Below are 132,567 nucleotides of genomic sequence, written 5' to 3'. Positions count from 1 at the left end.
AGATCTAACGGTCATCTAGCTGTTGATGTGTATGAGACATCCAACAGTCATTTAGCCATTGATGAGATGGAGGCTTGTAACAGCCATCAACCGTATGTAACTTATAGCGGTTGGGGTGTATGTAACCATTCAAGTGCATGTAACTTACAGCTGTTGGGGTACATTTAACTTGTAGCTGTTATGTGTTGCATGTAACCACCACAATACTAAATGGGCAGCTTGTTGGTGCTTTATAACAAGGGCTCTCTTACCTATACGGGTTCAATACTAAATGGGCAGCATGTTGATGCTTTGTAACAAGGGCCCTCATAGCCATACGAGTTAGTTTTTTACATTACACTTTTGAGTTTCTCAATGCACCTTTTCTCTGCAATTCTAGCAAGCAAACCAGTGGGCTAACTCTCTCTCTACTCGATTTTCTCTCTTTCTCTCTCTAATACATCAAGACTCTCTCTCTTTCTCTACTCGATTTTTTCTCTTTCTTTCTCTAATATATCATGACTCTGGTGTCTATTGTGTGGGTTCCAAGCTCAAGTGCATAAAGCTTAGGAACGTTTTAAAAGACCGTTATATTTTTTTGTATCTTGATGACGAATTACCATTCTTATGCACATCAAATTCTACATCGAAAGGGAGCAAATATTGTTTTGAGATAGCGCTTCTAGGTGCCCGAAAACAAAAAAGAGTTTGAGCTTTTATTTTTATAAATTGTACTATTTTCTTTCTCCATTTCACCAATCAAGACTCCAACAGATTTTGAGACATATGTATGAACATTATGAAGGGAAAATTGATAAAATATACTATAGTTTCAATATAAACACAAGCAAGTTCTTATAATTTTATGAGAGAATTATGTATACTGCCAATATCCTGTGGAATATGGCTACCATGTCCTAAATTTGGCTAATTTGTGTAATATCGCATCCTAGGTACTTGCATTCGAAGGACCAATTTGCCCTTACACCAATATTTGGAAAGGACCAATTTGACCCTTCTACGAAAATTTGGATGGAAAAATCATAGATACCTCCCCAAAATCAATTTCTTATGCTTGTAATCCTCCCGCGAACTTAGGTAGATCGACTTTAAATACCTAAATTGTAAGATCTAATCTCCCAAACATAAAGGCTCTCAACGCAGACTGTGTGCATAGAACAAGTTATCGAAAGTAGTTTTTGACTCACTACTGTCATCATAGTGTGTTGAGGCTAAGTCTTGTGCCAAGTGCTGGGCCAATTCCTCGACTTGCCTTCTCAAATCTTCTATCTCAATATCTCAGAGCTCTTATTCTCGTTGGATGAGCTCGTTCCCAGTACTTGACCGTCAAGCATATCCACCAGCCCTAATGCCATATAGACGACCACCACGATCCCACAATAAAGGATGCTCTTATACAACTGATCCAACTGAAAATTCACCGGTAATCAACAATTAGAAATTTGATCACGCTTTAGAGAGAAGCAACCAACTGACAAGAAAATATGCAAGGAAAAGCATATATGTGGTGTTCCAATACCTTCGTCACGCACGATCAGAATAAAGGAAAAAAAAAAAACCCGAGAAAACTCTCTCTCTCTCTCTCTCTCTCTCTAGAAGTTAAATGCTTTTTTTCATTCACCGTCTAAAAAAACTATTATAATAGGGCATTCCAACTTTTGGGTGCGGTTTGTATAGAGCCTAGGCTCTAGACAATCAAATTAGAGCCTACCTTCAACTAGTGTCGATAAATGTGGTTTTAATATTGGAAATTTTGTGATAGCCTTAAAACATATTTTTATATTTATTTATAAATTTTAAAGATTCAAAATTAGTGTAGATTGACAGATTTATGAAAACTTGAAAATCTTGAAAATTGACAGTCCAAAAATGCATTACAAAATACAATATTTTCAAAACTTGAAATCCATTTTTTTCTCTTAATATCAAGAAGATCAATTTGAAGATATTTGAACATAAAAAAAACAACCTCTTCTAGTGAAATTTTTGAGGTAGGCTCAAATTTGATTGTTTAGAGCCTCGGCTCTATATAAACTTTTCCCTTTAATGCTAATACTTTCCTTGTTAAAGAAAATCTCCCATGAACTCCTACATTGTCTCATAGATAACTTCTTGGCCACGTCACTAGGAAAAAAGATATGAAAAATATCCTATTATATCTTATTTTTAACTTCTATATCTCATCAGACCCAAGAATTAAAAATATCACTTGTAAGTAAAATGACTCCATCTTTTCTATCCTCCTACCCCCCTAAACCCTTTTGACAATGTATTATTAACCTCAACAACTTATGAAATGACTCTATCTCTCTCTCTCTCTCTAAAATTCCATCTCTCTCTCACATCATCGTCTCTCTCAAAACACTATCTTTCTACAAAACCAAAACTCCATCTCTTTCTCTCACATCATCGTCTCTCTCTCTCTCAAAACTCCATCTCTCTCCTTAAAACTCAAACTCCATCTATCTCTCTAAAACTCCATCTCTCTCTAAAACTCCATCTGTCTCTTTAAAACTACATCAACATTGAGATGTATGAATGTGAAATAAAAAATAAAAAAATTGAGTTTTTCTAGATTTTTTGAGTTTTTCAAGATTTGAACATCCATTTTGAAGATTTTCATATACTTATAGATCAACTTGATTTTAATTATTTTTTGAGTTTAAAATTTTGTAATGAGATATAAAAATAGATTTTCAGATAATCCTAAGAATGTTTGACACCAAAATTGCAAGTTATGATAAAATTGGAAGTATGCTTTAATTGGATTGTTTAAGGTTGCAACCTTAGAGAAACCGCACCCATAAAAATAAAAACGTGCATAAGACCGAGGCTCTAAACGATCAAAATAGGGTGCATCTTTAAATATCGTCGAAATATGTTGTTTTAATTTTAGAAATCTTTATGATGGTCTGAAAATTTATTTTTATCTCTAATAATAAAATTTATAGCTCAAAAACATTATAGATCGAGCAGATCTATGAACATTTCAAAATCTTTAAAATTAACAGTTAAGAAAATACATTACAAGATGAACTATTTTTAATACTTGAAAACCTTTTTTTTTTCATGTCCATACATCTTGAGGTTGATATGATCGAATTGAAGGTTTTTCAACATCGAAACAATCTTTTTAAATAAATTTTTGAGATGCACCTGAATTTGATTGTTTAGAGCCTCACAATTATATAAACGTTTTCTCTAAAATAAAGGACTCTTTCAAGCCTTAAACAAACATACATTTTTAAATTTAAACAAATGGATTTTCTAGAAAACAATTACTAAAAAATAAAAATTTTGCTTAGAATAAAGAAAGATATATTAATTTCTCAACCTCCTTACAGCCGAAATCCAATAACTCCAAATAATCAAACACGATCATCTCAATAACCTCAATAATTCTCTTGCCTAGATTAGCCTGCTCATTTGCTCGTTGAGATGCTTGCTGTCTCTTTGCATCATCAAACCTTGAAATTTGATCCCAATTAGTTGAATCAATCTTGGTTACTTTTCCCAAGCTTCTTTGTTATCAATCTAGATCAAGTTCCATCAAATCTCAATTTTTGTCTTTGTTCAATCCCATGGGGATAGCGGACTCAAATATTGAATTTTAAAGATAAGATTGAATTGGTAGAAACTATCCCTTTGATCACGGGTAGAAATGAAGGCATCAAGAAGAATCCATGTCATTGGATAGGACGTTGCCTCGGACAGTAACCCATGGCCTCCGTTAATCACGGGTAGAAATATTGGTATGTGAAATGGTGGCTGAAAAGATGAAAGAATTTGGTATGATTGAGGAAAACTGTGGAAATTTGATCATTGAACTGTAAACAAGAATAATAGAAAGATCTTCCCCTTTCAATCTACATCTGTGATGCTATCTCAAGATAACATTTGCTCTTAGAAATAAAAATTAGTGTACATAAATGTTGTTGCGCAAATTTGTCCTTGGGATACAACAAAATAGATTTTACCAAAATTATAATTCGCCTGTTTGAATACTTTAAAAACAATAAGAACCATAGAGCACCAACATCATTGTTTATAGAAAATTAGTTTTTTTTGCAATTTAATAATCAATTATTTGATGTGGGATAGAGCCCCACTCTCTATCAATGTTGTTAGATTCGCTTCGGAGCCTGCTTCGGTTTGATCTAACAAATGAAGCAATTCGGTACTTTAGTTCATTCGAGCAAAGATTTCGGTTTTTTTATTTTTTTAAATAATAAATAGAAATATATATGTTTTTTAAATTTTTTTAAAATAAAAAATAAATAAGTAATAGTATATAAATTTATTACTATATTTAATAATAAATATTTGAAATTTTATTTTACTACTACTAAATTTGAATTTTTTTTTTTTAATGCTTTGGAGTTAGGAGCATAGTTGTAAAAAGTAAATTGAATAGTTATTTTAAATTTAAAACATATCAATATCTTTTTTTTTAACTTTTTGGATCCAATTAAAGCAGGTAGGGTAGTGTTTTAAGTTTGCACGGCTTTATATACGTGGCATTCGTAGGTCACAGATTAGCATGTTTTAATAGCAAATTAGAATAGCTATTCGGTTCCTTTAGCTGGGGAGGCAAAACCTAAAGACTTTGATGCGGAAAAAGTTTATATAAGATTGCAACCTTAAAATGTACTTAATTACTTATTTATGACTTTATAAGTACAATATCAAGATTAAAAAAATATGAAGGAAGAAATTCTATGAAATGATATTATGGAAGAGAACAAATTTCTTGAATTACAAGATTAAAATCTTGATTTTTTTTTTTAAATATCAAATCTAAATAAATTCTACATTCATAGTATTTTTCTAAAATAAATTCGACACAATTTTAGTGGGTAGCATGATATAGTGCCACAATGAAATGCATAATTCGCTATAAAAAAAATTGTGTGTGTGTATATATAATGTATACATGTACAAGTACATATTTGCAACTTATAACTAATAACTTGCAAATATTTAAATTAATTTTATAAGACAATAAATTATAACTTTTAATTAGAAAAAACCTCTTAAAAATTAATAAATAATTCTAATAGAATATTAATTATGGATAAACGTCCAATATAGTCTAGCAAGACCGCAGTAAAAAAATTTCTATTTTTTATTCTAGCAATTAAAGCATTAAACCCCCATATTAGTTTGAAATGCATATGCTCCTTTCAAATATATAATGAAACACTATATTCATTTTAAATAAATTCTACACTCATGTTGACTTCTTTGAAACAAATTTGACACAAGTTAAGCACGTAATACAACATAGTGCCAACATAAAATTGACACATTACACTACTACAAGATTAATTAAAAACAACTTATACTATAATCTAGCAATATCATAATAAAGAACTTCCAATTTATATTTTTTAAGCACTCTAAGAAGCCTGTCCCTTTAAACTCTATAATGAAACAATATGTCCACTTAAAATAATTCTACATTCATGTAATTTCTTTAAAATGAATCTCATAAATCGAGTAGGTAACACAACATAGTGACACCACAAAAATGACGCTTTCCAATGCTCGACGCAATGATTTACTTAAGATTAGTGTTTCTTAAAATAATAACACAAGTTGTGCGAATAACACAAAATAGTGCTACCACAAAAATGACATGTTGTACTGTTCTAAACAATAATTTACTTAATATTAATATTAATTGAATGTCAATTTTAAATTTTAAAAAATCATTTATTCTTTTATAAGTAAACAATAATTTACTTAATATTAATATTAATTGAACGTCAACTTTAAATCTTAAAATCCCATTTATTCTTTTATAAGTATAATATCAACCTATCAGTTAAATTTTAAAGTTACTACGTTACATTAGTTCTTACTCAATATAAGTTACATAGGTTGTTCTTACATGTTCTTATAGTAAAAAAAAAACTTTCACTATGATTTTTTCCTAGGTATCTCTAGAGCCACTTATGGTTGACACCGAAACTCATCACAAAAATTGAGTTGGCAACACAATAAATCAACACCATAAACATGACGTTCTTAAAATATAGAATTAAGGTGCACTTAAAAGATCATCGTAAAAGACTATTTTTAAGTTGGAAAACACTCTAATTGATTATCTCTATATCGAGATGTATGAATATAAAAAAGAAAAAAGATTTTGAGTCCCAACAATATTATATTTTACAACATATTATTTGGACAGTCTATTTTTAATATTTTTATGTGTTTATAGATTTACTTGATTTGAACCATTTTTTTAGTTTAAACTTTTATAATTACAGATGAAAATAGATTCTCAGGATATCCTATCAATATTTTTATACCAAAATTACATTTTATGATAAAATTTGATATTGCTCCCTACTTTCATGGTTTATCATTGCAACTTTATGTAAACCACATCCTTAACACAGACCTCCTAATAAAAACCTTCTAGTATGAATCAATGTTTAAAACATCGACCTTCTAGTATGAATCAATGTTTAAAAAAATCGTTGACCCAGAATTGCAAATAAAACGGGATCCATTGAGTAGAATCGCTATTTTTTAAAAAAAGAAAAAAGACAAAAAAACACTTTTTAAGTGTCACAGGATTTTACGTTGTCCAATATTTATTGGAACATAAGAACATTTGCTTTTTCAATTTCAAACCAGACTTTTATGCCACACTAATTTCCTTAAATCCTCCCGACAGATTAGCCTTGACGCCATCTATATATGGTGGCCAGCTTTCGACATATCCTTCGATGTGGGATTCCTTCTATATAGCAATAAGAGCAAGTACGTCAATGATAACATTTATTTAATATATTATAGGGTTTGCCTAGTCTGAAATGGCAATAAATTTGCTCTATATGTCTTTTTTTAAAAATCAAAACTCTTAAATTAATAGAATAATAAAATAAGTAAATTGAGTTAGAGATATTCATTTTATTGTCATCTTGCATTTTAATTTTTATTTTGATTATAAAATAATTTTAATAGACAACCAACACTCGACATGAAACAAATTCTCAGTATTTACATATTTTTTGCACAATAAGGAAAATGCAAAATGAAATTGTTACTATTTCTTTTAGAAATTAAAAAAACACTATTTTTTTAAAAAAATATTTTAATATGTTTTTATTACAATAATTTATTTTATATAGCAGTAAAAATTTGATATAATTTTAAATTGTATTAGTTGTTATATAGAAATTCTTGAATCATATTTATTATAATTATTAATTATATATTAATAACCAAAATTTGTATTGTAGGTATTATAATTATTGATTATATATTGATAACCAAATTTTATATTTTATTTATTAAATATACATCCAGACAGGAAAATAATATCTCAGTATTCACCTATTTTTACAAAGTAACGAAAATACATAATGCACCACTCCTAATTTTTTTTAGAAACTAAAAGAACACTATTTTAAAAGATTTATAGTGATTTTTGAAAAAAAAATTGGGACAAAAATTTCCGATTATCTGATCCGATCTATAGATTCTTCGATCCGACAAGAGTATGGGTGTGACCATTTCGAGTCACCGATCCGTTTTATTAAACCTTGGTATGAATAAAATAATATTGAATTTTCTTGGTGGGACAACCACTACAAATCAGCTTAACAAACACGTTTTTTTAAATTTGAAAAGCACATGTGTCATATTTGTAGGGAGCCCTCTATGTTATGCTCCATATTTTCAAAGAAATGGCTTCTAGTTCCTCGAATAATTTTTTTTACCATTTAACGGAAGCTTAATTGATGAAAAACCGTTGTAACCATTATAACACCACCATATTTATTTATTTATTTATTTTGGTAATTCAGTGGTAAGACATGCCCCTACTTGTTTTTTCAAATAGTTTAGGAATTTTATTTTTGTAAGGTGTTAACGAGGTAGTGTCAAACTAGGATGTGGGGGTGCTACCACCACGACCCAACCTTTTTCGTGCCCACGCCACCATATTTCTTATTTCTTATTTCTTAAGAAATATGGCCATAAGTCTCACTGAGGGTATGACCCTTAATAGAGACTTATGGCCTCACTGGGGCTTGAGATCGTTCTCTTGGGAACCTTGTTAGGAAACAAGGGTAGGTATACCAACCGATGAGAGAGAAATTTTAATATGAGGCGGGACACACCTCACCTGAGTCTGTGACTCACTTGGGCTGTCTCGCTCGGGCACCCTCTTAGATCATAACGGAAAACCCCCAGTCCTACAACTGGTTCGGAATCGCCTCACTTGGCCTGTACTCTCCTGTTTCTGCAATCACACACACACGGTTAATTTACAAGACAAGTGGGTCAAGTGACCCCTCCTTGTCTTTGGGTGAATGCACATAGGGCATGCACATTCAAAAGAAGAAAAAGGGGTATAGGGATAGAAGAAAGAAGAAGAAAGAGAGAGAATAGAGGAATGGGGGAAATAGGAATTTGACTAGGTGGCTAGACTAACACAGTAGCTAGACTAGCAAGTGATTGACCTGGCCGGTAGTAAGACGAGCATGGTGACTAGACCGACACAATTGCATTACTACTAGACGACAGAACGATCACCGACCAGCCTGACACGATGGCTAGCCTATCGTGGCAGTAAGGTGGGTACAGTAACTAAGACCGGCACAACGACAATACTCTTAGACGAAGAGACTACCATGGAAGTGCGTGACTTAGCCTCCCTTGATCAAACGAGAGGGAAAGAAGAAGAAGAGAGAGAAGAAAGAGAAAGAGAGACATACGCAATAATATCGATGTCGCATATGTGAGAAGAAGAGAAGAAAGAGAGAGAGGAAGAGGAAAAGAAGAAGAAGAGAGAGAAGAAAGAGAAAGAGAGACATACACAGTAATATCGATGTCGCACATGTGAGAAGAAGAGAGGAAAGAGAGAGAGGGAGAGGAAAAGAAGAGAGGAGCAGTGAGAAAGAAGAGAAAAGGAGGAAGAAGAAAGAAATAAGGGAGAGAAGGAAGAGGGAGAAAGGGAGAGAGAGAAGAGAAGGGGAACATGAACCGCGATGAGCTTCCACCATCCATAGCAGAGGAGAGAGAAGAGAGAGAAAACATGGACGGTGATGAGCTTCCACCCTCCATGACAGAGGATTAAGAGGAGAGAGAAAATATGGACGGCGATGAGCTTCTGCCGTCCATGACAGAAGAGTGAGAAGAAAGAAAACATAGACCGCGATGAGCTTCCACCGTCTATGACAGAGAAGAGAGATAAAACATGGACGGTGATGACGTTCCACTGTCCATGACAAAAGAGTGAGAGGAGAGAGAAAATATGGATGGCGATAGGCTTGTGCCGTCCATGACAAAAGAATGGAAGGAGAGAGAAAATATGGATGGCGATGAGCTTCCGCCGTCCATGACAGAAGAGTGAGAGGAGAGAGAAGACATGGACGGCGATGAGCTTTTGCCATCCATGACAGATGATTAAAGAGCGAGAGAAAACATGGACGGCGATGAGCTTCCGTCGTCCATGACATAGGATTAAGAAGAGAGAGAAAATATGGACGACGATGAGCTTCCACTATCCATGATTCATAATTAAGAGGAGAGAGAAAATATGGACAGTGATAAGCTTCCACCGTCCATGACAAAAGAAGAAGACAAAGGAACTTTGACTAGGGCCTAGCCCGCCACTCAGGTTAAGTCCCAGCTCACTATTTATGTCCCAGAAGTAGGAAGACATCACACCCGACGATAGGCTCTGCCATGCATGAACAGAGAAGAGAGAGAGAGTAGAATAGGGAGAGAGAAAGAAAGAGAAGAAAAAGAAAGGAAAGGTAGGAGAGAGAAGGAAAGTGAATAACGAAGATTAGGGGAGAAAGAGGAAAGAGAGAGATAGACAGAAGGAGAGAGAAAGAGATAGAGGAGGGGAGGAGAGAGAAAGAGATAATTGAAGGGAAGAGAGAGAAAGAGAGAGATGAGAGGAGGAGAGAGAAAGAGACATAAGAAGAGGAGAAAGAAGATTACCTTCATCATAAGATATTAGATCCTTTCTTCTCTCTACTCTCTCTCTCTCCAAGACTTGCACACAATTTCAATGTGAAAACTCCCAAATTTTATTGACGAGATTGAAAAATCAAGGGTCCCCATGCCAATTGGGTTTAGCATGTATTTATAGAATTGGGCCCAAACATGGGTGTATGCCAAAAAACTACCTAAATTGATGATAATTACAATTTAAATTAATTAAAAGAAATTCTATAGATAGGTGCAAAAGGTCTGCTTTGCCCCTGCCTAACAATAGATGAAATTCCAAAACAGTCCTTGCTGCTGCCTTAGAACTTGCATGGTCTTTCGGGGTTTCTCCGTATTCGTTTGGCCGAAAGATGATTGCTTTCTTGTTGGGCTCGGCATGACGATCGATTTGATACCAACTTCGAGTCATGGATCGCATTTTTGGACCACGATCATGCAACTCGAAAGTTGCATATATCTTCAAACTTTTGATCAATAGTGTGCTTGTTTATTGATGTTTTTCTTTGGCTTCTTCACTAAATTGCATTGAGCATGCCGTCATGATCACGTTGCAACAAGCGCAGCTCAATTTCATGTCCGGACGAAGATTTCGTCGTCTTAAGTTTTTGGCCGGAATCTGAAAATTCGACGGCCAGAATCTGCAGCAACTTTGACGCCTTCGTGTGCTGAATCCAACTGTTCATCATACGTGGGGTTCGGACCAGACAAAGCGCAAGCCTTAGGTACATAATGCAATTGGTTTCGAGTTGATCGAGTACGCAAGCGCCGCGATATGGGCGCTCAAGCGAGGCGTGTCGCTGATGAATTTTTTGCAACTATCTTCATGAATCGCCAACTTCTCTCTAGTTTTTCTGCCTGCTCGGGTATCGTCAGGGGCCGTGCCATACATCAAAGCTCTTGTCTTAACAAGATAAACACGCTCACCAAATTTGAGCACGATCCAACTTGGAACGAGTGAGATATGGGTCTTCGAAGTTGCCACTCGTGACTGTGAAAACAATCACCTTTAATGGTGATTTGGTGCAGGGAGGGAGCACGAGAATAGTGTGCAGCCTACCCCTTTTCGGTCTTTTACACATAACTTTGTCTTGACGCCCAATTAAGTCGAAACTTGACCCACAGATATTTCGACTGTACCGGATCCAATGGTGATGGTCCCACACTTGTTTGACGTACCGAAAAAATATTTCTAATTATGGGGTCCGTTTCGGCATGCTAGCGGCTAATTTTTCCGAAATTATTTCTTTGTCTGCGGTGCCTTAGACATGTCGGATTACGACGAAACTTGGCAGGTGGCCTTTTGAAGTGCTTAGGAAGATTATGACCTGTTTTGGGGCAATTCTGAGGCGGTCACGAATTTCACTGTATGTTGAGGGTTTATTGATTAGCTTCTCTCTTTTTTTATTCTGCATCGAGGACCCAAGGTGCTGAAAAATATGCTCAAACAGGCCAGTGGTGGTTCCTTGGAAATGCCTTTTTACTGATCAAACTGTTAATCTTATTAGTGGTAAAAATATAGAACCTGTACCTCGAGAGATTCCATCAATGGATGATCTCTCAAATCTGCCTAATCCTTCTAATGATGGAAAGTTTGTTCGAATAAAGTTCCCACAGGAGGCTTACAAGTCAGAAGTCTCCTCTCATCGATTTGCATTGATCGGCCGTCTAAACTTTTCAAAGACTTCTAACTTGGCGTTCAGAAATTTCATCCGTGATCACTGGAATTTTATTAGGATCGGTTCAGATCATCCCAATGGGAAGAGGTTATGTAACCTTGAAGTTCTCGAAGGAAGAGGATATGTTGAATGTTTGGAGGCCATGGAAAATTGAAGGTCTGTATTTAACTCTCCAAAAATGGGTTCTTAATTTTAATCTTGCCATGAAAAAAACAAATAGAGCACTAGTTTGAATTCGGTTTCTAGAATTGCCTCTGGAATACTGGCATCCTTACATCTGGTTATATGTTGGGAAAGCCTTCGGTCGGCCTATAGCGATCAATTGTAGAACAAGAGACAAAACTTTTGGTCATTTTGCCCATGTCCAAGTTGAGATTGATGTCACTATTGATAACCAAGATTTATTGATTGAAAGGGAGGATCTCGATATAGGTGAAACTTTCTTGTTCCCTCAAGAATACATTATGGAGGATATTCCTGACCACTGTATGTATTGCAAAATAGTTGGACGCACAGTGGCTAATTGTCGAATCCGGAATAAAGATGAACAAAAGTATGAGAAGACGTATAATCGTGAGAATCAGGTTCCTGCAGCAGCAAAAAAAAATGAATCAGATTTACAAACCTGTTGTTACACAGGTTCTTGTAAAAAATATTTTCCAAAATGTTCAAACAAATCTTGCTAATGAGGGTGTTGTTTAACAGGCCTCAAATGAGCAACAAATCAGAGATGTTCAAACCACCAATAACAAGGAAGAGCTAGGTGGTGATACCTCTAATCCAGCCTCTCCTTCTGGGTCTGTTGAAGATAAAAGAAATTCTGATAGAGCTAACAATGAAGAATCCAATGATGGTATTAGCCATATTAGGAAGACTCTTGTGCCTCCGGGTGCAGGAAAATCTCCTCGACAAGTAGTTGATGTATCGAGTTCCACCAATCACAATGTGGAAAGACAACAATCTACTGATTTAGGTGATATCCAAAAATCACAGGACCCGTTGATTTACTAATGCTCCTAATCCGGTAAGGGATCAATTTACAAAAGATAGTATAAATGGCAAGAAGAATAAAGCCAAGCAGTGGGATGATGATCACAATCTTTTTGAACATGATTTAGATGGAAATGATAGTCCACCTTTGCCCCTTGAGGAAGGTAAATTGGTAAATCTTCTACAAAATATTGTGCCTCCACAGGTGACAATTTCAAGCCTGGATTTTGGAAATAAAACAGTTGTTCTTCATAAAGAAGTTGAGATTGTTGATGAGGCTTTATTGTCTAAACTAGATGAGCAATTTGAATTGGTTTATCACAAAAAGCAGAAACCCAGGAAGAAAGGAAATGCTAAACCACAGATAATTGGCCCTACTCGTAAATCGGATAGAGTCCAAGGAGGCAGTAAAAAATCTGACCAATCTTAAAATTTTGTACCTTATGAAGCTAATGTTCTGGAATGTAAGAGGTTTAGGAAATTCTAGAGCTAGGCGAGCTCTAAAGGATATAGTTCATTCAACTAAGCCTGAGATTATTGTTGTTGTTGAGCCAAACATATTCTTTGGTGATCTTCCTATAAGCTTCCTCAAATCTATAACATATTCTATTGATGTCATTCAAAATTCCAGGGACATTTCTAAGCCAAATTTATGGATCCTGTGGAGAGTTGATATCCCAAAGCCCAATATGTTAAGTGCTTCAGATCAACAAGTGACTATATCTTGTGTAGCTTATAGTAAATCTGCTGTTATCACAGATGTTCATGTTGACCACACATGTGCTAAAAGAATAGAGCTATGATTACAGCTTGCTGCAATTGCTCCAAATGGGCCATGGTGTCTTGTGGGAGACTTTAATGCCATTTATTTAGTTATGAGAAATTTGGTCGTGGACCTTCGAATCGAAGATCTATGGAAGAATTTGCTGCTATGGTATCAATTTGCAATCTTATTGCAGTTCCTTCTACTGGTCTCAAATTTACCTGGTCAAATAATTAGTCTGCATCAAGACTAATTCGTGCAAAGCTTAACAGAGCCTTTGCCAATGACACTTCGTTTGAAGAATTCTCTGAATGTGCTGCTAAAGCTCCTCGAAGATTCTTGTCCGAGCATTCTCCTTTATTGATATATTATGAGGTAATTCCAAAACCTAGTAGTATTCCTTTCAAATTGTTTGGATTTTAGATGGATCACGATTAGTTTCTAACTGAAGTTCAAAATCTCGGAATGAGGGTATAAATGGCTCTCCAATATTTAAAATATTTTGAAAGCTTCGAAGATTGAAAGTCGCTCTTAAAACATGGGCAACGCTGGTACTTGGAAATCTGAACTCTAATGTTTCTACGGCTAAAACAGAGCTTGAGGATATTTAGGAGTTAATGGAGATTGTTAGTTTTAATCAGTAAATTTTCAATGATGAAAAAGATGCTCTATCTAACCTCCATATCTGTCTCTCTCTTCATGAAAAACAATGGAAAGAAAAATCTCGAATCAAATGTTTGAAATGGGGACATCGAAATTTCAAGTTTTTTCAATTGTCTACCAAAATCAGAAAGGCAAAAAAATGCATTAGAGAAATCAAGACCCCATCTAGTGAGGTGTTGCTTGATCAAGGCAAGATTGGTGATTATATTTCTAGCCATTATGCATAATTTCATTAGTCAAATGGGATCACTATGCACAGTGAGATTTTGGATGTTATTCCCAGCATCATCAGTGAAGAAGATAATGCAATGCTGGTTTCCATTCCTTTTTGTCAAGAAATAAAGCAGGTGGTTTTCTCCATGGATCTAGATAGTTCTCTAGGATGTGATGGCTTTCCGAGGGCCTTCTTCCAAAAATGCTGGGACATTGTCAGCTATGATGTATGTTGGGCAGTGAGAAGCTTCTTCCAAGATGGAATCTTTATGGAGGGTTTTAACAATAATTTCCTCACCCTTATTCCTAAACAAGAGGATTCACATTCAATGGATCTATTTCGGCCTATTTGTTTAGATAATTTTGTTTTTAAGATCTTCCCCAAAATCATAGCTTGTCGTTTGAGTAGCCTATTGCCCAAATTGATTTCTTCACCCCAAGATGCTTTTCAGAAAGGGAAACTAATATCATCCAATATCTGTCTATATTTGGAGATGGTGAATATCTTACCAAAGAAAATGCATGGAGGTGCCATTGCACTTGAGTTGGACATCATGAAAGCATATGATACCTTGGAATGGGACTTCTTATATTCAGTCCTGCAAAAGTTTGGGTTTTCAAATTAGTGGATAAATTGGATCAAAGTGCTTCTATGTTCTGTCATTATCTCTATCCTAGTCAATGAAGGGCTTGTTGGGTTCTTTAAAGCCTCTCGAGGATTAAGGCAAGGAGATCCTCTTGTTCTGATGCTCTTTATTTTGGCTGAGGAAGTCCTTAGTCATGACCTATCTGATTTATATAACAAAGGACTTCTTCAGACAATCTCGAGACCCAGTGATTCTCATTGCCCTTCACACCTATTTGCTGATGACATAATGATCTTTCTTAAAGCTGATCTTAGGATGCTATCCAGTTTGAAGAAGTTTTTGTTAAAATACCAGCAATTTTCAGGTCAGACTATTCAAGTCCAGGATCATTTCTTTGTTGGGTATTCCTGAAAATAAGTTCCCAACAAATTACCTGGGAGTGAATATCTTCAAAGGAGCTGTGAAAAGATCTCATGTGATGGGAGTTTTGGACAAAATTAAAAGAAATTAGCTAATTGGAAGGGTTCTTGCATGTCTATCGCTGGACGAGTTCAATTAGCTAAATCTGTGATATCCTCTATCCCCATTCACAATATGGCTATCTATTGGTGGCCTGATAGTGCTGTCAAAGAAGTGGAACAATGGATTCACAATTTTATGGGGTCTAGAGACCCAGACAAAGCTAAAGCCATTGTGGTGAAATGGGATGAAGTTTGTAAACCTTTCAAAGAAGGAGGGCTTAGTCTTCGAAAAATGAGAGACATGAATAAAGCTCTGATTATGAAACTTTGCTGGGAAATCCAAATGGGCAATACTCTATTCGGATCCTTTATGAAAGCCAAATATTTCTCTAAATATGGTATTCCAAAAGGTTATACCATTGCATCTTCAATAGGGCCTAGAATTAAGAGAGTCTGCGATTCAATTTCCAAAAGAATCAAATGGTTTGTTGGCAATGGAACATGTATAGACTTTTGGAGGGACACCTAGGTCTGTGATACTTCTTTTATGGAACAATCAACTCTGAATCCTCAGATTTTTCAGAAGTTTTCAGCTAGAGTGGGAGATTTTATCTTGGGTAACTCTCCATCTTGGAATTTTCCTACTGTTAATTCAAGGAATTTGAAGGACTTTATAACTGCCACAGCTACAATCCAATTACCAAAGCACAAGACAGATGATATTTTGATATGGAAGCCTTCCTTAAAAGGATCCTCTACAGTGAAATCGGCATGGAACTGCTGTAGAAGGCGAACTAGGGATGTTACTTGGTATTCCATCATTTGAAATTCATGTCTCTCCCTTAGAATTTTGATTTTGGCATGGGGAGTTTTTTAAAAGAGGCTTAAGAAAGGAGTATCCTTGGCGTCGAGATGCCAGCTACGCTTGCAGCACTCTGAAGACATGCATCACGTCTTTATATGTTGCAATTTTGATGTTAACATTTGGAATAATATTTTTGCTCCCTTTGGCATTAGTCCTTTCTTTTTTTCTGATTTTCAAGAACACGTGGAAGGATGTAAAAAACCAAAGTTTTCTAGCCCAATTGGTTCCCTTTGGAAATGCATTTTACCGATAGCTCTTCATTCCATATGGCAAGAAAGGAATGCTCGATTTTATGATGGGAAGAAATCCCCCCTATCTCATATCATTGCGTAATTGAGTTCTCTATCAGAGATGTCGGCTCTGTTCTAAAATGCGTGTCTCTAATCCTCTTGAACAGAAAATTCGTGATCATTTTGGAATTTATTATTCTTTGCCTAAAGCTCCAAAGATAATGGAATGTGTTTGGTCCCTGCCATCTTATGGGTGGTATAAAATCAATATAGATGGAGCTGCTAAAGGCAATCCAGGCCAAGCTGGGTTTGATGGAATTGTCAGAGATTGGACTGGTCACTCATGTAGCTCTTTTGCTGGTTACTTGGGACGTGCCACTCATTTCTATGTTGAACTTTCTACATTTTTCAAAGCTGCTCAATTTGCTCGTACCAAACATATTGGAAAATTATGGATTGAGAGTGATTCCAAACTTGTTATTGCTGTTGTTAACTCTCAATATTTTCCTTGGAGATTTCATCTGCGATGGCTTGAGATTACACCATATTTGGATTCCATTATGGAAGATATCTCACGTTTTCAAAGAAGCAAATGTTATTACAGACAAACTTGCCAATAGAGGAATTGAAGCCCAAGTAAATCAAGATTGGAGCAATGTTCCTCCTGGAATGGAAGATGAATTGGCTTGGGACGCTTTAGAAAGACCGAGGTGTAGATTCATTAGAGCCCAACATTGATTTTGGTTGAGGTTTCTCAACTTCTTTTTGGTTATTTGATCCAGCATGAATACTGTTGATGGTAATGCCGAAGGTGGTATTCATGTTAGAAATTTGTGGTGTAATACGCCCGAGGTATGCCTTGGCGTTCATTCATGTACCTTATTCTTTCATTCATTTATAAAATTCATCGCTCACCCTTTAGCGAAAAAAAAGATTGCCTAACATTCTGTCCCATAGAGCAAAGCTGGTGTCCTATAAAATTTTTCCTTCAAGCTCATTCGTATGCCACGATCACATAAAATTTTGGTTGCATCTCTCCACTTTACTCATACCGTTCTAATTATATGTTCGACATCTTCTTCAATCTCTCCATTTTCTTGGATTATTGACCCAAGTATTGAAAGTGTGCTCTTTTTGGTATTTTCTGACCATCAATCTTAACCATTTCCTCGTCTCTACTCCTATTGTTACTAAACTTGCAATCCATACATTATGTCATGGTCCGACTAATTTAAAAACCTTATTGGATATGTCATTTTTTCTTGCAGTAATTACAATGAATATTACCATCTCTTGATCTAGATTTGGATTTGGACCTGCCCTGACCTTCCTGTCTCTTTTTACTTCTCTCAATAAACTAACTTTCTCTCTAACTAAAAGAGAAACCACCCAAAATCTCTCTTTTTACTTCTCTCAAGAAACTAACTTTCTCTCCCAAAATCTCTATGAAAACTGTTTCTCTATAAAAAATCAACTTCTCAATCTTCAGAATTATTAAGGAGGCACCATCACAATGTTTCTTCTCTACATATAAAGCTTTTTTCTATCTAAGGAAGACCTTGCATCTCATACATAGGACCTGCCCCCCTCTCTTTCTAAAAGAAGCCACATTTCTCATATGGTAACCCAAATAGGGCATACCAAATTCTCTTATCTTTAATCTCATATATATATATATATATATATATATATATATATATATATATATATATATATATATAGAGCAGGAAAAAGCTGGGATTAAGCCACTTGCTCATATGAACATATGAGCCCAATGGTCCAATTCCGATCTGACGATCACGGATGTCCGATAGTGTTTGAATTTTAATTTTTTTTTTTACAAATCCAAATCACTTGAAATTTTAGGAGTATTTTCATAAAAAATAGTTGAATCTTTGAAAAATATCAAAAAAATATTTTACATGAAATAAATTGACCAATATACCCCCAAAATGTTTTCGGGGTATTTTGGTCGTTGTTTTACGAATAATTTTTTATGTATTTTTATTAGGTGTGCCTCGATGAGAAGAACTTACACCTAAAATTTGAAGTGATTTGGATTTGTAGAAAAAAAAAATTAAAATTAAAACATGAAATGAGATCTTGACCTAGATTGTTTGAGCTCATAGGTTCATATGAGCTAGTGGGCTATTCCCAGCTTTTTCCTATATATATAAACATATATATAAAAGGCTAGAAATACATACTAAATAATAAACTTTCTACTTATGCTTCTAAAAAACTAAGAGATATACCCAAGAGTTCTAATCTTTCCCATGTGAGATTATTTTGTGCGGGTGATTTTGGATAGCACCTTTAAGTAGCAAACTGAAATTTTGAAAAAAATAAATAACAAAAAGAGGGAAAAAAGGGACATCACGGTATAACATAAACTTTCATGGATATTTTTTAAACATCCCTAAGAAAAGGTATATCTATTAATTACTCTTTCTTGAACAGCAGCCATTGTACGGTTAGTTTAAAACTTTGGTTACTGTAACCTTTCTTGTTCTGTCAATTAGAACAGCCATTACCACCATACGGCAATGGAGGTTTTGAGCTTCCCCAGAGGATATACTGCCTTTGATTTTCAATGTTTTACTTTGAATTTCTTAGTCAATTGTTTGCCATCATTCACCACAATGTCCAAAAGGTCCTCCCTTGGAACAATGCTTTTGGACAAAGTTTACTACTTGAATTAAGAAAACTGAGACTGACCTACCCTACACGCCCAAATAACACCTCTTTGAACAGTCAACATGAACCTTCATATGAAATTTCATCTCAAAAAAATAAATAATTCAATGGTCAAAAACACAACATGGGCTGCCCATGTTACAAGATAACTGAGACCAGAAACTTCAAGAAAAATAGTTTGGTAGTTATACGAAATTGAGGACGAATTACAATGTGAGATTCGAATTCCACAGCCAACCTACCGGAACGCAATCATGTTGAACACTTTTCGTTGCAAAATTGCTAATTGGCACAATAAAAAAATCGGGATTTTTTTTTTTTTTTTTGGTTATTTCTCTTGATTTTAGATTTGAAATTATTTAGATTTTTAGTTTATCGAGGGTTATTGGTTTTAGAGATTTGAGGGGTATAAAAGATATTTATTTTAAAAATTTAAGAGTTGTTTTTAGATAAAGAGAAATTGGAATGACTATCTTAGAGGATATTGTCGAATCTTTAGCGATTCAATCTTTTAGTTAGAACATCAAACTTTTGATAAACATGTCATTAGAAACGTTATCTTCTTGAGTAAACAAAGGACTTTTAAAAGAAAATGTTCAATTCGGATGGTTATTTTCTTGAGTAAACAAAGGAGTTTTAAAAGAAAATGTTCAATTAGAAAGGTTATCTTCTTGAGTAAATAAAAGAGTTTTAAAAGAAATGAGAATTGAAGATTTAGTAAATAGTTAATCTTGTGAAAAGATGTTTTGAGGTGGATTCCGACTTTGAGAGATGGTATATTCTCTTATCTCTTATTATTATTTTTAGTAAGATGGAACTATTGCAATGCCACTAATCCTAGGATCTCCTAGCAGATGGTGTATTTTCTCACTCTTACTATTATTTTATTTTAATTATTTCTTCCCTCAATGCATTGTATTAATTGGTATCAAAAGGAGTAACATCTAGCTACTGCAATGCCACTAATCCTGGAGGATCAATGGTTGGACACTACTATTATTCAAGAAGAGGGTGCTCGTAACCATGAAGATCCGACACCAAATTTTGTTGTAGAGATGAATCGAGGCCCACGACTAACTAAGCGTGGAGTTCTGATCCTGAATGTGATGGTCACCTTATGATGTGAGGAGCATCCATATGAATGTGATGGTCACCTTATGATGTGAGGAGCATCCATATGATTTTGGTAGTCGGTTCAATTTTTTCAAGTTTTACGAGAAGCTTGAAAAGGAAAAAGAAATCATGATGAGCTTGAAATCCTAGTGTTCTACTTCCAAATAATCACAAAGTATTTAATTAATCACAAAGTATTTAATAAATCGATTTATTGAAGGAAAATATTGAGGCGTAGGACTACAGGGCTTTTAAGGATGTGAGCTCCTCGAGGTCGAGCCTCTCCAAACGCCGGGAGGATGATGCAAATAAAAAAAGTCGGGGTTTTTATTTATTTTTTATAATTTTTTTGTTTTAAAATTGATATTATTTAGATTTTTAATCTATTTATGGTTATTTTGTGTTTTTTATTGTAGAGATTTAAAGGTAGAATTTAAGGGTATAAAAGATATTTATTTTTAAAATTTGATAATTATGTTTGAGATTGTGAAAAATAAAAAGAGTATCTTGGAGGATATGTTATAGTATTTAGAGAGTAAATCTTTTAGTTACAAATTTAAACTTTTTCCCAACTATGCTATGTGGGAAGTATCATCATAGCTTTTGTACAAATTGAGTTGCAGAACGATGGAACAACTCAATTATGCATATGCATATGTGGGGGAAATAGAATTACATACCTTGAAGGATATTCACCATCCAAACAACTTTTGGACAGTACGGATGGACCGGTGAGGAATTCTACATTCTCGATGTGTCTATTTGCACGGCTTTTCTAAAGAGAACATGATCCATGCTCTTAAAAGGGTGGGGTGTTAGTATTTTTGTACAGGGCATCTTAAATATGGATATTTGTGAGTCAGTTGGCAAAACACTTATCTTTAGAACTATAGTTTCATAAAATATAGTTTTTTTTTTTTTTTTTTAGAGAGAGCATATTGGATGCTATCCCACATTGAAGAATTGGAATCAGAGAGTCTGAACTATATATAGAGAAATTGTCTTTATGATTATGTTTTTATGCTCAGAAGAAATGACAGAGAAGATATATACAGAGGTAGAGACTCACGCATGTGTGCATATAATTGCCCCCTAGGCCCAACTGCGCGGCTTACAGTCTCTTAGCTCTTGGTCGTGAGTTGAGACCAATGGGTCTCTTGGCTACTGTTACAGCAACCAAGCACAGCTCTTGGCCATGAGTAGAGAGATCGACACAGCTCTTGGCCACGAGTAGAGAGATCGAACTGGAACGGTTAATCAGGCAAAAGTCCAAAAGCGGCTTAACCAATAAACTGGCCGATTCAACTGTTTCAACTGGGTAAATCCCGGGCAGTCAAAAAATGTTGAAAAAATAAAAAAGATACAAAAAAAAATCTACTATAATATGAAAAACATATAAAGAATGATTAAGACAATACTATAAAGAATGATTAAAACAATACTTCATTTAAATGAAGTTAAAAAATAATAAAAAATAGATTTTAACAAATTGATTTTGAATTAAAGTGAGTATTAATAATCAAAACAATTTTTAATCTTTACCATAATGTAGAGAATATTAAAAAATACATTACAAACCAAATTCTTTATTTTTGAGAATTTATATATATTTTTTTTAAAAAAATTTTAAATACCTGTCGATCACCACAACCGCCCAAAATCAAAACGGTCAGTGGCCGGTTCCGAGCTAACATTGAAACTCATTGTCGAATCTTAGTCACTAGAATATTGAGGTACTTATGGCCGAACAGGCCAATCTGGTCTTTCACAATAAAGCGATCGATGGAACTGCCATGAAACGACTTATTAGTATATTAATAGATCATTTTGGAATGGCAAATACATCACATATTCTGGATAAAGTAAAGACTTTGGGTTTCTGACAAGCCACTCTGATATCAATTTCATTAGGAATTGATGATCTTTTAACGCCGCCTTTTAAGGGATAGTTAGTACAAGATGCGGAACAACAAAGTTTGATTTTGGAAAAGCACCATCATTATGGGAATGTACACGCAGTAGAAAAATTACGTTGGTTAGAGGTTAGATAGGCTGATTTTTTCAACAGACATCGACAACCTCCGTAGTTAGACTTTGGACGTGGACAGTTAGAGACCAAGTAGTCTCTTGGACTACTTGGCCGCGATTAGGGTAGCCAACATGGCCATTGGCTGCGGTTAAAGTGGCCAGCATGGCCCTTTTCCTCCACGGTCAAGGACCAACACGTCCTTCTTCCATTATTTTTAGGCCTGTGCCCAAGGCTTTTGGCCACAGTTAAGAGATCAACATGTTCTTCTGACGTGGTTAGGTCTGAGCACCAGGCTCTTGGCCTCACTAAAGTGTACTCTAACACAATAATTGTTTGTTGGGCACAGTTTTAGGCACAACGGTTCGATATGGGAAACAAATTGACTGTTTGCAACCCAATTTTTGTGAAAAGGTTGTGATTGTTAACATATTTTGATTTTTAAAATGTGAAAAGAAATAATTTTGCATAAGAAACTTTATGTACACTGATTTCTATTAGAATAAGGCAATGTTACCTTGATATAGCATGTTAAAATTTTTGTTTCTATAAAATATTTGTATGTATTTCAGAATAATATATTGTTTTATGTGGTTTTCGTAAGCTTTTAAGTTGTATAGAGAGAAAGGTGTGAGTTTTTAATCCCACATTAAAAAAATAACGTGGATCGAGTAGTATTTAAGTATAAGCATTCTATTAACCCAAAAAAAAATGTAGGTATTCTCATGCTTTTGTTGATGAGGGCCTCTCAAGATTGGTTAGGAATGAGCTGAACGTCACATCCACTACCACCATCATAACCTTGATGTTCCAATGTTCGTCTCCGAATTCCTTACCAACTTCTTGTGTGGGTTCATCAACTTACTTCTAACAAAAACTTGGATCACTGAATCCCAATAAAATAACAAGCCTCAAAGATAAATAAGAGTAGGGAAACAAACCAATGTAATGATAAATCTACCTCTTAGTTTTGTTAACTCAAACTTCTCCAAGAAGAAGTAACATACCGGCCTTAAAACCCTTCAATTGAAACTGGTTATGCAAATCCTAAACCTTAAAAGCTCCTGCGATTTCTTATCCATCCATTCTTTTTTAATTCTAACCATCTATTATTAACTTAAAACAAAATACGAACTTTACCACTATAAAAACCACAATTAACAACTAGAATGAAAATATAATGAAAGCCATCGTTTGTGACTTCCAAAAGCTCAATAACTATAAAGAAAATACTAAGAATGAGCTATGGAATTGTCAATATATATCCCTTACTCTCCAAAATTATAATCTGAAAAAACCCTCAAATTTGTCCATACCACACCTGCAATAAATATCATTTTGAAATTACACCTAATAATTTTCAATGCAAAAATACTAATAATTTATTGGAGCCTACAATAGATATTATTTTGAAATTACACCTAATAATTTTTAAAGCAAAAATACTAATAATTCATTGGAGGCAGTCTTTGTCATGTGTGATTTAGCCTCCAATTTTTGTCGAATATGTTTTCTTATACCTCGAACTCACAACCTCTAGTTCAAATTTCAATTTTTGAAATGGTTGCACTTTCATATTTTAAGGATAATTCATTATGTAACTTACTGTCCAAATGAGCCATGATTTCAATTGAATTAGACCATTGTTTCTCGTACTTCAAAATATGAGAACGATATAATGTCACCCCATATGTATGCCATGATCTCAAGTATGAGTGCGCTTCTAGCGAGCGAAAGCGAGAGAGAGAGAGATTTTCATAACCACTTGGGCATATGAACTCAATTTGTTTTTTTAGGGAAAATTACTCTTGCGATTCTAACCCGTATATATTTAGGGGTCATAAATTCAGGGGATATAAGCTTAGCTATTTATGTCAAAAAATATATATATATATAAAAAATGGCACTTTATTATATGGGAATACAAAAATTATCATCAGAACCTTTTTCCAACTATTTGGGATCGGACACACAAATCCTAGTCTCACTGCTTCTAATCATGTATTTTTTGGCCGACCCTTTGCCTTTGTTTAGCCTTCCACTTGAACCAACTCACACCTCCTAATAGGTATTGTATTGGGTCTACGCTGCGTAACTCACCCGAATCTATTTTCCCTTATCTTAGCATCTATTGAAGCCACATCTAAGTTCTCTTGAATGTATTCATTCCGAATTCTTCCTTTCTTATCTTATCACTCATCCATCCCAACATCCAAATTTCATCTACACATCCTATATATATGTTATTTTTTGACAGCTCAATATTCTGCCCCATAAAGCAAAGCTGGTCTCATAGCTTTCCTATTGAACTTTCCCTTCAGCTTCATTGGTATGCCGCGATCATTAAAAACTCTAATTGTGAATCTCTACTTTGCCCATCAGGCTCCAATTCTATGTGCGACATCTTCCTAAATCTCTACATTTTTCTGGATTATCGACTCAAGATATCAAAAGTGCTCCATTCGTTATTTTATGGCTGTTAATCTTAACTACTTCCTCGTCTCTACTCTTATTATTACTATTTTTACGTTCCATATACTCTGTCTTAGTCCGGCTAATTTTAAAACTTTTAGATTCTAGAGCATTCCTTCAAAGTTCTAACCTTGTGCTGATGCCGCTTTGGGTCTCATCTATCAAAACTATGTCGTCGGAGAATAACATACACCAGTACCTCATCTTGTAGGTACCGTCCAGCTTTTCGAATGAGATCTCTTAAATGTATCTTAAGGCATCTATTTTTCCTTATAAAAAGCATTTTCTAAAATCATGTACATCCCTTCAAAGGACAACATATGCACTCATCCTTTTCTGCTAAGGATAGGAACTAACGATGACCTAATGTTTTTTTGTGATATTAAGAGAGTTTGTGGATTTACCGTTCTAGTATGATTGCATTTTTATAAACATAAAATAATTTTTTAGCATTAAAGTTAATCCATCTTGTTCCAAATTTCACATTAGAAATAATTTAAGGATCAAATGTTTCATAGATTTTATCGGAGAACAATTCAATCATGAATTTTAAAAAGAAAATAAATTTTGAGCCCTAAACTTGGTTTATGAGATAATTCATTTGAATTCTGCCAATCATCAAATTTACAAAGTCCAAATTCATAGATTTGAGATGAAAATATAATTGCATGGTTTGAAACATATATTGTGGGGGTGTGTTAGTTGGTGGAAGATAGAGCCACTAAAGTCCCCTAAATACAAGCTTTGTGAAAATCATTAATTATATCTTGTGACTTCTATGAGCGTGCAATAAACATTCTACTAGAACAAACGCGCCTAAAAGACCTGGACTCGTGAGAAACGAACCCACGAAAACTACTTTCCATATGGTTATTACTTATTTTCTTCTGATTTTTTCTATTATTTGTGTCATTTTGCTACATCTTTGTAATATGTGGCACTTTATTTCTATCGGTAATACACGACACCTTTTATCGTTCATTTATATTTGTCTTATTTATAGGTAATTTAATTTTAGGGTACTTCATCATAGATTTAATTAGACTTTTCTACATCTTTGTAATATGTGGCACTTTATTTCTATCGGTAATACATGACACCGATTATCGTTCATTTATATTTGTCTTATTTATTGGTAATTTAATTTTAGGGTACTTCATCATCGATTTAATTAGATTTTTTTTTGGTAATTTAATTTTAGGATGCTTCATTATCTATTTGTTTTGGTAATTCAGCAAGAATGAAAACTACTACATGGTAATTAGGTATGGGGTGCTACCACCACGACCCAACCCCTTTTCTACTTCATCACAGATATAGCCTCCAAATTCTATCACAGGGATGCCCTAAGTGCAGTTTTATGTTCGCTAAATCATCTTAAAAAGATTTTTGGAGGGTAGTCCACCCAATTTTAGTAGCTTAATTGTTTCAAAACTCAACTGATATAAAAAAGAGAATTTTAGGTACAAATCCCTTAACTAATATAAATACTTTTGTTTACTTTCAGACCTTTTTTTAATTCTTTCGTTTTTTACTGAATAGCCCCTGCGGACCTTCGAGGTCTGAAGTTTAACTTATGTAGCAATTCTGGGGTAAGTGTTTCTCGTGCACACAACCGAACCTTGTGTAGCGTTCTCAATACCCCTCACTTGCCGAACCGGAAATACAAATACCGGGATCGCATCTAAGATCATGTACATAATAGGCTAAATGCGAAGTAGATAAATACTACGACAAATTGAGTACGAGAAATAAATAAAATATAAAGAAGCACACAACCACAACACACTATTTACATGGTTCACCCTATTAGATTACATCCACGACCAGCAAGAAGAAATCCACTATCTCAATGAAGATTACAATTTTGGGTTATAAGAGATAATACATCTCTCTAAACATCGATAAAAAATCATCACCGATCTTTTCTTCTAAATCCACTCTCTCGACCAAGCAATACCGTCGATCAATATATTTTTTCTCACCGCAATACCGCTACTGAAAATATAACCTCGAGAGCAATTGAGATAATTTCCCTCACTAAAAGTTAAAGTTTAACCAACCCAAAACCTATGGTAATACTACCTCTCTCTCGAAGGCCATGTCTCTCTCTCTTGCAGACCCATCTCCATTTTGGGGATCCCTTCCTATAACCCTCAAAGGGGTGATCCTTAAACGGATTGATATTATGCTTTCCTTGACTCTCTTATATATACATCACTTTCTTACTTCCCAAGAAAATGCTTTTTTTTTTACCATAATATCCTTAATCTTTAAAATAAAATATGAGTATAGTTATTTGGTTATCACCAAACCCAACAAGTTCACAAAGTGGGGGAAAACATGATACAACCAAACCCTAAATGTGTTTTTATTTTATTATCTTTCTCTCTCTCTTTCTAACTCTAAAACAATGAGTTTTAAGACCCTTATACTTGGGTGCTTACTAGACACCACAACCCTTATATTAAAAGCGAATCTAATGGCCTAGATATAGAGCAAAAAGTCAACAAGAAAATATAAAATGAAGCCTGCATGTATAATTTGGCTTTACACATGTAACAATCTCCCACTTGAAAACAAATCACCAAGCCTCTGAAACAACCATCAATACACCACTCTCTATCCTCTCGATGTTACGTTTCCTCTAACCTTGAAAATCTTCTACACATCATGTTCTTCTCGATTGAGACAATATTTGTCAATATATCAGCACGGTTCTCAATATGCATCTTATCTACCTGCAAATCTTTACGCTGGAGGGCCAATATCTAACCTCTATATACTTTGTCATGGAGTGATAAACTACATTCTTAGCCAGGTGAATAACATTCTGGTTATCACAATGCACGACATATTTATCTTGTTTCACACCAAATTGGTCAAGTAACCTCCTCAACCAAATCAGTTCTTTTGCTGCGTCTGTTAATGCCACATATTCAGTTTCAGTTGATAACATTACAACAATATCTTGTAACCTTAATATCCAGCTGACGGCACCACGACCAACATTAAAAATGTACCTAGTGGTAGACCTTCTAGTATCACGACATCCTGCATAATCTGTATCTACATAACCAACAACTTCCAACGACAAGTTTCCATAGCACAAGCATACATTTTCTCTCCCCTTCAAATACCGAATGATCCACTTAACTGCCTGCTAATGTTTCCAACGTGGATTCGATATAAATTTGGAAACAACTCCCACTTCCTGGGCAATATTAGGTCTAGTACAAACCATCGTATATATCAAACTACCCACTGCAAAAGTATGTGGAACATTCCTCATTTTAATTTTATCTACCTCATTCATTAGACAATTCATTTTAGACAAATTAAAATGTGCAGGTAATGGTGTAAAAATAGGTTTACAGTCAATCCTATTAAAGCATAAAAATAGGATTACAATCAATCCTATTAAAGCATTCAAGAACTTTAAAAATATATTCGGATTGATTTAACCAAAGCTTACATTGCTCTCTATCTTTATGGATGTACATGCCTAATATCTTCTTGTTGGGTCCAAGATCCTCGGTGGCAAAAGGCTTCGACATATCAAGCTTCAAACATTTGATTTCACATAGATCATTGCTGGCAACAAGTATATCGTCAACATAAAGTAACAAAACAGTAAAAGAATCATATGTTGAACCCTTGAATTACACACAAAGATCAAAATCACATCTAGAATAACCTTCACCCAGCATAAAATTGTAAAATTTCTTATACTAGTACTTAGATGCTTGTTTCAAATCATACAATCATTTTTTCAATTTGCAATTTTTTTTAAAACATTCACGCTGACACATATAAATTTCTTCATTAACATCACCATGCAAGAAAACAGCTTTAATATCAAGTTATTCTACTTCCAAATTCAAGTTAGCAACCAAAAATAAAATAACTCTAATAGAACTTAGCAACAACAAGAGCAAAAATTTCATTAAAATCAACATCTTGTTTTTTCTCATAACCTTTTGCCACAAGTTTGGCCTTATATTGCATAAGACCATTTGCCTCCCACTTAATTACATACATCCACCTATTCTTCAATTCTTTCTTCCCATGTGAAAGTTCCACCAACTCCCGTGTATTATTTTCATGCAAAGCATCAATCTCCTCCTCCATTGCTTTATGTCACTTTTTAGCATTAGGGCAATGAATAGTTTCTTGAAAAGATTCAGTTTCACCACTATCAGTATCATCATCATCATCATCATCATCATCATTTTAGCCTTTTTCCAATTAATTGGAGTCGGCGACATGAATCTTGGTCCTCCATTCTGCTCTATTAAAGGCCATATCCTCAGTGTTAAGGAAGGAGAATATCTTTTTGTAGGCGTATAAGGGCATATAGATATTATTAATTCTTGCTCAGGTGTAATTGGTAGATCTTCCTCATCTTCAATTAATTTAGTGTCATCCTCATAACTAACATCACCTCCATCAAAACTGTCTTAAATTTGAACTAGAGTCTCTTGCACTTGCAAAGGTTAAACAATGATATTTTGGACTTGCATATCCACAACAATATTTCTTGTTTTAGCTCTTCATGTTTCTTTTTAGCAAACTTTACATTCTCATTAAATAGAACATCGTTATTTCTTATGGTCTTTTTTGCAATAGGATCTCAAATTTTATAACCTTTATCATCACGATCATACCTAAGAAAAGCACATCTTATTGACTTGCCCTCCAGCTTGGTTCTACTTTCACTAGGCACTTGAACATAAACTTCACATCTAAATGTTCTCAAATGTTCCCATGACACACTTTTACCTTTCCAAAAAATTTCAACTATCTCATCACTCAAGGGTGCATTAGGAGATCTATTGATAAATTATATAGTTGCATTAGTTGCTTCAGCCCAAAATTGCTTACCAAGAACTGATTGTGAAAGTATGCTGCTTACTTCTTCAATGATGGTCCATTCATCCTCTAAGTGACTCCATTTTTGTTGAGGTGTCCCAGAAATAGTTATTACCCTGCAAATGCCATTCTTTATACAAAAAGTATCAAAAGTTTTTAAGCAATATTCACCACCATTATCAATTTGCAAATATTTCATAAATATCTTTGTTTCCTTTTCAACATTGCCTTTGAAATTTTTGAAAACTTCAAAAAATTGATTATTAGATTACAAATGATACAACCAACACTTTCTAGAATAGTCATCTAAAAAAGTGACAAAATAAGAAGCTTCACTAAGATATTTAACATTAACAGGGCCACAAACATCATAATATATCAATTCTAATGCTTTATATTTTTTATGAGATTCATTTCTTTTGAAGCTAACTCTACGCTGCTTACCAATGGCATAATTATCACAAAAATCAAGGAAGGAATGCTTAGAAATGGGAATAAGATTTTGGCTTTTCAATACCTTCATATTATGCTCACTGAGATGTTCCAAACGGCTACGTCAAATATGCATATCCTAATGCTATATGAATGATCTTCTCTGGAGCATCATTCCTTTGAGTCGTGCCATGAATAATGTAGAGACTCACATCCTTTTGCCCTTTCAACGTTATTATACAACCTCCTGAAATCGTTATGACACCCATTTCCAAAAATCATTATGAAACCTCAATCATCTAACTGCCTGGCTGCAATGAAATTCTTATTCAACTCAGGAACATACCTCACATTTATCAATGTGTGTTTCTTTCCATTTGATTGCTTGATAACAAAATTTTCAATGCCCAATATTTTGCAAGTTAGATCATCACCAAGATAAACTAATCCACCATCAACATCTGTATAGGATGAAAAAATATGATATTTTTGAGTAAACATGAAATGAAGCACCAAAATCCAAAACCCAAGTATTTGCAATAGATAATGTTATGCATGCAACACTACAAGTGACCCCATCTATATCATTAAATGTTGTACTTGTTTCAGCATGGCCATCCTTGCCTTTGACCTTTCGCTTACTTTTCAAAGCATAACAATATTTTCTATATGACCAGGTTTCTTGCAATATCTGCAACTAACGTCCTTGCCCTGTGACTTGGACCTGTCTCTATCATAAGATTTACCCCTATTAAATCCAGATCGTTGGTCTCTATGTTGTGTTCTTTCTCTATCTCCTGCTGCCAATGGTTGATTTGCCTCAACAAGTATTTGTGTGAATCCATTTCTTATCTCTTCATTTAATAATGAAGCATCAACATCTTTCAAATTAAACTTGTTACCCATTGTATTAGTCACAGTGGTAACTAAGGTATCCCAATTAGAAATTGAATTAAATTCACTCACATGTGCTCTATTGCACCTTCTTTCATTTTTAGAATAAACAATTTTTTCATAGCATGCATTTTATTTGCGGTATAGGGTTGTTCAAAAGATTGCTTTAAAGATTGCCATTGCTTTGCAATTGTTTTATCTTGACAAACATCAAATAAATTGAGGGCGAAATTCATGGTCTTATGGCTGTCAAACATTTTCGATCAAGAATATCTCCTTGTCAATGTTCCATTCCAACAGGCATAGCCTCTTTATCTTGAAGTGGCCAATCTAATTCTTTTTCAATAAGATAATAATCTTCCATCATCAATTTTTATATTGTCCAATTACTTTCATTTAATTTTTCAAATTCCATTGCTATTTCCATTTTAAAGAAATTTACAAAAATTAGTACAATAGCAAAGACCTATTTCTTCACAAACACAATGAAGAACAAAACCCCGAAGCTCGGATACCAATTGTTGAGAATTGCTGAAAATCAAAAGGGTTTATCACATTTACAACAAGTATACATTCAAATCAACATAAACATGAAATGGAAATAACATGGCATCAAAAGAACATCATGGAATGAAAAATACAGCAACAAACAACGCACAGAGCACAAAGATTTAACGTGGTTCGGTCACAAACGTGACTTACATCTACAGGAGAATAGTGCAAGACTTTACTTACTAATTTCGAAAGATTACAAGAGAGATTGAGGTCCAGAGCTCCAATTTCCAACATCTTTATCTCTCTACAAACAATGTCCAAATACACTACAAAGTGATACTTTCGCTCTCTAAAATATGGCTAGCATCAGGGCCTAAACCTAAATATATATGACACAAAATCCTAACTTTCTCTTTCAACAAATAATTTTTAATCTTTATCATAATGTAAAGAATATTTAAAAATGCATTACAAATCAAATTCCTTATTTTTGAGAATTTATATACATTATTTTGAAAAAATTTTTTAAAAAATAACACTATAACCGCTTGATCTAACAAGACAATTAGCGGTTAGATCGGACGATTTTGCAAACAATGTCTCAAATAATGTAAACTAGGGTTTTCATCACAGACACAAATAAGAACTTCTATCAATTCATAGGCCACAATATCATAGTTCATTATAAAAATGAGACCAAAACCTAATATAAACTTCAAAATGATAAGACCAGTGGAAGGAGAACAATTTATAAACTCTTACACTACTAAAAACAATATCCACTATAAATTCAATGCTAAACAACAAGATGACTCCTATTAAAAATACAAAACTAAAAAAACTAAAAATAACAAGCAATCAGGGCAATAATATCAAACCACTATAAAATAGAAACAAACAAAAAAGAACGAAAAATAAAAACCCACTAAAATAGTCATATAAAAATCATAACTGAAGCAACCAAACCTTGTTGAATCTGCAACTCTCTATAGTTCTATGAACTGAAGTTTCTTAAACCTGCAAGTCCCTACTATTTAATCTAGTTTTTTATTATAGATCTTGGAGAGTTTTCATTATCCATTCTTTAGGGGTTTTGCGGGTTTGAGATATCAAAGGAGGGAGAGATTTGGGATTTTCAATGAGAGTTTTAGGGGTTTTAGAGAGAGAAATTTGGGGGTTTGACTGGAGACAACGAGAGAGGGGGGTAGTTTATCATTCCTCCGCTTGTGTTGAACATGGAGAAGAGAGACAGGAACATGCATGGGCTTTAGAGAGATGGAGGTTCTTGGTTCTAGAGAGAGAGAGCCCATTTTGGAGAGTTTTGAAAAGTCATAGGTGGTGGGGCTACTTTATGGCCACCGGTAACTCACTTTCGAGTGGGTTAGCCAGTGAACCCCATTCCCAATCTCAAGATTGGAAATAGGTTTAGTGATGATTTTCATGGGTTCTATGCCACTGAGGTGTGGCAGAACTCACATGATCATTACTCAAGAAAATGACCTCATGAGACCCTGCCACATTTATGGCATGAGACCCTTAATTTAGGCCGTTGGATCAATATCAACTATCAATGCGAGATCGACTTGCTACCGGCTAACCTATTAAGAAGGTCTAAAATGAATGCCTCTCCTCTCTAAAAACTCCCGCCCTCTCTTTTCTCTCTCTTACTTTCTCATTGAATCACTCCTTTTTCTAAAACCAGATATAGCGTGAATCTCTTCAATATCTCCGTCTAAGAATTATAGGCAGGAGAATAGAAAAGGAATCCACCTCTCTAAAGACAAGCACATGAGCGTCGACAGGTCTTTTCTGTCTCTAAAATCTGGTTTTTAAGGGTAGTTTTTTTCCAACCAAGACTTGGGCACAGGAGTATTGAAAGGCTTTTTTGGTTTTAAGGGTTTTTCTCCAACCAAAACTTGGAGGGTAGAATGGAATTTTCTCTCACTAAAATCAGGTTCGATGGAGATTTTCTAACATCAAAGCACATATTTTCATCTAGCAAGTACTTTCTCTCACTAAAATCAGGTTCGATGGAGATTTTCTAACATCAAAGCACATATTTTCATCTAGCAAGTACTTTCTCTCACTAACTCCCTCTTTCTTCTCTCTTTTCTCCCATCACCTCTTCTATTTTCTCTTCTCTCCATCTCCTCTTCGGAGGACTATCCAATTTCTATACTTTTGTGTTTTGTACTTCCTCCCCAAATCTCACATGACAAACCATGATTGTTGGTGGGGAAGGAGAGAAGATTTTTTTGAATCCTACCAATCTCTCTCCCTTATCTAGATCAAAGAGAAGAGCCTAATCTCTTACCCTTATCTAGATCTGAGAAAAGTACCCCTCCCTCATAGAATGAATCATTCTTCTATGTGGTGCACTTTCTTTTAAATTATTCTCACCCAAGAACAAAACCCAAACCCATAATCCATAAACCTCAATTCTTAAGTTTTTTCTATTAAAATCTTTCGCATGCGACGTACTCAAACCTCAGAACCCCTAAAACCCTAATCTCTGGCTGTTCATTGAGGAAAACCAAAACACTACAATTCCTTACCTGCAAATCCTCACTTTTCTCTCCCATAGAACCTCTCATAAAGCAACCCCTCCATTGTTATACATAAGGTTCTCCTATGTTGAGGTCAAAATGAAATGGAAAAAGGACTGGTATTTAGACGCACTTCCGGTCTTGAATAAAATCCATGACCTCAAAGCAATATTCATGGTGAAAGACAGTATCATAAAAATATTCACTGTAAATGACTACATCATAAAAGAACCAGATTTTTGCATCCCAATCTCCTGAATTTTAGAAACTAACTATGAATTAGGAATACACATTAGAGTTGCTACCTTTCTTAGGAAATGCCTAACTATGTTTGAGGAATTTATAGGTGAAATATAAAATACGATCTCCTATGGTTTAGGTTGATGCAAGAAGCGATGGATCTCAACCGCCGAGAAGAGGTTGTATATCAACCAAGGGGGAGAGAGAGAATGAATGAGGAGATAGAGAGAGGATAAAAAAAAGGTACTTTAAAAAAGAAGGGAAGGGTTCATGGGCAACTTGTTGCGCAAATTTTCTTATGAGATTCAAATCTCATCTCGAGATTTGAATCAAAATCCAGCTATGCTTTTTAGGGGTCCCATGCTATCATGTGTGGTAAGATCCTATAGGATTATTACTCTATTTATAATGTGTTTTAGTGGTTTTTTGGTTTTGTTTTTTAAGGCCAGATCTAGCCGAATCGGCCAATTCTTCAATCAAATTGCTGATCCATCAATCTGACTTGTTTTTCTGGATGGACGATCGGAGTCCCTAATCCACTTTTTCAAACCTTGAGAAACCCAAAATGGATAGCAATCATCTTTTATGAATTGTTAAGTAATATTTTCTACCCAAGAAAAATACATGGTTATAATTGGTACATAAATGAGAGCTTATTTTTAGAATGATTGCACTTAAGATGGAATGGGATCAAAACTTTTTCCATTAATATTAAAGAAGGTTCATGTTCCATCATAAAATGAATTGCTACTCCTAGAAGCATTTCAAGCCGACTAATGATCTCTATTTAGCAACTGTTGAAAGTGCCCTTAACAATTTCCAAAAACTCAATACATTTTCCCCGTACCCACAGCTATTACTTAGCTCTTTGTGATTATAGTTTATCATTAGCAATAGTTTTAGCATACTAGTGACAAAAAAGTTTTATTTTTAAATTTTAAAAATTTTATAATTGGATAAATCAATGGTTTAAAAAGCGGATCGGTGACCCGGATCGGGGACCTCAAAAACCAATCCGGATCGGCGAATCGGCGATCCGGATCGGGAATCGGCTGAATCGTTCGGATTAAAGCTTCAAAAAAATCCGAAAAAATTATTAAAATTCATTATAAATGTTGTTTTTTAGGAATCCAATAAAAAAATGAGGGTACTACATTATTAACTTTCATTTTTTTTTATCAAATTGTAAATATTGAGATGTTCTTTCCCGGTATAAATTTATTTTAACTATTAAATTTGCATCACATAAAAAAAAAATCATAGAATTATCATGGATAAAATATATAATTATATATGGACTATTATAAAGAGTAGACTAATCAGTGAAAGAATGGCCATTAAAATTTCATTTTGACGAAAAACCCTAATTCGCTAAAAAAACCCAAACTATTACAGCCTAACTAACTATAATCCAAAATTATTACAACCTCACTAATTATAACATTATATACTGAAATTATAATTATTAGTTTACATTTTATAATTATTTTATTAGACAAATAATAAAAAATTAAAAATATTTTATAATATTATCTAATTTAAAATGTATTATTGACAACTGTAAGAAAAATAGTACATTACATGATTTATAATGTAAAAATTCATAAATAAAATAAAAAATTTGGTTATCAATGTAAAATTTAATAAAATGCGTACAAATTTTGGAAATAACACTTCAATTTTTCAAAAATTTATTTTTTTAGGTTTCTATAATAAATTTTGTAAAAGAGATTGTTAGTAGAAAGATAGATATTTCAAATAGAATAAAATTTTTATTTTTATTTTTTTTATTCCTTTCATATTATTTACCAAAATAATTATACCACTATATACAACAAAAATTAACTGTTATATAAAAAATTAATTTTTTTATTTTTCATTTTTTTATGTCTTTTATATTATTTACAAAAATATTTATATTTATACCAACTACTATATAGACAACAAAAATATTTATATTTATACCAACCACTATATATACAATAAAAATGCAACACATGCCCAAGGAGATTCGAATACAACAAAAATATTTATATTTATACCAACCACTATATACACAACAAAAATGCAACATATGCCCAAGGGGATTCGAATGCAACACATACGCAAGGAGAAGCCCAAGGGGATTCGACCTTGGGACCTCAGATAAAAAAAATAAAATCATAACCATCAAGCCATCTAACTACATATGATTATAAATTGCTGATTAATAGACTATATTTACATTTCATTTACATTTAATGATTATTGGGAATTATCCCACATCGAAAGATGGGTATTCAACTTTGGTATATAAATACCTATGCAATATGAACTATAAAATGTGTATAAGAATATTAGGGCAACCTCGCACGTGCGCTCAAATAGACGTGTATGCGTGTGAGTGTGCATGGGGCACGCTCGCACGTGAGGTCGATCACACGTGTACGCGTGTGAGTGTGCGTGGGGCACGCTCTCACGTGTGCTCGGACACACGTGTGCGCGTGTGAGTGTGCTTGGGCATGCTCGCACGTGCGTGTCATGCGTTACGTGTGTGAATCGGGCTGAACCGGATGGGAACCAACGGTTCCATTCTAGAACCAAGCTGAACCGGATGGGAACCAGCGGTTCCACTCTAGAACCGGGCCGAATCGGAGGGGAACCGGCTGTTCCACTCTAGAACCGGGTGATTCCCGATTTTTGTTGGAACAAGCACGAGCAAGCGTGTTTCTGCGTGGGGCACGCTCGCACGTAAGCTCAGACACACGTGTGCGCATGTGAGTGTGTGTGGGGCACGCTCACACGTATGTGAACCGGATGGAAACCGGCGGTTCCACTCTAGAACCGGGCTAAACCGAATGGAAACCGACGGTTCCACTCTAGAACTGGCGGTTCCATTCTAGAACCGAGCTGAACTGGATGGGAGCCGGCGGTTCCACTCTAAAACCGGGCTGAACCGGATGGGAGCCGGCGGTTCCACTCTAGAACCGGGCTGAACCGGATGGGAACTGGCCACTCTAGAACAGGGCGGTTCCCGGTTTTTGGTTGGAACAGGCACGGGCAAGCGTGTTTCTGCGTGGGGCACACTCGCACGTAAGCTCGGACACACGTGTGCGCGTGTGAGTGTGCGTGGGGAACGCTCACATGTGTGTGTCATGCGTTACGTGTGTGAACCGGGCTGAATCGGATGGAAACCAGCGGTTCCACTCTAGAACCGGGCTAAATCGGATGGGAACCGGCGGCTCCACTCTATAACCGGGTTGAATCGGATGGGAACCGGCGGTTCCACTCTAAAACGGGCTGAACCGGATGGGAACCGGCGGTTCCACTCTAAAACGGGCTGAACCAGATGGGAGCCGGCGATTCCACTCTAAAACCGGGCTGAACCGGATGGGAACCGGCTGTTCCACTCTAGAATCGGGCGGTTCCCGATTTTTGGTTGGAACCGGCATGGGCAAGCGTGTTTCCAAGTCGAACCGAGCGAATCCAGTTTGACTAGCCGTTTTTTAAAAGACCGGGATAAATATATTCTACGGTTCCCGGTTTTTGGTTGGAACAGGCACTGGCAAGCGTGTTTCTGCGTGGGGTACGCTCGCACGTAAGCTCGGACACACGTGTGCGTGTGTGAGTGTGCGTGGGGAACGCTCGCACGTGCGTGTCATGCGTTACGTGTGTGAACCAGGCTGAACCGGATGCGAACCGGCGATTCCACTCTAGAACCGGGTTAACCGGATGGGAACCGACGGTTCCACTCTAGAACCGGGCTGAACCGGATGAGAACCGACGGTTCCACTCTAAAACCGGGCTAAACCGGATAGGAGCCGACGGTTCCACTCTAGAACTGGACTGAACCGGATGGGAACCGGTGGTTCCACTCTAGAACCTGGCGGTTCCCTGTTTTTGGTTGGAACCGGCACGACCAAGTGTGTTTTCATGTCGAACTGGACGAATCCGGTTTGACTCGCCGTTTTTTAAAACACCGGGATAAAAATATTATACAGTTCCCGATTTTTGGTTGGAACCGGCACGGGCAAGCGTGTTTCTGCGAGGGGCACGCTCGCACGTAAGCTCGGACACACGTGTACGCGTGTGAGTGTGCGTGGGGCACGCTCGCACGTAAGCTCGGACACACGTGTACGCGTGTGAGTGTGCGTGGGGCACGCTCGCACGTGCGTGTCATGCATTACGTGTGTGAATCGGGCTGAACCGAATGGGAACCGGCGGTTCCACTCTGGAATCGGGCTAAACCGGATGGGAACCGGCGGTTCCACTCTAGAACCGGGCTGAACCGGATGGGAACCGGCGGTTCCACTCTAAAACCAGGGCTGAACCGGATGGGGCCGGCGGTTCCACTCTAGAACCGGGCCGAACCGGATGGGAACCGGCGGTTCCACTCTAGAACCAGGTAATTCTCGATTTTTGGTTGGAACCGGCACGGACAAGCACGTTTTCGAGTCGAACCGGATGAATCCGATTTGACTCGCTATTTTTTAAAACACTGAGATAAATATATTCTATTTTTAAAAAATAATTAAAAAAATACTAAATCTTCCTTAAATAGACAGAATCATTTCACTTTTCATCCCAAACCGAAGTACACTCGGATTGCTTAATTTCAATTCCCAAATAAGAACGCCAACCCATAAAGATGCGCGCAAAGAAAACAGAGGAAAACAGAAATATCTCCATCAACATTTATGAATGGTCCTTTCTTCGAGATCAAACGATGGAGAAAGGTTTTGAGAGAGAGAGAGAGAGAGAGTGAGCAGGCCATAGCCAAGCCAATTAATGACCGTTGAGCGCCGGATTCAAAATCCATCCCGTCTTCCTATGAATCCTAGAGAGAGAGGAGAGCGTAAAAGATGAATAAATTACCCGACCTGTTCATAACAATATCGTGCAGTAGGAGAGAGAGAATCGCATTCTAAATGGAAACGGATGTGGGTCTTGAAAAGCGTGTTTTCTGGGTGCTGGAAAGCGTTAAATAGGTGAAGTGAAAGTGTCCAACAACCCATTCTCTTCCTTCATGTTCACAACCATAATGTCGGCGATGCAACTTTATTGCGCCCTCATGCTCATGGCCTGAACACCTTAGGGTTTCGACCTCCATTGAAGAGAGAGAGTCAAATTCCTAGAGGGAGTGAAATTCCTCGGGGACTCCGTCTGGGCAGTAATGGGTGGATGGCCAAATCCCCAACGGTAATCACAAAGTCTTTTTTCCTTCTTGTTTTGGTTACTTGCACTCAATAAAACTTATTATTTATACGCATGGTACATATCTGTTATTTGATTTATCTCCTGCAAGTGAACCCCACAACAAAATTTGGTTTAGAATTGGTGACAGACGAGATTCGCCTCAAGCGCTTTCTGGGTTTCTTCAAGTACCTTCCTAGGGACGAAACCCAGATCTTTGATTTTGCTACGATTTTCATATTCGGGTCGGTGATCAACCCAAACACGCAGAGAGAGAGAGAGAGAGGGTTGAAGAATTCGCTGTGTGTTAAGAGATAAAGGAGAATTGGCTCTGGGTTGCAACGTAAAAAAAAATTGGGTTGAGAGATAAAGAGAAGGCTTCCAAAATTTGCCTGTCTTGAACACACACCTAGAGAGAGATATGGTGAGCAGCAAAGAGTCCAGTCCCAACTCAATTCATTCCAATGGTGGCATTCCCCATTTGAATGGCGTCGAGGAGAAGCTTGATGAGCTCCGTCTCCTATTGGGTAAATCAGAGGGCGACGTCCTTAGAATCGTAGGCGTTGGAGCAGGGGCTTGGGGCAGCGTCTTCGCAGCTCTCATGCAAGATGCTTATGGCCACCTTCGAGACAAAATTCAGGTCAGGATTTGGAGGAGGGCCGGGCGATCGGTTGATAGAGCAACAGCTGAGCACTTATTCGAGGTGATCAATTCAAGAGAAGATGTACTAAGAAGGCTTATAAGACGATGCGCGTACCTTAAGTATGTTGAGGCGAGGTTGGGTGATCGAACTCTCTATGCTGATGAGATTTTGAAAGATGGGTTTTGTCTAAATATGATTGATACGCCTCTCTGTCCTCTCAAAGTTGTGACAAACTTGCAAGAAGCTGTTTGGGATGCTGATATTGTGGTTAATGGGCTTCCATCTACTGAGACAAGGGAGGTGTTTCAGGAGATTAGTAGGTATTGGAAGGAGAGGCTCACACCTCCCATTATAATCTCGTTGTCCAAGGGTATTGAGGCTGCGCTCGAGCCTGTTCCTCACATAATCACTCCTACTCAGATGATAAATCGTGCAAGTAAGGTCCCTTTCTCCCCTTTTATCCTTTTCCTTTTTAAGTGATTCTAGCAATTCTTTTCTTGTTGTCAGTTTCATGGGGTCTACTATCTAATGCTGGGTCTTTTATTTTGATGAATATGCTGAACTTGTATGGATCTAGATCTTTCGAGAGAGTATGTAATACCTCAACTGGACTTTATTGAAATGACTCAGACCATAAGTTGTTTGTTTCCTTCCTTTTGGCTTGGCGGAGCTGGTGAATCATTAAACTGTTTTATTGCTCCTTCCAGATTTAGTCACCTGAAAACTTGGGTTGATTTTTGTTGGTGTGACCGATATAGATTTGTTATTTAAGCATAAACATGTACAAAACAGGGATCTGGCTCCATTCATTAAATGAATCCCCAACTGCATTAGGAGAGTCATCTTTCAAAACATTACAGTAAGGGCCTTCGTAGATTCAGCTAGTTGCCTAATAAATAAATGGATCTCTAGATGTTCAAAAGTCATCAGTGTTGAACCGTTCTACTTCAAATTTCTTAAATGATTATCTGAAGAATTCAGGTATGGCTTACTTTTATGGGCAGCATTTCACTAATCATAGGATTACATACACTGGAAAAGCCTTAAACGTTTCAAGGTACCCAATCATTGGTCCCACTGCAATGCAAGTTTATTTTAATCTTTTCTCAGTTTGGAGATCTTTTCATAAGATAACCAGTGTGACCGCATCTCTCTCAGGTTTGTAATTGGTTACACTTCTCCGGGTTCTTGAAAATTTTTAAACTATAGAGCAATCCAAATTTCTAAACACCTTTATGATCTTGTGACTTCTGATAAATGTATTCCTGTAATATAAGAGGACTCGTGTACATAGAACATTTTGGCGTCTCAGAGCCAACATATGCCAGAAACTCATTTTAGGTGCACAGCATGACTCACTGATTAGCATTCTTGGTGAAGCCTGCTTCTCTTGTACACCCCAATAACCGCTAGGTTGCAATCAACCATTCTGTACGAGAGGTGCATATTCTTCTGGCTACTAAAAAACTGTTCTACATTGCAAATTGCTATTGCTTATGTTTTGCGGGGAATATTTTGGGGGAGAGAAAGGAATATGTTCATATTTTGGATTTGGATGCAAACATTCATCTTGTGGAATATGTTCATAGTTTGGATTCGGATGCAAATATTCATCTTGTGGAGTTGGAATTGTAAGGTCTATCTAAAGGGTTTCTATAGCTAAAACCATTAATGTGGTGGTGGGGGGGTGGGTGGAAAAGACCAAGGGCTAAGTAACTATATGTGGAGGCCCATGCCCATTTGTTGAAAAGATGAGTTTTGGTTCTAAAAGAATCAGAGGAATGGCATTTGACTTTGGTGAATACTTGATAGCTATCATGGTTTTAATGATGAGATTGGTGAAACTTGCCCATGCTCACTGTAAATCTTGGCAGCTTTATGTGATCCTTGATCTAATCAAAGTACTTTACAGTGTGATCCATTTGGGATGGCCTTCAGTCAAAATGTGATAGTTTGGCTAGAGTTTGGGAAATGAGACTTTCCTGATCTATAGTTGGCTCACTTAGTGGAGATGGATATTTGCTTAATGGCAGGCCTCTAGATTCAGGGTAGCATGTTCTAGTGGTTTGCCTACCAGGTGGCAGCTGCAAAGACTTTTGGGGATGATCGTTGAGCTTGAGAGTTAGCATTGTTCCTCTCTCGAGCAAGATTGGTGGGTAAAAATTATCAAATGGAAGAAAGAAAGATTGCTGAGTACTATGACACATCTGCTGGGTGACATCAAGAATAGAAAAGTTGATTAAGATGGAATAATGTATTATCTATAAGCCCTTGCCAAGATCTGTTCTACACCACGTGCATTCTGTCGCTAGGTTAAATGTATAGGTTAAAGTCATTATTGCAAACATTGGGCAAGGATTGCAAGTTGGTAACGTGCCGGATAGAAGCACGTGGATCATGCACTGGAGGTCAAGTTAGAACTTTGACCTGATGGTACAGTGGCAGTGAACAACTGAAAAGAAAAATCAATTGCAGTAATTTGGGCCTCACCTTCAGTTTGGGAGGTGGTTATTTTGGGTGGTAGTAGTGGGGATACCTCTAGGTTATGGACTATGGGTTATAGTTTTGTTGATTGTAGCTTTAGTGAACATTTTGATTATGAATAGCGTGTCTAGGCTACCACTTGATTATAGCTTTCGGACCTTTTCGTTTTTGGGTAAGCTAGCTCTTGGATTGCCGGTGAGGGGTAGATAATGGAGATGGATATGTTCTGGTTGGGCATCGTTGAGATTAGGATGTCATCATTGTGAGCCATGATTTCACTGCAATATATCGCCAGACTTCTGTACAAAGGGTTTTTGGGGGTCAGGTTTGTGGTGTGGTTGAGGGGAAGAGGGGTCAAAGCCAAAAGAGTGATAAAAGTACATGGTTCATCCTAGTGAAGCAAGCAACAATCTTAATTGTTATTGTTTGTTCTTTTATTACTAAATTCTGTGGTCAGTCAAGGCTGAAGTATGAAAATGATGTATTGAATCCACATTTGGGACCTTACTATGTTGTCTACCATTTAGATGTGATGTTTCCTCCACTACCTTTGCTTTCTTTTTGATACTATTAAATTTGCTTGACTTGTATTGTTGGTTGTTTCTTAGATTAATTAACTTTTGCAGCTGGAGTTCCTATGGAAAATATACTTTATCTTGGAGGGCCAAATATTGCTTCTGAGATATATAACAAGGAGTATGCTAATGCTCGAATTTGTGGAGCTGACAAGTGGAGGAAACCACTAGCAAAATTTTTAAGACAACCCCATTTCATTGTTTGGGATAATAGTGACCTCATTACACATGAAGTTATGGGTGGTCTGAAGAATGTCTATGCTATTGGCGCAGGTATGGTTCTAATTAGCTTTAATTCTGAGGAAATTAATAATAAGAATTAATCGATTATGCCAACCCATATATGTATGATACATAGATATATGCACCCGTATGCATGAACACACATGATTCATTAGAAGTATTCTTCCATTGCAAGTGAATTATGCATTGGACATACTTTTCCTTCCATTGCAAATAAATTATGCACGGCGCGCATAATTTATTAAAAGGTATTCTTCCGTTGCAAATGAATTTTGCATTAGACATACTTTTCCTATTTGGGAGAACCAATATTTTTTAGGTCATGCATCTATTCGCATGGCAGTAACATGGAAGAAATATTGAAATTGATAACTCTTTTGTGGCGCAGAAAGTGACTATGGCTTTTATTAGGATGCTGTATAGCTTATATTAGAATGTTGCCTATTATAAACAAAGGTAAATTTCAAAAAATATAGATATTTTCAAACTTGGTAATTTTTTTTGGTATTTTCAAACTTGGTATTGAGGGGCAGAAACACCAAGTTACAAATTAGTTTTTTAATTTCTATAAAACAATGTTCTGCACATTGAACAAAAATTCAAATTTGACTTCGTGAATTATTTTAGAGTTTCAACACCTATTAGGAGGTGCGAGTTAGTTCAAGTGGGAGGATTGAAAAGAGCAGACGTAGTTGGAAGTAGTCAAAAAAGATATGGGGACTTATGGCCTCACTAAAGGTATGGCATTTAATAAAGCAGACTGACAGATCAGGATTCGTATAGCCAACCCCAGATAATTAGGAAAAGGCTATGATGATGATGATGATGATGATGAATTATTTTAGAATTCATAATTCCTTTTTAGTATTATGAGTTTTTAGGAGGCAAAGTTTCTTAATTGCACAAAAATGTCAGAGCGTTTGTATCATATTGCATATTGCAATTGGTTATATTTAAGGTCAAAAACCTAATGCTATTTGGTTGATGGAGACTGATCATCCAGGTCCTGAGTTGGGTGCCCACATGTGCGTGTGTGTGTGCATGTGTTTAAACATGTATTAGTAATGCCTCTTATAATATTAGTATGTACTTAGCTTATCTTGTGCATATCTCAAGATTAATCTTCTCCGGTGCTTCTTGATCTTCCAATTAAAATTTAATCCATAAAAACTCTTTCGGATTGGATTCGCCAATGACAAAGTTTTGCCAAATCTCAAAAAATTTCCTTTTCATTTATTGTTTTCGATCTTATTTTAGATTTAGTATTGGGAGGGAATAGGTACTCTAAAAGTACATTTGACCCCATCAAATAGCAGGAAAAATGACAAAGGTACCCCCTACCTCAGACATTTTCCACCCACAATTAGGGAGTACTCAAGGAGGGTGCCTGGATTCAGGCGACTGGCTCCCCAAGTGCCTAGGCACCCTGCCAGAGCATGACGCCTAGGGCTGGATGAGGCATAGTAGGCCCCAGTGCCCTCTCATGGCATTGCCTAGGCACCAGAGGTGGACTCCACTAAATACATAGATAAGGAAACATTAATTTGGTACAAACTTGTATCTTTTCCCAATTGTCTATAACTTGTGGAACTTATATTGCTTGGATAGTGGTATGCTCCATTGGGGAAAATTATTTCCTACTAACTTGAAAATTGGTGAACTTCTGATTCTGAGTCGGAGTGCCTTTTGTTATGCATTTTTTAGGTATGGTTGCAGCTTTAACCAATGAGAGTGCCACGAGCAAATCAGTATATTTTGCACACTGTACATCTGAGATGATTTTTATAACACATCTGTTGGCTGAGGAACCAGAAAAGCTTGCTGGACCTTTGCTTGCTGATACCTATGTCACACTGTTGAAAGGTCGAAATGCATGGTATGGTCAGATGCTAGCAAAAGGGGAATTAAGGCCAGACATGGGCGACAGCATTAAAGGAAAGGGGATGATTCAGGTCTGGTTTAACTGCAAACATACATGCATGTGTACCACCACCACCACCACACATCAATGCATCTGCATTCTCAGTAACAAAAATGGATGGGTATTGTTATCCATTTGTTCATCATATAACATACAAACTTGTTTCTATCTGGGAGTTGGGTTCTATGAGAAGCTTCTAGATTCATATACGTAGTAGTAGATGGCATTTAGATCTAGATAATTTTTTCTCTCGGAGTTGGTTACTTCCAATTAATTTCATATATTTGTATTCAACATCTAACTGCACAGCTAGACATCACTGTACATACACATTTTTTTGAAAGAAGAGGTTTAGGCATTGTTTTGGACTACTTATGCTTCAATTCTTATATGCAACATTACAGGTTTATGCATAGTCTCTGTTGTATTTTTCAGGGGGTGTCAGCCGTTGGAGCTTTTTATGAGCTTCTCAGCCAGTCTTGCCTGAGTGTTTTACATCCCGAAGGAAAAACACCTGTTGCTCCAGTTGAGCTGTGCCCAATCCTGAAGACGCTCTACAAAATACTGATCTCAAGGTATTTATCTATTGTCATATGCTGAAAGATGATGTGTTTTGAGTACTCAGCCGTTGGGTCTGACTGCATTACACTATGGCATGATTGTGGATTCATCTAAATTAGTTACATTATCCCTTAGCAAAAAGAAATGGAGCAAATTATGCTGTTTGTTTGGTTTGTTATTTGAAAGTCTAATATGGTGCTGATAGTGAATTTTTTTTCACTGATTTTGATCCTTAGCACCTAGTTATGGAAAAGGCTGATAGTGTGAAACAGAGTACTCATGTTAAGTTTTGTTCTCTATAATCAAGCTTCCAGTTCTAGAGGCCAAACCAGTGCTTTTAACTATTAAGAGTTTTTAGAATTAAAAATAAAAGACATTCGTTATTTTATCCATGGATTGAAGAATATCGGAAATTTCACTCAATAGAAATGAGTACTCTCGGAAATACAACCTTCCTAGTCTAATACTTATCTGCAGTAGAATTGGCATGGTGATTATGTTTTTCCCCATTGCATATTTTGGAAACGATCAACCGATCCTTCCATTTAGGAAATCTTCAGTTAACCCAAGATTACTCTTTGAGGTCATTTCTTTTTCCAACTCAACTTTTCATGTGTGCTGCATTTGCATTGCATGCACATTCAAGTTATTATGCAATATGCTAATTGCCCTTATGTACTCGAGTTTCGAACAGCTAGTTGTGCCTCTCCTATTTTGCACGTATGCGTGTGCATGTGGGCATTAGGCCTGCATTCACTGCAGACATGATAAACATTTTGGGAATGCTTTGATTTGTTAATAACTAGCACTTGTCGTCCTTTGAAATGCTTGCACAGGGAGATTTCAACTGAGGGGATCCTCCAAGCATTGAGGGATGAGACTATGAATGACCCCAGGGATCGCATTGAGATTGCTCAGAGCCATGCTTTCTACAGGCCATCCCTTCTGGGGCAGCCTAAATGAGTAGTGGTGATGGTGATAAATGTGAGAAACTTATAAAAAACCACAGAGGATGTCCACAAGGTTACTTCTATGGAGAGCAATACGGCATTTAAAGAATAGTGTAACAAGGGAATAGGGGGCATTCATCGGCTACGGAACATGTGTATTTATTTGAAGTATTTGAGATGAGATTCATCATCAGGAGATTTTCTCCATTGACCCAAGATGTGTATCGGCTTTCCTTGGAGAAAGGGAACAATTCTTATATATGTTTGGAAAGAAATTTTGTGCCATTTAGTTGTCTTGATGTAACGTAAATCAGTCACTCACTAATCTTTGATTACAATCGTCTAAAACTTGTTTTAGAAACACTTTAAATTAAATTAAGGCTGATTAACTACAAGTTCAGCGAATTTTTATACACAAAATTGAGTAAACAAACTTGCAAAATCAATGCAAAACTTTAGAATTTGTTTTAGTATCTAGTTGATGAGATTTCAATTCTGTAACAGATTGAACTCTATCCTTAAACAAAACCCACAAACAAAAAAAACTAAAAACTGATTGTGATCAAATTTAGAACTAGTCCACAGCTACGAAAGAAGAGGGGTCTAGAAAAATTTTAAATTGGATTCAGAAGGTTTCATAACTAAATCTAGGATTTTGGAAGTTAATGGGTATGGGAAAGTTAGGGTTTGATTTTTAAATGTAAAATTAGGGAAATAAATAGGGAATAAGGAAAAAGAAAGAAAAGACAAAAAAGGGCAAAAGGGCAGGAGGGGAAAAAAAAATAAGAACGGAAGGAAAGAAGAGAGAAAATGAATGATAGAAAAGATAGAAAAGTATGCAAGAGGAAAAAGAAATGGAGGAATGAAGAAGAAAGGGGAAAGGGAGGAAAAAGAATAGAAGGAAACTTAGAAAGGGCAAAAAAACAATTAAGGGAAAAGAGAAGGGAAAATCGAAGGGCACCTTGGGAGGAGCTATGCCTTCACTTTGGCTTTCAATCAAGATTTGAAGAAACTCTTGCAAGGGTTTTTTTTATTCAAAAAATAAATTATCCAAATAACATTTTATGGGCTAGATGTCGCACTCTTTCCTTATATCTTCAGACTTAAAATACTCGTAACTAAAATAAAATAATTAAATGATCAAACTTCCCCCGAATTGTCTTCACACCCTAAAGACATAAGTACTCCCCACATAAGTGACGTAATTAGAAGTCCAAAAAGCTTGGTTTTCACTTTAAAAAAAGCCAATGAAAATAAATAAAAAACCTTTAATAAAATTAAAGTAAATTGTAAGGTCATGATGCCCTCATCAATTTTTCCTGGATTGGAAAGAAGTTGATCCGATCGAGTACACCTCCAAGTAATTTTGATAAAGGTCCTTCCGTCGCCTTTGTAACTCATACTCATCAATCCACCAACAATCAGTCAACAGGGGATCTTTCCAATTAACTAAGTTTTTTCTATATGGACCACAATGTATATCAATGGTCCATACATCCACCACATCCTCTATCTCATCCTAAATAGGTCTCGGTGGTTCTATAGTCTCTAGCAAACCAGCATCCAAATGTACCGGTGGTGGTTCTCCTTGAAACTCGTATGAGATTGGAATATTATAGATGGGTGAAATGTGCAGGTCCTTAATAAAGTCTAAGAGACGAAAATTAACAAACTTCTCGAGTATCTGGTATGATCCAAACCTTCACTAACGTAACTTGTGGTAGGTATCGAATGGAAACCTTGCATGGCTCAGATGTACTAACGTAACTTGTGGTAGTTATCGAATGGAAACCCTTCATGGCTCAGATGTACCATGACAGGGTCCCCTACAGAAAATGATTTGTCGTGTCGATGTTCATTTACATCTTCCTTATACTTGGCATAATTTTCTTTCAAAGACTTATCACAGGTCTTCCTTCTCTACTACTACGATGTATTGGGCATAGCCATAAGGTTTGGCACTCTTCCCCATATGAGGTAATGAAAGATGGTCTAACATATGTGGAATGGAGCAACCATACGCTATCTTGAAAGGAGTCTTCCTAGCCGATCTGTTAACTGAGTTATTATAAGCAAACTCTTCTCAACGAAGACCAAGATTCCACTGTTCAGCCTCTTGCCTGTAAGACAACTCAACAAGTTTCCAAACTGTAGCTGACTAGCTCAGTTTGCCCATCAGTGTGAGGATAATATACACGAATGAATTGTAGAGTTGTACCTAACTTTGACCACAGTGTTCTCTAAAAATGACTCAGGAATCTAGTATCATAATTAGAGGTTAACAATTTAGGTATACCATGAAGACAAATACTACTTATCTAAATTAAATATTTGTGACATAAGACTGGTTAAGTGTCTCGATTTCGCTCTCCGGATCTAGGTGATCTTGCTGCACGTGTCTCGGGTTTCTGGTGAACCCGGGATTTGAGATCGCTCTCTCGGAACCTTGCTCGAGGGCAATGGTAGGTATACCAACCAATAAGAGAAATTTTAGGTGGGTTCGGGACTTACTCGGGTTGGCTCACATGGGCACCCTCTTAGATCATGAAGAAGGCCCCCCAGCTGCTTGAGTTGAATCGGAATCGCCTCCCTTGACCTGTAATTCTCTTGTTTTTCTGCACAACACTTCTATGATTAATTTGTAAGACAAGTGGGGGTCGAAGGGACCCACCCTTGTCTTAGGGCAATGCACGTTCACATGAGAAGGCGATGAAGTGCAAGGTTCGGTGAAAGATAGAAAAGAGAAGAGAGCTTGATGTAGGGATGAGACTAGCATGACAACCAGAAGTTATCGGCTCGGAGTGGTAGCAAGATGGGCATGGTTCTCAGGACCAGCACGGCTATGATACTACTCGAAACCAAGGTCAGTGCGTCGGTGATAGGCTAGGTTTACCCTCAATCAAGTGAGAGGAGAAAGAGGTAAAGAGGAGAGAACGAGGGGAAGCCCGGACGTCAATAGGCATCGTGGTGGGCAGTGCAAGGAGACGACGTATCCCTTGTGGGTGGCGCCAGCTCCTGACGAGGCACATGGCACTAGCTTCTCCTGGGTCGCACAACGATAGGCACGGGACGTAGGGCGAACGGCAATGGGCGCCGGTCGCCTAGAGGAAGCTCGCGGAAGGCTATGGGTGTCGCCAGAGCCTCTAGTGGGCGGCGATAGGTATCGCCGTCAGAGTTAGACGTGCAGTAGAGGAAGACCCCTACAACTGAAAACAAGCTTCGCTAAGAAGTCACAGCTATGTATGTGGGTGGCGATAGGCAACGCCGTCTACAGATTTCACTGAAAGAAAGAGACAGATGAATAGAAGGGGAGGGGGACTTTGCGCATGGCACTGCCATCGCTATGCACAACCTGTGGGACCAAGGGAGAGGCATGCACAACACTGCCACTACCGTACACGACCTCTGCAAGGAACTCAGACGAAGAAGAGGAAGCAGAGAGGGGAGAAGAGAGAGAGAAGAAGAAAAGAAAAAGAAGAGAGAAAAGGTTTACCTCAACCCCTAGGGGTATTGGTCAAAAGCGTTTCTCTCACCTCTCTCTCTCTCAAATATGACACACAATGGTAAGAAAGATAAACTTGTATTAAGTGAAAACTCTCTTGTGTGTGTATGCCTCTACCTCTTCTTTTTTTTTGTGTACAATGATGGTACGTATATATAGAAGTATGCCCCAAACATGGGTGTATGCTCAAAAGTAACCCTAATTGTTGGAAATAAAGATTCAATTGAATTAAAATAAATTAGAAAATAAGGTGCAAAGTGGTAGATTTGCCCCTTCCTAACAACTTGTAGAATTCCAGAACAGTCCCTGTGATTCCCTAAGACTTGTGTGAACTTGCATGACTGATCCGGGGTAGTTCTGATGCCTAGTTGATTGTAAGATGATTGTTTTCTTGTAGGGCTCGATATGACGATTGATTTGATACCAACTTCGAGCCATGGATCGTGTTTTTGGTGCATGATCATGCGACTTGAAATTTGAGTAGATCTTGAAACTTTGGATCAATAATGTGTTCATTCCTTGATGTTTTTCTGTGTTTTCTTTGCTGAATCACACTAAGCATGCCACTACGATCACGGGGCACCAAACGCAGCTCGATTCCTTGACCGAACGAAGATTTTGCAAGTTTCGATTTTTGGCCAGAATCAAGGGTTTTGACGACATAATTTGTAGTATATTCGTTGGCTTCGTGTATAGAATCCGACCGTTAATCATGTATAGGGTTCAGATCAAAGATGGCCAGAGACCTTACACCCGCAATGGAATTGGTCTCACATCGATCGGGCTCGCGAGCGGTGTGATTTGGCCACTTGAACGAGACACGATGCTGCTGAATTTTCTGCTCTTTTTTTCTCTCTAGCTTTTCTTCGCGCTCAGGTATTGTCACGGGACTTGCCATATATCGAATCAGTCGTCTTGACTAAACAAACATGCTCACCAAATTTGAGCGCGATCCGACTCAGGATGAGTGAGATATGACTGTCGAAAATCACTAGCCGTGACTATCCATTCAATGGTGTAGTGTTGCAGAGTGCGGCTTCTCCTGTTTCACTCTTTCGCCTATAACGCCTTCTTGGAATGTCGGTTTGAGCTGAAACTTGACCCCTGGGGGCTTTCAACCATGTCGGATCCAATGGTGGTGGTCCCACAACAATTTGAGATGCTGAAAATGTAGCTCTAGTTATAGGGGTCCATTTCAGGGTGCTAGAAGCCGATTCTGTCAGAACTGTTTCTCAGTCTACACTGCCTTAGACATGTTGGAATGCAACGAAACTTGGTAGGACACTCTTAAGAGATTCATGAAGATCTTCGTAGGTTCTAGAGCTGTTCTAAGGCTATCCGAATTTCCACTACTTGCTAGGCCTTCCAACAGCATGCCCCGTCGAATGTTGTGCTTTGAGAGAATCGAGAAGTGCAATCATTTGGAAAGTTTGAGGGATCTTTGTAGATTCTGCACCTCAAGAGACTATCTGTGCTTTTGGAGCATGAGGCCTTTGTCAAGACCTCCTCGTACCGAACCACGTCTTTTTTGAAGGCCAAATGCTACGAAACTTCGCTCGTCATTGTTTGCTGCTACACCAACTTTGCTTTTGATGCTCAAAGTATCTCTTGTATGTCTCGTCTAGTGGGGTCCATTGGGGGGCTTCTAGCCCAACCCAAAAGTCTAGTCCCATGTAGGTTAGAGAGTTTGGCGAAGACTACTCTGAAGCCTGTGACAGGTTAGACCCTAGCTTCGTCAGTTTTTTGCCATTGCAATGGATCTTAGTATTTTGGAGGGATATTTTGGTCATCATCCTCACCCTCAAGGACTCCTGTTATTGTTGAACTGAAGAGATCTTATACGGCTCTCACTCCCTGATGAGCCATGAAACTGGGGAGATCTTATGTGGCTCTCACTCTTTGATGATCCATGAAACCGGTGAGATCTTATGAGGCTCTCACTCCCTGATGAGCCATGAAACCAGGGAGCTCTTGTGGGGCTCTGACTCCCTGACGAGTCGTGGAAACTGGAGAGATCTTGTGGGTCTCTCACTCCCTGACAAGCCGTGGAAACTGGAGAGATCTTGTGGGGCTCTCATTCCCTGACGGGTCATGGAAACTAGGGAGATCTTGTTGGGCTCTCACTCCCTGAAGGGTCATCTGGCCTACAACTGGACGCTGGTTTTTGAGGATTCTAGGTAGACCTCAATAACATCGTGACCGTTTGGAAATTGAGTGTCAGCTGAGGCCGTAGTCATGCGTCAGCTTATCTTGTCGGTCCAAGCACCCTTTCGCTGGTTTTTACTTGAACAGGAGAAGTGGCACCGTGAAGACGGTTTTCACCAACTTCTGCTATTTATGAGCTCTTTTACCCATGACCTTGCGATCATGTTCACCCTTTGCATACATTTTTTCCCACGGTGCCTTTCTGAGGTCTTCACCGTGCCTGGGTTTCTGTTTTTCCATGGAACTCTCTTACTCAAGGTTTCGTGACCATGCCTGTCCATCATTTTTACTCATAGAGGTCCTTTGTCCAGGTGTACACCATGCCCCTTTTTTTTTGAGAAGGCGTGTTTTAGGGTTGTGCCTTTGAGACATGTGCGAAGCCTTTTAACATTATGCGGCCATGACGTGCACTATAGTTTAGGGTCATACAACTGGACCGTAGCAGTAACGAAGGACAGTCTGTAGAGGCCACAAAGTGAGTCTAGTGATGACTTTGACTCACTTGTGAGAGGGAATGAAGTTGTCTGTGAAGTGTTGATTTGATGGTAGGTGAAAGGTGGCAACCCACTAGCTGAAGCGAATACGGGTGCCAAGGTGGCTTGCCGTTTGGTGAGCAGACTCACTGGGGGATGATGAAAGATGGTGAAGGTGGCCCGCGCACATGAATGGGCTGAGTAAGGAAGACGTGCGTGGAGATGCATGTGAAGGGTGTATGCGCCTAAGTAGGCTCATTGGGGAGAAGAAGAGGGTACGCACACACAAATGGGTGGCTAGGGAAAGCGTGTGCGAAGATACATGTGAAAGGGTTGTGCAGCTAACGAGGCATGTTTTAAGGTCGCGCCTCCTAGACCTGGGCCAAGCAGTTTAACGTCATACGGACAGAACGTGCACTATGGTTTAAGGTCATATAGCTTGGACTAGGGTTTTGCAGTTTTAGGTCATACAACCAGGACCGTGCAGTTTAAGGTCGTGCAACTAGACCTCTGCTATACTTTAGGGTCGTATAGTTTGGACCATGGCTATGCAGTTTAAGGTCATGCAGTATAGACTATGGTAGTGGAGTTTAAGGTCATGCAATGCGAACCATGGCCGTGCAGTTTAAGGTCATACAATGCGAACCATGGCTGTGTAGTTTAAGGTCATGCAATTCGGACCATGGCTGTATAGTTTAAGATCATGCAATGCAGATCGTGGCTATGCAGTTTAAGGTCATGCAATGCGGACCGTGGCTGTGCAGTCTAAGGTTATGCAATGTCATGGCTATGCAGTTTAAGGTCATGCAATGCGGACCATGGCTGTATAGTTTAAGTTCATGCAATGCGGACTATGGCTGTGCATTTTAAGGTCATGCAATGCGGACCATGGCTATACAGTTTAAGGTCATGCAATGCGGACTATTAAGTGGTGAACGCATGCGACTCCATGGGTAATATGGCCATCACCAGAGACTGGACTCCCAGAGGAAAAAGACTATGATGTAGGGAAAGAACTTTCTGAAGAGGCAGGACAATGGTCTAGAGGGGAGTGCCAAGACATGCGCGCGACACCAAGTGTGGAGTGGCACATGCATCAGTAAGCTTAGGTGATGCGTTAGGTCCTTTGGTGAAGCACTTGGCCGTAGGCCCCGACGTTCCGTGCAGCGGTGATCTGTGGACGAGACGCGCAGCAGTGACTCCTAGACGAGACGCGCGACAATAACTTCTGGACGTTATGCACGGCGATAGTCTCTGGTCGAAGCGCTTAGTAAAAGTCTTGATGGGGCGCGTGGCACTAGCCTTCTGACGAGGCACGCGTCGAGATAATCTCTGGACAAGATGTGCGGCAATAGTCTCTGGTCGAGGCTCGCGGTGATAATCTCTGGACGAGATGCGCGGCGATAGTCTCTAGTCAAGGCGCTCGGTAAAAGTCTTGATGGCGCTCGCGGCACTAGCCTTCTGATAAGGCATGCGGCGCAAGTCTTGATGAGGCCCGCAACGATGATGCTTCGGGTCTCGGGTTTGGCCCACCCCAGCTTGGTCTTATCGCCATCAAGAGCTGAGGACTGGAGCGTCATTCTGAATTTGTTGGGGGCAATTCGCGGTACCACAGGGTATAAAAAGGGGAGAAACCCCAGTTTATTGTTTTATCGAAGGGTACAATAGTAGAAAGCTTTTTAGAGAGAGAGAGAGAGCTAAAGATTTTTGGTGAGGATTTTTTGGCGGGCACTGCGAAGCTTCGCAACGTGATTGTGAACCTTTCTAGGAAGTGCCGAGGCTTTCTGAGTAAGGAACAGGGCTTATCGGGGCCTTAGCAGGAGTTGCAGAGGTGCCCTGCCAGAGTTCCAGTGCTCCTCCAATCGTTCTGCTGCTAAAGGGGAGGTCGCAGAGAGTTCAGAGGGCTTTGTCCGCTCTCTGGTTGTTGGGGGAGAAGGAGAAGGGGCTGCATTGAGTTCACCGAAAACTTAGCGAAATTTCGGTGAGCTTTGGTGAACTACTGAAGTGGGAAACTAAGGAGAAGGGCAATCCGCAAGGTCGCAGGGAACATTTCGGGGATTTCTAGTGGTTTTCGCCAACTCCAGCAATGAGCAGAAAGCATAAAGGATTTTCTTAATGAACAGGAGTGGATTCTTGGTGGAGAGGGGAAACGTCGGTGGGAACCCAGAGGGTCATGGGACCATAACGGTCGTGAAGACGGAGGGTCGCCGGGCGGCGAACAGTCACCCTCTGCACGCGTGGCGACAGGCCACACCGCAAGTGTCACGCAGTGTGTCCGGATTTCAAGGGTCGCACATGCGGCGCATGTTAACAGCTGAAACGAGGCATTAATACACCTTGGTTCACGGGATGTCGATAGTCCTTGCTGATCGCGAGACGACGGTTCCCTCCTGGTGGTGACAGTCTTGACGATGATTCCATCTCAGTGGGCAGACGACGATCGTCCCGCCCTGGTGAGTGTAGTTTCTTTGTGGCTGAGAGAATAGTTAGTGCTTTTGGATAAACGCCCTCTGACAGATGCCTTCTCGATGATCAGCCAAGGTCTCTAAAGCTTCCAGAGTGCAGGCCTCTTCAAACAGGGGCCTCGTTGTGATTGAGGACGAAGAGCCCCTTATTACTGAGAATGAACTGCATCCCTCTCCTCAACATCCTGTCTTCGGAGGTGAGAGAGAGTACAACCTGGTAATCATGGGCAACAAGGCGATCCCTCTTGCCACCTTGAGAGGGAGCCGCGCATCTTCTGCTCGAAGGGGACCAATCGTAGGTTCATCCTTTGTAGTCACCTCCTTTTCGGGGCAAGTCATTCACCCTCTTGTCTGACATATCTGGGGAGGCTTTGTTGTATTGCAGGCTGTGATGCCCTTTCCTGCACAAGTCACCATGCTTAATCATCGAAATGTCTAGGCAGACAACGGCCGTGATCTTCTTAAAGCCGCTTATCAACTTTTCAGCTAGGCTTCTCTCTTCGAGCAGATCATGTTGCCTTCTTTGGTGAAGAGGCTGATAGATAACCTCTTAGACTTCGATGTTCCTTGCGCAGACTTGTTCAAAGTGAAAGTGATTGAGATGTCTCATCAAACTAGGGAAGTTTTGTATTTAGGAGAATCAGCTTCTACTGAGGAGTATCTCTCTATCAAACCTCTACTTAGATTCTTTCCCCGGCCTTTAACTCTTACTGAATATGCGGTGGAACACTTCGGTAACCTTAGAACCAACCTGCTCATGCGTCAGTTTGTTCACCATGATTTCAAGATTTTGCCTTCAGAGGTTCCCTCGATTGTTAAAGAAATCGCATGCTTTGAGAATGAGGATGACATGGCTATTCTTGAATGCAACATCAGCGATTTGCAAAGCTTGATTATTGCGACCCGCGAGGTGGGAAAGGACCCATTTTCATCTCATTTGGTGCGTGGGGAATATCCTCCTTTGGTTAGAAAGCTTGCACTCCTCCAAGCGGCAACTTTGAAGGACGGGATCAAGTGGGCGCAACAGGACCATTATAGGCTTAGCTTTGAGACTTGAGAGGATATTTATATTCGTAGATCTTTGTACCCAAATAGCCATAGAATCCCCCTTTTTGCCCTTTTGCTGATATTTGTATCCATCTTTGATTGATGAATGAAATGACTCTTTTCTCTTCCCTGGGCATGGCATGTCTATTGTTCCCTCTTTTTCTTCTTCATTTCATTGCTTCTGCCCTTTCATGGTTTGAGACGAGAGAGAATAGCCTACTCCTTGCTTCATTTTGTGGCAGCCTGATGTGGCTTCAATGACCTCGAATGGGGGAGCAGTGGCTTCCTCAACCCTTATTGTTTGAGTAGAGAGGGGCTCATAATTCATGATTCTCATGATTCGATGAGCCTACTCGCTGTAAATGCTCCAGTCTGGGGGAGCTTTGGCTTCGATTCAAGGTGCATTGGTCTTGAGCTCGTCATAAGTTTTAGTCTCAGGGACAAACGCCTTTAAGTACTTTGAAGCGACGCGCATAACCTTTAGCTGATTATGGAGGTTACGGACCCCGCTTCTCAGCTCCACCATGAGTTCTTGTTCTTGAGAGCTAGAGGGTTGAATCTTGTTAGCTTACACTTCCTCGACAACCCCAGAGAAGTGTAGGACCTTCTTTGGCTGCCGGTGATCTCCTTGTTCAAGGAGGATGAAATTTGGAGTACCTTTCGTAGCAATTGGTATGCCAGTTCTGCCTCTAGGAGAGCGATGAGGACATACAGAACCTTTTGCTGGTCTAATGTATAGGTGACCCTTGGTGCTGGAAGGTCCACCTTTGGGGCTTCCTCGGGTTCAAGGGCTACTTATGTCTCGTCGTTTTGTTCTGCTGAATTAGAAGTAGAGGGAGAAGCTTCGTCTTCGGGAGAGGATACCATGACCTTGGAAAGGTGGCAAGGTATACTTGAGTGAATGGGGGTCAATGGGAGAATTTCTTTGAACATATCCATGATCATTCGCCCCAGATCCTCAACGTCGTCATGAGACGACAGCCCTGTCTCTCTCACAGACTTCCGATCATAATCTTTTGGTTTTTCTGATGCTGGAAGGTCTGTTAAATAGTACTTGGCATCGGCGTAGTGAGTTTCAGCTACGGGGAACGGCCTTTTGTCAGTATAGACCGAGTGTTTCCTTCCATCTCGGCTGTACTTGAAACATTGGTGGAGTGTGGAAGGAACCACCTCCGGATCGTGAAGCCAAGGATGACCAAGCAGGACGTATCGATGTCGATTACGTGGAACTGAGTGTAATTGTTGATATCACCAATCTTGAGGTGAAGACGCACTATGCTAGCTTTTCTCCTAACTGGTTGAACCCTTGCATGGTGATGTGGGTAGGAGTGAGGTCGTCAGACCCTAATCCCAGTCGAGTGAGAATCCTTCTTGAGATCAGGTTAACTGTTGACCCTCCGTCTAGCATGATCTGATTGAGAGGGTAAGCGTGCAGTTCACCATTCACGAAGAGGGAGCGATTGTGGAATTTGCCTCCCACCTGAAAGTCATCTTCGAAAAAAGATATCCCCAGGTACTCACTTAGAATGGCTGGGTCAACCTCTTTAGGTTCCACCTCAGTCTCGTACACCTCTAGGTTAGAAAGAGCTTGGACCTGAGCCATACGATAGTCTCTAGACAGCATGAGGGAATCATAGATACTTAAAAGGGTTGGAAGCTTTCTCAAGTTCCCAATTATGTTGTACTTCACTTTATCCTCATTAGTCTTCTATGTTCTTGATCCAGTCAGTGGTGTAGGTGGTCGGGTAGGTTTAGGAACAGGCTTTGGTTGGGTTTTGGTTTGTGACACTCGCGGACTTTGTTGCTCAGCCATTGCGGTCTGGGTTGTTGGGGAAGTGATAGGGACTTGTATTAGGGATGTAGAAGTCTGAGGTTTAGGTTTAGGGAAAAGTGAAGGATCAGGAAGTTTGAGGACCTTGAGCTTTTGAGGTGTGGGCTGTAGCTTCTTTTTCGATGTTAGACATATTTCCCCGTGCTAGCTGGTACTTCCAAGATTTGCACCATGTGGGAGGCTTCTTTAGAAATGAGGTCGAGGATGACTCGGCTTTGGCCCAAGCATCGGTGGCTATCGCAAATCCATCCACCTGGGCCAGCATCTCTCTGAGGCGCTCTTGCTGTGGCGTGGTGAGGCTGGTGCCTCCTAACTCTTTGTTTAGAGTGTCTAAATCAGAGCATCGTCGAGAAGTACTACAGGAGGGGAAAGGAGAAGAAGAGTTAGAATGTTCCGGGCAGCTTTTTACGTCGTCGCCGGAATTGAACGTTTGCAGGGGGTATTTAAGGTCATGCCCCAGCTTGGACCGTCGTGGGGTGCTTTTAACATCGTCCCCCATTTTGACCGACTCCTAAGATATTGATAACTCATCATCTGTCTGATTGGATGATAAGATGAGGCGAGCTGCACCTAGGATGAAGTCCCGCAAGGTCGGCAGCGGAGGAAGGGGTCTAAGGAATTCTTCGTCGACTAGTGGTTGAGGAAGATGATTCCTTCGGCGGGCTGACCTAGGTGCTCACCATCTCCTTCGGGATCCCTCAGGGGGTGTTTGGACCGCCATCAGACTGGTGAGTGGCCTTAGCTTGGTGGACTGCCCACGTTTCAGGGATGTGAGCCTACTTCACCCATGGTAGACTTCCCAAGGCTGAGAAATCGAGGGCTCTGAAAGGTCCAATGCATGCTCATGAGGAGCTTGTAGCGGAGCCTCCTCTTGAACGGGAGCGAGGGCTTGAACATGTCCTGAGAAAACCGTACAGACAATGTGTCCTTGCTAGACTTTCTCCACAACTATGGCCTAAAACCCAGTGCACTTCTTGAGTTCGTGACCCCACACTTGATGATAGGGGCACTAGAGTTTTTCCGTGCCCCGGGCAAGATGCTTAGGCTGTCTGGGTGACTTGGGGGCCACAAGACCCTGCTGGAGCATTGCCTCAAAGAGGGCCCGTAGAGGGTCTTGCTCAGTGTTTTGCTGGGCTTGTGTCAGGGGGTCTTCTTGCACAGGCGGAAGAGGGACCTGAGGGTGTCTTGCTGGGTCGCTCTGAACCTCCTGACACTGCTGTATCTTTTCTGCCAAGAGTTTATGGAAGTCAATGTACTCTCTGATTTCATGACCTCGTATCTGGTGGTACACGCACCAGAGGTTCTCGATCCCTAGAGGCAGGAAATTGGGTTGCCTTGTCGGCTTTGGGGCGACGATCCCTTCTTCGAGCATTATAGAAAAAAATGCACGAAGAATAGAGGGTGCCCCATTATCCTCTTGGATCGTGACTATGTGAGATGCCTCAGCTGCCCCGAATGCCTTTTTCAACTCTTCGAGCTTTATCTGGCCCTTGTTGATAAGGGCCTTGATAATGTCGTTGAGCTTGTAACAGTCGTGAGTGGGGTGGGCTACTCTTCTCATTCGACTCCTACCCCGAGAACCCTACAGTGGTGACCTCTGGCAGCTGGATCATGTTCTGTTCTAACAGCAATTGGAGCAATGCAAGGGTCCACTCCATGTCAAAGGGGTAACTTTATTCTAGTAATAGTTGTTCGGTTTACCATTTTTAGAAGGCGGGACCGCATTGTAGGACTGCTGCTTGCCCCTGGCCTGAGGTGTCTGTGCTTTAGAGTCGTTGAGAGTTTGAGGAGTCGCGCCTTTGGTGTCAGTCACGGTGACGACCGCGCTGATCACTGCCTTTTGATTGCCCCAACTGTTGGAGCAAGAGTTTGACCCAGAGGATTGCTAACAAGGGTTTCTGTGGTGCTTGAACAATCCCTCGATATAAATTTCCTTAGAGATGAGCTCCGACATGGAGGGTGGATTGGATGTCTCGACATGTAGGGCGATCTCGGGGAGCATGTTTCGTATGCAGGTCTGGACTGCTTCCTTCTCAGTCATGGGAGTGGCGTAAAAGGTCGCCAGCTCTCTCCATCGGGTGATGAACTTGTTAACCAGCTCACCAGGGTCGTGCATCAAAGTGAGGAGCTCAATGGTTTCCACGTTCCTTTGGACTTTGTAGAAGCGTTGGTAGAATAAATGCTCCATTTCTTGCCAAGTGTGCATCAGCGGCAGTCGAGCATACCACTGGAGGGTTAGTCCTTCGAGAGTCTCGACGAACTGACGGAGGAGGAGACTTCTGTCAGTTGCCGTCTCCTAGCAGGCTGCTTAGAAGTGGGCTGTATGCTGGTGAGGAGACATGGTACCATTGAACAGGGGGAGTTTCCCTTTTTGGTAGTTCGGGGGAAACAACACCTGATCAATGTACGAAGGATACGGATTTTGGTAGAGTGGCGTCTCCTGCCTTCCCGGGAACTTGTTCTTGAGGCTATGGGCCACTAAAGCATCTATGTCAGTTTGGGAGACCGTGCGAGAAGAGGCATTGTCTTGAGATACCGGAGGGGGAGTCTGCCTACGAGTCGTGTCCTCACCGATCAGGGAATCAGATGAAGAAGGGGACCTGGAGGCCTCTAGGCGCTCCATCTCTCCAAGGATGGCTTGCATCATTTCCTCGAACTTGTTCATGCGCTCCTCCTGAGCGCCGTTCAAGTCATTGATCACCATGACACTGATCATTTCTTCTGGGAGGTCAGAGTTAGGTGATGCAGCAGACTATCGAGGCTGGCGAGTCATGCATGGCAAATCAGTCTGGAGGGGCTCAGCTTGGCCCGACTGGACTCGGGCTTTGTATGCCGATCTTGTGAGGACCGGTTCTTGACGATCTTGGGACCGTGACTTCTGGTTGGTGATCACCAAACAATATTCCTGAACTTGCTCAGGTTCCGGAGTTTGAAGAGGGAAGAAGGGATTACAAGGCAGGAGGTAGTCAAGGGTGGTGACCTCGACTGCCTTAGAGGTTTCCCCAGTCAAGATCTGCAGGCCTCTTTTCTGCTTGATCCTGAGGCGGCCGTGGACCTCATTCCAGAACCAAACCTAAGACCTGGACTGCGCTGTTTTCTTCGAACAAGCGAGGGTCATGTCTATGAGCTGGAGCAAGAAGTGGGGCCCAAGGATGGAGGGCAGCTTGGGTTCTTGTCTTGGAGGCTGGAGGCCTTTGTCGAACATCAAGCCATTATCTCGAATTCCTTTGTGAGGCCCAGGTATTCGGTTGACCCGGGGTTGGCTCAAGATGGTACTCTTAGGGAAGACCTTTGAGTACCAGGGCTCGAGGTGCTTTCCTAGCGTCGGGGAAGCAGTGAAGGAAGAAGATGGTTCGTGACTCCTATTGAGTCTGGATCTGAGAGAGACCTACAAAGATGGTGCATGTGCACCTTTAGGGTTAGCCATCCTGGTGACTCGGGGTCAACCCGGGCTCCGTCAATGGGTTCTACCTGAGGAGGTCGAGAACCACGAGCTTATGTTTGTGAGGTACGAGGAGGGAGCTTGTCTCTCACATGGTGAAGCTGTGTGTGCTGGGAGGGAAGATGGAACGGTCGACCCTCTTGTGCTCGAGGTGGCATAGAGCTAGCGTTGCCCCGAGCTGTGGAAAGCGAATGCATGACGCATGTAGGGTTTGCCCTGAGAAGGCCTGGCCCTGGATGCGAGCTTAAGGCAACATGAGGGTTGCCCCGAGGTGTGGATCGAGTGGATAGACCACGATCCTTTGAGTGTGTGCGAGGGGTGAAGACCACCTCTGTGTACCGACCCTCCAGGTGCGGAGGCTCGGAGTAGTGAAGGAACACAGGGGGTTTCCTTGCGACGAACCTCAAGAGCGACGACAGTTTGCTTGCCTTTCGCAGGGATTGACAGGGCAGCCTTGCGGCGCACCGCAGCGGTATGCAAGGGGCCTTGGTGGAGAGTCCACATGGGAGAGAAAGCTGGGAGGCAAGGACCTTTAAGTCCCCTCTCGCACCAATCCAGGTGAGAACCTGGGAGCTGAATCATGAGTCCTAACTTAGTAGGAGAGCCACAAGTGCAGGGATAAGGATGTTCCGACCCGGATCAATGGGTTGAACAACCCAGGTGCCATAGAAATAGGTACAGAAAGTAAAAAAGGAAATTGGTCAAATAAGAGTGAACTGACTAAGGGGTAGTAAGTCCCTAGCGGAGTCGTCAAGCTGGTTAGGTGCTTCAATCTTGCCTTCCGGATCTAACCGATCTGGAGGCACATGTCTCGGGTTTCTGGTGAACCCGGGATGTGTGATCGCTCTCTTGAAACCTTGCTCGAGGGCAAGTGCAGGTATATAAATCAATGAGAGAGAAATTTTAGGTGGGTTCGAGACTTACACGAGCTGGCTTGTGTGGGCGCCTTCTTAGATCATGAAGAAAGCCCCCCAGCTGCTTGAGCTGGTTCGGAATCACCTCCCTTGACCTGTAATCGTCTTGTTTTTCTGTACAACACTTCTATGGTTAATTTGTAAGACAAGTGGGTCGAAGGGACCCACCCTTATCTTAGGGCAATGCACGTTCACATGAGAAGGCAATGAAGTGCAAGATTCGATGAAAGATAGAAAAGAGAAGAGACCTTGACGTACAGGTGAGACTAGCATGACAACCAGAAATTGCTGACTCGGAGTGGTAGCAAGACGGGCATGGTTCTCAAGACCAGCACGGCGACAATAGTACTCGAACCGAGGTCGGTGCGTTGGTGATAGGATAAGTCTAACGTCCATCAAGTGAGAGGAGAAAGAGGTGAAGAGGAGAGAACGAGACGGTAAAGAGAAGGGGAAGCCCAGACGTCAATAGGCATCGCGGTGGGCAATGTAAGGAGATAGCGCATCTCTTCTGAGCGGCGCCAGCTCTTGACGAAGCACACGGCGATAACTTCTCCTTGGTCGCACGGCGATAGACACGGGACGCAGGGAGAACAACGATGGGCACCGGTCGCGTGGACGAAGCTCGAGGACGGCGATGAGTGTCGCTAGAGCCTCTAGTGGGTGGCAATAGGTATCAACGTCTCCTCTAGACGCGCAGTAGAGGAAGACCCCTGCAGGCGGCAAAAAGCTTCACCGTGTGGGTTATGCGCTAGGAAATTACAGCTACGTCTGTGGGCAGCGATAGGCAATGTCATCTACAGATTCCACTAAAAGAAAGAGACAGACAAGTAGAAGGGGAGGGGGACTCGTGTATGACACTGCCATCGCCGTGCATAATCTATGGAACCAAGGGAGAGGCATGCACGGCACTGCCACTACCGTGCACGACCTCTGCAAGGAACTCAGGCGAAGAAGAGGGAGCAGAGAGGGGAGAAGAGAGAGAGAAAAAGAAAAGCAAAAGAAGAGAGAGAAGGTTTACCTCAACCTAAGGGTACCGATCAAAAATTTTCTCTCACCTCACTCTCTCTCTCAAATGTGACACCACAATGGTAAGAAAGAGAAACTTGTATTAAGTGAAAACTCTCTCTTGTGTGTGTATGCCTCTGTCGCTTTTTTTTTTACGTACAATGATGGTACGTATATATAAAAGTATGCCCCAAACTAGGGTGGATGATCAAAAGTAACCCTAATTGCTAGAAATTAAGATTAAATTGAATTAAAAGAAATTAGAAAATAGGGTGCAAAATGATAGATTTGCCCCTTCTTAGCAAGTCGTAGAATTCCAGAATAGTCCCTATATTGCCCTAGCACTTCCGTGATCTTGCATGGCTAATCCGGGGTCGTTCTGATGCCTGGTTGGTCGTAAGATGATTGTTTTTTTGTAGGGATCGGTATGGTGATCGATTTGATAGCAACTTCGAGCCATGGATAGTGTTTTTTGTACACGATTATGTGATTTGAAATTTGAGTAGATCTTGGAACTTTGGATCGATAGTGTGTTCGTTTCTTGATGTTTTTGCATTTTTTCTTCTCTAAATCACACTGAGCATGCCACTACGATCACGGGGCACCAAATGCAACTCGATTCCTTGGCCGAACGAGGATTTTACAAGTATGGATTTTTGGCCGAAATCAAGAATTCCGGTGACAAAATTTGCAATCTATTCGTTTGCTTCATGTGCAGAATCCGACCGTTAATCATGTACGGGGTTCGGGTCAGAGATGATCCGAGACCTTACACCCGCAATGGAATTGGTCTCACGTCGATCGGGCTCGCGAGAGGCGTGATTTGGCCACTCAAGTGTGGCACGACGCTGCTGAATTTCTTGCAGTTTTCTTCATGGATCAACAATTTTTCTCTAGCTTTTCTTCACGCTCGGGTATCATCATGGGACGTGCCACATATCAAATTTCTCGTCCTGACTAGACGAACATGCTCACCAAATTTGAGTATGATCCGACTTAGGACTAGTGAAATATGAGTGTCAAAAGTCACTAGTCGTGACTATCCCTTCAATGGTGTAGTGTTGCAAGGTTGCCGCACAAGAATAGCCTGCGGCTTCTCCTGTTTCACTCTTTCAACTATAACTTCTTCCTGGAATGTCGGTTTGGGCTGAAACTTGACCCTAGGGGTTTTCAACGGTGCCGGATCCAATGGTGGTGGTCCCGAAGCAATTTGAGACTCTAAAAATGAGCTCTAGTTATAGGGGTCGGTTTCAAGGTGCAAGAGGCCGATTATGTTGGAACTGTTTCTCAGCCTGCACTGCCTTAGACATATCAGAATGTGACAAAACTTGACAGGAGACTCTTGAGAGACCTCATGAAGATCTTGACAAGTTCTGGGGTTGTTCCGAGATTGTCTGAATTTCCACTACTTGCTAGACCTTTATTGAGTGGGGGCCCCATGTTGATGAAAAATACCTTCCAACAAAGATACATTAGAGATATTTTGACAAGGAATGAAAGGGGCCATTTTTGAAAAATGGCCCACCACTACAAATATGGAATCATACCTGCTACAATTCTAGGCAAACCTAACTCAAAGTTCATTCTAATGTCTTCCCAAGGAGTATATGGGATGGGAAATGGAGTGCAGAGGCAGCTATTCTGAGGCTGGCCTTTAAAAACCTCGCAAACTCGACAAAGTTCCTATTTCTCGAAAATGCTTGTTAAGAATGTGCAAGTATGACTCCAAATATTTGAAGACAACAAGAGAACCAATCACATCTTGGGAACAAATTTATCCCTATTCTCATATAATGGAAACAATAAGGATTTTTACATATGATTGTGTTTGTGAAGAGTTCTAGCAACTTTTAATTGTTGTTACAATTTATACTAAAGGTTTGAACACCTTTAATTCAGGCTTCAAGGCATATTTAGTTATAAGAAAAGAAATATACAAAGAAAAGTAAGAAATATCAGAGTATCAAGGGGCGTATGTGCCCATATACACAAGGACACTGCCTACTTCTCTGCTTTTTAGATCTAGACCTTGAGTGAGTTTCAGATGTCCAAGTATTCTCCTCTCAATTCCGCATGTTAGAGAGACAATAACACAACTAAAGCCTCCATTTCTCCCTTAGACACAGAGTATGCTCATGTTGTCACTCTCTCTACTATGTGGTATGTGTGTGTTAGAATCCAGGGATCAGTCCCTTTTCAATTATGGGAGAGAGGTTTTTATAGGGATATTTAGATGATAATTTTAAATCTCCAAAGTCTTATCCATATATGAGGTGGTTGAAGCATCCCTCTCACATGGTGGTTATAAGGGATAAAGCTCAATCTCATTTGAATTTGAACGTTCCCTCAAAGAGCTTAAGTGGATAGGTCTTGGCCCCTTGTAAATCATATTTAAATTTAAACATGAAACAAACTCGTTTTGACCAGATCTTCCCACAAAAAAAATATGTAGGGGATTCTGTCATTTTGATAACTTCATTCGTCAAGCTAGTCTGACTATATGAGCATGTATCACTTCAACTGATGCCAGTTTCTGATGGAGTCCTTTGGAGGACTCAAAGAGAAATACAATGGTCGAAGTCCCACTTAAATAAATCAATAACAAGGGAGGTATGTCTTGTTGAAGTTAAGGCCTTTCTATTGCAAATCTAGGTAGCAAAGCAGACCATTGCGGGTTAAACTGCTCTCACCAAAGAGAAGTATTGGCCATAAGAGTTGGATAGGTTGTAACCAAAGGTCATGAGGAACATCTCTACGACATTTGGTTCCAAAACTTGTATTTTAAGAGTTATGAGGGTTTGATGGTTAAGATCTAAGACATTTTGAAAACTATTATTTCAACTTTAGCCATTTTTACATGGGTTATTGTTAGGATGCTGCCCTACCATGTTTGATAGGGAACTTAATCGAAATCCAATCGTCTAGGGCCTATGAGAAAACTCACAAGTTAGGAGAAATCCAAATTTTAGCTACCGGATGTCATCTTAACTATTGTATATATAGCTTACAACCGATGAATATAAGCCATGACTGCCAATGAGAGGTCAAATCATCTCCAAATGAACTAAAACCTTAGGAAGACAGTTACCACGCCTCAAAATTGTTGTCCAAAAGTTATTATAGCAATACTCATGTATCATGTGGGGGTCTATCGGTCAAGGTACATCTTGATGACTAGTGGATCAGGAGATGTATCAAATAGTATTCAATTTGTAAGGCTCTTGAATTAGAGGCATAATAGAACCCAATATAAATATTAGTAAATTTTCACTTCATTTTACTATAATTTGATGAGGTTTCAGAGGGTGGGTTCAGTTGTCAAATCTCGTTTGACGAACATAGTACTCACAACACATTAAAATATATCCAAACTTCCCCAACATAGAGTGGAGAGGTATATAATAGCCATGGGAATATAAGTTTCATAGTTTGGTATCATCTAAAGATATTTTGATAGTCTTTGACTGAGTCTGGTCGTTAAGACATATGGTGACCGGCTACCTAGGCCTTCAAGGCATATTGGAGTCTTGGATGGCAAGTCATGATTGTATTATGTCCCCCAGTGTGATGCTCTGAAATAGAGTTTGCAGACATATCTTGAGATCATGTTTATTGGCCTCTCACAGGGTCCCTCTATTCGCTAAGCATGTATATGTGCTTGACGACCATTTGATCCCAATTCTATTTTAATCTTAGGACGAATCATGTCCATTGGTTGTACATCTCCTCATATGTTTATTCTCAATATTATAGTCCAAAAAATACACCCAACACTTCCACATATCACTTCACGTCGCACCACGTCTTATGCCAAAAAAACCTCTCCTTTACCAATGTGATAGTCTTTGCTTGACCAAAATGCCTGTCAAGACCCCCACTATGTAGCTCAAGAATGATGCTCTCATGAAGAGAAATCTCCAACATGGACAGTTAAATCCCATGGAACAATAATCCATCATGGAAAACAACTTGGAAGCAGGATTCATACTATTAGATTAACAAGATCTTATATAAGACTAAAATATAAATTAGTAGTGTACTGGTCCTTAAGGGATTCAAGATTCACCATTGTACGAGACAATATTCAACGAGGTACAACCAACGGTTCAAAGCATTTGTCACTCTATTGTAAACTCTGAATTTTTGCATATGGGTAAACGTGTATCCTTGTAAGAATGTGATCCATTTGACATGGTGACTATTTAGTGTATGCTGAGAGTTAAGACCTCAATGCCTCATGGTCTGAATATAAGACGGAATCCCTTTGAATCAAATAATGCTTCCAATGGTGAAGAGCTCGAACGATTGCATAAAATTTGACATCATATGTCGAGTAACGAGGACAAGCATTGTTTAATTTTTCACAAAAGAGTGTCATAAGATGCCCCTCTTGGCTCAACACCGCTCCTATCCTAATATGGGATGCATCACAATCCACCTTAAAGACCTTCTCAAAATCGGGAAGCACTAATGCTAGAGTAGTTGTAATCTTGGCCTTTACGAGTTGGAAGCTCTCTTACGCATGTGTCATCCATACAAATACCCCCTTCTTCATGCAATTACTGATTGGGGCAATCATAGTGATAAAATTTATGATAAATCTCCTATAGAATGAAGCAAGACCATGGAGATTGCATCACCGATGCAACTTCACATCGGCCAGCTCTTGATGGGTTCCACCTTAGTTGGATGAACGTTAATCCCATCTGTCAAATCAACATAACCCAGAAATATCAAATTGTCAGTCAAGAAGGTGCACTTCTTAAGGTTGACACACAATGTATTCTTCCTCGTGATCTCTAGTACTCGTCGCAAGTGTACTAAGTGGTCATCTCGGCTAATACTATATATCAGAATACCATCAAAGTATACAACCTTGAATAATCGAATGACTGGTTGTAAGACTTGGTTCATTGCACGCATAAACATGCTTGGTGTATTGGACAAACCAAAAGGCATGAATAACCACTCATAAAGACCCTCACAAGTCTTGAGGGTAATATTCCACTCATCTCCGGATCGAATATGAATTTGATGCCATCCACTCTAGATATCAATCTTGGAGAAGATTGGAGCACCACTCAACATATCTAATATATCATCAAGCCTAACTATGGACACCCATATTTAATAGTAATTTTATTGATTGCATGACTATCAATATACGTTATCCACGCACCATCTTTTTTCTAGAGTTTAGAGTATAGAGACTGCATATAGACTCAAAATTTCTATTATTAAGGCATTTTCTTAACAATTCCATGATGGGTGCAGTTGGCATACGGATGCGTCTGTAGGTGTAGAGGTAAGGTGCACCTTCAAATTTTATCATGGTATATAATTTTGATGTAAAATGTTCTTAGGATTATCTCAGAATCTATGTTTATATCTAATTATGAAATTTTAAATTTCAAAAATGGTTAAAATCAAGTAGATCTATAAACATATGAAAATCTTGAAAATGGACGGTGTAGATAATATGTTGTAAAATGCACTATTTCTAATACTTAAAATCTTTTTATTTTTCATAGTCAAACATCTCGATGTTGAGATGATCAGTCCACATTAAAACTACCTTTTTCTACGGATTTTTGAAGGCATCCGTAGTTCTACATTATAAGGTTGCATCCTTATAATAAACTTTTGTCTTCCATGATCTGCCTATGCAACTATTTATGCTGTAATGGGGTCATTTCATTAACAATTTCGTGACCTGCCCATGCAACTCTTTATGCTCCACTGGACTCATCTGATGATAAGCCAAATGTGGGAGATTGGCTCTAAGAATGAGATCTATACAATGTTACATATCTCTCAAAGGAGAAAAACCATCAGGAGGCTCTTCCTGAGTAAGCTCAATAATTCCTCCAAGAGGGAGTGAACTTCTCGTGGAATTGGTGGACCCTCTCCCTCTACCTCTTCCTTCGCCACAAGAGCGCATACTATAAGTATCTCATTACTTTCCACCTAAAATTGTATTTTATTAAAAAAGATCGGTAACTTTCCTCGTCTTAAGGAACTGAAGATTTCACTACTCTATCTCATGGGTTGTAAAACATTCTTTTGTAAATGGAGTGTTATCTTTTTATTATCCTTAGTGAAGCAGTAGGTGTTCTTGTCTTCATCATGGTGTGTTTTCCTATCAAACTGCCCCATGCAACCAAGAAAAATGTGACACACCTTCAAAGGGGCTACCTCACACCACATAGCATCTTTACGAGTTATCCCAATTGAGAAATTCACAAGACACCGTGATCCAATAGGTATCTCATTCCCTCGAAACCATGAGATGTTTTACGGTCTTTCTAACTTCTCAATCTTCAAGTGAAGCTTGTTGACAATCTCTTGAGAAACTACATTTTCAGTATTTCTTCTATCAATAACAATCATGCAGAACTTTCCTCCTGAAGTACAAGCTGTGTAGCAAATACTAGACCGCAACCACCTATCAACTTTGGGGACCTTCAAAGATATCATAATCCTAGGGATGAGCCGTGCCTCCCCTCGAGTATCTCCAGTAATGATCGAATCATGATCATCGTCATGTCTTTCATATCTTACATCCTCACCTTGATCGACTCTATCCTCGAGGTCATCAGCGCCCTCTAAATTTCCTTCAGCTTCTACTTGTTGCACTAAGTTATTTTAATGGTTGTATGATCTACGAGGGCCTTCAGCTAATCAATGGCCAACTTATCCACACTTGGAACATTTAAAAGTGTTATTTTGTAGCTTAATAATAACTTGTCATGTTCAAGTACCTGCCACTGAGGTACTAGACGATGGTGCGTAAGGGGTTTCCAGCCGCTTGAGCCTTTCCTAAGGAACTTGATGATCGCTGTTAGGATTCTCCTTTCGATTCATAGGACGTTGGAGATGCTTCTCAACTCTCGAAGTAAGTCGGATAGGCATCATCAACACAATATAAGATGATGGGAAACTTGATAATACAACCCCACAACATACCAAGCCGATGCTTGCTCATCATCCTCCTGTAGACTGTTATGTGTGGCCAGTAGGTGAAACTCTTTTGTGTATTCTCTCACACATTTGGTACCTTACTTCAAAACGAGTAGCTTCTGATAATTGGATGGATGGTTAGTATTTTCGTCAAAGCTTCTCTTTCATACAGGCCGAAGAGTTAACCTTCTCCTTACACTGCCTAAGTCTGCTCTTTTGAAGTTGCTTTCACCGGATAAGTGCATAGTCTTTCAGCTTCATGGTAGCAAACTTCACCTTCCTATCCTAATGAAGGTGCACACATACTCATGGGATCCTTCTAATAGCCTAGCCAATCTATCCTCAATCTGCTCTTCGCTAAGGTAAGGTATTCCTTAGGTTCCTCATATTGCTTCTCTTCGCCATCTAATGTCCAGCTCCTCTCAGAACCGTGTAGACTATTTACATGAGACTCCCTATGGAGGGTTAGGGGGGAAGTGCAGCCCTAACACTTCATAGTCTATGCAATATGTTAATAATGTATTGTAAGGCATCATCATCTTGATTAATCTTTGTCGGATAGTTGCCAAGGACCTTGGTCTCGACCACGGCCTTGCCCATGACCCTTATTCAGGAATGTGAACTCGCCTAATGTCTATATCAAACTTTTGATGACCTAGAGGACACTTCCTACACTCTAGAGAGCCACTTAAATAAAATCTCTAACTAGGGAACTCTAAGATAGCCACTCAAAACCCTTATAAACCCTCAATTAACCCTAGGCGAGTAGGGCAGCAACTAAGAGACAAAACAGCGATAACATAACACCCTAAAAAATCTAGGAAAATTTTGTATATATCCATTATATATTCTGTTGTTACAAAAATATCTTTTAGTTATTTTAGATATATTCATTTTTTTAACTTCATAACACTTTTTTTAAAAAAGACAATTGTTCATTTTCAGTTTTTCAAAAAATAAAATTCTTATATATTTTGGTTTTTTTAGGTTTTTGAAAAACCAAATTTATAAAGAGAGAAAACTTCAAAAGTTTCATATAGAGAAATACAGCCAAAAAATTTAGAGAGAGAAATACGGACTCCTACATAGAGTTTTAGAGAGCAACATCAATGGCTTGGAGAAACATCATAAGGGTGTTTCTTTATCTAAACTAGTGGTTTAAATAATGGATCGGTGTCCCTGATCGGGCACCCCAAAAACCCATCCGGATCATTGAATCGGCGATCCGGATCGAGAGTCGACTGAATCGGTCAGATTCAACCTTAAAAGATCCAAAAAAATTATTGAAATTCATTATAAATGTTGTTTTCTAGAATCCAATAAGAAATGGAGGTACTCCATTAAGAACTTACATTTTTTTGAATCAATATGCTAATATTGAGATGTTCTTTCCCTGCATGAACTACTGTTAACCATTAAATTTACATAACACAAAAGGAGAAGCATAGAATTATCAATGATGAAGTATATCATCATACATAGACTACAATAAAGCATACAATTCGTAAAATACGACCAAATAATAAAATGAAAGACAACGTCGTCCTTCATCTTAGTTACGCTGGTGTCATTGATTGAATTCGCGTGACCATTCATTGTCTCGATCTTGGTACGAATCATCCAAATTAGTGGGCACCTGACTATACTCAAATCCCTGAGTGCTAATGTTTTGTTGCGCTTCTAATCCAAAATCCCCGAAGCTTGTCCTTCCTTCATGCTCACCTACACTGTCATGCTAGTCCTTACCCTGTTGTTGTTGGGACTCGGTATGTCAATAATTTGGTTGGGATAGGGTGACCTTATAATCATCATCTCTCTCATTTTCCCTTATACCCCCTTCCCACTCTCCCTCATTAGGTACAATACCACCGACATTTCGAACGAATTGTAGATATGTTGGTGGGCTGCTTCTTCTTTCATGATGCTCATCACATTCTTCAATATCTTTCTCACCGATAGCCTCAAGGAACGCTATCGTGTGCAACACTGGCTCATCTTCTTCTACTACCCATTGTTCTGTTGTGCATGTAACAAACATTGTGTTCAAGTCTATCGGCCCGTAGTCTTCAAGCTTCCTTCTTATTTGCCGCTCTCAAAGGTTTAAGTTGTAATAAACGTAGACTAGTTTTTGAAGTCTCTTCGAAGCGAGTCGATTCTTCCTAGTAGTGTGCAACCATTGGAACGTACTCCAGTTTCGCTCACACGCAATAGTAGAACATATCTAGGAGAGCACCTTGATTGCTATCCTCCTTATGTGAGGTGCATCACTACCATATATCTCCCACCAGTTATCTGGATTAAAATGCAAAAAGCATTGTAAGGGCAAGAACAATTCATAAGATTAAATATATGAAAGAACAAAATATTAGTTAGGGGTTAACCTAGATCTATCTTAGTTCGAGAATTATTGGCAAGTCTAGTTCCGAAGGATCTTATAGCATCCCTATACATATAAAGTTAAAATAAAATATTTTGTTTTAGTGTATTAGTTATTCCTCACAAATATAACAACTCAATAAAGTTCTTATCCAAATATTAAATATTACATCCTATAGTGCCATTACTTGGTTTCGATGGCTTCTCTCTAGCTTGGCAATAATGTATCTGACCCCTTCCATAATCTTGTGGGGATGTTCAGGTGTCAAATAAAAAAAATTTGGGTTAAAGTATTAACCTTGAAAATACATAGATAGAGAAAGGTCATTTAAACTTTCATTAAAAAAATAGCTTAGAATTAAACATTTTAAAGATATAAATATGTATGTACCTGTATAATGAATTGGACGGCCAAATTTGGTGTTCCACCTTCTTTCTATAATCTCAAACACTTTACTAGCAAAACTATACTTCTCCCTAATAATTGATTTGACCATCTCGATATCTTTATAAAGGATGCCCATTATAGCTTTCTTGTCAGCATCCACCATTCTTAACACTGTAACCAAAGGGGCAATGGCCTTTATGACACTGGAACACCGAGATTAGAACCTCCTATCTGTGACTATGTCCTCCACTTTTAGCCCACTACTGGACTTCGAGAGGTGGTCATATGACCACTCTTCGCTGATAAACAATCTCTTCAATGCAGCTTGAGATTCTCGAATGGAGTCCACGTTCAAGTAATTTGTCGTAAAGAGGATTATAGCAGGTCTGAATTGTTCTCTGAACAAAAATAAGATTTTAGAGTGGTTATATATAAATCTTGAAGCGAACATCGCTGCCTCTAGAGTTTCCTTCATAATTTTGATATCGTCAATGTCCTCTAACATAAGATCGTTGTTGTGTATAGCATACGGCGTCCATATTAGATGCTTCCCTTTATCCTTCAACTTGCTGCCCACAGAAATACAAGCACACTCATTGTCCGTAATAAACTGGATCACATGTTTATATCCCACCTCCTCTACTATATGGTCATATAGTCGTACCAAGAAGTTTGCATCCTTTTTTTTACCTGAGACGTCTTTGTTAGACAAAAAAATGTACCTTAATAGGCCAAGAAGTTAGGATAATCATTTTTGCTAACCATTCAACCAATCATCAATCATGAGAGTAATACATGTTCTTGGTCAATCCTATTTATACTCTTCAATCCACTCCCTAACTTCCTCCATCTCTTCATCCAAGATTGACCCACTGAGCTCATATGCAGTCAGGGGCTTTACCCCGGGCCCGACTCTCTAGATTGCATTGACCATAGGTAAGAAATATGGGTTATTGACTGTATCAAAGGGGATCATTTTATCGTAGAACCATTTACCAATATATCTGCCCAACATGTTTCTTTTACCATTCACCATGCCTTTGAGGGTCATCTATTGTGACTTGGGCTTTGAGAGAAATTGTAATTACAAATAATTTTATATTTTTTGTTAGGATCAAGTCTTCTTCCCTAGATCTTCCATGGTTCAACTGTTTTAAGATGTAAATGGTTAAAAATGAACTTGATAATTTAACATGAAAAATAATCACCATGTGTAATGATAATGTGTAGGGGTAGTTCATGAAGTTATCTTTGTTGTTCATACAAAATACTTCTACTGGCAAAAATATTTTAGTTCCTACTGGCAAAAATATTTTATTTATGCAACATTATAGATAAAAATAGTTTGTATCAGCCACTACATTTAGATAAAAAAATTTGCAATGATATAGTATCAATAAAAACTATATTTACAATGGTATAGTCATTCACAATGCCACTACATATAAACTCGTCACAAATCTTCATTTTGACAAGAATGAATTAGTTCTTACTAGGAAAAAAAATTTATTTATGCAACATTATAGATAAAAAGAGTCTGTATAAGTCAGACTTAGAATCAAGAAAACCATATTTACAATGATATAATATCAATAAAAAAAAATTTACATTGATATAATCATTCACAATGCCACTACATGTAGACTCACCACAAATCTTCATTTTGATAAGCATGAATTAGATCCTACTAGCAAAAAAATTTATTTATGCAACATTATAGGTGAAAACATTATGTATAAGCCAAACTTAGAATCAAGAAAAATAAATAAAAAAATTTACAATGATATAGTATCAATAAAAAATATATTTACAATGGTATAGTCATTCACAATGCCACTACATATAGACTCGTCACAAAACTTCATTTTGACAATAATAAATTAGTTCTTACCAGGAAAAAACATTTATTTATGCAACATTATAGATAAAAAGAGTTTATATAAGTCATACTATATATATATATATATATATATATAATGATAGAGTATCAATATAAAAAAAAATTACAATTATATAGTCATTCACAATGCCACGAAATGAAAACTAGCTACAAATCTTAATTTTAACAAGCATTAATTAGATCGTACTGGCAAAACAAAAATATTTATGCAACATTATAGGTGAAAAGAGTATGTATAAGCCAAACTTAAAATCAAAAAAAATAAATAAAAAAATTTGCAATGATATAGTATCAATAAAATAAAGATTATAATAATATAGTCACCCACAATGCCACTACATATAGACTTGCCACAATAATATTTACAATGATATAGTCATTCACAATGCCACAAATAATATCTACAATGATATAATCATTCAAGATAGTATAATTATAAAATATGTATCAAGAATATATATACATTTTATGTATCAACATACATTTTTTTGTTAACAATAAAATTGAAAAATACAAGTTAATTTCTCATGATAATCAAAACTTGGTCACGATTTTTCACTATTTTTCAGAAAATGATGTTTTTTTCAAAAAAAAATTGAAAAACACCAACAATCACGATTTTTAAAAAAAATTGATCACCAAAAGTTAGTTAATCACATAAATAACACCAATAAGCGTTTGAAGAACATTGTTATCCTCAAAATCCCAATGAAATCATTCAAATGTTGCTCTAATTCGGCTAAAACTTCAACTTGGCGGATTTTTTAGCTCTTTTTCTAAAATGCAGCCATAACTCCATTTCTTAAAAATCAAGCAATAAAATTGGTTAATCCCACAAATTACACGCAAAATCATATGAAGAAAAGTATTAACTTCAAAAACCCTCTGAAATAATTCATAATGGTGCTTTAATTCATCTGAAATTTATAGTTTGGCGGGAAAAAAAAAAAAAAGCCCTAGTTGTTCTTGAGAAAACTAACTCAAAATAAAAAATTCACCTCAAATCGAACAAAAAAGATAAAATGGAATAATAAATTTATGATCAATAACATTATAATGAACCAAAACCCTATGATATGAAGAAAATATTTGCTAAAAATCAATTGAAATCAATTAAATGGCGGAAAAAAAGAAGCTCTTATCTGTTTTTCTAAAACCGTGACTTCAAACCCAAATTTGACTTGTAATCGACTAAACTAAAGGAAAATAGTGTATAATGTCTGCTCCATAACACTGTCAGGAGTAAGAACCTTATGATTTGAGAACCTTTTGATTTGATTAAAAATAGTGCCCCTATTTTGTTTGCAATCTAACAAATGGCTGATAACCTAAAAAAAGTAATGTTCTTCACAAAATCGATAATTTGTTATCTAAATTCGAGCATTCAATTTGAATATAATGATCAATAAGACTGAAAATTGATAGCTAAAGTCTCAAAGATTCGATCCAAAGCTTACAAGATCTCATAATTGATCAAAAAAATCCAAATTTCATGCTTTACACTGTTCACCAATTCTTGAACAGTGACTCGGGTGGTTCACTATAGCGAATCGTCGATTCTTCTCTAGAATCGGACGATTCTATATATTTTACTGGAATCGACATAGGCTGACCGATTTTCATGTCGACTCGGGCGAGTCCATTGTGACTTGCCATTTTTTCAAACATTGGTCTAAACCACTGCTCAACAATTCTACTACATCAGTCGAAGCCCGCCCACAAGTCGGCGTCCATCGCCTCTGCAACACCTTAAAGGCCAACATTTCAAAAGACCACCTTCAAACTAACGTTCGAAAAGGGATGAATCGATTTCGCTCCTCCTGCCTAGACCTCACCCTGTTACAATTTAGGGCACACAAAAAGATTTTTAAAAAAAAATTAATTGTGACATCTTTCTCTCTCTATTTCATTTCCCTCCATTCGAGTCTTCATCTCCTCTTCTGATCTCAATAGAACGATTTTTCTCGCATTACTTCAGAGGATTTCCTGTTTTTTCACCCCAAATATGGGTGTATACAAGTGCCATGAAAGTTGCAGAGGTTGTGGGTAACTTGGACATTGTTTCCAGGTTCAAATCAATGCAAGGGATGCAAACATTGCCCAATCTCATTCTATCGTTAATAAAACAATCCTTGAATTTCAGTTCTCTTGAATATCAAAAATGATGAAAACAATGGATGAAATCCTCAAATCATTGAGCTTTGAAAAGTCCCAAAGGAAATGGTGTTTCTATGAAACTTTCGAAGTTTTTTCTCTTTACAAATTCAGTTTTTCAAAAACCTAATTTTTTTAAATTTCAATTTTTGCAAAACCTAAATATTTAAGAATTTTGATTTTTGAAAAACCAAAAATGGGCTGTTCTTTGAAATAAAGTGTTATGAAGTTCAAAAAACAGATATATCTGTAGTAATATAAACTAAACAGTATTTTTATGATAACAGCAAATATAACGGATATATATACTAAGTTTTCCCAAAAATCTAATATGGCACTTTAAAACTCTAGCCCCAAGACAACTTGCTCTAATACTAAATTGATGCAACCTTTGATTAGTCACTCAATAATCTTCGATTGCAAACCTTTAAAACGTATTTCATATATCACTTCAGATTAAATTGGGGCCAATAAACTACAACTTTCATAGGTTTTCACCTCGCAAAATCAACACGCAATTTTAAAAATTCATTTTAATATTTAGTTGGTAAGATTTTGAATCCATACTGGATTGAAATCTATCCTTAAATAAAATCAACTAAATAAAAAATCATCCCGATCAAATTTAAAACTAGTCCACAACCCAAAAAGTAGATGTAGAATAAATTGGTTCTGCATTAGGCATGGAAAATTTTGGGACTTAATTTTTAAATATGAGATTCGAAAAAAAAAAAAAAGAAGAAGAAGAGGTTAGAAAGGGGGAAAAAAGAAGGAAAAGAAAAGAGATAATGGATTATATAAAAGAAAAAAGAAAGGGAAGAAAAAATAAGAGAAAAAGGGAAAAAAAAGGAGTAGAAGGAAACTAAAAAAGCGAGGGAAAAAAAAAAAAGGACAATTTTTTAAATTTTTTAATTATTTTTTGAAATTAAAAATAGAAAGAAGAGAAGAGGAAATTAAAAAATACCTTGAAAGAGAGGGACACTGACCTTCAATCTATATTCCAAGAAATCCTTGCTAAGATTTTCTTTCTTCACAAAATAAATTCTCCAAAATAATATTCTATAAGTTGGACTATCTAATGTCAAACAAAATGATTAAATAACCAAACTACCCCTGGATTCTCTACACACCAAAAACAAATATATAACTCCCGCGTAACTAAAAGTAATTAGAACATAACTAAAAGTAATTAAAAGTCCAAATGACTCTGGCTTCTTCTTTTTTTGAAATTTAACTAAATGATACCGGCTTTTACTGTCAAAATAAAAAATAGAAAAATAACTAAAAGAGCAACAACCCTTGAGGAAATTAAACTGTCATAGAAGACTATGATGGAAAAATCTCTATTACTTCTAGATTATTTCTGAGCTTTAAGAAAGTGGAGAAATCCTCATATGTTCGATTGGAAATATAAGTACAATGTCAAGAAAAAATAGTAAAGGAACATAAACAGAAACACAAAACCATTTCACACGACAATTTATGGACAGAAATGAACAAATATACGCATTTAAACTTCTTGGCATTTCATAGGCTGGTTCAGTGCAAATGACGCAGAGCTTAACTATATCCCAATGTTACTATGAATGTTAACTGAAAATTTACAAAGAATCTTACAACCCATTCCCTCTGCTATTGTTGGGACTGCTGCAAACAACATTCACACTTCACAGTTCCCAATAGTAATGTTATTGCCGGAGATGAGGAGAAAAACAAAACAATAAAAAGTAACCAGTCTATGGTAAAGATTTGCAAATTACAAATGGATGAAGGCAAAGTTGAAAAAGGACAAGGAAACGTAGCATGCAGAAGAGAGCACCCCATGAACACAAGGAAAATATACTGTGGGAACCATATCAGTTTTCAGCAGCATGAGGCAACATTTTCGACAGCACACTGCCTCTGAAATTGCTAGATGGAGATTGGAAAAGCCACCAAAATAGCACCGCAGGTGAAGAAGACATGAGTTCTGGTGACCATTTTAGTCTTCACTGTTATTTTCTCAATCAAACGTATATTCCCAATCCAAGCTCTTTTGGGTTGGTTTCGACCATCCATGGTGGCCTGCATGAAGAAGATTCAGTATGCCCATGAATATATGCCATACATGAAAATATTTCAGGTTTATAGAAGAAACTTTGATTTTTGTTATGTTTTGCCGGTGTTCTACAGACATGGGGAAAAAGATTTAGTCCACCTTAGGAGTACCGGTACATTGTCAACGCTAGTAGCACCAAACCATAGCTAGCACAACCTTTCGATACCAAGTTCTATGCATAAGCCTTACTCATCCTAGTGTAAAGCCCAATAACAAATACTAATATGCAACCTAAAAGAGAAAAAGAAAAAAAAAATTGCTGTTAAATGTGAATACAGATTGTACATTTTTTAATGGTCATATGTCTAGTCTCAGACCTCACAAATTCATTTCTCTTTTTAGTGATTCATGTGGTAATGATGAGGCAATGAACAAAATCTGGGATCAAATAAATCCCTTAAAACGTCAATCTAACTTACAACACCTGGATGGATGGCTTGTAGTCAATGCATTTTGTCACTCCCTGAGAAAACCATTTGTTAAGTTTCTTTTTGTTCAAAAGTTTTTTAATGATCTCGTTCGCAGGAACCAACAGAATAAATGTGCAAACTTGGCAACGGCAAGGCTCTAAACAATGCCATAGAGCAATATATGTATGCGTAGACAATACTTAAAATTACCCATGAGTCAATTTCTATAGTCCTTCACTCAGCTCATCACCATCCAAACTCCATCCGACAACCCTAATTTTCTGTTAATGTTTGAATTTTGATATTTCTTTCTACAAATCCGATTTACCTAATATTTGAGGCATGTGTACATATAAACATGATACACCAAAATAAAATATAAAAAAAAATAATTAAAAATAAAAGCACCAAAATATCCTTGCCTTATTCATAAGGGTATTGTCGTCATTTTTATCATTTGAATTAGTTTCCTAACAGATATATCATAATACATATAAGAAACAAACTATTTAATATCTTACCCATTATAATTTGATTCAATTTCAAAGTACCCATGAAAAGATACAGAATTATGAGTTCGAATAGTGTCAAATGTGTAAAATGTTAAATAGTGTATCTCTCATCGGTATTTTGATAAATTTCTCTATTTGTTGTTTTTTTTAGGTGCACATCACAAATGCACATGCACCATCCAAATTGGAGGTTAATCCTATTTGTAAAAAAACTATTAAAACTCAAACACTATAAAAACAATCATGGTTGTCTAGTGAATGTTGGACAGTGATGAACCATGAGCGAAGTGTGCACAGACTCACTCAGGTGTTTTCAAGTGTATGTGTGTGTGTGTGTGTGTGTGTGTGTTGCATGTGTGTATGTGTACACAACATGCTATACCATATTCCCTATAGTGGAGCACTGTTAACTTCAACCGTCAAATCTCAATTGGATGGTTGACAGCATATCCACTATTGTAATTTTTAATCTTTCTTTAGAAATCCAATTGAGCTCAAATTTGGGCCATCTATACTTCAAAATAGGGAACACCTATAAAATTATATAAAAAATATTTCCAATACTTGAAAAAGGAAAATACAACATGGAAGTTTGGAGGTATTTTGATCCTTTTAAGTTGTCAAGAATATTTTTACATAATTTTATCATGTACATCTTATTATGAAGTCTGGATGATCAAAACTTAACTTTATTCTGATTTATACAAAAAAATAAAAATACATCATGAACACATACTCTTAGTAGTTCAATTGAGATTCGACAGTTCAGTATGTATGGATGCTCTTGTTTTAGTAATAACATTGTAGCATTAGTAGAAAGGTGTGGTTTGTATAGGGCAGAAGCCCTAAACATTCAAAGTTAGGTGTATCTGTAAATAATGCTGAAAGATACCGTTTCAGTACCAAAATATTTATGATGGCCTAAAATTTATTTTCATCTCTAATTATAAAGTTTAACGCTTCAAAAATATCGTAGATCAAGCATATCTACGAACAATTGAAAATCTTGCAAATTGACGGTCTAGATAATATATTGCAAGATGCACTACTTCGAAGATTTGAAGTCCATTTTTTTACATCCATGTATCTCAAGGTCGAGATGATCAGATTTGACGGTTTTTCAGCATCGAAACAACTTCTAGTGAATTTTTGAGGTGTGCCTTGGTTTGATTGTTAAGGGCCTCAACCTTGTATGAATATTTTCCTTAGTGGAAAGCACATGCTCTCTACACATGTAAATATGAGAATTAAGCATCTAATAAAAATGAATATCTTTTCAATCCAATAATATGGATATCAACAAACAAATATATATGAAGCACACCATTTCATTATACGTTCAAAAGTGATTAAGAGCATAAGCAATTGATGAAAAGCATAAAATGGTTTCAGACCATAAAATGTTAAGGGCCTCAACCTTATATGAACTTTTTCTCGAGTGGAAAGCGCATGCTCTATACATGTAAATATGAGAATTAAGCATCTAATAAAAGTGAATATTTTTGCAATCCAATAATATGGATATCAACAAACAAATATATATGAAGCACATCATTTCATTATACGTTCAAAAGTGATCAAGAGCATAAGCAATCGATGAAAAGCATAAAATGGTTTCAGACCATAAATATAAGAAAATAAATAAGTAAAAATGCAGTTCATTGATATCTCAAACTCAAAAGACATTATCAAACTAAGGTCATGGAGGACTAATATCAATCATCTGCATTCAAAGCCAAAATAACTAGAAATTTATACATAAGAAATTAAAAGCACAAAATTTAATAGTTGAAAATATGAAGTTTCTTAGAAGATCCAAAAAGATAAGGAAAAGTATACAAAGACACCATTTACTTTTAGTATAAGGAGGTCACAATCATTGACGTCCATCAGATTTCAAATTGGGTGGTTATGAATGTCTCATTGACTAGACTCAAAGTTCAAAAAAGAATTTCTTGAACTTTGTGACACCCCAAGCCATTCAATTGAACATCTAATAGCTAGGAGTAATTATGACCACCATGTAATAAAGATAAATAGTCTTATAGTATATGATTCCAAAGGATAATTGTAAAAGTTCGTAATCCACAATTTAAAATTCATAAAGAAACAAAAAAAAAAGACTGCTGGTACATAGTATTCATTAGCAATTGCAAGATGAATGAAATAACTAAAGAACTATTCATAAGCAATTTAAAAGCATAAAATTTCATAAATGAAAATTCTAAAAATTACCAGAAGATCCAAAACACAGTTTTTAAATAATCTTATACACAAAATAAAAAGTTGTCATGATTTTCTTAAAAAACAAAAGAAAGAAAGTTGTATTCTATTATTTTTTTTAGAAATACTATATAATCCTTCGAGCAATTTCGTAATTAAAAACAGTGATAAATATTTTAAAGAAAAATATTCATAATTAAAAATATAAAATTCCTTAATAATCCAAAAAATGCTAATGTCCAATTTTTGCTGAAAGTATGACATAATTTTCAAAACAATTCAAAATTATTTAAAAATTTGAACATAAATAGTTTTTGAATCAAAAAGTGTGTAAGCAAACAATATAAAAGTTCTTAAAAGTGATATACTATTTATGTAGAAAACTAAATTTTAGAAACTTGTATTTTCTAAAAACATATAAAAACTTCAACTAAAAAGATCAAAATTTAGTCAAAAACAAATCTTGAAGGTATTAAAATCCTATATTCTGACCTGAAATCCTTAAATAAATAAATAAAAGCGTACAACCAAAATCCTATTTCTTTAGAAAAGACTTCATAATTTAAAGAAATTAAAAATCCAGAATAAAATTTGAAATTTTACTTGGAAATCATTTTTAAGAGCATGAAAATTCATAAATAAAAATTATAACATTTCTCAAGAAGAGTCAAAAATAGAACAAGAAATAAGAATCATCCAAGTAATGATGTAATTATATTCATTGTGTATAAAGTGCATAAACATTGAGAAACATTAACATGCAAAAAAACACCACTCGTAGAATGCACTAAAATCTAACAACAACAAAAGTTGATAATAAACATGGAAATGGGATTAAACTTTAGTGCTTATGAGAACCACATTCAACTTGCAACAACATGGCGACAACATAGGAAATACACATGCTCTTCCAACCCACATGAAACAATAAAAAAATTATATTAGGAATCAATATTAAAATAACTTACAATTTGATTCACTTAATTTGATTTGGTCTAAATTATTTTTAGAATTTAATTTCAAGAAATTAGGAAGGTGTCAACCAAGATTAAGAATTCATTCACAACAAAATCTATGGCAGGATTATTTAAGCTGGAAGTACAAAAAAAAATAAAAAAATAAAAATCTAAAGAACACCACCAAAGACAATATTTGGCTTTTTGTCTTTTTTTTTCATTTGGTTTGTTGTGGTTTGGGGGGGGCACGAGGGGGGGGGAGGGGGAGGAGGGGGGTTAGAGAGAGAGAGATTGGCTTTAAGAAGTTATTTCAAATAGAAAGAGACCCTTGACCCTATGTATACATATTACCCTAGACTATATATAGATGTCTGCCCTAAGGCAGATGCTATAGGTCCACTCTAATTAATTTTTGGGTGACATTACGAATATATTTTGGGACATATTTTGCACAAGCTATCTTGGACCAAGAGAGCAGGACCATGAAAAATAATACTGACACATAGAAACCATAGCAACTTGTGTTTTTTTTTCTTTTCTTTTTTTTTCTTTAAAGAGAAAACTCAGTCCATTTCAGGAGATCTAAAATGGCTTCGATGCTGGCCTAAAGGGATTTGTTTGACACCAAATTTGAAGATTGCCTCACCATCACAAGATGAATAATAAAAAATACAATAAAATTTAAAATAGTGAATTTTGAGTCCACCATTACCCAGATCTGACAGTAAAAAAAAAATAGACACTCGCCATTTCACAATTGGGATAATTATTGAAATTCCTTCTTCTCTTTTTTTGTTTATTTAACAAGAGAATCAGGATGAATTGGTCACATTTTGGGGTCCAAAAGGTCCATAGCTATAGTTTTGAGCTGAGGCAGTTACTATTGCTGTCCACCCTCAGATGCCTCTTTCCTATATATGTGTGTGCGCACACAAGTAGAGAGAGAGAGAGAGAGATTACTTGTTCATTATAAAATTGATTGTTCCCTCGGATGCTCGCTCTAACAGCAGTTTTCTTGCATCAATTGCAATTCCTTGTGGCTGTGAGAAACACAGCATAAAAGTGTCAGGCTAATTTCAAAGCATTGAATAAAAGATTTTCAAATTCTTTACAAATAATATATTATGCATATATAAAGATCACAGTAAATTGCATTTTTACCTCTTCAGGAAACCAAACACCTGGGTGGGTGCTCCCTTCAAGAACTGCCATTACAAATGCAGATGTTGCAATTCCCACACATCTAAGGATAATATGTGCATAAGAGCTCATAGCAAGAGATAAAAATTACAATAGCACATCTAGAAAGAGATACAAGGTGCAAGGGGAAGAAGTGAGTTGTCCTTTAGAGGAGACATTTATCATCTGGAATTCCAGCTTTATAAATGCTAAAAGCAAGGGCAACCCATCCTCACTAAATATGGTACTTGGTTACAACAGTTGAATCTAGGTTGAGTTGAATCACAGCAGGAGCTTATCTTAATGAAGGCTAAGAAGGATTGTCAAGAGTGGAAAATGAACTTCTCTGGTCACCATTATGGTAAGTAAGGCAAGGCAATCAATAAATTGTACTCAAGTTCAAAAGCACAAAACTCACTCTGAGAGTTTCTTGTGGCTGTATATGCCCAAAGTGTTGCGGCCATTTGCACATTCTAAATCCACCTACACAGAGCAGAAATTCCAGATTTAGGAATAATATTATGCAGCTCAAATTATGCTAATGAAGGGGAAGGGGAGCAGCAATATAATAGCTTGGGGGTCGTTAAATATTATAGAAGATTGAGGACTCTCTCTCTCTCTCTCTCTCTCTCTCTCTCTCTCTCTCTCTCTCTCTCTTATTTCAGAAGACACTCATGGGACCAGTTTGCTCTCTCTCTTATTTCAGAAGACACTCATGGGACCAGTTTGGATGTTGGGTTATCCTGAAACAGGTTTTAGAGTTTAACCATGTCCCTGATAAGTAGTTTAATGTACAAGGTTGAGCTAATCACTCTTGAAAAGGGTGCTGCACCAAATTGGACATAATAAGGCATGCACGTATAAGAATGCGTTATTGGCAACTTATATATGAAATCCAGACCCCAATCAGGCCCATGTGTGAACATATGTAACCAAAATACATGTCATTAACATTTAGTTACATGACATCCACCTGCATATATCGCATACAACTGCTATATACTCATGCATGTGATCTTAGTTAACAGAAGGCAGAAAGGGAAGGGGGTAGTACAAACAGTGGCACAATGCTAGATAGAATTCTGTGTGCGCGTGTCTGTGTGAGAGAGAGACAGCAAGAGATGCATCTGTATAGAAGGGATAAATATGCATCTGCACAAAGGGATAAATATTTGATGCTGACAATCAATATTCTAGAAAGTGCAATCTGAAAGTATTCTTACTACTCACTCTCATTGACATGCGCTCCCCTGCAATTCCATCAAATACTCGGACTATAGGATCAAATACGCGAACCAGTTGTTGGACTTTGCTTCTTTCCCTCAGAATTTCCTGCAGGGACAGAGGGAAATGCAGGACACATGACAAACTAACTAATCTGACATTCCAGACCATGGAATGGAGAAAATGCTAATTTGGAAATTCAAATAAGACATTTTGATTTTTCCTATAAAAAAGACCATTGATAACTCCATATAGAATGACTGTAATTGCTAGATTACCAATGTCCAAAAGTTTTGAGCATCCAGCTCAAACATAACTTTCCAAAAACCTTGTTTCAAAGTTCAAATAAGAAACTCAATACAATGAAAATGCATACCTTTGGAACAAGGGTTGCTATAGCTGACATTCCCCAATTCCAGAAGAAAGGAGCAGTTCCAAACCGGGCACTCACGGTGGGAACATTTAATACTTCATAAGCGCTACCAACTTCGGGCAGGTTTCTGGAACAACAAAATTGCATAAAAAAAGTGCACGTTTGAAATGGACGTTTTCATGTTGTTTTTGAGTAATGCATCCGTGCTCAACTGGAAGTATTTAAAGGAGAATTCACTAAAGACATTGAAAATCCAGTATAAACAGAAAATATAAATTTTAAGTTGTATAATGATTTCATAGTTCAAACTAATTAAAAAATGCCTATTGGATCAACTACTACAACCCCTACAGGGAAAATTGATAGAAATCAGTTCCAGACATTCGAAACCCCCACAGGAAAAATTGATATAAATCAGTTCCAGACATTCGAATTTATGCAAATCACATCAAGGGACTGGGTTGACCAAAGTTCACATTTTTTAATTTGAAGTAGGGATGCGTCTAGAATTTCAGTATTCAAGTGTTGGGATTATTTTATTTGTTGAGTATGCTTTTGTAATTTGTCATTAAGGGGTTATTTTGGATTTTAGTTTAAAGTCCAGGGTAGAATAGAGTGTTGTCGAGTACCCATGTAGTCAACATGTCAGGGTAGAGTAATGTTGTTTTGAGTTCCAATGAGTCAGCGTCAATGATGTAGAGTTCCTATGTATTGGAATTTGGTTGCCTGAATGGGGACTTGCCATATGGAAATTAGGTTGCATGCAAGTAGATTTAATTGTATGAAAAAAGGGTATAGAGGTAGTTTAATCATTTCACTATTTTGTTAGGGCATTTTGGTCATTATTGAATACATTCATATGTATTGCACGTCACTGTAATAGTAGTAGTAGTAGTTAATGATTTGATTAATGAAAGTAGTATTTCCTCCTACATTGTATAGTTGAAAGGCCCTACTCGGTGTAGTGGTTTAAATCCAATGAGGTATAGTGACTTCGTATGTTAAGGGACTATAGTCCCTTCCTTGACATTGATCGACGAGTCTTGTTTGCTTAACCAAACTCAGACCTTCCTGGTCGGTGCCTTGTTTCGCACCAACATTTACTACTACTTCTATTACAGTGTATAATATATATCCTAGTACCATGCACCTGCGCTGCAGGTGTTACTAATAGGTCATGCATAAAGCAAAAATAAATATTTAAAAAAACTATGAAATCTAATTGTCAATGCACAAACCATATATAGTACTAGTGTTAAAACTCAAACAATGGTGAACAACATAAAGGAAAAATTAAACAAAGCAATCTACATACGCACTTAATCATGTTTACAAACAATCGACCTCATCAAGTTACATGGCTTGTACAAAGTTGTATAAAAAGCAAAAAATAAAGAAAAACAGGAAAAAAATGTACTGCTTTGGAGCTGAGAGAAAATAATTTAAAGATAGAACAGTAGAGACATTGGCTTTAAGACATGCACGTGCTTAAGCCTTAGAGAAATCTAGATAACAAAAAGGTAGAAGAATTGCACATTTTTAAGTTAGAATAGACCAATTGGTGTCTATAAATTATAGACGCATAGGTGTACATCAAACTAAGGAAAAACTTATCTCGCCCATAGGGGGAGGCCGAGTAACTCGCTGAGGCCGAGTCCGAGTCCCGGCACAATTGGAGGATGAATGGGGGTTACACTTGATAAGGCAAATGAAATTGGTTTAGTGAGTAGAGGGGAGAGGCAGCAAGGTGCATAGAGGTGATTATGGAGGGGGAAAGGCCGGGGTGGAGATCAAGAGGAATGTGGCCAGAAGGAAGGACAGAAAGAGTGGTGTGTATTATGGAAATATGAAGGAATTGGTTGGTCAGCTTTTGAGGACTACATCTTCACAAATTGTCTCTTCATGAGTTCTATTCGTTTGCCAATACATTGATGAGAGCTAGAAAAAGCCTCTCGTTGATTATTGTATTGGCATGCTAACTATATTTCCTAATGTGTATCTCCAAATAATAGAATGTTAGGTTTTACGTAGGTGTTAGATTATCTAACCAGATATAAAACTCTCAACTATAGGACAACATGTTTTGGTGCATTTGAAGCCACAAAAATAGGAGAGGAAAAGAGATCTACATGGCACAAGATATAGATGAAAAAATTAACAATGAGATTAAACTATCTTAGGTTTGTTTTTCTTGTTCAATTAGTTTTCAAAATTCAAACCATACAAAATTTAAAAAATTTAAAAATCTAATAGGCTATGTATCAATAGTAGTCTCCAACTCTCCACATGTGAAAATAATTCCAATGAGAAAGAATAGTTTAGGAAGCTTCTGCAAACCGCAAAAAATACTTTGGATTCTCAGAAATAGGTATAGCTAAGAGATTGAAGGCTTATGGAAGTGTTCTTTTAATTTTGGAGGTTTGAAAATAACCCTTATAACCTATTTAAACCCTTTTGGGGGTCAAAATTACCCCCTTTGCCCTATAAATATCGAAAAAATACCCATGTCCCAAAGCGCCCACCCAGAACCAGGCACCCACCCAGGTACAGCCACCCAGAATGGGGCGCCCAGGTCTAGGCGTGCAGCCAAAGGTGTCTTGGGTGCCTAAGCACAAGGTGGACCATTTTTAGAACATTGTCTAGAACTAATACTTTGGGCCTGAAAATGGATAAACCCTCCACAATCTCAAGCATGCAAAGCAAACCCATGCTCTCATACTGAGTTTGAGACATCAAGTGGATTTTGGATCAGCTATTTGGTCGTTATAAAGCAATTTATATTTTAGAGAAGCACTCAAGTTCCTCCCAAAGCCATCCTTGACCTTGGCGGATGTTGTATTGCACTCAATGAGAGGTATTAGCTAGGCCTTGAGGTTACAGTTGAAGTAACTACCAAGTTCTTTACCAAGGTAGCGAAGCAAGTAATAGCAAGCGGCCCAAAATCAAAGTTGCTAAGGCAGGTGAAGCATTTGTAAAGTCGACCAATGTTTGTGGCCAGACGCTACCAGTTATGCCACTAGCTAAGTGCACATCACCTCATATCACCTTCAGTGCTAAGAGCCTATTGGGAAGTTGAGTAATATATCGCATTGTGAGGTTGTCACAGCAGTTGATGCCTCTTCAAGGCCAATCTTACAGCTCCCAACTGAGCTGATTATGAACTTCTTTTAAAAACAGAGGCGGCTTTTGTGAGTTTTAACAGTATTGGCCATAGGAGTGGTCTCAAGAAGGCATTTTTCTATTCTTCGTTGGGTGGTAAAGCCTCTGCAATGGGAATTGGCACTTCATCTTTGGAGAGGAAATTCAACTATGCACTCTCAATCAGTAGCATGTTGACCAACATGAATGCTGAATGTCGGACCATCAAAACATACACAAGGTGTTTGTCCTCATGCCTCGGAGGGACAAATTCCGTGGAGCCCCAGGACTTCACCATCAATTAGAGAAAAAGCGTTCAAAGAAGATTGCCAAAACTCGAGTTTTTTTTTTTCAACCAATAAGTATTATGCAAATTACATCAAGGGACAAGCTGGACCAAAGTCCAAATTTTGTTGAAGTAGGGATGTGTATGAAATTACAGTATTTACTAAGTTGAACATGTGGGGATTGTTTTAATTTGTTGAGTATGCTTTTGTAATTTGTCATTAAGAGGTTATTTTGGGTTTGAGTTTGAATTCAAGGGTAGAATAGGGGCCATGTAATCAATTAGGCAAAGTAGATTAAAGTTGTTTTGAGTTCCCATGAGTCAAACTCTATGATGTAGAGTTCCTATGCTAGAAATTTGGTTGCATGGAATAGGGACTTGCAACATGGGAAATCGATTGCATGCAAGCTGATTTAATTGTTTGGGAATAAAAAATGGCTCAAGTATATTGCACATAACTGTAACAATAGCAGCAGTTGATGATTTGATTAATGAAAATAGCATTTCCTCTGACATTGTGTAGTTGAGAAGGCCCTACTTGATGTAGTGGTTTGGTACTACAAGATACAGTGGCTTTGTAGGTTGAAGGAACTATTTTCCCTTCCTTTTACAGTGATCGACAAGTCTTGTTGCTCAACCAGACTCAAAACTTCCTTGTTGATGCACGGTTCTGCACTAAGAACATAGTGAAATGCATAGAAAGATCAAGTTTTAATTGATAAAAATGCATTACATGTAGAACATATAGATAAATAATTAGAAATATAGGCCAATTAGAAAATCAATTAGACTGACTATAACAAGGGAAAAAGACATATACCCCCATCTCTATAGTTGTAATCCCAATAAACCCTCGGGTCCATGAAATGAACACACAAAACAAATGTGCATATTGAAGCATAAATGAACACTCTAACTTATAAAAGTTAAGTTTCAATTCATTTTTTTATGGAATGGGAGAGAGACCAGAAGGAGGAATTGACGAATATTAGAATTTATAAGGAATATTAAGCAGCTAGGGGACATGATTGAGAGAGTAGAAAAGAAACTGAGATTCCAAAATGGGAATAAAGTACAAGTTTCCTGGAACAAGGTTTTATCTTTCTAATAAACTAATAAAATATTTGGGGAATGGCTTTCGCAATAACAAATAAAGTTAGTGATACAAATTCCCATGCAAACGTTTACAACGCAATGACTGTAATACACCCAAGACTATAAAATACCATAATGTAAACACCCAGCAAACATATAGATATCTAGACTTACCCTAAAACTGACAATAAGAGAGAAGAGAGCTACAAGTGACAGTTTGTCGATTAGAAATTTATGTATTATTGAGATCATTCCTTCTGTGAGTAGAAGTTTAGTTAAAAAGACACAAGATATTCCACCAGCAACAACGTCATTTTCAATGAACTGGTAATCGGTCTCTATGGTCAGTTTTGTTATGAAACACTAAATTAGATCAATATGGATGCAACTTGGGCATATTATGTTTTCGGCCTTGATACTGCCACCAAATCAAAGATTACGCCATCATCATCATCAGAGCCTTCTCCCAACTAGTTGGGATCAACGATACAAATCATATTTTTTCATTCTGCTCTATGAAGGTCCATGCCCTCAGTCAACCCATATTTCACCACATATCTTTTCAATACTTCCATTCATGTCCTTTTGGGCCTTTCCCTTGCCCTTTTAGAGCTTTCCACTTGAAACAAATCACCCCTCCTAACCAATGATGTTCCAAGTCGGCACTGCACATATCCAGACCACCTATGTATGATTTCCCTCATCGTATCGCCTACTAGAGCTACCTCTAAGTTCGCTCAGACATTTTCATTTGGAATTCTATCATTTCTTATCTTTCCACTCATCCATCTCAATATCCTCATCTCTGCTACACATATTCTATGGATATGTTGTTTCTTGATTGCCCAACATTCCATCCCATAAAAGCATTGTTGGTCTTACAACAGTCCTATAAAACTTCCCCTTCAGTTTCATCGGTATGCAATTATCTCATAATTCAGAAAGCCTAAGCAAAACCTCTTGAGAGCATGACATGGGATGGAACCAAACTCAAACACAACACAATCTCAAAGGTTCAAGTGCAAAGTGTGGAGCGTTTCACCCTTGTGCCCCCTTAGGGTTTCTATCTTGCTAAATTAACTAAAACCCTAAATAAGTGAGAGAGAGAGAGAGAGAGCGACTTAGGGTGTACCTGCCTTATGGGAGAGAGAGAGAGAGAGAGAAAGAGGCCAATCTAATTTTCAAGTGTGTAGAGAACACATCCCCATAGAGAATATTTATAGAGAGGAGGCTAGAGTTTTGGGGTTTTGTTATCATTATGAGACTTAATCTTGATCGTAGATCATGACACCTGTAGGGTGAAGAGATCTTAGCCCTTCATTCCTTAGATCAGTCATCATGATTAAAGGAATGAGCTAGAACTATTATCCCTCAGTTTCTCTATTCTCGTCAAATATTTGTGTAGAGTAAATGAATAGTTATTTACAAATTTAATTTCAATCAATATCTATACCTTCCTATTTTAAATCAATCAATCCTCATTCCATAATACTTTTATTTTGAAATCCAGTCGGTGGCTTCGATCACAAGCCACACACTAAAAGAAAGAATGGAAAGTGTGGGGCGTCCAACACATAGTGGGCTATGTGGGCCCCACGCCCCTAATTAACGGGCTCAAATGTGGTGGGCCCTAAGTCCGAATGGGCCCCCACACCCCAAAAGGAATTTTAGATAATTAAAAATAATTTTAGCAAACCAGTAAATATTTTTCTCTATGAATTAAAAAAATCCACACAATTGATATTTGCATATTCAAAAAAACCTTTTCTACTAAAATAAAATAAAATATCCAAAGAGATATAAAAATCCTTTTTAATCAACCTGAACTAAAGCCCGTTAAAACGCAGGTGAGTCACGGCATCACCAATGACTCACTGTCCACCCTGGACCATGCCACATAGTGCATTCGAACCACGCTTCCACTGGAGTTATCACAACACTATAGTAATAGTTTTACATGCTCTCATAAGGCTTTTACATGACCACATAACCCCAACAATTATTACATGACTCCGAAAGCACATCTTCACTTTGTCCACTCAGTTCTAATTTTGTGTAACATCTTCCTCAATCTCTCCATTGTCATGGATTATCAATCCAAGATATAAAAAAAATCTGTTTTAGGCATTTTTTGGCCTTCAATATTAACACATTCCTCGTTTCTACTCCTATTATTAATAAATTGCAATCCATATATTCTATTGTACTCCGACTAATTTTAAAACACTTATATTCTACAGTCCCCTCTGAAGTTCTTAGTTTGTGCTGACGTCGCCTCTAGTCTCATCAATCAAAGCAATGTCATCTGCAAACAACATCCACCTCTCATCCTGTAGATGCCTAGTTACCTTGTCCATAACCAAAGCAAAGAGATATGGGTTCAATGCCAGCCCCTAATATAGGCCTACTCCTAGTTGTTGAAGGTAGGAGCGGGATCGGCTCGGGATTCACCGAACCGCCTTATAGTGGAAGTTCCCTAGTCCGTACAATGAGCAAGACAAGGAGCGAGAACCTTAGGTTTATGAGAGCGACATCTGATGTCAATGAGTTCAATGTTTTGACTAGCAAGAATCTAAACTCCACTATACAAAACAATGAGGTTGTAAGTAGAGGTAATACGAGTTCCCTTGGTTAAGGAATCAAGGTTTAAGTATGTCATATCACGGGGTTCCTCCTATTCTAATATTGAGATTCTTAAAGTATAGGAATCAAAGTCCTCAGCTAATGGCTCTGAGGTTGGCAGGTGCCATTTACCAGGGAACCCTTATAAACTGACCCCCGCACTTAACAATGGATTTCTTTATTTTTGAGTGAATAACAACATATTAATTATGTAGCTCTCGATAAGTCAATCTTTCTTATGACCACTACATCTTCAAACCATGACAAAAGTTTGGCATGCACCATTCCCTTTGAGTCCCCAGTAACCCAGAATCCTACCACTCAAGAGTCATCTTCTTCAAATGTAGTCTCTTCTACTTCCATTTCTCAAAGGCTTGCTCTCTGAAGGGGCAAGAGGACAAGATGAAGATTTAAGACTCTAAAACAATAAGACATCAGAAATATAACATTTTCAATGAAACATATCAATGATTTAAAAAGCGGACCACCCATCACCCAGGAATAGGCATCGAACCCGCCTAGGAGGGCGCCCAACGCCTAGCCCTGAGCCGGGATCTGCGCCCCACCCAGAGGAAGAAAAGCCACTCATTGGGGGCATTTTTTGTCATTTTTTTAAATACTAAAGGCAAAAAATTGTGGCTATTAGGTTAATTTGAAACTCAAAACTCATTAGAGCCTATTTTAGAGAGAGAAAAACCCCCAAAAAAACTAGTTTTTGGTGATTTCTATAGGATCGAAGGGTTTCTCAAAGTTCTGAGAAATTGATCAAAACATCACCTATTGATTATAGATTTAATTTTGGATGTTTTATAAATCTATTAGAGGGTTTTTTAGAAGATTTAGAGTCCTAAGAAACATCTTAGAGGTGGAAGTTTGGAGATCGAGCAATCAAAGTTAGTGTTTTTTTTATTACTTATATAAGTTATATTATTTTGAGATGTCTTTTTCGAGATCTAATCGAAGCGGTGATCCAGGTTGGAAATAGCGCTATAACCCAAATCCTTTGGATAAAAATTTCATAAGATGCAAGTTTTGTGAAAATGATGCAAAAAAGGGCATAAACCGGTTCAAGAAACATCTTGTCAGTATCAAGGGGGATGTTGCCCCATGTAAAAAAGCTTATGATGTTGTTAAAGATGAAATAAACAATTTTCTGAGTCTTGTAAAAATTAAAAAAGATGAGAGACATGCCTCCATAGCAGAGATTAGGTCTAGGGTTCGAGTCAGTTATATGATGATTATAACGAGGACGAGAAGGGATGTCAAAATGAAGAACAACAACAAACCATTATTAGGAGGAAGGGAAAAGGAGTTGTAATTGCTTCTGGGGGTTCAAGGCCTAAGAAGCCTCAAGTTAGAGACCCTATGGATTGTTTTTTGCCCCGAACCCTGAGGTTGCAGGAGAAAAAACAAAGAAGCAGACTACCATTGAAAATATAATAAAAAAGGAAGAGAGAGATAAGAGTTGTTTTTTCTTTTGTTGCTACATGCTTTTATGAGGCGAGCATTCCTTTTAATACCGCTCGCCTAAGCAGCTTGTACGCTTTGGTAGAGGCAATTGGCCAATTTGGGTCTGGGATGAAACCCCCAACCCCATATGAGTTTTCAGAGCCTCTTTTGAAAAAAGCGGAGAGTGTGGTGAAGGTTGCTATTGAAGTTCAGAAGGATGCATGGGCTCAATATGGAGTTTCTGTTATGACTGATGCTTGAAGTGATAAGAATAGAAGAAATCAGATGAATTTGCTGATGAATTGTCCTTTAGGGACTGTTTTTTTTAGGTCTATTGATGCTTCTAATCATAACCATGATGCCCATTACATATTCCAAGTTATAGAGAAGGGAATCAAGGAGGTTGAGAAGCAACTTGTATATAGGTTGTCACACACAATACTGCTCCTAATGTTGTTGCTGCTAATTTGTTGGGCATAGCTTACCCTAGAATCTTTTGGACACCATGTGCAGCACATTGTATAGACCTCATGCTTGAGGCTCTTGGCAGTTTAAGTAAAATTTCAGGTGCATTGAAGAAGGTAAAGTCAATTACGAATTTCATTTATAATTACACTCACAACCTCAGCGTGATGCATAAACTAACAAAGAACAAAGAGATTGTGAGGATTGGAGTCACGAGATTTGCGACCTAGTACTTATGCTTAGATAGCATACATTAGAGGAGAGTCCAGTTGAGGCAGATGTTTACCACGCATCACTAGAGAACATGCAAGTCGTCCAAGGATCAGGTTGGGAAAAAGGTACGAGATATTATCCTTTCTAAGGTTTTTTGGCGAGGGGTGAAGGGTGCTCTTAAGGTATTTTTTTCCTCTTGTCAAAGTCCTTCGCATGGTTGATATTGACAAGGCTTCCATGGGCTACATATATGAGGCTATAGAGAGATGCAAGAGAGAGAGAGCCCAAAATGTAGATGATGATGAGAGCCGCTATAAGCCTGTTTGGGAGATTATTGATAAGAAGTGGGATAGACAGCTACATCGGTCATTGCATGCAGCTGATTATTATTTGAACCCAGCTTTTTTTTATGTTGATAGGGATATACACACAAATGACACAATTATGACTGATAAGTGTATAGACATGCTAGTCCCTGATCCAGATATCCCGGATATTATATATATTGATGAGCTGATTACAAGTGTGCATTTGGGAGTCCAATGGCGATAGGCAAAGGACGAAAATTGATGAGTTCATCAAGTTCAAGTAATCAAGTTTCATTTCTGTAATTTTATTATTTATTTATGATTTTATTCTATATCTTTGCAGCCAATTGGTAGAGCCAACATGGGTGTAGTGCTCCAAATTTACAAAAGTTGGCCATTCGGATTTTAAACCTAACCACTAACTCGTTCGGTTGTGAGCGGAATTGGAGTACTTTTGAAGGGGTGAGGGTAATTTGCATTTGTAATTTAGTACTTTAGTAGTTATTAGTTTTGACTATTTTGTAGTATTAATATTATATATTTAATTATTTATATTAATTAGTTTCATTTTATTTTGTTAGATTCATACAAAGAAAAGGAACAAACTTGAATTAAAGAGGGTCAATGACCTAGTCTATGTCAAGTATAATCGATTCTTGAAGGACAAGTTTGCTAAGAGATACGAGAGACCCCCTCATATCAAAAAATATGGACAATGCTATAAAGTCGTTGGTCGATGATGATTAGGTCGCGGCGCATGAAGGATTGACATGGGACATGGTCATGGATGCTTCAGGGACATCAGTCGATCCTCCTAGGGCCAATAGATCTTCTTCACAGAGGACAAGGGTGAAGGCAGAGGAGGAAGCAGAGGCAGAATTAGAAGAGACAGAGGAGGACAACCATTATGCCATTATGCCATCAATTCCGATGCATATGATGCAAATGTAGCTAACCCTACTTTTTCTAATGATGAATGATAAATGATGAATGATGATTGAAGATACTTTTGAGCCTTCAAGTATTTCTTTCATTTTTGTTTTCCTCCTCTTGGTTGTGTATTGTGGATAGTGGATTTGTGGTTCCACTAGTTTGATATTTGGTAACTTTGGTAATTTAGTTGGTAAATTTTAAGCTTTAACTATGTGTGGAATGTGGATTGTGGACTATCAATCAGACTATGGATAATTCATAATTGGATATGGACTTATCTTTATGATCTTATGGAGTGTGTGCTCCTATGTGCTGTGCAGTATACTTTTGAATTTTGATGTGCCATAAGTCCCTAATTCTTATGTTCTATACAGTTATACTTATATTGTTAGAGACTATAGAGACATTTTTCTTTCTTCTGGGCCGCCTAGGTTCTGGGCGCCCGCCTAGGTGCAAGGCGGCCTAGACCCCCAAGCCGCCTAGAAATCGCCTAGCGCTTTTTGAAACACTGAAATATATATTCTCATAACTAAGATGGATGGCTTCAACAATAGGACTTAATAAAACAATGGGTTACTCTAGACTATGCCTAGTTCAAATTAAGAATCTAAAATAATGAACTTCGTGCTATGTGAAAAAGGGACAGGATTTTAACATCATGGAATTTATGATTCCTAAATAATGGGAACTTCGGACAATGGCATTCTCTAACCTGGTATTATCCGTTAATGAAGGAAGAACCCACAAACATGGAACCCAAGATGTTAATGTACCAAAACCATGGATCGTGGTTGATGAGAGCGGGGATCTATTTCGAAATGGAACTGAAGGAATGGAAGAAACGGGGTCCCTACAAGATCCCTTGCAAGAAACATGGGATCGAAGTTCCGGCGCGGGATCGTCACCCTACCCACAAGGTTCCCTTAACTATGGGCCACTATTATTGAAAACTCACTTGTCTCTCCACTAGTTGGCCTCACATTAATTAGCGCTCCCTTGTACATGGCCCTCACCATATCAGTGTACCCTCTAAAGACTCCTTTCTTGTCCAACACCCATCAATCAACTTTCTAAGTACCCTATCATAAGCCTTCTCTAAATTAATAAAGAGTTAAAGACTAAGTGGAGGTCTTTCTTGTTATCCTTAAACTTCTCAATCAATTGCATAGTAGGAAATGGTCCGAATGGTTGACCTCCCTGACATAAAACCAAACTGATTTTTTGATAGCTCGTTGCATTTTGTAGTCATTGCTCAATCACTCTCCCCCACAGCTTCATAGTGTGTAGCTCATAAGTTTGATCCCTCGATAGTTCACACAACTTTATATTTGTCCTGTGTTCTTATAAATAGGTACTACACTACCTTTTTCTCCATTTTTCTAGCATTTTCTTTGCTCTCATAACCTTGTTGAACCGCTCGGTTAGCCAAAATACACCATTATCTCCCATGAGCTTCCAAACCTCTATTGATATACCATCTGGTCCCAAAAGCCTTTCATATCTTCATCTTTCTGAAAGCTTCTTTCACTTCGGATATTTTAATCCCATAAATCTATAACCTCCGACCTCAATAACATCAAAGGTTTCTCTAACGTTGTGCCCCCGGAATGGTCGTCATTTAACAATATTTGAGAATAAATTCTCCAAAAGTCATTGACTTTGTCATCCTTCACTAAGACCCTTTGATCCTCACTCTTAATGCATTTAACATGATCCAGATTCCTACACTTCCTCTCTCTCATATTTGCTAGTTTGAAGATATCTTTTTTCACTTTCTCTTGTCCCCATTTATCGTATAGATCATCATATGCCTTAAGCCTAGCCTTACTGACTATTTTCTTAAAGTTCTTCTTAGCATTTTTCATATTCTTCTAAGTTTTGATCATTTCTATTCTATTCCCAAGCTTTGTAATATGATCGTTTTTCACTAATAGCCTTTTGAACCTCATCACCCCACCACCAAGTTTTCTTATCTGAATGTCTTTTTCCTTTAGATTCTTCTTCTGCTGCTTTCTTAATACAATCAGCCATCTCATTCTACATAATATTGACTTTGTCATCAAAATTCTATTTTCCATCTTTTATCAATTTATTCATAAATAAATTTATTGTCTCCATTTTTAAATTCCACCACCTAGTTCTTGGACACCTATTAATTTTACTCATCTTTCATCTCTTTATATATTACATGGTCAAAAAAGGCTCATGGGATAAGCCATGTTGCCTTCTTAACTAGAAAAAAGTCTATCTGGCTTTTATGTGATCAATTTTGGTAAATTATTAAATGTTCACCCCGCTTTTTAAAGTAAGTGTTTGCTATTGCAAGGTCGTAGGCCATAGCAAATCAAAAATAGAATCACTCATCTCATTTCTTTCCCCAAATCTATATGCTCCATGTATCCTTTCATATCCTCTACGATCTTTTTCCACATGACCATTTAAGTCCCCTCCTAAAAATGTCATCTCCCTATTTGCTATTCATTGAACTAGTCCATCTATGTCCTCCCAAAATTGTCATTTAATTCTATCATCTCGTTCTACTTGGGGCATATAAACACTAAGTACATTAACTATCTCCTCTCCTAACACAAGTTTAATTAATAGGAACCTATCACCTACTCTATAACATCTACTACTTTATTTTTTATGTATTTGTTAACCATTATACCTAGGTCATCTCTATTATTTACACTTAGTTTCCTGCAAGCAAACTAGTTAACTCTTCTTAGTCTCATTGTATCCACCAACTCCATACTCTTACCTGTTAGAGTTCCTACATTCCATGTGGCCATACGAATCCTATTCTCTTGGACTAGTTTCTTTACCTGTGTTTGTCCAAAATAGCATGGGAACCCTTGCCAACTTATCACCGTAACTGGGCATCTTTGAGGGGTGTCACTTCTATGGAACGCCCTAGCTAACTCTCGCACATTTCCCCTTGCACACAGGTGCTGGTACAACACATGGCTTACAGGGAACGCCCTAGCATGAGCAAATAACATTGGATCAGAATTCATGATGGAGATGTGGCAAAGTTTTATGCTGGCTGCCAACCTAATACAACCCTCCTCCTTGTACATTCCAATTAAGTGAGGTGACTAAAGTCATAGTTCAACAAAATTGTACCAAATGTTCGTTACCATAAATTTAGTTAAGGTGAAGAAGAATATGAAGGCCTCTCAAATAGATTTTATCGCATTCATTTGAAATAAATCTTGAACCTCCCTCCCTCCCTCCCTCCCTCTATATGAATCATATCAAAATAACTTCAATTATGGGTTGAGCCACATACATGGGTAACCACTTAGAAAATCTCAGCAAAAACTCTAATCTTCAAAATAGTTTTCATGCATATCTCATATTGGGCCAAGATAGGCATCAATGGAAAGGTATAACAAGAGGAGACGAAGAAGTCAAATGGTTCAGAATATTTGCAAAGCTATACATGTGACTGAAATTCCATTTGTTTGAGCAAGATTACTGAAAAATAAATATTTAACTTCGACAACCTTCAAAGACTACATGATCCAAATTTCATTTATGTTCAATCGTCAGATGCATGAGAATTCAAAGAATAAGGGTTCCAGCTCAAAGCAGGGCTTCAACCTGTGCTCTAATACCATGTCAAATAAATATATTAAGAAAAGGAAGTACGATTTTGTGACGTTGTGAATCTATTCAAGGCATTTTATCTGCAAATCAGCCAAAGCGGCTTACCATAATGATACAATTCATTGAAAATGAAAAGCTTAAAAACACCCTTACATGTATCACAAACCATTAAGCAGCCTATAGATGTACAATATTCACATGATTGGCAAATATGAATCTAGAGACAGAGTAAGCCCTATTGCCATGTAAATACCAGTGAGAGCAATATTTGAAATAGCCCCTAATGCCATGGCCATACACCTTGGATATACCAGACAAGAACACTAAACTGCATGCTTTTGTTGTAGTACCTAACTAACAAGTGAATTATCCCACAAATATTAGAAGAAATGTGTGATCAAATACCTGCAGATGCACTTATAAACTTATGAACATGGAATGCACACAAAAATTTTCATGATTATTGTTCTTACAAAAGAAAGACATCCCTCTTCCCAATTCCTTTCCCAAAGTCAATGTTGAGCATGCCACTATAGGGCTTCAACTTGACCTTTTCACCTGCATTAAGAAAGTTAAGTATAATATGTTTCCACATGCCTCAAAAAAGAATGCCCACAAAAAATACCATACATCAAAGTATTGGAGAAATTGACCTTTATTATAAGCGATAACATCTTCCCCAAGAAGAAGAAAACTTGTAGCTAATATGGTGGGCCCAGCACCACCAGAACCTGCTGTGTAATAGTAGAATCTGGAATGGAAAGGTATAGGTGTTAGCTGTCGATTTCCTCTAATCACTTAGAAAAACACAGTTGCAGAAAGTCTACTCAGTGATTATTTGAACTTTCAGTGCAGCTTCCCTCAAGATTTTTACTAGCTCTATTGAGTTAAACTGAACCATATTTTTCTCCTCCAAATTATTACTTGACAATGCTCCATACCAGCGCTCAAAACTGGTTCTATAAGGCAACAAATAATGTATTTCCAAGTCCTCTGGGGTTTCAGTGATACAACTAGCAGATACAGATAAACGATATTGAGAGGCACTGCATCTATGGGTAAGCACTTGATCTAATTAATTAATCCATTGCTGTATCCCTACACTTGCTAATATCAATGGGAAGGATTGAAAAACTAGGATACAGGTTTTACAATTCGGAACCATAAGATTAGGCACCGGAAATTAAGGATGTATGAAAGTCATGATGCATTTTCCCTTAGAATGATAAAAAAAGTATACCTGATGTGGAAGAGAATGTTGATCTTTACCTTAATCTTTCTGGCACAGAACTGCTTTCAATCTTTGCCTCGCGTACAAGCTCAGCTGCCATCACTGTCATATTGAGCAATGTTTTAAGCAGCTACAACATAGATATCTATCTTTTAGGGAGATTCAGCACCGGAAAGCAGCAAGAAGTCACAAGATGGACTATCCATGCAGAAATCATGACATGTTATACTTTCTACAGACGTTAGATAATGATTATCAGTCCATAGTTGTGCAGCTTTGTCAAGAATAAAGAAAACAATTAACATTTCATGAATCGTGATCAGTCAAGCTCAATTTTCATTCACATCCATTCTAATATCCTTTCCAATTTCAATGTCAGCCAAACATTCCCTGCATCCATGGATATTTTGTTCCCAAAAAATACAACAGACCAAATTAGAAAGTCTTATATAAAAATTTTCAAATTCCAACAATGTATATCAGCCCAAACCCACAATTATGACTCAAGGAAAAACTCTACATAACAAGAATATGTTCATGAGAGTGAGAGAGTAGACAAGAAACACGACATGCTGTATCTGTCAATGCACCTTCAAAATTGTGTCAACCTTGACATCTCAGTGATTTCTGTACAACTATGAGGTGCGAGGGAATATGAAATCGGATTTGCATATAAAATAGTTTTCACAATTAAATAATAATAAATTGGATAAGAAAATATTACACGCGTCCACTTTGTAGATACGAGTGCCCAAAGTTCTATACTAGACACGGGTGTCTCCATGAAAATGTGCATCTGGAACATGGATATGTGTCCAAAAATGTGGACGTAAGACAATGAAATTTTGTGCTCCATTGAATTCCTCATTCAGCAAGACTTTAATATCAATGTTACGTGCCTCTTAAGAAGTTCCTTTGAGGTATCTTGCTATCTTTAGATATTGTTCTATCCAGCACATGCATACTTCAGACTCCACAAGTTTTTATATGAAACATTGCAAATTGATAACCACTCTGGAATTTCCTTAATGTGAATATGGAAAAACCACTCATAGGCATCTGTTTTCCCAGCAAGCAAATGACAAGAACATTGCTAAACTTTCAGATAACTTCTCCTGTAAGTGCAAACAACTGCTGCATTTTCATGCATCAATCAACACAAATCAGCACAGAGGTGGCAGTAAATGCATCTCAACCCCCAGTAATACCTCTCAAATTTGGCATCAAAGTTTGCAAGCCAAATTCTCCTATATGCATGCTTTCACAATTGTGATTAACCCGGCATCCAGGGTAAAAGCCTCTCTACCATGGGGTCCTGTATTTTCTTGGACTCCAAACTATCCTGTAAGGCACCAAGAAATGATCAGGTAGCCAATCAGAAAAGTGTTGCAAAACACCATATGTGGGTGAGTACGAACTTCCTAGTTTTTTGGGACTCTCTTTCCATTCAAGGATCATAGCATTGGCCTTGCATACAAGTCCTATCCAGGGAAAATGTACGCCAGATGCATATGAAAGAATATTCTCAGATGAAGTGTATTAATATAAGCTATCTCTTAATCAAGGAGAAAGTTAAGGTAAAGCAAATTAATATAAGATTTGTATCATATAGGACTGAATTGCAGATATATTCATGAAACATGTAGCAAAGGTTAGGTATCATTCTTTTACCCAACTATGAACGCATGCTGTTGCATCTAAGCAAGTGGGGAAATGTTGAATTATGTAGTTCTCAATATTTCTATGCTATGTCTTGCAATGTAGTTTCAATGTTTTTAGGAATCTAAATGTGCCATTGGCTACATCATTCAAGGTCTTTATGTGAGGGGCCCTCTGTCGTTTTAAAGGTAATTGTATTATTAGTCCTAATGTATTCTTATTTGCTTCACAAATTTTATCTTGTCAGTCAAAAGTCAGAAAACAAGATCATTTTTTCTTTTTAACCAAGACAATTTTAAAATTGAGTGGGTGAAGGATCGGAAGAATGGCCACTACTCATTAGATCTAAAGTTGGTTTGGATGTAATCATTATCAACGATAATTCTCTCATCATCATCATTATCATCATCATAAAAGCCTTTTCCCAACTATTTGGAGTAGGCTACATGAATCCTGCTCCGCCATTCTACTCTATTAAGGGTCATACCCTTAGTGAGGTCAAAGGTGCCATATCTTTTCTCAACTACTTCCAACCATGTCTTTTGGAGCCTACCCTTTGCCCATTTTTAGCCTTCCACTTGAACCAACTCGTACCTCCTCACAGGTGTTGTATTGGGTCTGCGCTGCACATGGCTAGCCCATCTAAGTCTACTTTCTCTCGTCTTATCACCTATTGGAGCCACACCTAAGTTCTCCCGAATGTATTCCTTTCAAATTTTATTCCTTCTTGTCTTGCCACTCATTGATATCAATATCCTCATCTCAGCTACACTCATCCTATGGGTATATTGTTTCTTGACCGCCCAATATTCTGCCCTATAAAACAAAGCTAGAGTCACAACGGTCCTATAGAATTCCCCTTCAGCTTCATTAGTAAGTGGCGATCACATAAAACTATGGTTGCACATCTCTATCCCGCCCACCCAACCCTAATTCTATATGCGACATCTTCCTCAATCTCTACATTTTCCTTCAAATTCTATTCCTTCGTCTTGCCACTCATTGATCTCAACATCCTCATCTCAGCTACACTCATCCTATGGGTATATTGTTCTTGACCGCCCAATATTCCGCCCTATAAAACAAAGTTGGTGTCACAGCTATCCTATAGAACTTCCCCTTCAGCTTCATTAGTAAGTGACGATCACATAGAACTTTGGTTGCAGATCTCTATCCTGCCCACCAACCTCTAATTCTATATGCGACATCTTCCTCAATCTCTACATTTTCCTGAATTATCGACCCAAGATATTGAAAGTGCGCTCTTTATGGTATTTATTGGATCACCAATAATTCTCTATTTCAATAAAACTAATTATGAGAATGAATTATTTGTTTTTGACAATGTCCCTCACAAACTATCTGAGATAAAATTATAAGCAGTTTTATACACAAGTTTATCTTTTTGGAAAGTTGTTTTTACTTTTTTCAAAGTAATTTGCCAAAAATAATATGTTTTAGCCAGAAATAACAAAAACTAGTTGAAACCATCAAAAAAGTTAAGTAATTAAATAATAGTATATGTAATACAAGTTATGTAACAAACAGCTAACCAAATAATAATATGCAAAGTATATTAATTTCAGATAAGATAATCTAGTTCTGATAGGATGAATTGTCATCCAAACAGGCCCCTAAAACTTTCCCTTTACCAACCATTCTTATGCTAATGATGTGAAAAAATGAAATGCACAAGGACTTGGAGTCTCATATAAACAAAAAACCCAATATAAATTCCAACGCAGAACTTAGTTTGCTTGTGACTAACATGCTCCCTATCCCACAGGCACTATGTAAGCATCCAATGAACTGAGAGTTGGACAATCCCATTTCAAATCTTTCATATTTTCAACTTCATTTTGAAAACATATATTTATCCATAGAAACTTTCATACAGGACAAACAAAACAACAATCTCACTTTTCTAAGTAAATACAACTTGTTCACTTTTACACCAAGCTTGCCAAAAATATTAAATTACCACTGCTCACTCCTGGGTAAATTCCAGCTGTCGTTATGGCTGGAACTTCAGCTGCTACTGCTTTCTCATGGAAAGATTTTGCACATAAGGCATACGTCCTATCATCACACACATCCACATAGGGTGTCTGTAACATAAAGGAGTATTTGCAGAAGATAGAAAATGTAAGGGTTGTAACAATGAAATTAAAACATCCAACCATAGTAAAAACATGCCCACTTAAGAGAATCTGAACTAAGAAATATCAGAAATAGTCTTTTACACATTTGCCACCTTCGTAGAGATTGCGACTTCCAGAACACTACATTTTTCTTCCCTTTGAAAAGGTCCTGCGGCATGAACTACAAGATCCACATCTGCATTTAAAGAATTTGATGTAGCAGCATGTTCAGCAAGAATGTTCAGTAGACTTGGACATATGGATCAGCACCCAATCCCAAGAAAGAAAATGCTACTTTACACATGTATTACATGGTTTTTGCTTTGAAAACAAAAAGTTCACATAAACAAGAAAGCAAGCATTGGTGGACCATATTCCTCAAGAACTCCAGAGTTCATCAAAATAAGTGCCGCAAAGCCCTATACTACAACTAAATTTACATTTGAAAAAACAACCATCTTTATATAACAACAAGCAAGTGTGATCTGCATTCTGATCAGTATTGTCGAGAGAATTTACATTTGAATATATGCATAACTAGGGAGATTTCTTGTTGTTAATTATCGTACGTGCAAACATCTCAAGACAGGAATTTGACCTCTACATGTACACCTATGGGAATCTGATAACTCGTTCTAACTTAGTTGAAGACCTTGGATTCTACTCAAATATGACTTTCAATTTAATCCGAAATAAAATATGTGGGTCAATAAGGACAATGATCAACAGTTCCACCAACATGAACACTTTCACATGTGGAATAAAAAGCACAAACAACAGCTCACACAGATATCAGCTCCTCATATTGTATTCAATACAATATCAGATGACATGATTTTACTATCCATATTCTTGTATCAACAAAAGAAGCAAAAGTCTTAGGTTTCTCAAAGCAGATGCCCCACACCCATCAGATGCAAGGCCTAAATATGCAGAAAAAAATTTACATGAAAACCAATTCTCACAATGACCAAAAACTTCCGTTCAATAACAAATGAAGGACTAAATCCTGTATATGTATATCTAAAAATAGAGAGACCAAAAGCAATTAAAGGAATAACATGGCCTATATATATATATATATATATATATATATATATATATATGGAAAACTCTTAAAAACGCCTATAGGCAATTTTGAACAGTGTTTCACCCACCACGGACATACTATGTCCGGGGCGGTTTATTGAATAGAGCCGCAACGAATGGCACGTGGTCCATGGCTGTTTTCGCATGTTTTTTGACCGCCACGGACATGCTATGTCCGTGACGGGGGTACCGCCACAGACATGCTAGGTCTATGGCGGTCTTTAATCCTCGCCATCCCGAAAAAGCGGATGACGCCGAGCCTATGGGCAAAAACATTGTTCATCGCCCATAGGCGTTGCGTAGTGAAGCCAAATGAACAGTATTTTTGCCTATAGGCTCGATGCCGTCCACTATTTCGGACGGTGAGGATTAAAGATCGCCACGGACCTAGCATGTCCGTGGCCGTACTCCCATCATAGACATAGCATGTCAGTGGCAGTCAACGGACATGCGGAAACCACCACTTACTACGTGTCGTGCGTTGCAGCTCCGTTCAATAAACCGTCGTGGCTGGGAAAAACATTGTTCAAAATCGCCTATAGGTGTTTTTAAGATCTCTCTCTCACTCTCTCTCTCTCTCTCTCTCTCTCTCTCTCTCAATATATATATATATATATATATATATATATATATATATATATATATATATATATATATATATATATATATATATATATATATATATATATATATATAAGTCGCCATACAAGATTGTTATTTAGAAAAATGACCCCATATTTTATGTTTCATTTTGACATCCCACTTTTATGTTGTTTTTTTCTATTTCTTCCCAATTTACCCCCATTTTCGAGCTTCAAGTTCCAATCTGAAATATTCTTTTCATATTTCTTTCAACTAGAAAAAGCAGTCTAGAAGTTCAAGCTCAAAACCGATTTTTTGAGTGAACCAAGGTTCAAAATTTGAATATCCAAACCTAGATTTCACACTTACCGGAAAAAAAAAAAAGAGCCTAGATTTCACTCAAAAAAAAGGTTCTCTTGCTCTGAAGACCCACTTAAAAAAACTTTTGGTAGAATCGTGGAACCAAACCTTCAAGTTACGAACCCATCATACTCCTTTTTTGGGGAATTACTTTGTGAAATGGTGATTTCTGAGTGTGTTGGGTTTGGAACTCCAACTGCCAAACCTAATACACATTTTTCTAATTGAAAATTGGGTCCAAGAATTCAAATTCCGCACCCAGATTTCACTCAAAAAATAGTTTGCAATTTGAACTTTCAAACTCCATCTCAAGTAAAAAAAAAAAACTAAAAAATATTTCACATCAGAACTTGAAGTTTTGAACCAAGCATAGTAAGAGAAAACATATATGAATAAAAAAAAGTGGGACTTCAATGTCAAATGTTAAATTGGGGGTATATTTTTTGAATAATAATCTTGTCTGGAACTTCTTGTAATTGCCCCTATATAAACTATATAACTATAACAAGATTTCAAAGCTGCATATAAAATCGTATTCCAAAGGTTTTATAAAACTAAATCTTGAATTACAAATGAGAATGGAACTAATAGAAGAATGCATGCACCATTTAAAGCAGCTGCCAATGTGTTTACATTATCAATGTCAACTTCAACAAACTCAGAATTTTCCCCAAGTCTAGAGACTAGCTCAGCACCTCTCTCCCTGCCACACAAACCGAGCATTACATTTTAGCTTCTCACAAATCACAGGGATCAAGTCAATCAGAAGACACTCAAATCCATATGAATGTCTCCTCTCACTAGGTTCGAATTTGACCTTTATATATAGATATATATATATATATATATATATATATATATATATATATATATAGAGAGAGAGAGAGAGAGGGAGACAGAGACAGAGACAAAGAGAGCAATGATCCAATGCAACGGTTATATCATAGTATAATGCAACGACACTTCTAGGAAACCATGTTTGTGGTGTTTGTATGACCCCAAATTTTGCACACACACTCTCTTCATCTCAATAATCAATTTCCACAAAAAAAAAAGTTCAATTTGAACCCTAGATATGGTCAAAATGCGTCCCCTCCAAAAAAACAAATCTAGACCATTCATTTTGTGAATTTCAAGGTCTTAGCCTTTATAAACTCAAAATCATTTTTTTCTGTTTTAACATTGTTCATCTAATGATAATAAAGCCATCCAAAAAAATTAGAAATGGAAAAATCCTTCTAAGGCCTAGACCTAAGCATCTCACCAAAATGAACGGCCTATGTTAATTAGGCTAACAAAAGACTTTCTAGGTTGTGCTTTCAATTTTTTCTTTTTTTGTGATTGTTCATTAGAATGAAAAGAGTGTACATTTCAAAATTTGGATCAAACAAATGGCCATAAGATGGTCTTTTAAGGTTGTTGCATCATATTACTATACAACAGCTACATGAAATCATTGCCTATATATATATATATATATATATATATATATAGATAGACAGATAGATAGATAGATTGTAGAAACACTTGGTAAATAAATCATCACATGCAGGTTTCTAGATGTCCAATTAATTGCAACTAAAATTTTTCACTTCACAGCAGGGATGATGTCAATTCCTGCAATTACAAACACTCATGCATGATGGCCTTAATTATGGGAGAATCTTTTGATCCTAAAACAGTTCTTCAACGGTTGGACATCTATGAAACAAAGTTGATAGCTGCAATACAAATCTGCAACTTGACCCATAATGCCAGTAGGTCATATAAAGGAGAACTTACAACATATGACAAATTGGGAATCACTTCTAAACAGGAGGTCACAAAAATCACATGGCATCTTATGTTCACACACTCTGAGATGAAAATTTAAACAGTGCTCAGCCTAGAATAATGAGCCATTTCTTATGCCATGCATTGAAATAAAGAATATTGAGCTCAATTTAAGTTGGGGATGCATGCTTTCTATTTTATAATAACTCCGGTTTTATCTTATACAAAAAGCAAGAGCTGTCTTTGAATTGTCTGTTGATTGTTAAGCATGTAGAAAATATATTTGTCTATACATTGTCATGTGATTATATGCATGTAACAATTGATAAAAACACATAAATGTTAATCATTTTAAAGTTGTAATGGCAGTCCATTCATTGTTCCCTGAGTTATTTGTATATAAGCCTACGGTCTTCAATATTCAATTATCAATAGTGCTAATTACTAGGCATATGCAAATTGAGATTAAACATATATTCTGTGGAAGTTATTCGACAATCTGTTTACAGTCAATAGTACGTTCAATGTTCCCCAAATCCAGGGCTTGTCTCCAATTTTTAACAAAATACTCACTCACATCCATGCCATACTCCATTTGTATTGTCGCACGACCATCAATATGGGCCCCAGACTCTTCAGCCAGTTATGGAATTTCTCATAAGCCATTTTGTCTTGTTTTTTTTTTTTTTGCTTTTAGGCTTCTGATGTCTAAATTCCAAATTCCAATCCCTACATCTTATTCCCCTCTTGTTATTGGAAAAGGAAAAACCATTAATAAGGAGGCCTTTTCACAAAGACAACAATTCTAGCATAAGAGTTTTGTAGTACACAGGTCAGTGTCAAAGATCTCAAACATCATTTGTTCTGGTATCACTTGATACATCATCAGTTGGGGTGTCCACCTTAACTCATCCTTGTGCAATGTCGCGGTGAGGACATTGCAGAGACAAGTTAACCGACCCAGGTTTCTATTGCCATATGTTTGAACATAATTTAGCAATTGTTGATCCAAATTGTGAGTTTCACGCAAAGGGTGATGGTGGGCTCAAGCACCACTTTGGAAGCAACAGACAATCCAATAGTACATCAAGCAGCTAGCAATAACACCTGATCATAGTTGTCAGTCTGGAAGGGGTTCGGTTGCAAGTGCAGGAGCCTGAGATTGACCCTTGGTTGAAGTTTCCTACCCTTAGAGTGCTTGGGACCGCTACTCAGGGTGCGACCTGGGAGCAATTTCCTATATATGCACTACATGTATATGGGAACGCAAGGGGAACACCACATATTATATATTCATATATGTATATGTGTGTGCGCATATGAGTTTAATTTTTTTAAATTATATATATATATATATATATATATAGATACATATATATATATAAATAAATAACTATAAATATATAAGCTCAACAATCTGGGCCGATCCAATCTTTACGATCGTGTTTCATCTTTAAGTTTTAATTTTTTTTCCTACAAATCCAAATCATTTGAAATCCAGAACATCTAATCTTAGAAGAATAGGCACGCCTAATAGAAATATTAAAGAAAATAATTCGTAAAAAAATAAATTGGCCAAAATACCTCTAAACTTGTCAGGGATATTTTGGTAAATCAGGGATATTTTGGTCAATTTATTTTTTACAATTTATTTTTTAATATTTTTATTAAGTACCCCTTAACGAGAAAAGTTGATGCTCCAAATTTCACGTGAGTTGGAATTTTAGAAGAAAGGTCAAATTCAAATACGAAATGCAATCCTAACTGTAAAATCGACTTAGATTCAATATGTCATTGGGCGTATATATATATATATATGGAAAACTCTTTAAAACGCCTATAGGCGAAATTGAATAGTGTTTCGCCCTACCACGGACATGCTATGTCTGTGGCGGTTTTGCCTTACGGGAGCTGTGGCAGTTGCCCGTGTTTTTTTGCGTGAAAACATTCCGCACCGGACCTACTATATCCATTGCGATACCGCAACAAACCTAGTAGGTCCGTTGCAGTCTTTTAATCCACGCCGTCCGAAAAAATAGAATGGCGCCGAGCCTATGGGCGAAAACACTGTTCATTTTCGCCCATAGGCGTTGCGTAGTGGCTTCCTATATATATATATATATATATATATATATATATATATATATATGCCCCATGAAATTCTGAAGGTTACATGTATAAAGGGTGTGAAGTGTTATACTATAGTTGCCCCTTTCTTAATCCTATTTTCAATAAGAGTATTTTTAACATTAGAAAGGGTAATGATGATATTTGCACTAAATGACAAAGGCCATGTTTGTCATCTCAAGAAGGCAATATTTGAAATATTCACTGAAAGACAAGGGCATTTGTATAATAAAGTACATGGAACTTCACTCCATAATTACCTTTGTCTTTTAGTGAAAATATCAACAATCCCCTCTCTAATGACAAAACTGCAGAATAAGTAATAAGGAGAACTTGGTAACTTTAACAGTTCACACCCCTTTCTAATCATAATATTCCAATTGCCTAAACTATGTATGTGTTTATACTTGCAAATATTATCCTATCAATTTTATCAAAAGTGATATTTTAAAATTAACATAATTAGCAATCAATCTTTTACCATTATCAATATGCTTAACCCTGTTGGAAATAAAAGGAATAAGCTTTATTATATTTGATGAACATAATCGTCATTTATCTTTTGTTTAGTCATTATTTGTCTTATGTCTCTAAATAAGGGCAGTATTGTCCACAAGTTTTAATTAGGGTTGTTACCTAATGTTATAAGAGAGGTTGAGGTCACAAGGGACCTCTATGCCACTCTATTTTCCTCTTTCTCTCTCACACATCTCTCTCTCTCCCTTCGTCATCATTTTTATTTTCTTTCTTCTCTTTTTCTCTCTAAATCCGACCAAACTATTTTATTCTCTACTTTAATTTCAACTTGATAACAGAGTAAGAAGAGGGAAAAAAGGGGGCCAATCTTCAAAAAGCTGCACAGTAACTGTGTTTAGGGCTAACATCATCCTTTGGGTTAGATGACATCATCATGCCTAAAATCCTAATTTTTTTCAGTAATACCTGTGCAAAAGGAGGTGAGTTTTTTTATGATTTTGGATGCTGATCAAGTATTTATTCAAAAACCTATTGTTGGATGGATTAGGGTTGTATACCCCAATCAAATGAACATTGTTTATGTTGTCTTTTGATTTTTTCAGGAAATAAGGGAGCGTAATCTGATCTGAGGATGTAACCAGATCTGTAAAACATTTTATTTGAAAAGAACAAAAGGTGTAACTTGAACTCGATTGTTGATTAAGATCTAAGGGTGTAGCCAGATCTTGACCACAATAGAGAATGTCTTTACAAGCATCGAATATGGAGTCATCTAGACCCCAAATCACCACAGTCAAGTTTGATGGAACCAACTGTTTAGAATGGGCCAGGTCAATTAGACTATTTTTGGGTGGAAAGAAAAAATTGGGATACATTGCTGGCCGTGTAGAAAAACTCGACCTGAAAGATGCTAAATATTCAAACTGGGAGGCCGAAGATGAGGCTATTATGAACAGCAAACTATTTTCTATGCAGCCCAATACAAGTCGATCCTTTATGAACTACAACACCTCTAAGGAATTATGGAAGGCAATCTCCGAGTCCTATTCCCAAAAGAAAAATAGTACAAGGGTTTATGAATTGGAGTAGCAACTCAGCGATTTTAAATAGGGTGACTTATAGTTGTTGGAAACGTCTTTGATTCCGATTCACTTCACTTTAAGAATTGGAATCGTGAAATCGCGGGTGCCAAATGATTCTTAATATTGGGATCGTCGTTCGTACAATGAAAATCATTGCAAGAGTAATTCTCAATAATCGGAATCGCAATCCAATAAAATAGGAACCGTGATTCCTATTTGTAGGAATCAGTATCCCATCATGTTGGAAATGAGTCTCCTACCTTTCAAGAATCGCACGACCCCAAACATGATCTGACGAAATAGGAATCGTGATTCCTACATTACTGGAACCATTGTCCCCATCGATTTGGATTTAAAATCCCCACAATTCAGGAAGTGTGCACCAATCCCCTCCGGTATATGAGAGAAGTATTTTGCGAGAAACGATTTAAATTTTTATATTTTTTACAAGCTTCAAATCTTAAGTCCATATTTCTAGTGCAATTCCCTAAGGCAATCACATTATGCAGGTCGAGATCTTTGTCAACACTCGCATACATTTGAGCTGTCACCCAAACATCTTACCTTGAGGTGGGGCAGCCACACACTACGTGATTTATAGATTGATAAATTTAGGTTCAAAATGAATCAAGCTTATCATAAACTCTTTCTGAAGAAGGATATTGCTGGAATTACTTCCCTTATTGTGTACGTTGATGATATTGCTGTGACAGGGGATGATGTGAAGGGCATTGAGGATCTTAAAGCTTATTTAAGCAAGGTGTTTGATATCAAAGATTTAGGACCCCTTAAGTATTTTTTGGGAATTGAAGTAGCGAGATCGAGAAGGCCCCTACCCATTTTTAATTAATATAAAATAAGAAAGTAACAACTCATTAGTTTACAACCCTATAATAGGACAGTTGCACCAAATTATAACTAAAAGCAAGGAAATACAATCCAGCGGTCTCGAGCGCCAAATAGTGGCCCCAGAACTAAAAGAAACTTTCTTAGCAATGGCATCGGCTACCATATTGGCCTCACAAAAAATATGGCAAATTGACCCTGTACTAGTGGAAAGCTTGCTCCGACAATTAGCTGCAATCATATGTAAGCTCCATGGGGCACAGCACCGATCATGAATGATATTCACAAGTAGGGAAAAAACACTTTCTACTTTGGGAGGAAAACAATTATTCTCGATAGTTTAAATTGACTATTTAACAAATGAAAGACATAAAGGGAGTTACGAAATCCAAGAAAATATTTTCTAATAGAGACAGAATTCTTTAAATGAAAGTTAAGAAACTAAATAAATTAATGAAAACTGTCATACTTTCGACTAATATAATATAAAAAAATCATCAATTGAAAATATTAATAATTAAAAATCAAAGAAAAGATTTTAGAGAATATTTGAAGTGAGATACAATAAATGCATGAAATGATACAAAGGGCATTATGAAATCCATGAAAAGATTTTTTATAATAAATTACAGATTTTAAATGAAAAAGAAGAGAAGAAAACAAAAATATGAAATATATCCATCAATATAATTAACTTTGGAATAATATAAAATAATACAAATCATCAATTAAGTAGAGAATTTGGAGGAGTGGATCAAGATACTTTGCAGTCAATGATCGAGATCTCTTTAAGTTAGGAAACGAGATTCCAATAGGTAGGGATCAAGATCCCCTGATGGGAGGAAGCGAGTACTGCTCGGGCTTCGGCTCCGGGATCGCTGGATCGAGATTCCAAGAAGGGATCGCCACCCCTTGACCAAGATCCCTATAACTATGGACTGGATCCAAATCCACTGTAGCTTCTTCTGGTAAACCTCTTTGCTCTAATGCTGATTCCATTAAAGCATCGATTCCCCAACAAGCCTTGTCAACAGGTGGTTCATCAGGCTAATTGACTCAAAAGCTACCAAATGCATGACTAGTGATAATTCTCCTTCGCTGGTTGAAAGCCAGTTACTTCTACATACCCACAAATGTAGCAGACGGATCACCTCTACATATTTCTGGGAAGATAAATTAGACCCAGCCCCACAGTTCAAGTAAACCTCACGCATTCTGATTCTCAATGTTCCTTAAAATGCTGATTCCACTGAAGTGTTAATCCAGCCCAATAAACCCTGTCAACAGGTAGTTCATCAGGCTAATTGACTCAAGAGTTATGAGTTACCTAACACATGATGAGTGATTTTCTCCTTCACTAGTTGAAACCCAGTTAGTTCTAATATACCACAGATGTAGCATACGGGTCCCATATTTCTAGATTGGATCTAACCGCTCCAGCCCAACACTTCATGGAAACATCAACCACTCTATGTTCCTAAACTTTCCACATATCTTATTCCCATTCGGGGGATAATTCTTACCTAGTGTCATGTACAATATTTTCCTGGCAGATGGTTCATTCAATACCCAAATATGGGAAAATGACTCGGAAAGGTTTCCAGAAGAAAAGATGTGCATGTATTGAGTAATTTCTATCCATGCATGATCTTTGTCATCTGTCCCTACCACTGGTTTGTTTACAAAACCATTTCACATGTGAATGTTAGATTACATCACCTGATAGTTATGGGGATCACCATACTAAGGTCACAGACCCACTCCTAAATCCTGATCCCATGATTCCGGAGCAGGTTCAATAGGGACAGCAATTCCCTAACATGAGGGAATGTGCTCTATTCATCCAGATCGCATTCCCATTACAGCTAATATTTGATATGGTTCTCCAGGGATTGATATCCTAGTATGACAGGAACCGCAATTCTATCATAAGTGAGACGGGTACCGAAATATAACTGGGATCATGCTCCCCAGTCCATACACGACCGCTGTCTGTATTATGAACACCTCAACATAATTACAGATTCATAGGTCTCAATATTTGAAGCTAATAATTAACTGGAAGCAGGAAGACATAAGTGAGAAGAACATAAGATATAGTAGATTTTTATGTCCATTACCAGATTTATGTATGTAAACATTTATAACTAAAGTAAAACACAATGCACAACATGTGTTTATCAGCATTATAAAATACAAGTCAAGTCTACTCTTACGATGACCCAATTGCCCACAGCTCACCATGGCAAAACATTTATAGCACTCAAAACCAAAGCTCAAAAAAAACTAACATAATTAAAAGTAAGGAAATAACCCAGAGTACACCACGGCATTTCACACCACTTGCAGTATGCTCCCAGAATGTAGTTGGGCATAGCTGCCCTCGAGCCGTGGGATTCTCATAAGGTAATTCTTTAGGAGCAGTTCATGTGCCTCTGCTTAAATCACCAATTCTTGGTTGGCAAGACCATGATCTACACAACCTCTAACAATTTGCTCATGTCTGCACCACTAACAAACATGCAGAGGATGGATTGGAATCTGGATGGCAGGAAGGTCACTCACAGGATGGATCAGAAAATGTATGGCGAAAAGGTGGCTTGAATGTTGACTCAGATATTGGATCATAGGAATAAGACTCAGAGGCTGGCTCGGATAGGGGATTGTATGAAGGGGTTCGCTCCCTATCATGACCCCACACGCTTGATATCCAGTTACACATGGACCTTAGACGAAATCTAAGCTCTAAGGGCATATGTCATGTACAATTGGACCACAATGACATGTACCAAAGGGGTCCGCATTACAAAGCTCAATAATCAATACTCTATACTTCAAAAAGAATAAAAAATAAAAATTATTACCCATGAATCACCTTTTTAACAATCTGCCTGTCATGTGACTGGCTCATAAACTTATCAGAATAAATATTGGCACCAATGTCATGGGTGCCATAATCAACACCACCAGGTGAAAAATAGTATACATAGTTTACCAAACTCCAATAGAGGTAAAATACCCCGTTCAAATTACAATATTTTGGTTAATAATAAATAGAAATATGACACTACTATTCCACAGCATGTGCAAGAGGTTTATGACAATTCCACAGCATGTGTCATGCACATGCATAACCAATGAAATTATAAAGTATTTTAAAAAATATCATATTTTAAATTGAAATATTTAAGAAATATTAATTTATAATTAAAACAAGAAATCAAGAAAGTGTCATATTCATTTTTTAATGAAAAAATTGCATGAATCCTTATAATTTGAAAAACTCAATTCATCTTATCTTGAGAAAAACTATTTTATTAGGAGCATATTGTAGAAGGATAACTTATTCTTAGAATCCCTAATTTTAAAATGGCAAAAAAAAATTGGTTAAACAAGAAAAAAAATAAAATTAAAAAGATTGCTTTCTTGGATGATGGTGACACGCGAGCGTATCCCAAGAAGTTAGTATGTGTAGTACATAGATTGCGTTACGAACGTGTGATTACATTATTATCAATCACCATATGAATCAAAAGTAACAAAAACTTCAAAATCACATGGCTTTTCATTTTTATTTTTTTTAATTAGTTAATGGTGCACATTACTTTTAGCAATTTTTTGGGTTGTCATGCACATATAGTGGTTAATCTATCTCTTATAAAGATAGTGTTTCTATTGCTAGAAGCCAAGGGCTGTTGAATATTTAATGTTGTAATCTCATACATGACTACTCATGTCTTTCATACTTCAATTAAGCTGGTGAATATGTTAGTAGGAATCTTTTTTTATTTGAATGTGTACAAAGCAATATTGACTAATTATGTGGATGGATCCAGAAGAAAACACATTACCATATTGACGATTAAAAATTTCACCAATTTGATTTAGATCAGGACTTTAGGTGATTCCAAACGAATAGAATGGTCGGACTTGGGGTATTGTTGTAACCTCAACGTAGGAATGTAGGAGAAGTGTTCTCCAATCTAATAAATGCTCTAGTAAACAAGTTGGCTATGAATCAGCTCAACTCAAACCCAAATGGGTCCTCGAACCTGACATTAGGGGTCTCACTATTGGATGCCCAGACCTTGGCCAGATTGATACTAATTGGTTACCATTTTGTACAGAAGCTTTTCACGTTTGGATCAAATCGGCCAAAACCAAGAGCTGCATCAGTCCAAGTCAAGTACATGGTAACAATTCTACTCAGAAACATGTATGGACCCCAAGAAAGACAAGACTAGATCTCAATGACATTGACCGGACCATCCGAATCCGGGTCCCAAAGGTCAGTCCAGACCCGGACTACTATTGAGCAACCATCTCTGACACAATCGTTGCAAACCCATAGGGTCCCAATCTACAAGACTTGGAAACAACATGATGAGTCGGTTTGGTGCCCCAACCCAGATCATGTTGCACCACCAAGTTACCGATGTTATAAAAAGATCTTGTTAAGTGTGAGTCGAATAGTCTGAAACTAGGAGCCAGACCAGTCTAGGTCAAGTACGAGGCTATATTCCCATGGTCACAAACAGTGCAACCATAGCCGCACCACCATTCATGCTGGCTTCAGGCCATGTGCCCCCACATGCAGACCTTGAACGTGCATTGTGCCACATGTGCCAATATACGCAGCATGTGCACATGTGAAAAGCTAACCGCAAAACCTATGCACGTGCCACACATGCATTTGAGAGCAACGGGTGGATCCCAATGCATGTGCACACATGTCGCACGTGTGCCATACGTGCGTGGTTGTGCATTCCTCACATCCCAACATGGCATGTGGCCGTTGCTGCCTGAAGCGACCATGAAGTGGTCATGCACCCGCTAGTCCACCGTGGGGGACCAACATGGGTGCAACATGGGTGCACACTTTGCACGAAAGCACACGGACTGTGGGGATCCACATGGCCTGTGTGGACGCACAATGGTATGTCACACATGACTACCATGGAGCGTTTGACAAGCTCGTGCACACCCCGCACATGAAGATTGTGCACGTGCATGCATCGCACGCCCACTGTTCATATCCCACGCTTGCAAGGGCCTTTTTGCGACAAAAAAATACAGAAAATGGGAAAAAAGGGCAACAAACTCTTCAAAAACTAGCCAACAAACTTTCTAAACACTAAGATTTTTGCATTTTCATGCACTAACCACAAAGGCTATCAGATCCAAGAGACAACTCTATTTTAATAGCTCAGATACCAATGCAAGAATCATTTGTAAACACTAAGGGCGTGTTTGATAAGTGGGAGTTTTTGAAAGTAGGAGTTAAATGTCCTATTTCCATGTTTGATATTATTGTGTGGAAGCTATAAAGTGGAAGGGCAGCCTTCCATGCAGCTTTTTTTAGTGTTAAAATGAGTTCATTTTTGGAAGATCTCCCTTCCATAAAAAATGATGGAAGAGCAGTCTTCCATAATTTATGGAGAAGATTCCTTCCACTCCCAAAAACTCCACATGTCAAACGCCCTAAACGTAGTGGAAACACAAAATTAAAGGATAAATAGAGTCATACATCGTTTTGAACATGATTATACTCTTACGGTTGATGTAGTTCCTTTTGTTCCTATTGAGCATGATTCCCTTTGGTGAAAAGTTTGATGCCAACAAATCTAGAACTTAAAGTGCAATACACGGCTCAAATCCTCGAGCCCTCGGATGGAGATAGTGTAAGAGTTCTCAGAAAGGGATGTAGGAAATACTTAGTTTTCTAGAGAAAAACTTAAACTGGAAAGTAGAGAAAATAAAATGGTGGGAAAGAGGAGAAAGAAGCATGTGATGCTCTTAAAAAAAGTTCGAGTTATTGTATTCTCCCTCTCTACAAACCCCCTCCATATAAATGGCCCCTTCCAAGATTCCCTATCTTGGAATGACTCTTATATAGTCTATATGCCTATCAAAATTATTTGGCTTCGATATCTATCCCAAGATTTTTCTAAAATACCTATGCTAATCCTATTGTTCCCATCTCAACTCAATGCCACAAACAAAGTCCATCATTCTTTGGAAGTCCTTCCACCCATAAGGGGAGAACCTTCCAAAAAACTATTAAGAGCCACAATCACATCAATGAACAATTAAATTTACAGGCACCGTTGCACAGTAACAGTATACAGCCTCAGAGAAGGAAAATTAGACCCTAACATTCCGAATAACTTTGCATATGAGTGTGTGCTTTCGACATATTATATATTTTATTGGAGTAGCTCACAAAATAGAATGCAACTAGCAAGATACCCTTTCTTGATAGCGCTCATAGGACCCATGCTTTGGCCCTAAAACTATAATCATGTTCTTTTATACTACTTGTATGCCATTGAAGCTGGTAAAATGTAGGAAATCTAAATTGTATGTCGTTTTGGACAATGGTTACAATTAGCTTGCCTCTTGTTGTGAGATTTTGCATCAGAAATGCAAACACTCACTTGATGACGAGGATAAAAAAGCCAACTCTAAAAATTTCGACCAGATGTTGATTACTAGCTGTGAGCCTTTGCTGGCTTCACCGAGTTCCAGTGGGATGCATGGAGATCTTCATGAGAAATAATGTTGCCAAAGGTACGATTTCGATCTGGTCGAACCATGTTTCTCTATGACATGCTCTATACTCCTAGGATGAGAAGAAGCCTACTCTCATCACCCAAACTCACTTCAGAAGGATTGTTCTACTTTTGGTGGTGTTCTTTATGATGGCCTATTTACTTTCGATTTAGAAGAGCCTCTTTGTTATTCTCCTTTTTTTGTTGATGCATCCCCTCTTTCTCGTTCTCCTTCTTTCTCTATTGTGCCTTATGATGCTTTTACTTCCATGTTATGGGATGCATGATTTTTCCATATCAATAAATATAGGATAGCAACATTAATTAAAAAAGGGCTTTTAGGATTGTTGACCAAAGTAAACTTACCCATGTGTAGACCTCATGAATAGGAAAATCGACTAGAAAAACATTTCCTTAAGTTCAAAGATCAAAGAACCTCAAGAATTTATCCACTCAGACATTTGTGGTCCCATTTGTGTTCTTGCCCTTTCGCCACCATAGGTTTATATGCTTTATGAGACATTCTCCCTAGTACTGAGATAGTCTCAACTCATACTTGCTATCATAACATATATGGCCTTGGAACTCTACCAAATGTACCTTAAGACGGAGTTCCTTAACGGAATCTAGAGGACTAGATATACATGGAGCAACTAAAGGGTTATGAGATCCATGGGCAAGAACATAAAGCATATAAACCTATCAAGCCAATTTATGGACTTAAGCAATCCTCTAAACCATGGGACATGAAATTTCATATGGCTATAAGCTCGTATGGATTCTCAATGATCAAGCAAGATTGTGAGTATACTTTATACGCCATATGATCTTGTCGTTGTACTATCGACGGCATCTTAATAGCAGGTAATAACAAGGAGATGATCGACGCCACTAAGGAGTGGTTGTTCCCCAATTTTGACATGAAAGACATGGATCAGATGAATTATGTGCTCGGTGTTAAGATCAAACAGGATCGTTCTAAGATGTTCCTAAGTTTATCCAAGAGAATTACATAAAGAAAATATTAAAACTATTGAAATATTAAAACTATTGAATATGAGTAAATGCATAGAAGGGTCATGTACTTTGTCTAACTCTTTGCCCTAAGGGCCCCAAAAAAAAAGAACAAAAAGATGTCGAGTGTACCCTATCCGAGTGCAATAGGCAGTCTCATGTATGCCATGTTATGCACAAGACCATGTCTTATGTTGTAGGGCATGTAAGTCACTACCAAAGCAATCCCGGTCGAGAACATTGGCGAGCTACGCCGAGGAATACTCTAATATGTCTAGTAAATCACAAAATACTAGTTGATTTTTCAAGGAAATGATCTAAAGTTGCAAGAATTCAGTGATGTTGATTGGGCAGACAACTTGGATGAGTGCAATTCGACATCTGGATATGTCTTCACTTTGGGTCTGGAAAGAGAGATTTCCTGGTGTAACAAGAAGCAAACATGCGTGGCACTATCAACTATAAAGGTGGAGTACTCGCAAGAAGGCATTTGGCTTAAGAGCTCTAGCGGTCGTATCAAGTGCTAGAGAGCCTGTGACAATTTTTTGTGACACCACGGAAGCATTGGCTTCACAAAGGACTCAAATTATCACAATAAAACAAAGCACATAGAAATCAAGTATGATTAAAGATGTCATAGAGAAAAAGGAGATAGTCCCAACACATATTCCCACAAGCAGGATGGTAGCAGATCCCCCAACTAAGCCTATAGCTAGAGAGTGTATAAGGCTTGTGTCAAGAGAATGGGACTCAAATTTCGTTGATTATTTTTGCACCTAGACTATTGTCAAACTCCTTCACATTTCATTTCCTTTCATTTATATGAGTGATTTATGGTTTGGATGCACATTCACATTTGCACACTAGGACGCGTGTTCATTAAGAAACAAATCATCGGCAGACAAAGGTTTGCTTCTTGAACAGCATGACTACCCTCAATGATAGGGACATTGGAGAATAAGACATAAGACACACACTAGTGCATGAGTATCGCCTCGATGTGACATCGAGATGAGAATTCATGATTGAAACTGACATGATTCATATCTGTATATCGTCCTACCAAATCATGTAGCCTATATAACAGGTGTGAGCATCAGGGTTGCTCAGGATAGGTGCATGGCTGCAGCCATAGGGTGCGTTGGTTGCAACAGACACATGGCAATGACCGAACTAAGACATGAAAGGTGTAAATCTCACGTAGATCGCAGTACCATCTATAATTTACATTACAACATGTAACTCATGCCGCACATGCACAGCAAGAACACCATGACTATAGAGATAGAGGTGTAGATGATGATCCATGTTCCTAATTACATAGTAGGAAATAAGCCAGTCACTTAGTGACCCACATTGCCCTCATAGACCCTGTGACTATATTAGGAAATGGAGACTTGATGCTGCTAATTTAGTGTGCCTTCCCATGTCATTGTTGGTTCGGTTGTGTTGAGGGCGGAGCTAGAAAGTAGTTAGGTTAAAAACGAAATAAAAGTATGATTAGAGGAAGAGCATTGGCATCGTACTCTGATTGGTAGCTAGAGAAGATCAATGTACTCCATGAAGCTCATCAGCTACGCAACAATGTAAAGCTTTCGGTCTAGAATGTTCTTTTGCGAAATATTTTGAAAAGCTATTATAATGTAATGTAATAATTTTGCAAATGAATTTCTCGGCTTGCATAAGAACGATGTTTATAAAATAGGTTGAGTAGAATTACATGATGTTGGAGTTATGACCCTTTCAAGACCTTACATCCAAGAATCCTCAATCAGTGAGCGTGAGGGGGTGAAGATGATTCTAGGTGCTTGGTGCACTGGGGCCTAGAATCATATACCCCGAGTACATGAGGCATTGAGAAACATCGGTGAGAGAGAGAGAGATTGCTTACAGAGGTGTGAGGGCCACCTCTGAGTCAGGGATATACCTAGATTGTACGCCTCATGGATGATGTGTTCGCCAAGGCTAAGAGAATCAAAAAGATATTAGAACTTGAGTGCCTTAAGAGTGATGGCCTTGTATAGGATGGTCATGACTTATAGGACATGAGTCCGTACCCTGACACAAGACCACCATATAGCATGTGCATCCACAATCGCATAGAAAGCCACTCTTCTAATGTGTGATCTAACTATACATGTTCCTTCAGATATATGAGTATTTCTACCCCAAGGGTGCACCTGTAATCCACTGACACCTAAAAATGATGGGACATTGATTAGAGAGACTTTGATAAACATTACATGCCCATGCCATAGACTAGAGAAAGGCCTGTTGCTTGTTCGGTAATTCTGAGTTAATGGACCATTATTTCAAACTATCCCAGTGGAGTACTCCAGTAACCTAGATTTCAAGCCTAGATATTTCATTTACCAATTCTTTATTTTATTTTGATTCCAAAATGAGTATTTATGATAGAAAATGGTTAATGGGATTTTTTGAAAAACAATTGGAATTTTTTGGAATTTTTCTGGAGCAATAAAATGAGCATTATTGAATTAGTTTGAGAAATTCTAATCAAGGACAAACTGGCCATAGGGTGACGATGTGTCACCCACATCATCCCCCTAGCATGCTGATGTCATCATGACATCATCACTAGTGAGGGGTCCTATTTTGGCATTTTTGAAATTGTTTTATAAAGTTTGAAATGAAATTTATGTTTTTCTAAGTGAATATTTAGTCATATGTCAATTTAGCACACTTTTGGTCACATTCACATGTGCCTAGGAATTTGGGCATGCCATGAAATTTTGGTTTAAACCCTAATTGATGGAGAAAATGATTTATTAAAGTAGCTCTTTATGAGGCATCACCTCATTGGCTTAAGCCCTATGAATCTTACAAAATGGCTTCATCCCATTGGATGAATGGGAGATATTTTACAAATTACATGAGGGGCACCCCTCCCCTCTACACTTTGACTATTTCTTTAATTTCAAAATTCACCATGGGCACTTTTGGATCAAGAAATAGCATTTGTGAAAATTATTCTCTATAAAGGACAATTTGGTAAAATGGCTAGATATAGAGTTTTTTTAAGGAGTGATAAGGGTGTGCAAATCCCATCCCTTGATCTTGATGGCTAGACACGGAGGAGTGACTATGATCAAAACCCTCTCATGAGCCATGGATGATGAGCATCAAAGGCCTTGATCAACTCACTTAAAATGTCACACTTGAAATTGCCTATTTATGTCACACTTAACTTCATTTTCAAGACAACACAACTCAAGCTCTCTCTCTCTCTCTCTCTCTCTCTCTCTCTCTCTCTCTCTCTCTCTCTCTCTCTCAGTGAAAGAAATAACAAAAGGGAGAGAGTTCCATGCCCCACATGTTGGGTGCCTTCTTTCTTCTTCTTCTTATGGAGTTGTGCTCTCCCTCATGACTATATAATCTACAACCTTTTATCTATCGTGTCTTATGCATAAGGCAATCTCCAAAACCCAACTTCTTCATTGAATAAATCCTTGATTCCATTTGCTTGCTGCATTCATTATGACTATTGAGTATGCCCTTGAAACTATGCATCCACTTCATCTTACATGCATAGTCTAGACCATCCTTCATACAAATTGAGCACCATTTCCTCAACATTTTCGTCACCAATTTTTCTGAGAAATATTTTAGTATAACAGCAAGCATTTTATGACATTTTGAAAATCATTTGATGAGAACTTAATCATAGAGTGTCCCCTTTGAAAAACTACCCCTATTTTGATTACTTCATAACCATATATCCCCATTTAATGTGAGAAGTCCATACCTTATCTTTGCTTACTGTTTTGATCATCAAAAGATCATCTCTCTCTCATTTTAAAGTTAACCAAGTCATTTCAAGTGTGCATAAGCTTCCCACTTCATAAGTGAGACCAATCCTTATGATTTGAGCCATATGTGTCTTCATCCATAGGGACAAAATTAAGTCCCTAAAAGGTCTGCCTATAGGACATAGGCACAAAGCGTTCGACTATTGGCTTCCCACTGATATTTGCATTGTATTTACTGTAATTTAGAGTAATTGAATGTTTTGTGGTATGGAGACTTGAGTGTATTATATTTGGAGCATGTTTATGTTGTTATTATTTAGCCTATGTCTTAATGCAATCATATCGAAGTCCTTGGCGACCATGTAAAATGAGCTCAATCCATAGTTTCCAATGATCAAGTATTTACTGTAATTTAGAGTAATTGATTGGTATGAAGACTTGAGTGTATTATATTTGAAGCATGTTTGTGTTGTTATTATTTAGCTCATATCTTAAAGCTATCATATCTAAGTCCTTGGCAACCATGTAAAACGAGCTCAATTCAAAGATTCCAATGATCAAATCAATTTTGCACATGTACGTGTTTGTTTATGAAGGAAAAACTTGTACTTAATGTATTTGATGAAATTTTAAAGTAACGTATATTTTGGGAATGTGAATTGTATAGTTCTGTAATTTTGAGTACATGAGTATAGTCTTGTGTTATTCAATCACCTTGTTGAATCTTATCTTTGGACTTTGCCAAGGGACCAATTTTATTTTAAGTATAAGAAACCAAGTTTAGTGGCCGGAAATAGTATACATTGGTGCAAATGTCATGCAAATGGAGTACCATAGCATTATAATGAAAAAAACGATTTTAAATTGAGTCACTTGAACCTGGCTCAATACACATGAAGGTTAAGTAGTCTCCTAAACATAGAAAAATTCACGAGTGATTAGTCGAGATACTCAATCTGTGTGACCAAGAGAGTCTAGGGAAGGCTGGAGTTATTTTTTTAATAGAGAGAAGAGGTGTTCCACGTTAGTTTTGATGAAAAACTTAATATGATTCTCTTTGTAAAGATGTTGTCGCTACTTAAGGTCTCACAGTTCATTTGCCCATGTACCATATGGGAAAGTGTCTCACAAACGGACATATCTCCACCCACTAAGGGACGCATGGGAGGTGTTCGTTTTCTAGAAGGACCCAGTGAGATGGGAATCCTAATAGGATTAGGATTTGAATTTTAGAAAATTCCTGAAGAAATATATCTAAGCTAAAGTATTTGGATAGACATATAGATTAGATAAGGTCCTTCCAAGATAGGGAATCTTGGAAGGGGCCCATCTACATAAAGGGGCCATGTATAGAGAGAGAATACAAGAACTTTGACTTTTTTATAAGAGCATCATGGCCTCTTTCTCCTCTCTTTCCCAGCTTTTGCTTTCCCTACTTCCCAACCTGAGTTTCTCTCTCTAGAAAAAGTCGACCTGAAACCTCAAGCCGAAGGAGTCACACTTAAATGGAGCAAAAGGAACGACACCAACCGCAAGAGGGTAATCGAAATCAGAAGGGCATGTAAAATCTTTTTTATCCTTTGATTTTGAGTTCAACTGCGTTTTGGATTCATCAATGGATCCTACATTTCTAATCCCTTAATTTTGCGTTTTCTTTGCATTTGGCCAATGAACCCTATAGTCTCCTCTAGTCTTTTATGCCTAGATTGGATAGCATATCTCATCCTTTGAGAAGTCAATGCTCCTCCATTATAAATAGCATTTTGAAATTTAGGACCCAAAAATATGCAACCCAAAGCATAAAGAATTAAAGAAATGCATGTGGAGGGTTGGAGCAAAGTAAAGTCAATCAATCCCCATTAAGGGAATAACATTGTGTAAGTCAGAAATTATTCTATTTACCAATTGTTTCATTGCATCCTAAAATGTTATATAGTTGCCATCTAATTTTTAATACCTGCAGTTGTGCTGCAATACAAAATTTGCTGGAGTCAGACATCGTTCATATTTGACACAACTTTAAAGTTTCTTTGGTTGAATACATTTATGTGAAAGACAAGGAGCAAGCTAGAGCATGGGAGATTAAAATCGCCCAATCTTTAGTCGATTCAACCTTTGGCTGCCTAGAATGGCAGTATTCTAGAACGTCTATTTAACTAGTTAAATTGATTTGAACTGTTCGTACATGCTTTCATACTAATGTTGCAGTATTGATCTGCCATATTTGGTTATCAATTCATTTCTAAGTTGGTATTGGATAACTAAGCCACTACATGACAGGAATTTGAACGAAAGCCGAAAACACAGTCACTATCACAAACAGCGCGTGAATTTTATCAAGTCAAAAAGCAATAGTATTGAGCATAGATTGTAACCCTTGCATCAGCGCTCCTTTTTTTTTTGAATGGTAACTCTTGCATCAGCTCTATTGATCAAAAGTCAAAACAAAGAAACTTTCCAGTTGAAAAACGAGTTACAGAACCAAATTGCAAACCCATTATTAAATTACACATATCACAAGTGGAAACTGTAAACCCATAAATTTTCAGGGTTTAGACCATTCATTCCATAATTCAAACACCAATAAACTAAAGTAAGGCAGATTTAGAATATAGATAGATAGAGAGAGAGAGAAGGGGGAAGAGAGGGGGGAGAACCTGTTCCGGCCGCCAATTAGGATGCGGAAATTGGGGCATTTCTTGGCAAGGGCGGTGGCTGTAGAACCACCGACACGACCAGTGCCTCCAAGAATCAAGACCCTATAATCAGAACTGGAATCCTTTTTCATCATTCTGTTATTAGGTTTTGGATTTGGGGGCTCTTTCCCTGCTCTTAAGAAGCAGGAGGTGACTCCCCAACTCATATGGGAACCACACCCCGCCATTTTTCCCCTTTCTTTCGACGGCCGGTTGGTGTCTCTAGTTTTTCCTTTCATAACTACTCCTTATCCAGTATTGTGGATGACGTGGCATATCCTGGTGAATGATGGCGTGGCCAAGCCGCGGTCCCCCTCCTTGGTTTCCAGCACCAACTCAATCTCCAAGCTTGTTTGATTGATTTTAGGGATAATTACAAACACAAAAAAAACCCAAAACCCGTCAACCTACCCCAACTTTACTATTTTATCTAAAATATAATTTCTATTTAACAAACAAGTCCATCTAATTAAAAAATAAAAAAATACCTAAACTATCTTTTTTTTTACTTTTACCTTACCCACGTCTCACTCCTCTATCCCATCAAAATAGAGGCTCCGGTATCGTATAAGTGCAGTCCGACAGTAGTATTTTGGCACTGTATAAAGTTTGGTCCGATAGTAAGGCTCCGGCAATAGGGCTCCAGCATTGTGTAAGTGATGTCCCACAATTGAAAAGGGCGGTCCGGCAATTGCAAAGGCAGTCCATCAGCTGCAAAGGGCGGTCTGGCAGTTGCAAAAACGGTCCAGCAATGGCAAAGGGCAGCCCGGAACTTGTCGCAATATGATGGCAATGTGCTACTGGGTCCAAACGTCACCGTCAAATCTATCCAAAATGATTTTTTTTGTGTACAGGAAGGGTATTTACGCCTAACAAAATGAAGTTTTTCTATTATGGTATTTTCATAAAAAGCTTGTTTTGGAAAAAAAGTGAGAGAAAAAGTTACGTTGGGGCATTTTTTGTTTTGGAGAAAAAAGTGAGGGAAAAAGTTAGGTTAAGGTAAGTTGCATATAAAGGGTGGTCTTGGGGTTTTTTGTAATTTTCTCTTGATTCTACATATGCTTTCATTGGAAGATGAAGTCAACATCAAACCTATCCAAAATGATTTTTGTGTACGGGAAGGGCATTTCCGTTTAACAAAACGAACGTTTCCATTGGGGGTATTTGCATAGAAGGTTTGTTTTGGGCGAAAAAGTGACAGAAAAAGTTAGGTTGGGGTAAGTTGCATAGAAAGTGAGGTCTTGTGGTTTTTGAAATTTTCTCTTGATTTTACATGTGCTTTCAAAGATTGGGAGATGGCAAAGAGACCAATTTAAATTTCAAAATAGGTAGTTGTAAGAAGTCATTAAATAAAGGAAAAATTACAAAAAAAAACCCAAGGCCATATTTTCTATGCAATTTATCCCCAACCTAACTTTTTCCCTCACTTTTTTCCCAAAAGAAACTTTCTATGCAAAAACCCCCAAGGGAATTCATTTTTTTAGAAAGAAATGCCCATCGCCTACACAAAAATCATTTTGGCCATATTTGATGTTGACTTTTTGGACTCTAGTAGCACATTGTCGAAGCACACCATCACATTACTGGAGCGCATAAGTGCCGGATTGTCGGAGCGCACCATCACATTACTGGAGCGCATAAGTGCCGGACTATCCTAAGACGACTATCGGACAGAAACTGAGTACTACCGAACCACCCTTTACATAGTATTGAAGCCCTGGAATCCACTAAGATCAACTGTCGAACCACCCTTTGCAATAGTCGGACCGTCGGAGCCCTACTGTCGAACCGTACTCTACACCGTGCCGGAGTGCTATTGCCGGACACCTTTACACAGTGCCGAAGCGCTACTGCCGAACCGCACTTACACGTGCCAAAGCCCCTATTTTGGTGGGATAAAGGAGAGAGAGGCGTGGGTAAGATAAAAGTAAAGGAGGGTAGTAGTTTAGGCATTTTTTATTTTTTATTTGGTTGGGGTATTTACATAGAAAGTATATTTTGGGAAAAAAAATTAGGTTGGGGTAAGTTGCATAGAAAGTGTAGTCTTTGAGGTTTTTTTGTAATTTTCCTTTAGACAAATACAATGTTAAAAAAAAAAATTATCGGATTTCTTGACTCACCTCAAGTCATCCAATTGAACATCTGATAAGTGAGAATGATTGTGACTTCCATGTACAAAAGACAAATAATTTACTTGTAGACATTCCCTTTTTATTTTATGCACACCATAAAATGTTATGCAACTACGATTTAACCTCAGAGTTGGTTGTTCCTTGCAGTTGGTTACTCGCTCTTTGGTTAGTGAACCCAGCTACCTTTGGAGGTACAATTGAATTATGAGATGTCACCAATGTTTAGTTTAACTTATTAGGTTTAATAGCCTGCCCAATTAGGTTTAATAGCCTGCCCAAATAACAAGTGCAGCCTTTTAGAAATGAAAAAGTTTAACAATCAAATTACGGCGCATCTCAAAATTTTCATTAGATTTCAAATTTTAGAAATATTGCATTTTGTAATACATTTTCATATCGTCAATTTTTAAAATTTTTAAGTGTTCATAAATATGCTCAATCAACACTATTCTTTAAGCTTTAAATTTTATAATTACGAAAAAAAAAAACAATTTTTAGACCATCACAAATATTTCAAGTATTGAAAATACTGTTTAAAACTTCTCTCTCACTCCTCTCTCTCACTCCTCTTCCTTCTCATGAAGCTCACGAATACCTAAAGGGTTCAAGCCTCAAATCTCTCGCCAATTAACCATAAGACATGACGAGTAAGCCATCTGGCTTAGGTGGCATAAAAACTATACGTTATATTCTAGACATTAAAAAAAAAGAAAAATTGAATTTTTAGCCCAACAAATAGGTCATCTTCTAGCACATTTTTTGAACCGTCTATAGATCTGTTTGATCATCACTATTTTTGAAATTTTAAAATTTTATAATTGAGGGCAATAATTGATTTTTCATATCATTGTAAGGCTTTGTGGCACCAAAACTACATTTTTGGCATAGTTTTTTGAGACGCATCTTACGTCAATAGTATAAGGTTGACATCTTATACAAACCTCACCCTTTCTTTAAACAAGGATACCTGGGAGTGCATGCTACCCCTCGATTTGACGAGTAACATGGTCGCCATAAGAGACAAGTATCTAAACTTCGTGTTGTTTGAAGTCAAGAATACTTTGTTATTACTCAACACCATGTGAATATTGCATTAGTTTGATGTACATTGTACTTATAATTTTATTTTTAATTAAAACATATGAATGGATTCTTAAATTTTTGGGAAGAATTACTCACGGACTATCCCTCAAGATGAGATAGTAGAGCAAATGAACAAAGGTGTGTTGAACAATGGGAGCTTCCATGGAGGCCTAGTATGGATGACAACCCAAATGTGGGCCCTAGTATGCTCTTGGTTAACCTAAGAAACGCTAAAAAAGGTAGAGACTTTGAAGAAACTTTACAGACAAAATGATGAAGTGAGGAGAGGAGGAAGGTGATTATAGAATGGCGGGTTTGGGAGGAGTTCCTAAAGACAGGTGAATTATTGTCACACCCCAAGAATTTACAAGACTGTTATTCCTGAGATGTGACAGACAAAACATATATACATCTATTGATAGGACAAATTTACAGTGGCGAGGTCTTACAAAGTAAATAAAGAAAGCTAGCACAACAACAGTATCTTCCAAGGTTGATCTTGACTAGCACTCAAAATGAATCCGCAGTTATCCTGAAAAAATGTTTACCATAGTTTGATGAGTTTGGCTACTCAGTAAGTGATCATCATAATCCTAAAAATAATCATGATTGAAAGATATCAATATTTTCCAAAATGAGATCTATTAACAGAAATGCATCAACAGTTTCACTTTCAATAAATGCATAATTAAGTATAATCCGAGTAATTGAAATGCTTATAACACTTTTAACGGCAGTACATAATTCAAATGATTTCACAAAATACCCTACTGGCGTCCCAAGTAGGTCACCTATATACCCCATCAGCGTCCTGATGGGTCTACTTAATCCCTATCGACGTCCCAGATAGGTCCACTTAATCCCTGCAGGTCCACTTATACCTCACCGGCGTACCGGATGAGTCCACTTAATCCCTACCGGCGTCCCAGATAGGTCCACTTATACCTCACCGGCGAACCGGATGAGTCCACTTGCATACTTAAATTATTTCTAAATCTATTTAAACATTCGAAAGCAGCAATATCATGTACTCAACATATCACTGAAAGCATTAATATGAATTTCACTTAAACCATTAATAACAGTCACTCTCTATAACATTTCAAAAATAACCAATCAAATATTTTGGGCTCAAATTTAGAAAGGTAGCAGTTTGTAAAGGCATTCTAGCATAATTGCCAATTTAATATGTATAGAAAAACTCTTATAAAAATTCAAAAATACGGAATTATCACAATTTATGGGATATCAATCCACAAATAAACATTTCACAACAATACTATAATCAATTGCAAAAATGTCAATTTTTTTAAATAATAAGGCAGTCATTTGCACATGAATTTTACAATGTCTAAATATTCAAAACAAAAGAAAGAAATATCACAATTTTACTAAAAGCATAAATATCACATTTATTTCTAACAATAAACAAAA

The 132,567-nt window shown here is 37.6% G+C and overlaps 2 protein-coding genes across 31 annotated transcripts; one reads left to right on the top strand and one right to left on the bottom strand.

The window, feature by feature from the left end:
- Positions 1-39,089: 39,089 nt before the first annotated feature.
- Positions 39,090-47,047, top strand: GPDHC1 (6-phosphogluconate dehydrogenase family protein). 4 transcript variants are annotated; one of them, XM_006843401.4, is made up of 5 exons: positions 39,090-40,464; positions 43,139-43,360; positions 45,035-45,282; positions 45,687-45,826; positions 46,649-47,047. In XM_006843401.4, exons 1-5 carry the CDS (start codon positions 39,807-39,809, stop codon positions 46,773-46,775), a joined length of 1,395 nt encoding a protein of 464 aa, XP_006843464.1. In that variant the 5' UTR covers positions 39,090-39,806; the 3' UTR covers positions 46,776-47,047. The 4 variants fall into 4 exon arrangements, with proteins under 4 accessions (XP_006843464.1, XP_088719239.1, XP_088719223.1 ...); XM_088863113.1 differs by having other exon boundaries at positions 39,090-40,469; XM_088863097.1 differs by lacking the exon at positions 43,139-43,360.
- A 31,880-nt stretch (positions 47,048-78,927) lies between these two features.
- Positions 78,928-128,129, bottom strand: LOC18433308 (Saccharopine dehydrogenase). 27 transcript variants are annotated; one of them, XR_016052830.1, is made up of 14 exons: positions 127,880-128,129; positions 108,188-108,285; positions 105,654-105,747; positions 105,392-105,489; positions 101,790-101,853; positions 101,174-101,271; positions 100,994-101,078; positions 90,362-90,498; positions 86,403-86,526; positions 86,026-86,134; positions 85,221-85,285; positions 84,785-84,866; positions 84,584-84,663; positions 78,928-79,488 (listed from the first exon to the last, which is right to left on the bottom strand). XR_016052830.1 is itself a non-coding variant. In XM_088863004.1 (13 exons), the coding sequence occupies exons 1-13, from the start codon at positions 128,104-128,106 to the stop codon at positions 79,431-79,433; spliced, it is 1,275 nt and encodes a 424-aa protein (XP_088719130.1). In that variant the 5' UTR covers positions 128,107-128,129; the 3' UTR covers positions 78,928-79,430. The 27 variants fall into 27 exon arrangements, 14 of the variants coding, with proteins under 14 accessions (XP_088719130.1, XP_088719141.1, XP_088719123.1 ...); XR_016052840.1 differs by having other exon boundaries at positions 86,033-86,134; positions 90,362-90,493; positions 100,926-101,078; positions 105,392-105,518; positions 105,665-105,747; XR_016052827.1 differs by having other exon boundaries at positions 105,392-105,518; positions 105,665-105,747.
- Positions 128,130-132,567: the final 4,438 nt, after the last annotated feature.

The sequence above is a fragment of the Amborella trichopoda genome, chromosome 1 (genome assembly GCF_054954075.1).
Source record: "Amborella trichopoda isolate Santa Cruz 75 chromosome 1, AtrichopodaSantaCruz75HAP2 v2.0, whole genome shotgun sequence".
In the NCBI taxonomy this organism is placed as follows: domain Eukaryota; kingdom Viridiplantae; phylum Streptophyta; class Magnoliopsida; order Amborellales; family Amborellaceae; genus Amborella; species Amborella trichopoda.
The sequence above is the reverse complement of the archived record's forward strand: the minus strand, read 5'-3'. Positions and strand labels throughout refer to the sequence as shown.

Excerpts from the sequence above, each read along its gene's own strand:
- LOC18433308 (XM_088862997.1), bottom strand. The coding sequence starts at position 128,106 with ATGGCGGGGTGTGGTTCCCATATGAGTTGGGGAGTCACCTCCTGCTTC. Across the intron at positions 108,286-127,879 it reads CTAATTGGCGGCCGGAACAG|GGAGAGAGGTGCTGAGCTAG; the intron begins GTTCTCCCCCCT and ends TTTGTGTGGCAG. Across the intron at positions 86,135-86,402 it reads TAGCAACCCTTGTTCCAAAG|GAAATTCTGAGGGAAAGAAG; the intron begins GTATGCATTTTC and ends CTGTCCCTGCAG.
- GPDHC1 (XM_006843401.4), top strand. The coding sequence starts at position 39,807 with ATGGTGAGCAGCAAAGAGTCCAGTCCCAACTCAATTCATTCCAATGGT. Across the intron at positions 40,465-43,138 it reads TCAGATGATAAATCGTGCAA|CTGGAGTTCCTATGGAAAAT; the intron begins GTAAGGTCCCTT and ends TAACTTTTGCAG. Across the intron at positions 43,361-45,034 it reads TGTCTATGCTATTGGCGCAG|GTATGGTTGCAGCTTTAACC; the intron begins GTATGGTTCTAA and ends TGCATTTTTTAG.